Here is a 125,311-nt window from a genome sequence, read left to right as displayed (position 1 = left end):
AGTAAAATTATTGATAAATCAGTATAAAGGACACTCAGATGTAGCCACTCAGTATCTCCCTCTCTCTCTCTCTCTCTCTCTCTCTCTCCCCTTCTCTCTCTCACCATGTCTTCCAGGCGGGACCTCACAGGTGAAGCCGGTCGTCCGGGGCTGCGGGCTCTGGGGCAGCAGGCCCGGCCTCGGCCCCTCAGTGTGTGTTTGACTTGGCTCTGTAGAGCAGCAGCAGCACCTGGGCAGGAGGGCCAGACACAACACTTCATTAGGACTCTATAGAGCCACCTGGATGCACTTCTGAAGGGACTCAATGAACAATCGTCATGGAACTTGGTGTGTGTGTGTGTGTGTGTGAGATGTTTTAGAGCCTTTTTTAATGAATGAACCACTCAGTAATAATCCTTTCAAATCTAATCTAAGGGTTGGGGTCAATTCATGAATTAACTCAATAATCCCAATTCGACTAAGGAATTGGAATTGGAATTTGAAAAAACCTATAGGAAACAGAATTGGAATTGAATTGAAATTTCAGGAAGTTTAATTTAAAAAAATATATTATTTCTTTATTTTTGTTATTTCTTACCACATATCTGTGATTACAAGTAGTGTTATACAGTGTATTATCAATACTGAATGTCATAAAATGTTAAAGGGACCTCTCAGGTGGTATTTGATGTATAACATGTAATCATAACACATACATTATGATTGGATGTATTTGATTTGTTTAACTGCCTTTTATTTGATTCACAATGTTTGATTTATAATGTTTAGCAAGACAAGACAGCCTCTCTTAGAAGTGGAATTTCATGGAATTTAATGGAATTCAATTCTGTTTTCTTTCATTCCAATTCAATTCCAACTCTGTTTCCTTGGAGCTGGGTGCAATTCCAACTCCGGGAATTGAATTGGAATTTACCACGCATTCTCAATTCAATTCATGAACGGCCCCGACCCTGATCCATATGAATGCATTTTGCGTAAATCCGTTTCCCCTCTGTACAAAACCATGCAGCAATGACAGGTTGTGACACATTAGAGGTCCCCAGTAATAACAAACCTGCTGCTCACTGGCTGTAGTTAATTACCTGCGGAGTGAGCGGAGATGTGAGCGGCTAAATGCGAGGAATGTGAAGTAGATTTATTTCCTGTGAAACAGAGTGCCATTTACAAGGGGAACCTGTACAAACAGCCCGGTCCGTCTGCCCGCTACATGCAGTCAAAGCCAGGGGAAACGCTCTGCCTCTTTTTCTCGTGCTCAAGGACATGCAGGTTATTTGGCGCTCTCTGTCTCTCTCTCTCTTTCTCTTTCTGTCCCATAACTTCTTCTCTCTCTCATAAACACACACACACACACACACACACACACACACGCCAGTTATTTTATTTAGTGATGATTTGAAGGAAAAGTGAGCTGAGGAAATATTCAATTTCTCATTTCACAAATAGTTATTCTTCCATGAAACCTTGGTGGTCTATCCCATCAACACACTGAGAATGGAAGCTGACTCAGCCTCATAACCAGCTCATTGTGCCAGAACTGTGGTGTGTGTGTGTGTGTGTGTGTGTGTGTGTGTGTGTGTGTGTGTGTGTGTGTGTGTAAGATGGTGAAATCAAGCTCGGTGAGACCCGCTGAACACTTTGACGTTGGGTTTGGAATACACACTGCTTTCCTTTCCTGGTTTTGCCCCCATGAATGGCTCTCTTTCAGCCTCCTGCTCCTGCTGACCCCCTGCTTACCCAGCGCTCTCCCCCAGGTTGACCCAAGGTCTCACCACCAGCTCTCTCAGATCCACTCCCAGCCAGCCAAACCCCTTCAGGCCCTGCACCATCACACAAAGTTTCACCTCAGAAAAAAAAAAACACATACTCTTATTCATACACACCTGAGAGCAAGAGATCAACCTTCCTGGCGGGTTTTGAAAAGTTTTCGATTTGTCCGCCTGATTAGTCACTGGATGGATTGTGGGTCGGCTGGCTCTGCGGTTGGGATGATGTTATTCCTGCCGTGATGCTGAGGGGAGCTGAGTCAGGAAACCTGCAGCCACAAGAGAAACAGGAGGAAAGCTCAGGTGATGGCCAGAGGGGATAAGAGGTGGCGGGCTATTTTAAGACGTAAAGGATAATACAGGTGTTTTTTGTGTCAGTAGGTTGCCCCTCTCCTTTACGTTATTCTCGGTTTGTCTGCACACAGTCAGCATAGTTGGAGATATCAGGGCTTGTTTTCCTCCCTTCAGAAGAAGCCATCTGCTGCCATTCGTTCTTTCTTGTGCAGTATGAAAAACAACAAAAACAAGCCATCACAGTAAACATGAAGCCCTCATTTGGTTTGGTCAAAGTTCCTGTTTTATCATTATTTCACTGTGCCCGAGGTCTCTGCCAGGAAATAATCCCTCAAAAACATGTTGCCTTACAAACTTTATTGCCACATCCAGGTGTTATGTTTTTCAGGGTGTCTGTTAGTTGGGACAGCAGTTAATTTCAAGCTAGGTTTGACACCTTAAAGTTTGTATTTTAAAAACAGCAAAAAACAAGTAAATATTAAAAACGTAGTAATATATGGCATGCATTGCAAAAATGATTTGGGGAAATGTATTGTAAACTGGATGTATGTAGTAGTAAATGGGCTATAGCCTAATCCTAAATGACACCAGTCTCCTTTAAACTTGTTAATCTTTTCTCCTGGAGCCATCAGATCAGTTGCTACTGATTTTACCTTCTCAGATTTTACATTGGTCCCGCCCTCTACTAAACGTGAAAAAATAAGAATAAAGAAAAGAATAATAAGAAACCATGAAAGCATCTGAGGAAGCTACAGTACACCTATAACTATAAGTTACTTATTTGCAGATGAGATAGCCGCAGTTCCTTTCTGCTTGATCTCTTCCAGTAAAACCAGATTATTTCCTCTGGGAAACTGCCTAACATATGAGATGGCTCCAAATCACACAGGCCTTGACTGCCTTAAGGGAGTGGATCGTCTGTTCTCACATGTTTGCTTTCCTTCCCAAGACAGGATATGTGATTGAGCTGAAATTGACCTAAATCATAGGAAAGTTATGGGTTGGTAGAAAAAGGAAATGATGGAAAGAGAAAGGGTCTTTGTTGGTTTCTCTGCATGACTGGATATAGTGTTGGAGGGCCACTGTGCTCGTTCACTACAATCCTAATAAGCAAGTATGTGAGAACAAAACTACAGTGTGAATGGTGAGCATGGCCAGAGCATAATACTTAACAGATGCTAACCAGAAACGGAGGTGTAGCAGACCAAGAAAACTCTGTCCAAGGTTTTGAGCTTAATATGATATTTTACGAGTCAGAAAAAAGTCTTCAGTTTTCATAATAACCGTGTTGGCTTTGACTGAATAATACAGTACTGTGGGTTGTTTCGCGCGTCGGCGTCCATGGAAGTCCCCCGAACTACAAGTCCCAAGATGCATTGCAGCAGTAACCGGAACGTCTTCCTCAGTTCAAAGTTCAGCGGGTAAACATGCGTGTTTTGGGGGCGGCAGCAGTGCGGGCAATGTGGCCAGATTTATTACGAAAGTATTTTTAAACGTGTATTTCGTTGTGTTATTTGTCGGCTTCATGTTCCGAGCATGTCTGTGAATGCATCAAAGCACGAGCATTTGATCCATTTGATCTACCGCCACTTGAAGGAGAATGGTTTCCAGTCAGCAGCAGATGAGCTCCAGAGGCGAAACCCACAGGTCAATACAGTCAGCTGCTTCTGGCTTGTTCACTTTCAGTAAAGCCTCGTCTGTCGCGAGCTTAGCGTTTGGCTGGCTGTTGTATGCGATAGTGGAAACACGATAGTTTAGGACTGTTTACATCCAACGGTCACTTCCTGGTTTGTGACTTAAAGTAACGTGCTGTAACAGTTTTGAATCAATGTTGCAAGTGCCGCACAGCAATGTGACTGTGACAGTTTTTAAAGTGCTACAGTCTCATTATTATCACTGATTCTGTGCGCTGACAAAGGCTGACTCAGATTGTTACCTGCTACGTACTACCTAGGTTATAAAGCTGTGTTGAAGGTACTTTCATGTAATACTACTATCCCTTTCCTGTGTCCCAGAAGTGCTGCAATTTAAAGGCACCCTATTCAAATTTCCCTCCATTTAGTCATATACAATCAAGATGTTTAATGAAGGCATGGGTCCAATTTGTTTAGTTTTTTTGAGTGGTTAAATTTAAAGTGACTGCCTTTTCAAAGTCCTTTTTCACAGGCAGTTTCAGACTAATTGTCTGAAATCTGGGAATTCTAAGTCAGCACATTTCATTGGCTGATGAAGTCTGTTAGTGGGTGATGTTTACCTGCACTCTGTCAAAAGTTCAATGAGTTTAAACTTTTTTGATGGACTGGGTTGCAATGTTTTCACGCACTGCACCGCATCAATCCAAGTCTCATTGAAACATATTTGTTGACATATCATAAATGCTCATGTGAACAGGCCCTACATCTTGTAATTCATTCAAACATGCCCTTTTAACTAAACTTAATTTATTTGCAAAATGTCAAGAACATTTTTCTTATCCTGAGCCATAATATATTTGAAAACAAAATGAGCTGAAAACTGAATAATATGGGACCTTTAAAGGTTGATTTTTGGTTTTGATTTTTTGCATTATTGTGTGTTTGTTTTTTCATTCATTTTTTGTAGGGGGAACCAAAAATATCTGCATCGTTACTGGAAATCTACCGGTCATGGTTAGAGTGAGTATGGTTGCTCAATCCCCCCTTAGAAATCAATCACCTTTATTGGATAGTGACAGTGATGAAACTGATACCAGTGTTGTTTCTACTGTTGATGTTGTTTTCTTTAGTAAACCTGGGAACGCTGAAGCAGCTGAAGAGCATGGAGCGTCTCTGGCTGAAGGTACTGCTACTTCTTCCCCAACATTGACTTTAAACACACAGCAGGAAAGTCAAGTCAGGACTGTAGAACTTGAGTCTGGTCTCCAGACGTCTTGGACTAGTCTCAGTCCTGTTTTGACTCGGACTTGTCTCGGTCTCGGGCCACCATTGTGTTTTCATTCGACCTTTTCCCGCCTGTCCAAAACATTTTCCATCTAGTCCACCTTTGTATATTTCCTCCCCAACATTCCTGCCTTTTCCTTTTTTTATCCAGGTTCCCAGGTATCAAAACCCCTGAATAAAGCCAGGAAGGAAGTCCAGGTGAGCAGTGCCAGAGATTTTAATTGTGATACATTAATGCAATGTTATAACTCTGAAATCAAAGACAGACTGGAATTGTTAGAGCAAGATTGCTTCACAGCTACTTTTCTTCATGTCTTCTGTCCTCTAACTTGCTACAGAAAACGACAAGGACTCCCATAGCCAATCATGTACCAGCTACAAAGATCAAAACTCCAACTGCCGCCAACCAGACTCAGGCCGAGAGCTCCGACACTGAGGATGACAGCAGCTCCGGGAGCGAGGAGCTGAGTCAGAGTCTGCTCCCACAGGTGAATACAGATTTCACTTTCAGTGTGTTTACTTACGAATTAGAACAGGTAAATGGGCAGAATTGTCTGATTTATCGACAGCCCGATTGAGTTCTTTATCTTGATATTACAGACTCCTCCTGCTCCCAGTAAAAAGTCAGCTCCCAAGTCCCCAGTTAAACCAGTGGTAGCAGCATCTCCAGTCAAAAGGAAACCACTAAGCACAGCCAAACCTACGACCGCAGTGGCAGGCAAGTCCAGTGAAACCACCGACATATCATCAGACAGCGAAGAGGATACTCCCGCTTTGGTGAGTCATTCTTCCAATATCTTTTTATTTCTTAATATTGGATATAACAACTAACTACTTTTATTTGTCTGGACACATCAAGTCGGCAACACCGTCGGCCAAAACGAAGCCTCCCCAAGCAGCAGTTCAGCCTGCTGCGACACCAAGTAAGACCAATAAGAGAAGTGAAAGCAGTGATACAGCTTCAGAGAGTGAAGATGACGCAACAGAGGTGAGTTTGTTCTACTCTGCTGAATTGAAAAAGTGTTTGCTTTGTGGTAAAGGATATTACCAATTTGCATTTTGCCTGGTTGAAAGGAAAACCTCCATACTCTCAGCTCTGCCCATCCCTGCTTTATAGCCTAGTCACTTCTCACTGATGACTGGTCGTGATTTCTGTCTTCGCTCTGATCCAGGCGGCAGCTCTAATACAAAAAGCAACACCAGCGACACTGACTAGTAAACCGACATCGACGGTTAAAGCGAAACCCAAGCCAAGCAAAGCCAAGGCCTCAGTGACTGAAACATCGACCACTACAACACCCAAGACCAAAGCTAGTAAAGACTCCTCTGACCACCCGGGAAAATCTGTGAAGAAGCAACTCGACATCAAGTCGCCTCCTTCAGCCAAGAAGGATCAGAAGAGCAGGAAGGACGCAGCCTCAGTGAAGGTACGCCTGATATGTTACTCCTAATTCGGTGCTTCACACTATCCTCCTTGTCTTTTATAATGTTGTTAATCATCTTCATTTATCTGGTGCTTATTGAACTGAAGGCTGCAGCGACTCCTCAGACTAAAGCTGCTGCCCCTCTGGTCAAGACTCCCAAGAAGAAAGGCAGCAGCACCAATGTAACAGCAGCCCCTGTTGGTACGTGTCTCATGGTGCAGGCTTATGTATGTGGACTGCAGCTGTTTGTATCGGTTTTAATACATGGTCTGTGGTTTCTTTTCATTTTTAACCTCTGCTCCTCACTTCCTATTTTCTAGCCACTCCAGCCACACCAAAGGCAAAAAAAGCAACAGCAAGAGTTAAAACACCCAAGAAAGCAGAGACACAAAAAGAGAAGGTGCAGTGATTTGTTTTTGTTTTTTTGTTTTTTTTTTATGTGACCATCACAGTTTAAGGACTGGTGAGATCAATCTTTTTTCGCTGAGCTTCGCTGTTCTCCTTTACAGTCCCTGCCCGCAAAAAGGAAAAAGAGTGAGGATAAACCTGCAGATGCTCTCATCAAGGCCAAGAAAACAAAGACCCCCAAAAAAGGGACTGCGGCACCGACACCTGCTCCCGCTACCGGGGGAGACGATTCAGACTCTGACAGCAGTCTGGATGTCGAGAAATGGAAGAAACTGGTGCTGGACCTGTCAGGTGAGAAAGAGTCTCGGTTGATGTTTTATAACGGATGAAGAGATTGGAGAGTGCTAGAAAAGAGAGACATTATTAAGGCTTTAGAGTTGGAAAGAGGGAGAGAATGAAGGGTGAAGAGGAAGAAGAGAGGGAACCGGCAAGACAGCGGGACTGGAAAGTGTAGAAACTGAGTGGAAATGATGGAGGGGGATGAACAGACAGGGAGGAGAGCTGAGTCCTTTTCAGTTTAGAGGGATAAAGAGCCACCAGACAGGACAGCGCCACCCTCAAACTACTTCACCATGGAAAACAGAGTTCATACAAACAGAGCTGTGTTACAGTCGCTGTTTGGCTGCCATTGATGTTTTTGGGGGTGTTTTTTTAGGCATGTCTGTTCACTGTTCACTGTCTTAAGCGTGCTGGTTCTGTCCACAGAGGCTGACATGGCCAAGATGGACAGCATCAACGCTCTGGACTCCTCCGCACCCCCGCCCAAGAAGCCCAGAGTCAGGAAACCCCGGGCTAAGCCTCCCCCCAAAACGGAGACTCCCGCTAAACAGAGTAAAGGGACAGCTCAGAAGAACGGTGAGGTGGACGAGAGTGCTATGGCCAAGACACCGGCCAAGACCAGTAAACCCAGGGGGAGCAGGGCAAAAAAGACGGCACCCGTGTCCCTCCCCGTATCTCCTGCCCCGGGACAAGAGCGCAGCCTCGAAGCTGCAGCAGACGGACCGGTCGCATCCACTCCCTCCGCCTCCATGCAGACGGCAAAGAAGGAGAAAAGGAAAGCCGTGACTCCCGGTGCAGAAAAGACAGGTGAGAGCCCGTCCGAGCCCAAGAGGAAGAAGAGGAAAAAGGATGAAGAGAAGGTGGAAGAGAAGGCAAATGAGACTGGAGAAGATGCAAAAGAAGTAGATAAGAAGAAGAAGACGACCGAAGCCGCAGAACAAGAATATGTTCATAAACCTGTGGAGGAGAAGAAGAAAAAGGAGACAAAGGGAACAAAAGTAGATGGGAACAAGAACGAGACTGAAGGAGAAATTACGACAGAGAAGAAGAAGAAAAAGGAGAAAGCCGATCATGAGGACAAGTCGGAGCAGATAGTTGAAGGCAAGAAAGCAAAGAAGAAGAAAAAGGAGAAAGCTGATCATGAGGAAAAGCCAGAGGAGATAATCGAAGAAAAGAAGACAAATGAGGTAAAGGACAAAGCTGATCATGAGGAAAAGTCAGAGCAGTTAATGGAAGAAAAGAAAACAAAGAAGAAAAAAGACAACGCGGATCATGAAGAGTCAGAGCAGATAACTGAAGCAAAGAAAGCAAAGAAGAAGAAAAAGGAGAAAGCTGATCACGAGGAAGAGTCAGAGCAGATAATCGAAGGAAAGGAAGAGAAGAAGAAAAAGGAGAAAGCTGATCATGAGGCGGAGTCAGAGCAGATAATCGAAGGAAAGAAAGAGAAGAAGAAAAAGGAGAAAGCTGATCATGAGGAGGAGTCAGAGCAGATAATCGAAGGAAAGGAAGAGAAGAAGAAAAAGGAGAAAGCTGATCATGAGGCGGAGTCAGAGCAGATAATCGAAGGAAAGAAAGAGAAGAAGAAAAAGGAGAAAGCTGATCATGAGGAGTCAGAGCAGATAATCGAAGAAAACAACACAAAAGAGGAAAAGCAGAAAACTGAGCAGGAGGAAGAGTCAGAGCAGATAAGTGAAGCAAAGAAAGCAAAGAAGAAGAAAAAGGAGAAAGCTGATCCTGAGGAAGAGTCGGAACAGATAATTGAAGTAAAGAAAACAAAGAAGAAGAAAAAGGAGAAAGCTGATCACGAGGAAGAGTCAGAGCAGATAATCGAAGAAAAGGAAACAAAGGAGAAGAAAAAGGACGGAGCGTTGGAAAACACTTCTCTTGACACAGACCCACTACCTCCATCTGCCCCTGAGACTCCAAGTCTTCCATCAGAGAAGAAGAAAAGTGAGCAGCTAATCCACACAAATCATGACAAATGGCAGTTGTGCTGTTTCTCTGCGGTTGTATTTACATTTACATTTCTTCTTCCCACAGAGAAAAGCAAGTTGAAATCGGCCGAGGCCCCAGAAACACCTGCAGCTCCTGTCCAAGACTCCTCGCCAACACAAGTCCTTCAACCATCTGCAAATAACACCCACAAAAAGGTATGAAGACGCCGGAATCTTCATCATCATATTACAGATTGATGCCATTGTAGCAGAGGTGGGGACTCGAGTCACATGACTTGGACTCGGGTCAGACTCGAGTCACAATTTTAATTTCTTCAGACTTGACGCGATGCATGAAGAGAAGACTTGAGACTTGACTTGACTTGGGTTCTGGTGACTTGGGACTTGTACTTTGATGACTTGAAAAGGTTTCTAAAGTCTTGACTTGAGATCTTGTGTTTGTGTAAATGACTTGGACTCAAAGTGATGAGATTTGTTCCACCAGACGACTGAATTTAAATTCTAAATTTGTATGGAATGATTGAATTTATTGAAGTTGAAACTGACTATAGAAATCAAACTTATGATGCATTTATAAAGTTTTTATCCTATTAAAATGATACTGCTTTGAAAAGTCATAGATATAGATATTGATTCTGGACTCTTGATTTGTTCTGACTTGACTTGGTGTTCTACATTTAGACTTGGGACTTGACTTGAGACTTGTGTCTCAAGACTTGAGACTGACTTGGGACTCGAGCAAAGTTGACTTGGTCTCACCTCTGCATTGTAGACATAAATTAGTCAAACCAGAAAAAGATGTAATAAGTTTGAATGCTAGAAGATAATGCCTCGAAATTAATTTGTCTGTCATTGTCCACAGAAAAAGAAATCTTCCAAGAGCAAGGAGTCATGAAGATGTGTTTCCTCATCATTATGGTCAGAATGAGCCATCATTCAATACTGTAAAGAAAGACATTTTTCTTTAGTTTGGTACATTTTTTTTATTTTTATTTGTTTAATGTGTTTTCCCCCATTGAATGTGGCATACTGTGCCGCAGCTGTCTGTTGTTTCTATATGTTTTGTATGGTAATTGCCATTTTCATGGCATGGATTTGTAAGAGTGATTATAACTGGTTGTTTCATGAAATTGTGATGGGTTTTTTTTTAAAATGAGACCCAGGTATTGATTGAATGGAGAAATGTCACTTTTTTGTTTTTACCACATTCTCTTTCAATCTCAGGGATTCTGTATCTCCTATGATAACCCTAAACCCTAAATCTTAATTCGTCCTCGATCTTACAGGCCCACTAATCCAGCTCATTTTACTGGGACATACAAGTATTAAGCACAAAAAGGATCTTTTACAAACAAGGAATATACTCTATATCAAAAATATTTTCAATATATTTTTTGACCAGATTCATATTTATTCAAAAAATAGATTGAAATCTTTACCATTTTTCCGTATTGGCTGGAATATCTATCTATGAGCATGTTTTGTAAGTCAATTTTTTTATGTTTTATAGAAAATTTCATATATGCATTGTACATTATACTTTTAATGGAAATTTAATTCCATAGTTTTATTAAAAAATTATCTGTGTTTAGCTGATGTCTTTATTGTGGACTTGTGCAGAGGTTGTTTTTTATTATTATTATTATTAGCCAACAACATAATACAATCAGACATTCAGTACATGGGTTTGGAAACAATTATAAAGAACATATTTCTTTCCTGACAGTATTGAAATTATGTTCTTCATGTAGCTTAACTATAGACAGACATTTTTTATGTTCAATACATTTCAAAGATTCAGTTAAGGACTTATAGTCGAACATGAGCACATTAAAGCATGGAATAGTTTGGAAGAATTTAACTTGTGTATGTGATATTTCCCCAATAAAACCATTACCAGTGATATATCTTCGTACTCAGAGCAAGTAGTAACACCTTTAGAGTCAATCTTAATGTGGTAATTAGTTTTACACAAAATAAACTCCTCACAGTCTTTCCACAATGTAACCATGGACGTATTAGAATTTAACTGGATAAGAGCAGAGGTGATGGCCAGATTAGTTGAGTGTGTCGTCACATCCGTTCGCTAGGTGTCGCTGCAGTAACGTTACTAGGTGGAGACAGCTACCAGGAACCAAAGAAGGAATTCAACATGTCAACAAGTGCTCAAAACCTTGGTTGTGCTTGGTAACGCAGGGTGTACTAGCTAAACTGCACTATGAATACACACCAACAAATGTTAAGTAGCTAAATTGCATTTTATTAATCCCAAAACAAAATGTGGAGGTTAAACACAGTTCGCCACAAAGCTGGTCGACCGGGCAGCAGCTTGGAAGAGTTGAAGTTAAAGAGGCGAGAGCAAGAGAAAGGTAAATCAGTGGTTTAGACTAGCTTATAACCCCTTCGACCTAAAATGTAACGTTCATTTGTTTGTTTTAAATGTTATTTAACAAGCTAACATTATGTCAATGATTGCTACGATCGTCTAGGTTTGGGAACATGAAAGTCTCTGCCAAAGATAGAATTAAGCTAACGTTAGGTCTTCTTTGATCTGAGATGCGAATAAGATGCCGGAGTCGTCCCACTGACAATGAACGGGAGACCGACTTGGCGCATAGTGCTAGCACCAAGATACTAAGTTAGCCTATACAACTCTTGGTTGTAAAAGCTGTAATGTACTGTGAAGTGCACAAAATCAGTGTCTAATTAATTGACAACAGAGCAGCTTCAAGTTTTGTTAGTACAGTTAGTTATGTATAGTTTACTATATGTATCACTCCGTTTTACAGGTGTTCTAATAGTTAGTGTTGCTCGGCAACACTTGGTAGTGGAATCATAGAGATACAAACCGTTTTAACTGTTTTATCTCTATGAGTGGAATCCTGAAGGAACTGTTTTTGTTGGCGAAGACGAAAAAAAGACAAAAATCATAATCTGTTGTCTCAATTATTACTATTACTTGATAAATGGCTTTGTGTATAGAACTGAAAGCAATATCACACTGGAGGTTGTGCTGTTACTGTATATCAGCCCTCCCTCTTGTGTGATATTGCTTAATATCGACTGAGCTATCCAGTGTAACAAGATTGACATCCACCCCACCACCATCTTTACACTTCGACCAGCCAAGTGGAGTAAAGTGGGCTGGCTGGAGCAGAAGGTGGTGTGACTCTTGTTTGTGTTGTGCTGTAGTACTGAGGCAGGCCCGGAGAGACAGACAGCTGGTGAGCAAGAGACTCCTGCTGAGTGATGATGAGGAGCAGCCTCACAATCCCATGGACACCAGTTCAGCAGACCAGGTGGGTTTGAGATCGAAACTGTGGTGGCAGCTGCATGAGAAAGATTGCACCATCTGATTTTGTGTTGCTCATTTCCTTACTAGGTGGTGGATTTGTTCCGCAAAGTGCAGCGCAGTGGGCCGGAGAGGGAGGCTCACCTGACAGCTTTGAGCAAAGCTCTTCGCAACCCGTCCGCACAGCTCACCTTCGTAAAGTATAAACACTATCCAATATTTTGTTCATCTACATAAAGCGTCATTGCTCTATCCAAAATATTTCTCATCTCATCAAACGAGTCGAAAGTGCTCAAATGATGTTCCCTGGCTTTTATATGTGTCTGCTTCTTATGTGTCATGTCTGTGCCTCTGTCTCCCCTCTAGGCAGGAGAACAGCATGCATCTCCTGGTGGGCCTCCTCAGCGGCTCTAACGCTCAGTGCCGTCTGCAGGCTGTTCGGTGTCTTCATGAGCTGTCTCACTCTCACCACCCCAGCATGGCTCCAGCCTGTCTGCCTGCCACCCCTTACCTGCTCACCTACCTGTCTGGCCAGAGCACCAAGTTCACCGTCAGTACCCACATGCACCAGGCACGATGTCATGATCATAGAATTATGCTGGATATTGTTATTATTGACTAAATATCTGTGTGTGTGTGTGTGTACGTACATACACAGGAGCTGTGTCTCTACACACTGGGTAATTTGTGTCCAGACAGTGATGTTGTAAGAGAGAAACTCCTGGCCCAGGGAATCATACCGGCTCTGGCAAACTGCATAGAGGTAAGCTAACAAGTTACATTGGTCTGTAACATTGTAACAATACTCCAACTTTAATAGACTTGTCACACACACACACACCAATATCCTTGCTGTATCGCTGCCTTAAATGTGACATGTGTAGTAACATTTTAAAACATAATGTCAAATTAATTGTGATAGCTTTTGTATACTGTAAACAAATGAGACCATGGTCAAGATACCAGCGGTATTGTTAGTGTAGTGTTATCAAAATTAAGACCATATTTCCCACAAACCCCGTTGATTCCTGTTGCAAAGAAGATGTTGCTGCTTGCCCCCCCCCCTCTCCTTTGTGTTGCTCTGCATGCATTTGTTTTGAAGAGCCAGAAGAGGGATAAGAGATGATAATTGATGAAGTAATTTTTCCATCTTTTCACTCGTTCCACCATGTGCCGTTGCAAGAAACTTTGAAAGCTTGATAGCTCCGTTTGTGTTGGAAGAACAGCAGTCCTCTAACTGTCTTCTATATTTGTGCCATAAAGCAATCCAGCTGTGAAATCCAACCCAGTGTCACACAGTGTAAAATGGAGTGTAGTTCTCAGCAATGGTCTCACTTGTTTATGGTACTTATACTAATGTCTCAAAATGAATGTGGTAATGATTTATTGATGTTAAAATGTTACACATAGCAGCTTTTCATTTGGATGACTCTCAATGTCTCTGTTTTGATGTGTCTGTGTGTGTGTGTGTGTGTGTGTGTGTGTGTGTGTGTGTGTGTGTGTGTGTGTGTGTGTGTGTGTGTGTGTGTGTGTGTGTGTGTGTCCAGAACCAGAAACATAATCTAGCGGTGGTGGAAGCTGTGGGCTTCACCCTCTCCCAACTTCTCCAGACCAAAGATGCAGCAGAGAAAATAATCCCGTAAGCACTGAAACGCCCGTAGCTAGAACATCTCTACTTTCTCCACACAGCTGGACTCAGAAAATGTCAGAAAATGTTCAGATCACAGCTTGTTCTAGGTACTGCTCTAGTAAAACACAGTCGTCAGTTGAGTGATTGTCTCTCTCTCTGTCTGTAGGATGGTCCTGGCCTCTGGCTTACCTCCACACTTGTTATCTGTACTGACCCCTGACCCCCAGTTTGGCCTGGCTCCTGCCATTGAGTGTGCCTGGTGTCTGCACTACCTCACATGCAGGTGAGAGCTCTAGCTTATTCTCAACGAGTGTCAAAGACTGGATGTTATTAATATGCTCTACACTGCATGAGTGCTGCTCGAATTGTGTTATTTTGTCATAATACAGCAGGTCATTTTATAATAATTTTGCTCCAACGTATCTTGAACCAAAGCAACGTGGATAACAGAGTGCTGCTGGCTCATGGGGCCCTGTCACAGTGCAGCACCCTCTTAGTGTCACTAGGTGGTGCTGTGGCTAAAGGAAACAAGGAGGAAGGAATGGAGCTGGTAAGGAAATTGTTGGATCAAATTTGTATATTTGTTTGGCTTGTACAATAGTGTTATCCCCTCTTTTACACGCTCTCCTACTTATCTAAGAGTAATGCAAGTAACAAAATGATGTATGAGAACAACTCTTAGCCAGTAGCTAGTATATTGAGATTACTAATGTACTTCACTGACATGTTTTAAAGTGTTGGTACATAGAACTGCTCAAACAGATTTTTGACCCTTTCTCCCTCTCTAGCTGGTCTGGCCCCTGCTGCGCTGCATGGGAAACCTCCTATCCTCCGGCCCGATGGAGGATCTGAGCAGTCAAGTGGGTGACGTTCGTCTGTTGGCTGCTCTGTGTGCCCTTCTTCAGGCTTTCCTCCAGACCCAGCCGGCCCTGGCCAGAGAGAGCGCCTGGGTCCTCAACAACCTCACAGGTTAGACCAGACTGTTGAGTCCCAAACACAAACCTCTGCACTGGTTTCAGTCTTTAAGTTGTGTAAATTTGGAATGGGATTTCCAAAATAGGGTTTCATGTTAAGTAATGAGGGATGTGTGAGTGAACTTTGGGGTCAGAGACAGGTTGGGGTTAGACATGATTAAGGTAGGACACACACAACTGTCATACTCCTTGTCATTGTTGAGTTGTCACCCAGACAGTTTTGGAATTTAGTCTGGATGCTATTTTGAGCAACAGGCGTGTCTCACAAAGAGTTTAGTGGGTTAGTGAGCTAACCTTGGATCAACCCTGGCTTTTCAGTCTCACAGTGGTGCCTCTGTTTATAGCAGGTTGATCACCATAATAACTTCGGCTGCACACCTAACCTACTCCGGAGCAGGTTCAGTTCAGGCTGTTGGATCCAAACGTATTAAAAGCCTGCCTCCTCACCAATCAGCTCTCTGGAAAAATGGCATCACCACTCCCAGAGGATCCTGTGGCCTTTTTTTACTCACCTTTATTGCAACAATTCCATCTCCAAAACCCAATATGAACAAAAACATGATATTCAAATAAATAAGTAAAGAGGGCTCATCGCAGGGAAGCAGTGTTTGGAGACTGGCAGAACCACTTTGCTTTCCACTTTGCTTTCCATGATTAATTATTACATCAGAGAGATATAATATTTATTATGTCAGAGATGTAACCACTTTTGAGTAAGTCTTGGTACCGAAGTTCTATTCATTTCACTGTTGAATGAACACTTCAGAGACAGTTCAAAGTCTTCCTCCTGTGTTATGACCTGAGGAACGCTGCTTTTATTGAGGATTTGTTTGTGTATTGTTAATGGGATGTACAGTTGTGATTGGGGAACAATACAGCATGAAACACTGTTTCATGTTTCTCTGTGTTTTTGTTCCCAATGCATTTCCCATCTCTCCGTCCCAGCTGACTCCAGTGCGCTCTGCTCAGCTCTGCTGGCTCTCAACTTGGTTCCTGGTCTGATCCAGCTTCTACCTTTCTCTCAAGGCATCAATACGATGGTCAGTGCAAGCTAAACTGATAAGATCAAGTTTTAGAATGTGGTAGCGTTAAGTGATGGACATTGTTTTTTCTAGCTTTGGATGAATCCAACTTAATGCACTTAAACTGTTAGGGGATTTGTTTTCATCCCCCACAATGCTACACTGTCATCTCTCTGGTCACTACCTTCTTGTTGTGTCCAGATCCTAAGGGTTCTGGGAAATATTGCTCATAAGAAAAAGGACTACTGTGTCCAGCTGGCCCAGGCCGGATTGCTGCCTGCACTCTGCGCCACGCTCAAAATGGCCGACCAAGAAATGGTGACCCTGAGTCTGGAGGTGCTGTTCCTGCTGGTAGCTAGTGGTCCACAGGTAAGCAAGGCTGTATGAATTAGTGTCATATATCTTTCCACATTCAAGATGGCTGCTGGGAAACTGTGCTATGATAACAATACTGCAAGCTGTGATAAAGATTTGCTGATCTATTTGTAACAGTTCTTCCCAGCATTGTGTGTGTATTGGACGATGAGATGCCCTTTGTCCTTACCTCAGGTGGCGGAGGAGTTTGCGAGACACAGTGGGCTGTCACTGTTAGAGGCCATCCAGTATAACAGTGAAGGAGAGATGAGGCTAAGAGCGACACATCTCCTGGAGCACCAGCTACTCTCCCACCGCATGGTAAAGACTTTTGTTGGATTTGTACCAATTCAGAATTCAAAAATGACTGATAATCATCTGTCATCTTGCCTGACAGGTGGACAACGTCCCGTCTCAGTGAATCTACAGAAAGAAAGGCATCAGATTCAGATCTGTGGGGTATGTCACCAATCGAAGAGGATGCAGGACTACTTGTTTACATTTTAACAAAGTAAATCTGTACAATACGCACACCATTGTTGTTTATTTAATATGAATGAATCAGTTAAATATCATCTAATTCATGATATGTGCTTATAGTCACCGATGTTGTTAACTAGGCTATTTTAATATCTCTGAAGATGAAAAAAATATATATTTTTATACCTGAGACTATGACTAATCCTGGTCACACACACATCCACAAACCTTGACATGAAATTGTATTTATATTCACAATAGGTCTGATATGTTTCATACTTCTGCATAATGTCCCACCATAACACATCTGAGTTATACAAGGGTGTAAATTATGTGGAGATGTATATATTAATACTCCCCAATGAAGGCTTTTTCAAGTATAATGTACTTACCTGCCAATAATACCAGGCCATTAATGACTGTGTGTAATCATATGAAATGAATTAATGAATAAATAAATGAATTGAAATTAATAAATAAATAACAGCTTCACTACAAACAATTGACTTTATTCACTTGATCTTCCTTCAGTTTGTAGAGGCTAATTGCCTAAGAATGTGATAATGACAACGGTAAACAGTTTGTACAGTCGTCTGTTCACTAAATCAGAATACAGATGTAAATATGAGCAGTTGAGTGAATCAGCAGAATGTATTTTTAAATCTGACAATTGCCTCCAGACAGTAAGCACATTTAGGGTTAGTATTGCACATGCTCATATCCCAGCTAAGGTCATATTTAGATAAGGTGTTTGGATGCATATTTATACCCCAATAATAAATGTCCTGTGTATACATGAACTGATGGGATTTTCCATTTTTCATTAATGATAACCGCTATAGTGAAGCATTGTCACAATGTAACAAATAAAAGCACCAATGGCTTTTTGAATCTTTTTTTTATGTTTTTAATATTGAGATATTGTGAGGCTATTTCCTCATCGTTTGAGTTTTCAAAACCAAAATATACTGTCCAAAATATTTCATCACTCTCAGCATGCAGGACATCATTATTAACCCCGATTCTGTATTTCAAGTCAAGAAATTGAAAAAAAGGTGTATTTTAAAATGAGAATTATTTCTGTGGTGGATCAAAAATGAGAATAAACAATGAAACTTGGTGAAACGCTCATCTATCACTCGACATCTTTCTAATTATTAATGTTTCTTTTACTCTCTGTGATCCCCTCCTCACCTCTAAGTAACACCCCCCACACACACACACACACACACCTCTCTCTCTCTGTCCTCTCTCTCTCTGTACTTCAAACCTTCCACATCTTGCTGTCATTTCCAGTGTGCTGCCTCTGCTCTGCAGTCACTATGGTGAGCTCACGGGGAGTTTGCATTGGGTTTAAATTAAATATATTGTTTTTTTTAGCTGTATTTTTGAAGATATTGGCAGGTTGACTGTGAAGTTTAAATGCAAAATGTGTTTATGTATTTATCTCATGTTATGGTGTGCAGTTCTGTTTCATTTGAACACAAATGGGATTGCATGCTGGACTTTTTTCATAATTTTATTAGTCTTTCTTTTGCATGCATGCTGAATTGCCTGCTGATTAGTTAACTCTACACTACAAAGTTGAATATTCAGTGAGTAAATTGAGTCCATGCTGTGAACAAAGTTTTCCTAATTTTCTAAATAACTGTATATCATTTTTTTCAGCCAATATGGCTCTGAGCATAAGTCAGCACTCTTGTTTGATAGTGGAGTTTGTGTCTAGATTCCAATGCTTTTGCACCAATCCTATCCTTGAATGTGCAAGCTTAATTGGAGCATAACAGAAAAGTTGCAATGTCACACACATAATAGTTACAGTATATATGCATGTTGTATTAGTCTACATGTGCAGAAAGTCTAAGGGTCGGCTAGACATAAAATTAGCCCTGAGTGTTATTTACAGAGGTCATAGTGTGAGTACATCTTGAGTGAGCTAGAAGGGCATGACCAAGGGCCAGAGCCTATTCCAAAGGCTATTAATAGATTTTATGCCTTATGCTACTTTGAATTCAAATTATTTTGTTGGACCTCAAATACTGTTCAGAGTTTCGGCCCTGCGGCTTCATTTGTGCAGCTTTTTTCACTGAAGATACACATGAGGGGAAAAAAGACCTTCTAAAAACAATACAAAAAAATAGTGGTGATAAGGAAACAATAGCAAAGAAGTTATTATGAAAGGAGATGCATTGTTAATAATGACATATCAATAGGGAAAACACTGACATATATACATTTTAGTCTTCAGGATATTATCTTTAAGGGGTTTGCTGCCAGTTCGGCTGAATTCCAACTGAAAAATTAACCGCTGCGGTTGAATGAGTGCAGCTGGTGTCGTCTGACCATGGATGCCAGAGACAAATGATGTGTGTGTGTGTGTGTGTGTGTGTGTGTGTGTGTGTGTGTGCATGCATGTGTGCGCATGTTACTTTTGCAATGTGTCTACACTGTCAGTGTGAGAGTTATATATATTTCCAAAACAGACGAGCAGCTGACAGTGTTGTGATTTGACTGTATTAGTATCTTTTTGACCACTTTGACCCTGCACTTTTTCCATTGCACTCCTCTTTCTCCACACACACACACACACACACACACTGCAGCTCTCCATCAGCTCCTTCCCCAGCATGGTTGTTCCTCGCCCCACCCTGCCCTCCTCTCAGTGGGAGTGCGTTGGGAGCGGGGACGTGAAGTCGGGCTCCTGCAGCCCAGAGGAGGGACTGAACCGGACTCTGCAGCAGGCTCTGAGGGAGCTCAGCCTGCCTGAAACACAGGACCTGCCGCAGGGTACGAGCCTCCCGCTGGACTGCAGAATAGAAGATACCTGCGTCTAGATCACATAGTAAAGCCCCACCTTGCATCTACCATGCCATCATGTACACACAGTATCAGTATCAGCCACTTATCATATATGGATGGAGGGATCCCAGAATATCCACCTCCCCTGCTGCTATTACACTACTGACTTGGCTTGGGCGATATCCAAAATGTAATATCCGATGCTGTCCTGCCAAAATATGGCGATATATGATATTATCACTGTTCGCCGGGAGGGAGGGAACATTTTTCTTTTTTTTTTGCTGTGGTATTTTATTTTATTGCTTATGAATTGCGCCAAATTTCTATATTCGATATTCAATAGCGCAGAAAATATTCTTCAACTATAACTTGGTTCTTATGGATGATTGGTCCTCCATGCAGGTGTGAAGTACTCAGAGCTGTGCGTCTGTGTTTTGGGCTCCCCCCTCCCCTACCTCTCTCTGCTGCTGGAGGCCGGACAGAGGAGTCCAGGTAAAGAGCAACAGAACATCTTGACGGTCTTATTACACTGTCTGCTACTGTACATATTGCCACATCTATCATTTGTATCTAGAGTTTGTCTGAGGAATTACTCTAATGCTGCATTCACAGTAGGATGTGGGATTTTTTAGCTGGCTCTGATATCTCCCACCTGGTGTCATAAATTGCGGAAATGTGTCAACACAGGCGGGATGATGTCAGCAGTCCTAGATATTAAACATCAAAATGAACTGTTTTGGCTACTGATATGAGCATGTGCCTCAAGTTATTGTCCACTTAGCCACGATTCCCTTAGTATTTTATGCAAACATTCAACAGGAGCCAGGCTTGAAAATAAATAGAAGCTACACCTATAACTTCCTCTTTTTCATTCCCTGGACAAATACTTGGGTCCAAAGATTTACACTTACAGTTGGATGAAAGATCACTGACTCCTATGTGATATGATGAGAATGCCACTGCAGTATTCATCTGCTGTCACCACTGTATCTGTTAGAACTAATAACAGACATTTCACTACAGCGTTTGGCGAGAGGAATTGGCGAGAATAGTTGTTCCAAAAAAGACAAGTCTTTGTTTCCGAAGTGTTTCTCCTATGAAATAGTTTCATCTTAAGGTCATTTAGACTCCAGTATACTCTGTGCACATGTGCATTGGCAGTGAGTGCCAAGAGCTCCACATTCCACTCACTGCTGAACTTTGCATGACCCGAGAGAAACCGGGCAGGAATCTCTCTCTCTCTCTCTCTCTCTCTCTCTCTCCCTCTCCCCCCCCCGTCTCCCTCCAGGAGATGCCCTACTGTGCCTTTCTCCTTCCTGGCTCTCATGCTCCTCCTCCTCCCTCCTGGTCCACAAGGCTGTCACCTTTGACCTCGGGGGACGCACCTTCCTCACTAGCTTCAACCCCCCTCGCGCGGTCACCTACTTCCTTTCATGTGACCCGTACTCTGCGGAGGAAGTGACCCGTGAGGCGGACTGCCCAATGGGAACTTCTGGATCCCTGGGGAAGTTTTGGGGCGACGTTCTGACCGCTCGATTCCTGCTGCAGAAAGCTAAGATTCATACCCCCCCGACCCTGGCCCTGCTGGTGCCCTCGGGACACACGATGCTAGAGGAAGGCACCGTGGGAGTGCTGGAGCTGGTGCACCTGGGAGCGACAGTGAAGGATGACCTGAACTCCATTAGAAACAAGGTGGACTCCTTCCTGGAGTCAGAGGCTCTGAGGCACTCAGACAAGGTGTGTCCGATTCTGCTGTGCTGTTATCAGTACTAGAATGTCTTACTTAAGTAAAAGTACTGGTGTAAAAATCTACTTAAGTAAATGTAAAAAGTAGCTAATTTAAAATGTACTCAGACTAAAAGTTACTGAGTTACATTTTAGAAAAGAGAACTTTGCTGGTCTTTTCCATGCAATTCTAAAAGGACGAGAGGACTTCAAACTAGATTCTTTTAATTGTAAAATATAGAAATTATAAAATAAAGTGCACAGACAAAGTAAAGCCAGATTACTCTTCTCTTCTTTGCTGACTGATGGTCCAGTTTCTGAGGCTTATGGAGAGCCAACAGAATATGTACTCTGTAATGGATGTGATTTAAAATGTAGCTAAGTACAATACTTCAAAAAATGTTTTAAAAACGTACTTAAGTAAAAGTAACATTACTGACTTTAAAAAATACTCTAAAAAGGACAAATACACAAAAAAGCTGCTTAATTACAGTAACGTGAGTAAATGTAATTAGTTACTTTTACCCTTAAAACATCATCTGTTTCCCTCCAGCAATCAAATTTTGTAAAACTACAAATCAGTGTAATGATTACATTGAAATGGTTTGTTCTAATGCTTTGCCTTGCCCTGATGCAGGTGGTTCTGAGGTGCAGTGGAGGCAGGTTTGCGGGCCGAGCAGCAGCGGCCTCGGCCCCCGTTTATTTCCCCCAGAGCAGCAGAGAGGAAGTCTGGGCCAGAGTGGCTCAGCTGCTGCCAGGCCTGCTGCCTGGGGAGGCCGTCCTGCTGGAGGCCTGCTGCCCTCCACTGAAGTCTGGAGCCCGGGTACAGACCCGTGGTTTGGAAGAGCACACTGGTGAGGGCTTCGGTGAGAGGAATGGCCGCAGCTAGTGGCCTTCTGTATTGTTTTTCAGTGGAGGCATTAGTGTAAGTTGAGAGACAGAAAAATTCCTTAAAGACAATGACCACTTGTGTGCCTGGGAAGTAATCATTATTGTATTGTCTCATATTATGGAATGTAAGTGAAGTGTAAACACCTAAATATGTGCTAATATGAGGCTCTTTAACTCCTTTTCTATTTCTCCAATTATCTTCCTATCTCTATTGCACACCATACTGAAGTCTTTTTGTGCAATGTACTATAAATAAAAACTGTTGTGCCAGATTGCAGGTCTCAGATTCCAGACCTGTGTTTCAGAATGTGTGCCATCGTTACTCGATCCCCTCAGAACGTCCCGCTCCTCTACAAGGTACATATCAAAGGCCAGATGCATAAAACTCTGTGCAGATTCAAGACTAACAATCTGTGTATGCACAAAATTGGAAACATGCATACGCAGTCTTTTCTTCAGATTTATAAAACCCTGCTTATATGGTGCATTGTTCTGTTTTATAAATTACAATCATCGTGAAACTGTGCATATGTGCACAAGCCTAATGCGCACTCCCACAGTTAGCCATTAATAGATTGACACCTGTTTAGCCTAGTTTGGACATAAATGCCAATTATCATCATGGGCCAGAAAATCAGGCAACGTCCTCTAACAGTGCCAAAGCTGCCTTTGCATCATTCACAGATCACAGCTCACAGCCATTATGCACCACTATATAATAGCCAGATTGATAACACATGAGTAGGTTTAATTTATGATCTGATAATTTTTATTGCCACATTACTGTACGATTTGGGTTGCAACATGTAAACCTATTTACTCAGGAAAACAGGATGTTAACACATCTATAAATGTTATTATATGCAACTCTATTGAGACATAATAGGATACTATTGTGTGCTGAAAAGATTAAGGCTCCAAATAAAATGTTGCCCAAATTCCTTCTCTTTGCCAAATTGCTATATCACTTTCAGCTCAGCTGACTCATAAGTCTGTGTACACATGGTGTAAAGCATGCATGGATTTACACACAGCTTCCTCACAGCACGTTCTTTTTTATAAAAAGAACGTGCTGTGACGTTTCTGCGTGGAAAGTGGTATAAGCATTATTTTTGTGTGTAAATGTGCAATGTGTTAGATAATGTGCAATATGCAAATTCATTTTCTTTCTCTTTCTCTCTCTCGATCCCTCTCAGCTGGTGTGTAGGGTGGGTGCATCTGACACCCCTCTCTCTCACCACCAGTCCCTGAGCCAGTCCCTGGAGACAACCCTGTCAGAGTGCGGTTTCACCGACCCTGCCTTGGTTGTCTCAATCCGTCGCCTGGCAACCAACACTGCCCTGGACTGCCTCCGCGTTATCATGCAACAGGAGTCAAGCATGTCCTCTGAAAGCCGTGGTGGACTCAGGGCTCAAACTGACATGATAGGTGTGTGATTGAATCTAGGTGTGTGTGTTTGTGTGCTTCTGATGTGTAATGTAACGATGGATGAAAACTACATTTCTTGTGCCTTTTCATGAAAAAGTGCTGTCCTAGAAAAGTTTTCTGGTTGCATGAAAACTATGCTAAACCTAAAAAATAGGATTTTATATTTTTACCCCAAAACCTCTACAGATGTGAGCTTATTTGCTGTAAGGAGCTGTTTTTCACATTTTCACATCTCTTAGGAGTGGACCTGCTGTTCACATCTGACAGTTCCATCATCAAGCCAGTTGTCCTGGGCTTCCATCCATCCCTCTGTCTCCATTCCTCATTCCCAGAGCAAAGGATAGAAAAGGAGGTACCTGACAGTGAGATGGAGGCCTGTCGGGGTACCCTCCTCCTCACACCGCTTACTCGCTCACAATGCTTCCTGATGCAGGGGAAGACGGTGCTTGTGGTGGGAGCGGGAGCTTACAGTAAGAAGTTTGTCTGGGAAGCGGCCAAACACTACAAACTCAAGGTGACTGTCTCAGAGATTTACTAAATGTGTGCAGGTGCATTTCAGTGAGGTCAATGTATTAAAAGCAGGATAACTGACATGCTTGCTGCCATTTTAAATCAGATACTCCTGGTGGACAGCGACCCACACCACTTTGCCTCAAAAATGGTGGACCACTTCTTGCCCCTGCCTGACCTCCCGGACCACCGCCGTGATGACCAGCACTGCGTCCGCATCTGTGATTGGCTGACATCCTCTGGACTTCATCCTGACGGCTGCGTGTGCTTCTGGGATGACTGTGTGGTCCTGACGTCGCTAGTCTGCGATAGGCTGGGACTGAGAGGGCCGCACCCCGTGGCTATCTGCATCGCCAAGGAGAAGAGCCGCACCCACCTGCATCTCCTGGGTCTGCTGCAGTCCACAGGGACCCAGCCCGTCACTGCTGAGCTGCCCGCTGGCCAGGCGGATAGCCAGGTCGACGTGAAGAACGGACTGAGAGGAGGGATGGTCAGCGTGGAAGGAGACAGCTTGAGAGCCTTGGCTGATTTTGATGCAGGAAATCTCTTCAGTGGCATTGCGGACAAGCCTGAGAACACCTGCTCCTCACCAGCTCCTTCCCCTCGCTTGTTGCCTTCCCATTCCTCGCTGCCTTCAGGTTCATTCCTTCCATCTGTTCCTCTTCTCTCCCCCTCTCCCAGTTCCTATGCAGTTCCCTGCCTCCATGTGGAGAGCGCTCTGGACCTGCAAAAAGCGGCCCAGGGAGGGCAGGGGCTGCCAGGGGCCGCAGGTGTCCGAGCGGTCAGGTTCCCCGCTGTGATGAAACTGGAGTATGGAGCGGGAGCGGTGGGCGTCAGGAAAGTGGGCTCCCTGACAGAGAGCCTGGCGCATTTTGAACGCATTGGAGGCGACCTGAGAGAGGAGACAGACTACCCAGGTATCGGCCTGGGCTGGGGCAACACCATGACCCTGATGGAGTACGTGGGTGGCACCGAGCACGACGTGGACCTGCTGCTGTTCGACGGCCAGCTGGAGGGGGCCTTCGTGTCCGACAACGGCCCCACCCGCGCCCCTACCTTCACCGAGACGGCAGCTCAGATGCCGTCGGGCCTGGCTCCGGACAAGCGCGCCCAGCTGATCCGGGCGGCGCACCACGCCTGCCTGGGCTGCGGCCTGCGGGACGGAGTCTACAATGTGGAGCTGAAGATGACCAAGCTGGGCCCGCGCCTCATTGAGATCAACGCACGCATGGGCGGCTTCTACCTGCGGGACTGGATCCTGCAGCTGTACGGCGTGGATATTCTCATGGCGGCCTTCATGGTGGCGTGCGGCATGCGGCCCCGCCTTCCCTCGGCCACGGACCTGCCCGCTAGGGGCCACTTTGCGGGGGTGATGTGCGTGGTGTCGCAGCACCTTCAGGCCTTGAGGAGCACCGCCAGCCCCGAGCGTCTGCGCAGCCTGCACCAGGAGGGAGCGCTGTGGCTCAATGAGCTGGCTGCTGACGATGAACTGATCTCCGGAGAGTACGAGGAGCCGTTCTGTAACGTGGGGGTGTGGGACAACCGCAGCGGGGAGAACGCCTGCCAGCGACTTCTGGCCCTCTGCCAGGGCTTGGGGTTGCACTGCCCGCCACGCTATGACCTGGTATACTTCCTGTCTCATTTCATTTAAGCAGAACGCAGAATAGGGATGATGTTGTTAAAGATGTTACAGAGCTATATTATGTTTATTTCAAACCTCCTAACTCCTTTAATGTTCACCTTCGCTAGTCATTATGAATGTAAAAGGTTAATTTCACCACAAGAACAAAAAAACCAACATTTGAATTTTATTTCTGTCGGCATTTTGGGACCATATAAAAGGATCAATGTATTATGATTAGTTACATTACCTGTGAGTCCAAACAATTCTGTCAGCACTGCAGTGCTCTTTAAATTTTAAACAGAAAAAAGGTGTCAGCCTCTTCTCTACATTCATTACCCAGCAAAATACAGTATTGTTTGAATAACTGTGTGCACATAGCAAAGCAAAATGTCAGGGGCATTTTGGGAGGAGATAAGAGAGGTTAAGACAGACTAGACCACTTTCACTGGTGCTAACCCAACTCTTACCAAAGAGTTGTGACTGTAACTGAGATGTGATGTCTGATGTCTGCATGACTGTGACCTTTTGGAAAAACTTGGCAGTGTGATCGGTAACCTCATTGCATGGAGGGCAAAAAGTGGCAGCCAAAGGTTACTTTAAATGAAAGGTCATTGTGAGTTTCCTTACAGTAAATCATAATATTATAGTCTGCCAGATGGAGGTTGAATTACAAAACATGTCGTTTGAACTGACTGCAGCTTTGCTAAAGGACAGACCCTCCTGAATAAGACCTCACCTTGGCACAAGTGCCTGGGCTTTGGCATTTGGAGTATCATGTTGTAGGAGACGCGATGCCTCCATGTCAAGAATAATAATAATAAATTCAAGAATAACTCTTCTGCACTGCTAAGAAGCTGTTTCACTTTGTGCACTCTGGAGTGTTGGAGACTTTTATCTGGTTGCAGTGTTAATATTTCACATTTTCAGATTTACAAATTACGATTACTTACGCTTATGCTGCCTGGACAATGGCAAATATAACTGAAATGCAATGAAAAGATATGTATTGTGCCAATGATATACTGTTTTTCAATTTCTTTTCCATGTGTTTTCTACATATAAGACAAGCATACAAGTCAGAAGCTTGCTCTTTTCAGTGATGCATGTTTAGTGTTTTGCTGTAGCGTGTACTCTGTTCTCACCAAGTATGTCAAATTGCTCAATTCTGTGTTTTCTCCTTATCCCGCCCTCCCTCTTTTGTTTGCTCAAAAGCCACAACGGACAATAAACTGCTTCATGATGATGAGAAACAGTCTTCCTGTCTTCCTGTTCCATGCATATCTCAGTGGGCTTTTCCAGAAGCAGCTTTCATACACTTTTACATACACTTTTATCATTAGTAACCCTGTTGGAGCTGGATACAAGAAACAAGTAGGAAAAAAGAGTATTCTTTCATGTTGGTGTGTTAAAATGTATTTGAAATATGACTTGGTGAGCATTTTATTGAGGAACAGTCTCAGCCGTTATCATGTAAACAGTGTTCAGCCCCTCCCTTTAAAGAAAAAAAAAACACAAATCTCAAATTTCCCTACTTCCTTCTCCCACCCCCAAAGTCCCCCTTCTCTTCTCATTCGCAGTCCTTTTCTCTGCATGAAAAACTAAAGCAAGGTGGGTCACTGCATGTTTTTCTGTATATCTCTACGTTCTTTGACTTTGTTCTTTAACCCTTTCCTCCAATACCGAGGTAATTCTACCACACCACAGTCATTTTGTCTCCCTAAACTGCATAGATTCACGGTACACAGTCTATGCTGTCGAAGGGTGGACATAAATCTGCTTCGATTAATTCGTTCCGTCTCCTCCCAAGACCAAACCCAGTGGATTTTCTGACAATGGAGGATACTGAGCCGACAGCTAGAGGGAGGACGAGAGGGAAAGATGGGACTCAGGAGACGGAAAACGTGGTACTGTTGTCCAGCAAGCCTCTGCATCGATTCATCAGAGGGGAGCCACAGATTCTTGGGGTAACACCTTACACAATCCAACATAGAAATGGGATAATAGGCAATGTTATAGTTGGTGATTTACATTAGTATTGACATCATAGAAGTGGTCAAATGTACATCCTGTATTCAAAATAGAAAGACATCGCCCAGTGTGGGTAACATGTACACAGAGAGGAGGTACATTCTACATTATTCCTATTTACTTTGGTTCCACCATCCACCTCCTCATGCCCCCTCCTGCCCAGGTTGTGGTCCTGATCTTTGGCTGTGCAGAGCTCCTGATGGGGTTTCAGCTGGCGCGAGAAAGGCGTGAAAACTCATCCCGGATCTACATCCCCTTCTGGCAGGGGGCTCTGGTACAGAACATTCGGCTGGTTAGCAGTTAGATGCTGATTCACTACCGTCAGAGGTGGAAAAACATGCTGAAATAATGGGTTGTATTTTTTATTAATATATTTCTCAATGTACAAGTGAAAGCATTTGTCTTGGAGATTACTTGAGTTGAAGAGTAGATCATTAAAAAAGTCAGTAAAGGTAATTTGTTGTTGTCATTTTGGTTGAATGGAAGAGGAGAGTGATCTGTTCTGTTTTTCTGACAGTTTCTCATCTCTGGAAACCTCTCTATCTACACTGGGTTACATCCATCCAAGAGAATGGTAGGTTACGCTCTAGCTTTAATGTTCAACGTTGTTGTTTTTTACTATTACTACTATGGAGGCGGTTATATATGTGCAGCATTTGAGTCCAAGACAAATTTCCCCACAGGGACAATAAAGTATATTGTATTGTATTGTATTGTATTGTATTGTATTGTAACAGTGGACTGAAAGACACATTTATGGACAAGCCCACCGACTCACACACACACACTCTCTCTCTCTCTCTCTCTCTCTCTCTCTCTCTCTGACTCACTTAAACTCCCCCAGGTGACGGTGTGTTTGGCCATGTATGTAGTTTCCCTCTTGGGCATCCTGGTCTCTATTGGCTACAGGATAGTCTGTCTCATCGAACTCAGCCATTTCAGGTTCTTGTACGGCCCCTACATAGATGAGGAGTGGACCTACAACAGTTTTGTGAGTTATGGCGCATATTTGGCACATAAAAAGACACACACACACACACACACACACACACACACACAAGTTGACAGTTGTCCCAGAAGGAAAGGGCCTGGGGTATTGGGTGAGGCGGAAGCCAGTTCTGGGCAATTAAACTTTTTTTGTCTTTCACTCTCTCTCAGGAACAGCTTCTTTCTATTGAAGCCATATTGTTCATTTCCTCTGTGTGTGTGTCAGCGCTTCTCATCTTCTTGTCTGCCATGGCACGATTAGCCCTGAAATCCACAAATACTCAGGTAATACATCTCACTAAATCTATTTTTATTGTTATTAAAATGTTATTTTATGTGTACCAGATTAGTCAGGCTGAGATTAAGAATCCCTAACTTAACACTAACCATTTCATGGGACACCTGGCCAAGGAAGCAACAACAAGACAAACATAAAAGTTGCAGAACAACAACATACAACAATGTGCAAAGTCAGAGTAAAGTCAGAATCACATAAAGAAGGTAAAACAATGCAGAAAATCCAAATGCAACCAAAACCAATTAAAGGGAGAAATGGAAGAAAAGGAAAATCTTATGTATAAGCTTTCCCAAGTATCATGACAGTCTGAAAACCTAGTTATCTCTTGAAACTAAACACAGCAAACACGGCACTTCAGTTTGAATTCAGCAAGAGAGTTGCTGACTGGATCCAACTCCACAATGACATTTGCCATTTCATATTATTTACTCACTGTGCTGCAGTCATCATCTTCCTCATTTTGTTCCTTTCCTGTTGTGCTCCATATGTTGGACAGGTCTTGGTCCAGCATGCCCTGCCGGCCCGGAGCAACACAGCATCAACCTGAGACCAGCCGGTTACACTACATCCTACAACAAGGGTGGAAGTAACTACATTTACTCATGTTACTGTAACTGAGTAGCTTTCTTGTGTACTTGTACTTTTTTGAGTAAGTCAGTATTTTTACTCTTATTGAAGATGTTTTTACTGAAGTATTATATATGATATATAGCAATGTTCTCTTTTCTAAAAGGTAACTCAGTAACTTTTCCTCTGAGTACATTTTAAATGAGATACTTTTTACCTTCACTTAAGCAGATTTAGTACTCTTTCCACCGCTGTTCTACAATAACTAGCCTTAGTCCTGTCCTGCAATGTTCTGCAGTGCAGCTACACTATAAAGACCTGCTCTACAACATAAGAATGTATGTAGGCTAGTGTAACATCAGATGTTATATGTGTGTGTGTGTGCTGCCCCACCAAGTGGCAGCATAGCTCAGCTGCAGCCTATGGTATTTTTCACTAACTGTATGCTAACCTTCAAACACATTTGAGTGCAGTAATTTGGAATTGGCTGATCTGAAAATAAATGCATCATTGAACCAAATGCATTTGTTGAGTTTTTTTTATGTTGTTTGTTGTTTTTTGTTTGTTTGCACCTGCTTGGGCAACAAGGTGATCATTGTACCCATTCAGATCCCATTTCTAATGCAGGCACTTGTGGGTCTGAAGCCTGTGAGAATTTCAGTAGAACTCATAAGGCTCTCATAAAGCACCAGATTCAAAATGTAGTGCCATGTGTAGGATATCCCGTTGTGACTTCCACTTCTGATGTGCATGTGCTCCATCAGGTTCGTTGAAAGAGGAACTACCACCTGCTCCATGCGTGTGGCAATCCTGAAAGCTTCCCCCCCCCCCCCCCCCCCCCCTCCCTTAGCTTCACTCAGCAGTTTGAGGGAAAAAACAAAAAAAACAAAGAGACCCATCTGTGACACCTATCCAGCCAGGCCCAAAGGTGTCCCACCTCTCCCTACGCAAACTTTATTCCTGTAAAATTTCTTTAAAGCGTGTCATTTTCCAGGTTTTAACAGAGGTATGTTTGACCATCATGCCGCTTTCAAAATTGTGACACCACATGTACCCAGATGCTCCAATTTCATAACATCCCAAAGCACTCTAAAAAGCAATGACACCAACATTTTGTTCACAGTTCATTTATTTCCATTCGGTAGACATAAACAAGTAGTCAAACATTTTAGTCGACTTCTTCCCCCCCCCGGTGTTGCCAGTGCAGGGAAGGACGACACCCAGCAGAATCATTTCCTGTAGTCATATTTGGTCCGTGTGCATTTATTTTTTTGGCTTTAATGTTCAGTATTTAATACACATAGCTGGCAGTGTACAGGGACTTCATGGAGGACTGGTCAGCTGAGCCAGTGGGTTTGTACTCTCCTTTGGAAGCCAGGCCATTGATCTGAAGAGGCCAACAGAGAGGGAAAGTTAGGGCAAAGTCAAACTAAGTGTTAATAATCAGCCAAGTTACTTGGGCAACATAAAGGCAAGAGGAAAGCGACAAAAGGTTTTCAGAAGTAATAATTTACCAAATCAGTATCAAGTTGGGTAATGCAAAGATAAGAATCAATTCTTAATACCCAGCTCCATGCACAGCCCATAACTACAAATTGATAGAGTCATTCACTATTAGTCGTCATCATTCATGCCCTCCTCCAGCCTCACCTTTGCTCTGGTGCAGAAAGCGTCCTGTGCAGCAGTCTTGTTGGCAGCTTTGCCCTGCCAGGCAGCAAGGGCGGAGGCCTGGAGTGCACGGCCATACGAGAAGGTCAGCTTCCAGGGGCGGTGGAGGGGCACCTGGTTGATGGCGTTCAGGTTGAGGGAGGCCTCCTCCTCGCTCTGGCCTCCGGACAGGAAGCAGACGCCTGGAAAAAAGGCGAGGAAGAACACCACGTTACTTATCTTGTACATCGTCCCAAATAAGGCTGCTTAAACTCTGGTGGGTAGAGACAGCCTCAGGCATCATGAGGGGAATACACTCACCGGGCACGGCGGCAGGGACGGTGCGCCTCAGAGCGCTCACTGTGGCCATGCCCACCTCCTGGGGGGTGAACTTCTTGGGGCAGGAGTGTCCAGCAGTGACCATGTTGGGCTTCAGCAGGGTTCCCTCCAGGTAGACGTGGTGATCGGACAGAGCCTTGTACACAGCAGCCAGAACCTGGGAAGGAACAGGGAGGTTTAGTGGTACACATTCCTCCAAATTGGAACAAGTAACGACCCATTTTATCTTGTGGGAAAATACTGTTGAATTCTTTTCTTCTTGTGGCCTTGGCATTCGGTTGACCTCTCAAGCCGGAGCTGGTGAACAAACCTTTTCTGTGACGTACTGGCAGCGCTGCAGGTCGTGGTCTCCGTCAGGCAGGATCTCTGGCTCCACAATGGGCACCAAGCCATTCTGGTGGGGTAGATTATTATATTAAAAAAAAAAAAAAAAGGTGAGCGACTTTCTAAAAAAAGGGAACACAAAACAGGCAACATATTGACCAAGTTAATGCTGTGAATAATATGGCCAAACACACACCTGTTGGCAGATACTGGCATATCTGGCAAGGACATTGGCGTTTTCTGCAATGGCAAGAGCTGATGGGCAGCCATCTGAGATCTTGAGCACACACCTCCACTTGGCAAAGTCGCAACCATCCTTCTTGTACTGAGCACAGCGCTCTGAGAGGCCATCAAGACCTGCAGAGGAATACAAAGAAATAGGTGCTTGTATGCTATGGTAGTAGTCCAGTGTGTCTCAATGACCACAAATCAGTTCTGTTTGCGACCAATGCTTTGTTGACAAGTTGTCAAGAATTAACTCCTCGAACTGAACAGGTTATTTCATGAAAAATTCTAAGCGCTTATTCTGCAGGATTGCAGTAATTTGCAGGGAAGTTATAGATTTGTCAATTAAGCAGATTTTTACTCCTCTTCGAATTTTACTTGACAACCCTAGTTGAAATATCCATTTTCACCTTGTGTGGTGGTCTCTCCATCTGTTCCGTTTAAACCAGCTGTGCCCTTGTCCACCTGAAGCAAGAAAACCAAACAAATCCATGAGGGGTCAAAAGTATGGAAGGCCCATAGGAGTACATCAAACTCAGTTGGGATTTGGCCTCAGCCAGTTAAGTTTGTGGTCTTCTCACCTTGATGCCGACAACAATGCCCTTGTCCTTGATGACCTGGGGGAAGAGCTTGCCGCTGTCTGACTTCTGGTAGAGCGTCTCGTGGAAGAAGATGACCCCGCCCACGCTGTTGGAGATGGAGGGATCAACAGAGAAGAGGAGGTCACGGAAGTAGCGACGGTTCTCCTCGCTGTTCTCCACGTTGATTTTCTGCAGACGCTTTCCCATGGTGCCTTGAAAGAAGAAGACACCACAAAGTGTTTCAGATGCCAGCTACTCTGTAAAAATCTACATTTTGTGGACAAATGCATGCAAGTCACTCCTCATCCCCACTACTTCCCGCTCAGTGTTATCAAACTCACCTGTCGATTCATCTGCGGCCAGGATTCCCTTTCCTGGAGCGACGATCCTCTGAGCAATGTCAGAGAGCTCCTTCTTCTGCTCCGGAGAGAGGGATGGGAACTGATGAGTCATCCTGAAATGGAGAGGAAGAAGGGATTGCACAGGTGATGAGAATCTCTGTCAAACTGTAGTGAGTAGAAGGAAGTGTTCCTTTTTCCTCCATATCAACTGCCTTGGAACATCTTTTCCATGCACCGCCTCCGTCAATATTTGGCTTGCACATTTGAACTTTGGCCTAGATCAGATAAGTTCTGCGTCTCCATGGATAAATTAAGTTCATAGTTCACTCAAAGTTGTTAAGTATGGTGCTGACCCCAGGCTTTATGCATTAGACCCCCCCCCCGCCGCCGCCACACACACACACTAAAGATCATAAGCACAACATCGCTGATACAAGTGATCATAAAAGGCAGGTAGAACACGGATGTGAGTGTTGATGATCCATTGCCAAACAGTTGCACAACACAGAGGAGGTTGGGTTTTTCATACTGGCAGACAGCCACCGCCACGCAACACGCGTCGCCACATAATGCACAACGCATTTTCTTCAACAATTTTCTTCTCCTCCATATTGCAAAAATCTAAGTTTGCACGACCTAATCTACAGATGTAACTTGAGTAGACACATTGCCAAACTGTTAATAGGGCAATATTTTATCTAGTTCCGAAGTATGCGGAACTTCCGCATACTTCTATAGACAACCATTGAGTGATGCAAAAAAAAAAAACTTGCAGCTCAAATCCATAAATGCATGATTGTTTTCAACGCTGCACACTGAGAAACAAAACAGAAATAGGAAAACTACAACTGGAATCTTGCAGAAACCAATCAGAATGGCTCAAGTAGCCTAACTTCTCCAACCAATCAAGACAAGGCAAGAGATGTGAACGTGAAAATACATCTTACTTGAGAAAGTTTGTCAAACAGCGACGACAGCAGAAGTGCAGACGGCCTCTCTATCCTCCCAGGAGTTAGGACTGATTGCGAAGGCCGAAAAGTGGGCACAAAGCGCTATTTATTGCCTCTTTGGAAACGTGGAGGAGGCGCCCGTGATGTGGCGGGGGCGTGCGTCACCGGTGGTAACGCAATTGGTCCGGTCAGACAGACGGGGGCGGGTTTGTGTATCAATGCTCTTTTGTGGACTTTGAGTTCCTATCATGCACCTGAGGGGATGGCTTCAAAACATGAGAGGAACACAGTGTGTCGTCTGAAACTCGAGTTATAAAACCAGAGCACGATACGATTCTGCAACAATCCCTTTCATGACAGGCTATTGCAGCACATATGGGGAAATATTGAAATGTAATGTGAGAGGCCGGTTGCAATGTTGCAATTCCGGTTTCTCTTTCCGGTTTTTTTTCTGATTTCATACAGACTTGTGTGGAATACTTGTATTTGTACATGTTTTGGATGCATTAAGCTATAGTGTAACATTCATTTATGGGACACAAAGGATTGGTCATTTGTTTGAATAAGGACAACCTACTTTTTCATGCTATCTTTGTGTATCTTCCTTATGCGTCACATCACTCGTCAGTCACGTCATGCATAAACAGTTCTCATATTGATCCTAGAAACTGGCCCAAAGAGCTTCTGGGGTGTCTCTAATGGTTGCACCAGTCCTGCATGGTGATCTCTGCATGGTGATCTCAGCATATTTGAACCCAGCTATGAGGTAGGTTGGGTGGATCTGTAACGCAAATAATTACAAACCAACTTTTACACAATATGGACCCTGGACCCCGAGCAATAGTGCCCTCAAATATTGCTGGTCAGAGTCCAGTCCCTGTCCATCAGCCCCTTTTTACACAATGACTGAGAACAAGAGAGTGAGTCAAGAAAGTGCAATTGTTTTCCCAGACAAGCTGGCTTACCTCCACAAGTACTTGGAAAGATACAACCTGAGGAATGTCGATTTGGTTGTCCAATATTATAAATCATCAGTAAGGAGGAAGGTGGACAACTCTATGCTATAATATCCTCCAGCCTCATGCATCTGTGGGAGCTGCAACACAGCAGCAGCACACAAAGTATTTCTACTGTGAAGCCATGTTGTGAACATATACCATATCTGATTTGTCTATGGTTTTAATAAAGTGAAATCATCAATGTGCATCACAAATAATAGTGTTAATTTAACTGCATGCCGTTCAATTGCCTAGATTATATTTATAAAGCAATGGGTCCCTATTAACACATTTGTGTTAAACGGTCTCAAAGTTGCCCATAGGTGTGAATGGGAGTATGAGTGACTGTCTGTGTATCTGTGTTAGACCTGTGATGGACTGGGCTGTACCTATGGAAGTATAACGGTGTAAAGACAATGAATGAATGAATGAATAAATGAATAAATGAATATTAAATAGGGTTTGCCTTCCCTCCAGCAGATGGCGCAGTATCGGCTGTACGTTGTTCGACCTCGTTTGTTAACACTTCCTTTTCCGGAAGGCAGTCCAAAGGATCCGCAACATCAACATCCACAGACAGATTCAGTAAATAACATATTTTAGTCTAAATCGGTAAGACTGGGAACTCGGTATTATAAATCAAAATGAAAATACCAAGCAAACGCTTTAACCTGCCGGGTCAGGATCGACCTTTGTGTCCATGAACGTTGTTTAAAGCTCGCGGGGAGCCTGAATAGCCAAACTACCGTTAGCTAACGGCTAACGTTAGCTCAATGTTAGGTTGGCTAATTTTATCGGCTTGTTCGGTTTTCAGAGCATGATAGTTAATACATTTCGTGTACAAAATCATACGAGTGTCAATCCTGTAGATGAACAAGGTTTCACTGTAAACATTAAGATAGCTGGCCAAAGATTTGTCCAACAGTTTCGTCCTTCAGCCCATGCAGTGTCCTCGTCCAACCAAACAGACCGAATCTGTCAGTCCTTCACATTATTCGTCAGACAAATGACATTACCGTTTTATCCGTCTCTCACTTTGTTTCAGGAGTCCGAGGATGTCGGGGCAGAAGCGTCCCGGTGACAGCGGCGGTCCTTCCTCCTCCGGCGCGCCCCCGGAGAAGCGGAGGGAGAGGGAAGGAGGAGAGGACGGAGGTCCGGGGGTCAGCGCCGCGGCCGGAGCGGTGGAGACGGTCATCAAGCTAGGAGGGGTGTCCAACTCTGTAAGCGACTCTTAACCGTCTGGTTTCCCTCTGAAGTGTTTACCTGTTAATGTAGCTTCAGAAGTGTAACGTCTGTATATCTCTCTCTTCTGTTTTCTTCATAATATTCTCTGTCTCAGGAAGAGCAAGACATCAAAGCTCTCCAGGCTAAGAACCGAAAGCTGGGAGAGGCTCTGGATCAAAGACAGGTAACTGACTGAACTCTAAACATTTGTTTTCACACACTCACACTCACACACACACACACACACACACACACACACATAGAAGCCTCAGTTGTACACACTTGTTTTGAGAAGGGGTTTCTCTGTTCCTGTTGCTTTGCAGGTGATTGAGGATGAACTGCGAGAGAGAATTGAGAGACTGGAGACTCGCCAGGCCACTGATGATGCCAGTCTGCTGATCCTCAATAGATACTGGAACCAGGTAAACAGTCCCTGACAGAGCAAAAAGTTACCTGCCTTATCTATACCCTTACTTTTAACAGTTTTTATTCTAAGAGATCAAAGATCAAAAAGTCACAATGGGATGCAACTTTCCCTCCTCCCCAACCTTTTTGCTTTCAGTTTGATGAGAACGTGCGACTGATTGGCAGGCGTTACGACCAATCAAACAGCGAGCCTGAGAAATCTCCAGCAGCAGAGGGGCGGAGCCTGAAGCCAGATACTCCAGAACCTGATGGCGACTCCAACCAGGAGAGGGCCAAGGACAGAGGTACAGAGAGAACTAACTCAGGAACAAGACTGGGAAAGCAACAACAGATACATATCGAATTCCCAGACCTGCCTTTTGAGTGGGTCATTGTTTAACAGTTTTCAACAGTATATTGTAATTTTTCAACTGCTACCCGGCTGTTTCAAGCCAGTAGTGTGGCCATCTTGTCAGGCTATTGCTGTTCAGATTGATGGTGAAGAGTCAGACTGAAATTACTAGGTGAGATGATGTTGGCTGTTGTGGGGGAGAGTTAGCTTAAGTGTAGGTGCTCTGTCAGTATAGTGCAAGTCTAGTGCATTTGAATGTAAAGATAACTGTCAAAATAAAGGAAACAGCAACTTAAATTGTCTTAATCGGGCATTGAATGACCACAAGCCACTAGAACAGCTTCAGTGCACCTTGGCCTGGATTCCAGTGTCTTTAACTCTGTTGGAGGGATGTGATACTATTCTTGTGGGTGGGAAGGACATGGTATATGGTTTACATTATTTCCATGTTCCTCAAATCGTTCAGTGACCACTCATACCTTGTCAAATGGGGCTTTGGGCATTGTCATCCTGGAGGATTCACCTCCCATCAGGCTAGAAATGCTTAACCATAGGATGAACCTGTTCCCTCAGAACGGCTTTGTATTTATGGATTTCCATTTAAAGGCTTCAGTAGACATACACCATACCAGAAAAACACACAGGGGGAAGCATGATTCATCTGACCCAATTACTTTTTTTATTGCTCCTTAGGTTGCTTCCTTTGTTGCTTACACCACTTCACTCGTGCACTGTAGTAGTAAGATGTTTATTCGCTGCAACACGACCATGGTATCCCTTTTCTCAAAGTTCTTGGTGAAACTGCCTGCTGACATTTAGAGTCAACTGATTCAGAGTTGCTTGTCTGTTTTTTTTGCATGTCAAATAAAAGCATCAGCATGGCTGTTGAGTATGCACATTAGTACATTCTTTATTTTAGTAGTTAGCTATAGATCTGATCAGTGCTGAGAGAGAGGTGGCTTTGGGACGCCAGAATTTACTTTTGATTGGAGGTTCATACTTGGTAACCCAAATGATTTACCCACTCTCACCCACCTTTCCTTTAATATCCAAGCCAGGATGCTCACACTATGCTTTTTCTACTGCACCAGTGTGCCATACAGGACCTGTGCTGTCACGTTACCTACAGTATGTTTTTCCATTATATTTTGTTCGCAGTTCAGTACGATTAGGGTGTGATAAAAGCGTGCTGACGCAGCACCCTCATGTGTCTGATACCATCCCACTTATAAAGGGTGCTGGCAGGATTGTCAAGTGATGTGTGAGCAACACATAGGGTCATCGGTCAGTTACAACCGCCATTTTTAAATACCCAGCTTGTGTAAACAAATGACAGTGGAAAACCAGAGAAAGTTGAGAAAGAGACGAAATATAAACAAACAATGGAAAAAACAAAACACTGCAACAATGGGAAACTGTGCTCATCACATTATGGGCTGACGAAAAAGTGCAGAACGATCTTAATTCCTTCAGAAAGACTTATCAACGCAGTACACTTGTTCAAGTCGAGCACTGCAGGGGACAGAGGATAAAGACAATACTGTTGAACATATGCTGAAGATCTGAGCTTTAAGAATGCATTTGTGAAAACTGTATCAGACCTTTCCATATTTGTTCCATTCCGAAATCCTCTTTTTTTGTTGTCGTCACCCAGGCCACCAGGGAGAGACGGCCACCTCCTTCCTGGCCATGCTGGCGAGCAGCAGCAGCGAGGAGATGGAGGCGGAGCTGCAGGAGAGGGTGGAGTCCAGCCAGAAGCAGGCCAATCGCGTGTTGGAGATCTACGAGAGCCTGAAGAGCACCGTGGACCAGCTGAAGACGGAGGTGGACTCCGGAGCCGGTGAGATGAAGGGAGGGGAGGATGGAGGGAGGAGAGCGTGTGGATGGAGGAAGAGATGTCGAAGTTGCGGTGGAATATGACAGCATTTCATTCGGTAGCGTAGGTGCTTCAAAAGTTGAAGGGGGGATCATTCCGAGCATGTATGTAGAGTGCTAGAACCAGCTATCTTGTAGAGCTGAGCATGAGATTTGTTTGGGAAGTCATCAAGTCAATTCATGTGTTTCAGCCCCATAACGTGTCATTACTGTTGTGTCTCTGCAGAGAGCTGTTTGTGGCAGGTAGCCTCTCAGCTCAACACCCTCCTGACCAGTGAGAATGAGCGGCTAAATCAGCTGACCGAGGACCTCCAGCAGAAGCACAGTCACATGACCAGCGAGGTAGGGAAGACGTGTCCTAATACATTGATAAAAATACGGTTCCTTTTCAGGTCCAATCGAGCTCGGCAGTTGCAAAAACGCTTGGCAAGTATCCAAGGCAACAATGAGGTCACTGAGGGTCTGCCAAGTGGAGCTGTGCTTGCTGCCAGTTATTTTTGCCAAGTGCCGGGACTGCTGGGCTTTGTCATGAGCCTCTACTATTCTTTAGTAACGCAATGGAGGCTATTTAATTGTGATAGAATTAAGGCAATGTGAGTCTCTGTTTGCAAAACGTTTTGGAACAAAGGACTATGGGCAGGGTACAATAACTAATTCCTTTAATCGTGTTGTCTTAATGTTTTCCTGTTGAAAAAAAGAATTGATCAAGCTAGTAGTAAGGAGAGCCACAGTGCCATAACTTATCACGCATTCATGTGTATTTATACTGGGATGATGTGTTAAGAGGTAACTGTGAATGCCGCTCCCTTTCCGTGGGATCGCAAGGAATTAATAATAGCAGAGTTTACAAGTCACTCTGTAAGATATATTAATCATTTGGATTGAACAGATAGGTGATGTGCAAAAAGTTACTGCCCTTCACATACTGAATTCACGTCTGGCACTGTCAATGAGCATATTGACAGCTGCTTGAAGCCCATGCAACCAGCGTGGGTCGGAGAAATCAGATTAGAGTAGATAACGAGTATTTGCGCAAAAGTGCATTCCACGAAACAAGCGGTGAGCCTTGTTTTTAAGTTTTAGACAGAGTGAAATTTCTTCATCCCCTAAGGAATGCAGGGTCAGTCGGCTACTGCAGCTCCTCTGGAGCTGGTAGGGGTTAAGTATCTTGCTCAAGCATATTTCAACGGGTGTGACCTCAAGGGGGATTGAATACAAACCACTGGGCCATCCTGCTGCCTCGTGACAAACTGTCTTTAACGATAAAACGGCGTACACTTCACCCATTCGTCATCATCCTATAATAACAGTACCTTGGTAGTAGAGTAATATCTTCGTAGTGATTATGTTTCTGCGGTTACGTAGCCGTGTCACATCTCTCTGTCCTCCTCCCTCCTTCCAGTCTCGGTCTCTGGGCCGCGCGGCGAACAAGGCGGACACGCGGGTCAGCGAGCTGCAGGGCCTGATCGAGGAGCTGCAGTGGGACATGGAGAAGATCCGCCGCCGAGAGAACCGACTCAACGCACACCTGAGCGAGATACTGGAGAGGGTGGGGATGCTTTTCTCTGTTTGTGTGTGTGTGTGTGTGTGTGTGTGTCAGAGTTTAAGCCGATGGCACTGTTGTGAGTGTCAACACAAAATGTCCTTATTTTGATACTTTTATGTCACAGTGTGTTGTAATAAACCTCTCCCTCTCATCCATCCCAGGTGAACAGTAAAGGCTACAAGGTGTGCGGAGAGGCCAGCAGTGTATGTGGGACCATCACCATCAACAAGAGAAAGGTAGAAGTTTTACTCGCGGTCTTGCTAATCGAGTGTGACGTATGAGACGCCAACAAACACATTTCGTGCCACTCGTCACCATTCAGACTGTGTGACTTTCCATCCCTCCCTCCTTTCAACAGTTTGAGGAGATGAACAGTGAGTTGGAGGAGAACCGGGAGCTGGCAGACAACCGGCACAGCGAGCTGCAGAAGCTCCAGCAGGACCTGCAGAACGTCAACCAGGAGAACAACAGCATGAAGGTAGAGTCATGCCAAAACCCTGTGGCTTTTCATTTCTCACTCGCTATTCTTTTGACTTCAGATAGACGCAGGATGGGACAGTCTTCTCTGTTACAGCCTCATTTTGTGATTTAGGCTAGTAAGACTAGTGCTGCTTTAACTACTTTTGTAAAAATCTATTATTCAATGCTTTATTGTATTAAGTATTTTTCTCTCACTCTCTTTTTCTCTCTGGCTCTCTCTCTCTCTCCGCCCTCTGTGGCTCTCTCTCTTTCCTCAGGCGGAGTTGCTGAGTCGAGCGGAGGGCGTGGTAAAGGACAGCTCAGAGTACCGCTGCCTGCAGTCCCAGTTCTCGGTGCTCTACAACGAGTCTCTGGTCCTCAAGGCCCAGCTGGACGAGACGCGCACCCGCCTCAACACCACCAGGACCGCACGCCTCCGCCAGCTGGAGCACATGGAGGTGTGTGTGTGCCTAATAATGATTGAGGGAAAGAATTTGATACACAGGCACGTGGTTTGTGAATGGTGTATCCAGTGTGCGCTCTGACCCTGATCCGCTGTGTGTGCAGAACGACGAGGTGGCCCTGCAGAGGAAGGTTCGCACGGAGGTGTTTCAGCTGGAGGACACGCTGGCCCAGGTCAGGAAGGAGTATGAGATGCTGCGTATCGAGTTTGAGCAGACACTTGCTGCCAACGAGCAAGCAGGTAACCAACTCAACCAGCCATCAGGTGCAAACAAAGAATCACATGAATGAATGGGGCTGAAAAAACTCACTTTTGGACATTCATTTTGGTTTCGCAACATGGTTTCATGGCTTGAAGCTAATTTTACGGTTCTTGTCTGTATTCTGTTTTGCTTCCACCTTTCCTCTCCTCCTTCCTGTATTCCTCTGTCCCCCACCCCCCATCTCTCTCGCTCTCTCTCTCCGTCTCATTCTCTCAGGCCCCATTAACAGGGAGATGCGTCACCTGATTAGCACTCTGCAAACCCACAACCAGCAGATGAAGGGAGAGGTGGTGAAATACAAGATAAGGCTGAGAGAGACGCAGACAGAACTCAACCAGGTGGGTCAGCGGGAGATGTATGGAGACACGTGCAGTTACCACCTCTCTCATCATAAAAAGGAACAGAATGAAGCCTAAAACTCGTTGCGTTCATCTCTTGCGCCCGTAGGTCCGCTCTTCGAAGGGCAGCACCATCCTCCAGTCGCAGTCGAGCACAGAGATGGACGTGAAGGAAGAGACGACCTCTCCTCCCACCCCAGCCGTCTCTGGGGATCCCACTATCAAAACTGAGTCTGACAACGGCTCTGCCACACCCAGCAGCACCGGTAACGGATTGTCATTTATAATTTATTAGGTTCTGAAACATTTTAAATGTCACTTTCAGTTGATTTTCTGGTGTTTTTAAGACATAGTAGTATTCTGACAGCCACTGAGTATCAGACCTGTCTTATTCATTTTACAGTTCTTCTGTATCTCTAAACTTTGCCTCATGATCTTTCTATAGGTGCCTCAGTGAAATTAGAGCCCGGATTGGAGGCCGACGCAACAGTGAAGGAGGAGGAGAAAGAGGAGAAGAAAGAGAAGGACGAGAAGAAAGACAAGGAAACTATAAAGAAAGAGGAGAAAGAGAGAGAGAAGGAGAAGGAGAGAGAGAGGCCAACCCGCAGCGGCGGGGGCAGCGGCGTGATGAAGGATGAGAAGGAGAAACCGGGGAGCAGTAACCAATCGGAGGAGTCGGCGGGGGAACGCCCGTCTGTGGTTGGAGGACCAAAGAGGAAGGAGATGGAGCAGCTGAAGATCGTCCGGACGGAGCTCAAGTAAGTCTTGTGTGCATGACAGTTGCTCTTTAGGTTTATTTTTGGATTTTAATCTGCTACATGCATGTTTAGCAGATTCATTTCTGACCCTGGCTGGTGGTTATTGTGGTTTCTGATGAGGCTGGTGATGATGATGGTAGTGATGAAGACTCTCTCACTGACTGTGTAGGAAAGCCCAGGAGTCCCAGAGGGAGATGAAGCTGCTGCTGGACATGTACCGCTCGGCACCCAAGGAGCAGAGGGACAAAGTCCAGCTCATGGCTGCTGAGAAGAAGGCCAAGTCAGAGGTAGACAGCGCTGCACACACCACAGTCAACTAAACACAAACATTTAGATTGTTATAGGTGTTGAGAAGCAGGATACTGTATGCATAGTTATTGAAGTATCATGTTATTTGGATATTTATATCACAGTATATGGGTATTTGTGCTAATTGGAATTCAGATAACAGCATAAGCAATTGACAGTTGAATGCCCTCAGTTATGGTCAGTCCAGGTTTTGTAACATAGAACGGTATAATGATGAATGCCGTTACATTGCTGCACTCCAATAATGTAACGTGTTGATTCCAGGCGGAGGAGCTGAGGCAGAGGCTGCGGGACCTGGAGGAGAGGGAGAGGAGGGAGGGCAAGAAAATGGCCGACGAAGAGGCCCTGAGGAAGATCCGCTCTGTGGAAGAGCAGATCGACATCCTCAACAAGAAGCTCTCCATAGCGAAACAGGTGCGTGAGCCAGAAACGCGTGTTCATGTTTTCGTACGTACGCGCAAACCCTCCGCCCCGTTTCTCCTTCCATTTCTCCAACCCTCTCTGCCGTTCCCTCCGCAGGAGGAGGACGCGCTGCTGAGCGAGATGGATGTGACGGGCCAGGCCTTCGAGGACATGCAGGAGCAGAACATCCGGCTGATGCAGCAGCTCCGGGAGAAGGACGACGCCAACTTCAAGCTGATGAGCGAGCGGATCAAGTCCAACCAGATCCACAAGCTGCTGAAGGAGGAGAAGGAGGAGCTGGCCGACCAGCTGCTCACTCTCAAAACTCAGGTGAGCCCGGGGGCCACCAGGCAGCAGCGTGAGGCTCAGTCTGCAAGGTTGCTGGCTGTCACACCCATATCAGTCCCATGTTTTGTGACAGGCACACACACGCACACACAATATTAAATTATTACAGTGATAATTACCGCCAATCATTCATCGATCATCATTACTTTCTTTGAATGTAAATGATATTCGTTCCTCATTATCCCCACCTTTCTCATTCCTCTTCTAGCTCGCTTGCATTCCTTCATTCTTCCATTAACTTACATTTGTTGGATTGTGTCCATCTGTCAGGTTGATGCCCAGCTGCAGGTGGTGAGGAAGCTGGAGGAGAAGGAGCGCCTCCTGCAGGGCACCATCAGTACTGCTGAGAGGGAGCTGGCCCTCAGGACACAGGCTCTGGACATGAACAAGCGCAAGGTTGGGCCACAGCTGCAGAAGAAAATTAAATATTGCACCCAAAATACGAAGAAGTATTGTTCTCATGTTTAGGACGAGCAGCGCTGCAAAGAAAATTAAATTAAGGCTTATACAGTATAACAGGAAATCACACATTCCCCTTATGGACAAATACAAACATCAACTCAGCTATACCATTCTGTATCCGTCAAAGTTCAGCAGATACAGATTGAGTGCGTTTGTCGTCCTCCAGGCTCAGGAGTCGGCGTTGCTGTCGGAGGAGGTGCGCACTCAGCTGGAGCAGGTTCAGCAGAGGCTCAGCCTGGTCAGAGAGGAGGTCATCGAGAACAGCATCTCCAGGGAGAAGGAGTCCTTCAACGCCCGACGAGCACAGGTGACACCACCGCACTGCATGTGGACACACACACACATAAAGATGGAGGCACGAATAAGGCTAAAGTTTCAATGTCACTTCAGAGGGAAAATATGGTTCAAACACGCATCCAGACCTACAGAACTCCTGCCTTTAGCATGCATGCTGGGTGATCAGATTGTATTTAGAAAGAGTTAAACCGCATAAAATCCAGGTGTAAATGGATCCAAGACACACTGCAGTTTCCATCACCAAAACCATAAATGCAATGCCTCACCAGTCTACATACTGTATGTAGACTTATACTAATTATACTACTACTATTTTACTATTACTTATACTAAAGTATAAATGGAATGCGTCAGCAGTCTACATACTGTACAGTATGGAGACTGGTGATGCATTTATACTTTGGGTAAATGGAAATACATTTTTGCACATGCAAATCAAACACTTAGCAGTCAGCTGGGTAGTATATATATATACATATATACTGTATATTTATGGTGTACAGAGATACTAGTCTGTCTGAGTAGCCTGAACAGACAGAAAAGGAGAGAGCAAAACCATTTATACAGTGGAATAAACAAGTCCATGGGAAGACACTGATAAGAGAGTGAGCTGAGGCTAATTAGAACCTGTGTGATCGGTACTGGCTGTTACGGAATGTTACTATGACTCAAAATACAGAGCGGACAGTGGAAAATTACTGAGTTCAGACTAAGCTAAAGCAAGAGTAATACATGTGTTTACAGGTTTGTCTCAACAACTGTCAGTTTTAAAGGATGTAAATATTACAAGAGGAATCTGCATTTTGTGTAGACAGAGAAATATGTTTTCATAGTATATACTGGAGATACATTTTAAAATCAGGTGTAAATGTAATCAACTTAATTCATATCTAGACACATTGTGGAAACGAAACACATATTAATGCCTGGTATAATGGAGGCCACAGCCATCAGAGCGGGGCGACATCCCCCTCCTCACCAACACACTGGCACTTTATGAGCTGTGGTTCTTTTCTCAAGGCTCTTCTTCTCAACTTGGCTCCAACTGTGTTTCAGGAGGACATCTCCAAACTTCGGAGGAAGATCGAGAAGGCCAAGAAACCAGCTGAGAAAATCAGCAACGGAGATGAGATCCTAAATGAAGAAATCAATGAATACAAGGTGAGTTTATGCAGTGGCGAATCTTGAGTTTTGGAGGCCCCCCTAACCTGGAAAATAATCTGATAACACAGACTGGTGTTGGGCGTTACTGTAATCACATTACTTTTTCCTGTAATGGAGTAAAGTAAGGCATTACTGTTCCAATTTCAGTAATTTAGTAATTAGTAACATTGCAGTTACTGATCTAACAGATCGGCCGTTACTTGGATTAACCTTATTTTAACCTCTTTATTGGTGTAATATTTAAGATTCCCCTTGTGTTATCCTGCCTTCAAGTCATGTCGGAAATAATCAGAATTACTAGTAAAGCGCACATGAAAGCCAACAAAGAGGTAAATTCTCGCTACAGTCCCAGATGTCGGAGCTTCCCGTCAGCACATGAACGCACCAGGAGACCTATAGACTTGTCAAATCGATGTGCAGTTTCAACTAAATTATCACGCAAAATAACTGACAAAAATAAACCCGGGGCAGGATCTTCACTGCATTACCTATCTAAAGGCAAGTCTCTGCAAGTTGATTTTCATACCGTAAGGAAATTAATGGAAACAAATGGCTGCCTGGGAGGAAAACACATTCAAACATATGAAAAAGCATGATATTTCTGTATATACGCAAACAAATGAGCTATACAGTCTGACGGGCCCCACACTCTTTTTAAAGGCTGTACTGTAGCTCTCTCATAACACTACAGTGCCTGTCCTCTTGTACAAGTCTTTTTTTCACTTTTTTTCTTTGACAATCCAGCAAAACAATATTGCAGTTAGCCAGATAGCTCATAAATATAAAACTAAAATACTGTAATTGGAGAGCCAAAGTACAAATGACTAAAATGCATTCCATAAGACGCCTGAAAATACGAGTGTCGGTCCTCTCCCAGGCAAACTGCAGTGCAGTATGTTAGTTGCTTGTTGTCGCGTGTTGTTTGTTCGACTGTTGTATCATACGGTTTTCATGGGTATAAGGAGATGGATGTTGACATCTGATAGCCTGCAGTTTTCTTCATGTGTTTATGTTCCCGAATTTCCTCAAGGGGATTAATAAAGTGATATCTTATCTTACCTGGTATGGAGACCAGGGTAAATTACAAAGAGCTCAGACAAGTCCATCATGCTTAGCTAAAGTTAAAGGGACTGGAAGCGGATTTGTTTTGACTCCCTCCACCGCCAAAATCTCTAACCTGGCGGGATGACAGGTCTAATAAATAAGCTACTTGTGAGTCATGTGACTTTTGTTTGCAAGCTCTGGTTCACTTGTAATTGGGCAGTGTGAAGCTAAACGAAGCAAATACAAAAAGTAAACGTTTCCACTCTGGTTTGTACCAAAGAAAACCAACTGTGGGTGTGATCACACCCTTAGTGTCTTGCACTGTTGAGTCTTGCACTTAAGGACAGTTGAGCAGGTTGGATGTTTGCTGATGCTTGAAGGCCAGTCTCTCTAACCACAAGGCCTCCCTGCCGCCCTAAACATTGGTTTGCACTATCCGGCTTAAAACAAAACGGCTTCACAGTTTTTCCCTCGCCCCGTTCTTAACCGGCTCCCTCCCCCCTCTCTGTCCCAGGCCCGTCTGACGTGCCCGTGCTGCAACTCCCGGGTGAAGGACGCCGTGCTGACCAAGTGCTTCCACGTCTTCTGCTTCGAGTGCGTGAAGACGCGCTACGACACGCGCCAGAGGAAGTGCCCCAAGTGCAACGCCGCCTTCGGGGCCAACGACTTCCACCGCATCTACATCGGCTAGAGCCGGGATGTCCCGCAGGGAGTAGAGGGGAGGGCGGTGAGGCGCAGTACAGTAGCACAGAGAACTGCCGGGAACAAGACTCACCACTGCGCTCACTGGTTTCCCCCTCTGTGAATCTGAGCCCTCCCCCTCCTCCGGTGTGTAATGGATACCACCGGTGTGAAAGTCACTTGATGATTCCAGCCTTGTAGGGGCTGCAGTGATGCTCTGAACTGTTGTTTTTTTAAAACATCGACTGAATTCACCTTCTCCCATCCAGTGTTCGCTACTTCTAGCCTGCTGGTCCAAGGAGAAGCTAGACACCTGAGATTCTGCCAAAATTTGCATAGCATACTGAGTTCTGTGATGTGTGTGTGTATGTGAGTGTGTGTGCGTGCGTGTGTGCGTATGCATGCAAAGGGAAGCCGTTACACAACCAATAACATGGAGAAGAAACAGATCAGTAGTGAGATAGAACACTTTCCTCCCTCTGTAGTAGATATTTGTACGATGTTGGTGTATATGTATGTCATCATTGTTTTTCTTTTTCTTTTTTTTTTATTTGTAAACTGCCTCTCCGGGCTTCAATCTTCTCACAATATCTTGATTTGATGCTGTGTAATTGCTGCTCTGCTAGTTATTAAACTGCCATCAAAAAATATTTTTTTTCTTGCCTTAAAAAAAAAAAAATCTTCAACAGACCATGTGAATAATCTTAACATTTGACCCGGAATAACAAAGCAGGAGTCCCAGTGTGCAAATCTCGGTTTATCCTTGTGCACAGCGCCTTCCTCCGGGCTTCCCCACCCCTCCCTCCTCCCTTCCTCTCCTCCCCTCCCTCCTCCTCCTCTTATGATCCAGCCGTGTTTGCTGACAGGGGAAACAGTCGTTAGAAACGCTGGAAGGAAGGGAGCGCCCTGCAGAAACCGCAACAAGGATTTTTTATTTTTTTTTGCTTTCATAAAGGTTATGCGAGATAATCCATCGCAGTCGCGCGTCTGATGCAAGTCCACAGACAAAGGGAATACGGAACTAAATTGGCGTGGAGCTCAAAGCAGAAATAAGAGGCTTTGGGAGGCTCGTGGTCAGCTCCAACGTCATCGCGTTTTTTCCCACCCGTTTCCTTTTACGCGCAAAAGCTGTATGAGAAAAATCCCTTTTGGAGACGTTGCTACACTGTGTCGGTTCTCCTAACTTTCTGCCGCATCTTAAATGATGAGATAATCTATCGGCCGCTTCTGGGTCGAAGCCTGAGCAGTTTATTACCTAATATAGCCAGTGTTAACGCCGGAGTGTCCTTGACGGAGCGGTCCTAGATTTGGATATTTGCAGCGCTGCCAAAGTTTATAATTAAAGAGTCGCTCAGATCATTTTGAGTCGTCCAGGCCTTTTTTCCAGCACGAGCTGTCTAATTTGTTGATTGGTCACTTGGACGAGAGGTTTTTAATTGGTGTTATCTGAAGAAGTTAGTGGGGTTCGTCTCACATTTTTATTGCCCATTGTCAACTGCAGCATGTCGTGTGTAGTGTAAAATATTCTCCTGTCGCTTTGTATGACTGCTGTCAACAGAAGCCATTTTTAAATCTTTGATTTACACGCCTGAGTCAGATTCAACACAGGCTGCAGATCTGCTTATCGTGCTGGATTACAGCGTTATACAGCCCTTATCCATTTTCTAATAGGATTTATATCTTTCTTAAATTTTCAACAATGACTTTTTACGCGTCTGGCTCCGCGCGCGGCGGGTGTGCCACGGCTCGGGTTCTGTTATCCACATATGTTTTGGTGCTCGGCTTGTCTGCGGCGCGCTGCGCCGGGGAGGCCACGGCGGAGAGCCCTCCGTCGGCTTCACCGACCGTCACCCTCCGCACCCTGATCACGGGAACCTGCGAGGAGATCCACCGGTACGCGGAGTCCGTCGTGGGAACCAGCGTGATCCAGTCCGCTGTGGAGGTAGTGCTTGGAGGAGGCTGCTCCTGTTCCCTACCTGCATCACTAAATGCTCTTTCCTCCTTTTGTTAATATTCACTACTGATCTAACTTCCAAGTTGGCTCCTTCACTATACCCTTGATCATTGCTTAACTGTGTATCTGATCACTAATTTTACCTCTCCAACCTCTCACCCTGTCATCTCTCTCCATCCTCGGCTATTTTCTCTCTGACCCCCCCAAACCCCTAATTCCTCCCCCCCTCTCTCTCTCTCCTCTTGCCCCTCAACTTGATAATCTCTCTCCTGATCCCCTCGATCTTCTCTGCCCTTACTTCATGTCTGCTTATATCCATGCATCTCACCTCCCCTCCTGTCCCTGCTGCCACTCTGCCGTGGCTCCGGCTCCCCTCTCCCTCAGCGTGCGGTGTTGTTTCTAGAGTCATTTCTCGGTCAGGAGAACGTCTATACGGCGGCCATGGTAAGAAACCCTTGGGTGCCTCCATCTCTCCCACCCTGACATGGTCCCTCAAACAAAGCCACCCTCCTCTGGCTCTGTTTAGCCCATGTCACCCCATAGCTAGTGCAGAGGGTAGGAGCATGACCATAGTGGAGCGGTGTGTGTGTTTTATGGGTTCTAGACTTATACACACTGAGATCTTTGTGTGTGAGGCCACAACAGACTCTCTGCCATAGAGATATAACACATATAGAGATATAACAGTGTTATATCTCTATGCTCTCTACATGTTGTGAGTTTGGAGTTATATTAGGGTCTATCTGATAGATACTGAGATATTGAGCATCAAAGTTTTGACATCCCAGCTGTCAAAACTGTTACGTAGTGAAATCTATATTTATAGCTCAACAAAGTCTGCACCCCCAAGGTGCTTTGGATGCAAAATATGAAAATCCTATAATAATTATAAATTGGATTTTTAGGAGGACCCACACAGAGATGGAACCTTATCGTTCTGCAAGGTTGATCTGGGTTTGGTTAAATGATTCTATTGGACTGTTTGCAATGAGGAAACCTCCGTTTCAATGGGAAACTGGATGAATATGATTTAATGGTAAAATGTAATCATCAAGGCAGTTTTGAAGTATAAGGACTAGATTGCATCAAATAAAATCAATTATGGTGTCCTATTTTCTATTTGAAAGAGCCCAGAAAGACACCATTATGTAAAATTGCATTTACTTTTTACCAGTATCTATTCAGGTCTTTTGTAAATTAAATTTATATTCATATCACAACAAGCTATGTCCTGACTGAAATATTGAAGTTTGTGATTGGATGGGAAATGGAACCTTAGAAGCTGAAATGTGCTTTTTGAGATGGAACTTTCTGTCCAGAACTTTATTTCTAAAAGATAACACCACACATAATGTAACATTCAAGGATTATGAATATGTGGATAACTCAATTTTGCTTAAAAAAACACTCAAATATTGAACCTTATTATTCCTAACACAATCTTGTAAATCACTGTAAAGTGTTTTTGAGTTAAACACACGTTGACATGGAGCAACAGATGCCTGTGCCTTGCTCTGACATACTGGACAGTGCTCACTTGTGTGTGTGTGTGTGTGTGTGTGTGTGTGGTAGCAACAGGTGCAGAAGATACGTGTCCAACTTTATGAGGCTACCCTTGACCTCGCCTGAGGAGGCTGAACTGTGTGTGTATGAGGGGGGTGTTAGAGGGACTGGAAAGCAGTAGAGAGGCTACTTCAGTGTGTGTGTGTGTGTGTGGGAGCTGTCCAGCTGTCACACTTTTCTGAAGTGAGAGCATAGCTTCACCGGCTGACTCAAACCCGCACGCACGCACGCATGCACAACTGTCTGCCAGAGTCAACAATGCAGCAGTGTGACTGCCGACACTCTGCACTTGTCCAGCCTTGTATCATGAGGAAATATGTCGAAATAAGTCGCTGTAACTTGTGTATTTAGCAAGTCATGCTATAGACCTTCAGATAGCTCCGTCACCTCCATAGACTGTAACCCGATCAAGGATGAGTGAGCGAATGAGACGACTGAGTCAGAAACAACAGTAGCGCCTGTGTGAGAGAGAGAGAGAGAGAGAGAGAGAGAGAGTCCTATTAGTACAGATAATCGTCAAGTCCGTACCAACAGCTGCTCCCACTCTATTTTAATGTCACTCATCAGTCTTGCGGTTATATACAGCGCCGGTGGTGTGAATCATATCTGTGCATTGAAGCAACGAAGGGAAATCTAGGCCAAGATCTGTATCTCTCCTTTAATCCTCTCTCCTTTAAAGATTATTAATATGAACTGAATGCTGTCTCTCTCCATTGTTCTTTTATGAAATGATGTAAAACACCTCTCTCTCTCTCTCTCTCTCTCTCTCGCTCTCTCTCTCTCTCTCTCTCTCTCTCTCTCTCTCTCTCTCTCTAGTTTGTGGGGATGGTGATCCGATTCCTGGCTGAGGGAGCTGCCAGCGGCCTGAATGTCATCGCTGTTTACGTCACTGAGATCCTCAGGGTCACAGGAGTCGATGGTGGGTACCAGGATGAGTCTTGCGTGTGTGTGTGTGTGTATGTATGACTTTGTGTGTGCTGGATATAGATGGATGCACCACTGTTTCTCCTTAGCATGACTCAATACTTCTCTATGTATTTGTGATTTAAAATATGTGGCACCGTTGTGCTTCGCTGCCAACTGACACAAAGAGTTCACTCACAGTCTGGAGGAAGAGCCAGGAAGGCGGTGAAAGGTGCAAGTGAAAATATGCCGTCTTGCCTCTCCCTCGGGGTAAACTGCATTTGCCTGCCACTCCCTTCTCGGTGTGGGAGTGCAGGTGTGTGTTTGTGCTGCTGTTGCCCTTATGTACCAAACAGGTCTTTCTCGAGCTCTAGTCTTCATGAATGGAGAGAAATGAAGAGGTCAAATTAACCTTAACTGTAACTTTTTTTTAAATTTTGTGTCTTGCTGTCTCCCTCCTCACAGTGACGCTGCCGTTCCCCCGCTTCACTCCAGAGGGCGTGACCTCGGTGGCCCAGTGGGGTCTGCTGGCCCTCATCGGCTACTGGCTGCTGACCGTCGTCCTCCGCCTGGCCATCGGCGTGCTGAGGCGGGTGTTCTGGGTGCTGAAAACCGTCATGGCGCTCTGGTTCTTCGGACTGATCGTGAGCGACGCCGGCGCCACGGCGGACACCACGGCGATGCGGCTGGCCGGCCTGGTGCTGGGATGCGTCCTGCTGGGTCTGGCCGCCTCCGGCTCAGAAAAGACTGTGACGGTGGAGAACCGGCTGAGCTGCCTGGAGGGCCGGGTGAAGGCGGTGGAGAGGAGGAAGGGGGAGGAGTGATGGGTGAGGGGGGAGGTGGAGGGAGAGGAGTTCAGATGGACAAGGGTGATGGTATTGTTGGTTAAGGCAACGGTAATGTTGATGGTTTCTATATGTGTGTGCGTGTGTTAAGACTATTATGGGAAATAAAGTAATCTCTGGGATTTTTCATTGGAAATGCTCTTTTTATTCGCCTCCAGAATATTGACATTACAGACAAACCACACAGAATTGACTTTTTTTTTTTTTTTTTTACAAACATAACGATAAATACTTATTGTAATCAATAACAGACAAAGCTATTGAGCTTAATATAAAATGCTGCAATAGCAAGACAACAAAGGTCACAGAGGATAGTTGTACAGAATGAGTAGAATGGCCTCAGTGTCAGACAGCAATAATTCCACAAATCACATTTTGAACTGTCCCATTTATGTATCTCTTTTCCATGATCGCGCAGAAATAAAATTGGATTTGGTGGAGGCCAATTCATATTCACATCTATCAAAAACTTAGTGGGCAGGATCCTCTTTGAGGTCTGAGTTTCTACTCACTGAAGCAGGCTTGTTATCTTCAGCCTGGTCTGTTGACAGTCTGCTGGCTCCCCTGGGCCCGCTGCTCCGTCAGTTGGAAGCTTCTCTGATCCTCTGGGTTCACGCCGCTGATCTGCACCCCCGCTGCCGCCCCAGCCAAGTGGAACAACTTGACCCTGATGCCAGACTGCTCATTCTTCACTAGCTCACCCTGCCGCAGCAAAAAGCTCAAGTCCCTGTTGGTCTAAGCCGCGCTGCTGTCAAGCAGGCCAGACATGGATCAAACAGTGGCAGTTAGCAGCGACATTGGGATTCTAGATGGCATTTGATATGTTTATTTACTTTATCAAATATTTTACAAGGATTTTATTGTAAAAATACAAGTTTTAAGATGCGAGTCACACAAACATGTAAAATGGAGCCTTTGACTTGAACGGTGGCAACAATAACATTTTCTTATCTGCCCAGGACGAAATAATTGGCCGCATTCCTTTTGACATAAGGAATCTCCAAAGGCATAATGGGTAACTTCTCTTGAGCTATGGGTCAATCATCTAAAATAGAGACGCAGCAAAACATGCACACAAACAGGGCCTAGGGCCTGACTGTATTAACAATAAGTATCCATTATAACTCTGGACTTAATAGATCCATTCACAAGTCTGGTTGGACCTGTTGGAGACACAAAGGTAAGGAACTCACTAAGGAAGCTTTAAAAAAAACCAAAAAAAAACTAAATTCTTAACTTTATATAGGCTGCAGGGAAAGTCATTCTTCCACAATGCAAAGTTTACTTCATTGTACCTGTGGGGAAACTTGTCCTGGGTGCAACTTTGCTGCATAAAACAATACAGTAGGAAATGACAATACAGTCCATAACAGCTGTGACAGTGACATAAATAAAGCTGGGTCTGCCTGTCATTCATATAGTTTCATTACATGGTACAGCCTGGTTATATGACTCTATACCTTGTAGAGGAGTTGGACAGGAGAATGGAGAATCCCCCCAAATAATGTAATCTAATCATTTAAATCTGTTTCTGTTTTCTTCCAGTTTAGAAAGATTTTTAGGGATTTTTAGGATCACTGACACCAGATTTGAAACCGTCTCATACTCCCAGTAGATTTGCGGTGCTTTAGTCTTTCTTCACCACACACAAAAGGTGTTGGCTTATTTATGAGCCTGTAACTTCCGCTCAAGTGAGTTTTCCTAGAGAACTTGTTGGTGTGGTTGGAAGGAATTTGTATGGTTGAAAACGCTTTTAGCTTTGTGGCGACTTGTTGGAAGCCTGTGGAGTTTGGAGGGATTGTTGTTTTTTTCCCCCTGAAGATATTGAGAAGATCGAGGAACAAATACAAACAGAAACCACACAGAGTTCATAGCTTTTATGCACCTGACATGAGTAATAGTGGCTTCACAGTATGGTAAGATACAAACAACACTGTTCAGATGATCACACAGAGATTTACATGCCTTAATGCCTGCATATCATGTTTCTGAAAAAAAGAAACATACTCACACAATAGAATCGTAAACAATTCATTCCATAACTTAAAAGAATAAGGTGGAAAGTAGCTCAAATCTATACAATAAATAATCAAAAAACCTCAAAAAAAGGCTCTTCGTTGTTGAGTGCTGCGTGTTAGACTGTGGGATGAATGAAAGTGAGAGTGAATCCAAAAATGATGACAAATACAAAATCTGCAAAACAAGCACACACATGTTGCAGCTGTCATCAGGTTTATTACTAGTGTGTGTGTGTGTGTGTAATTCTTGGATGGTGTGCAGAAGTCATAAAGTGTTCACAGAATGAAATTACGTAAAGTCTGAGTTTCAGGTTTGATGCGCTTAAGGCACAAAGTTGACTTCACACACAGGTATTTATCTGGTTCATTTTGTTATGCATGTGCCGCTCTCCTTGCAATTGCAACCTTGAAAATGTGCATAAGAGAAAAGGCAACCGGTGTCAGATGCTTGTCATAACGTTGTAGTTGTCAACACACTCACTATAAAGTACTGATACTGAGGTAGATATGTGTTGATGCAGCTGGTTCTGCTGTAACTTCACAATATGAACAAAAGGATCGTCTAAGGACAGTTCTGTTAGACTACTACTACTGTATGTTGCATGCTTCTAATATAAAAACAAGACACTAAAAAGGCTGGATAAGAACTTCAGAGTCACAGTAATGGACTGGATTTGCCAAGTTGAGTCTAAACCTCCAAGTCAAGGCTGTTTAGGGGAAGTTGAGTTTGTCTGAGGTGTAGACGTCACAGTGAGTGGAGTCTGAGCTGAGGGGGTGAGCGGAGGGAAAGGTCAGTCCCTTCAGCTCAAACCGCGGTCCGGGGTCCGAAGAGAGAAAGTCAGAGCCAAGAGGGACAGATGGAGCGGCTGCCTGCCCTCCTGAAGCTGGAACCTGGACAGAAAAACACAAAAAGGTCGCTGTGCGTGAGAGGCAAGCCCGCACACTGATGCAGCACTGCCCGGAACACAGAAGCCCCAAATACTGACTGATATTATCGCTTGCTGGAGCTGCTTTTAAACGTGCCATGAGTAGTATATTAACATCACTACCACATTAATTTAGATACATAAGCATAAGTGTCATAAACAAACGAGACCAGAGGATCGTCAGTGTCTATCTGGCTGGATTGTCAAAGAAAAAAAAGTGTCAAAGAATTGTGCAAGAGGACAGGCACTGTAGTGTGATGAGAGAGCTACAGTACAGCCTTTAAAAAGAGTGTGGGGCCTGTCAGACTGTATAGCTCTTTTTTTTTTGCATATATACAGCATGTATATCATACTTTTTTCCTCCCAGGCAGCCATTACTTTCCTTACAGCATGAAAATCAACTTGCAGAGACGAGAAACTTGCTCCTGCCCCGGGTTTATTTTTTTCAGTTATTTTGCGTGATAATTTAGATAAAACTGCACATTGATCTGAAAAGTCTGTAGGTCTTCTGATGCGTTCACGTGCTGGTGGGAAGCTCCGGCGTCCGGGACTGCAGTGAGTATTTACCACTTTTTTGGCTCGTTCATGTTTGCTCTACTGGCAATTCTGATTATTTCCAACATGACTTGAAGGCAGGATAAGACAAGGGGAATTTTTCATAGATATTACACCAATAAAAAGGTTCAAATGTAACGCAAGTAACGACCGAAAAAGTCGTACAGGAAAAAGTAATGTGATTACAGTAACGCAAGTAAGTACATTTTATTGTCATTTGTTTTTTGGATCCTCAATTACAGTATTAAAAATCAGAAGTTGTTATGAGTTATCGGGCTAACTGCAATGTCGTTTGCTGGATTGTCAAAGAAACAAAAGTGTCAAAGAATTGTGCAACAGAGGACAGAGGCAGAAGGCTTGAGTGAGAGATCTTCCCATTACAGTGGAGGAGGTAAAAAGACGGTGCAAGTTAATTATACACAAGAAAGGCCAACATATGATCTGAGAAAAAAACAAAACAAAACAAAGCCAAGGAGCTCAGGAGATTAGCTCCAAGGGCTTTGTTTGTGTGTGTGTGTGTGTGTGAGAGAGAGAGAGAGAGAGAGAGACAGAGAGAGAGAAATAGAGAGATGAATTTGCAGATGAATAAACAAACTTTACCTGTGTTGTAAGAAATAAAATTAATATTGTGCTTTTTTATATGGATAGTACACTCTGTTCTTGCTTTCCTTTGTCCTGGAAAGTGGAGTGTCTTTTGTCCTGCTTACTATAATGATGTAATCAGTGCTTGAATGCATGCATGATCACTATATATGGTTATGTGTGGTTTTGAGTGATTCTATAGGTGGACATGCAGTTAAAAGTCTGAACTAGTGGGTTGGTTTTGAGCCAAGTAGGTTTGGCTATGGGCCAAGATTTATAGTTTTGTTTACTTTAACCTATATAAGTGGATCCTGAACTCCGTTCTTGGTCACTTCTTTGTTGCTTGTTTGGAACACTGAACTGAACCATGCATGTCTGAATAAAGAATCCACAGAAGACTTTTGAACCTTGCTTAGTCATTTTGACCCACAACGGGTGAAGTAAATTTTTGCATTTACAGTTTGGCGACGAGGATGGGATGGACACAGCACTGAGCGACGCCTGGGGCTAGACTGAGGGTCAACTGCCGGCAGGAGTCTCTAGGAGACTCAGGGATAGTTCCGCTCCAGCAAAGGAGGTCTGGATCCCGCCCAAAGTCAGGCACGGGTGGCGTTCAGTGGGTCGTCCATCTATTTAAAGAGCAAGTGGTGAGTTTCTGTGAATTTTTTTTCTCTTCCTCAGGGAGGGAGTAAAACATTTTTCCTCAGGGAGGTATTCTCATAGTTGCAACAAGTAAGAGAAAAGAAAAAACCTAGGTAGTTAATGGGGGCGTAAAATTTTAGCTCAGGGAGGATAGTTAGGCCTCAGGGAGGTTGCCGTTATTAGATAAGGAAGATTGTCAGGGACAAAGCCCAGGGGGTAGAAAGAGAAATAGCCCAGGGGGTAGAAAGGGATCCTAAGTGAAAAAAGAAAAGAAAAAAAAAGGAGGAAAAAAAAAGTTTTTAAGGGGAGATATTGTTTGTGATATACTGTGAGTGGATGGGAATGAAGCGGTGATATCAGTGTCCTGTGGGTATTTATCCACACAAAGGGTACGTTGCTCTGAACGAAAGTGTCGTACAAACTACCTGGCTGATATCATGGTTCATTTCATTGGCATTGTGTGAATGAAGTTGTGAATGAGTGATGGGTGTGTAATAGAGTAGGGTGAAGTGGTTGTCAAGGTACCGAAATTAATAGTGTATGTTGGAATAATAATAATAATAATAATGATATATGTTTATCATAGCGGGTATAGAGGAGTCATCGCCTATAAAATTTAGAAAATAGATACTTATTGTGATATTTAGTGTAAAAGACTTTTGACATAGTAATTTGTCCAGGGGGATTTTATTGTGTGGTCCGAGTGGAAAAAAAAAAAAAGAAAGTGAGTAAAGTTGCAGAGCAGAGAGAGCAAAGAGGGGAGGTAGCTTGTCGGTGCCGGACACCAGCATCATAAATTGTGTCTAGGGAAGAGGCCACACTGGCCTTCTAAAAACAAAAGAAAGCAACCACAACTGAGAGCGAGATGGAAAGCACACTAGGAAAAGTAGAACTACTTTCAGACCCACTTGCAGGTCCTGTAAAAGTGATAGAAGAAAAATGGGGAAAAAGCGTGGTTGAGGATGTTCCGTTTTGGCACTACGTTACTGAAGGTGTTTTTCCAATAAGAGGCACTCTGAGCGTAAACTGTTTAACTAGATGTAGGGTTATGCTAGAAGAAAAAGAAGAGCAGGAAAAGATGAAAGTGAGTGAGGAGAGTAAACAGAAGGTAAATTGGAATGCGTTCCAAAAGTGGGAGCGAGAAGCAGAAGCTAAAGCAGTAAAGTTCATAGCTAATGTGATGCTTTCAAAAGGGACAGAAGAGATGACTAAGAGAGAAGAAGAAAGGGTTAGCAGAAGGAAAAAGAAGAAGAAAAGTAGGGACAGAGAGAGGGACCTGCTTCCCCCCATGCTCTTTCTCGCACAACTCCACCATCAGGAATGTGTGACGACGAGAGTGATGATGAGGAAGATGACAACAAGGGGGCGGTCCTAAAGATGGCAGCTTCAGCCCCTCCTACATCTCAGGCTCCACCTCAACCATCCACTGTTTATCCATCACTACAAACTGTGGGAGGGTCTGAGCTCAAGGAGAAGGAGGTTTCATTGGGGCTTTTAACTCCTCCTTCAAATGTAGGTTTTGCCTCTGGTACTTCTGTTTCACACCGCCCACAGACTCGTAGCATGGCAGCGAACCTACAGACAGAGACAGTGTACCAGATGCCTATGATGATGTATCCAAATCCACAATCAGATAACAGTCAAGGCCTCTGGCAATCGCATGTCCTGGTCCACAGGCCATGGCAACCTGATGAGCTGAAGGAAGTTTCCAAAGATCTGCTGGATCCCCACAAAACCGGAGGTGAGAAAAGGGAGGTTGCAATGAAACAGTTGTTGATAATGTATAATCCTACGTTGGCAGAGGTGGAAGCAGTATGTCGCAGGTGTTTTCTGTTAAAATGGCCGAACATCAAGCCAGCCAGCTGGGACACAATCTATGATCCAGGCTACCAGAAATACAGAGACCAGGTGGATGAGCTCTACTTTGCTGTGAAAACCGCGTTTTCCCTGCGTACCAGTTGGCCTAAAATCTACAGGACCAAGCAGAATGATGGTGAGTCTGCTACTGATTATCGTGCTAGAATGGAATCTGTGTTTGCTGCCCATTCTGGTGTTGACCAGGATAATGATGCCTACAACAACCTGCTGAAGACTGCGTTGATACAAGGCCTCCATCCAACTCTGAAGAATCAGACCATGACTACGTGCATCGCCTGGGAAACCAAACCCCTCAGCGAAGTCTGGGCTCATGTCCTCCATGCGGAAAGGAACCAGACTGACATCGAGCAAAGACACAGTAAGAAGATCCAATCTGCACAGTTAATGTTTTATCAACAGACGGGAACTTGGGGCAATGAAATGCGCAGAGGACGAGGAAGAGGACGAGGACGTGGAGGAAGAGACTATGGAAGAGGGCCACCCACACAGTTTTACAACCAGCAACGTCTAAGGTGTTTCAACTGTGGGGGGTATGGTCATATGGCTCGTGATTGTTCATCAGATCACAGGTCTGGCATACAAAGACGTGAGAATGCACCTGATGGATCCTGGCCACATGCAACCCTCAAGCCTGTCTGTGAATGCTCCAGGATTCCAGCCAGCTAACCCATAGGAGATAGCGGGGACAGGTCAGATAGGTGAACAGGATAGTTCAGATGGATAGGCAGACACTGACCCTATTATAACTCAAGGTCAGTACTCTAAATTAGACCCAAGGAAACAGAAAGCAGCTAAATTAAGTTTGAAAGTAGGAAATGTAGTGGTGCCCTTTTTTTTTTTTGGGTTGATTCTGGTGCTGATGTTTCCGTTGTGCAGTCCAAATTACTCCCAAATGCGCCCAAAATGACAAAATTTCTTAAAACAGTTGGCTCATTAGGAGTTCCGGTGTTAGAACCGATTTCTGAACCACTTTCTGTCACTTATGGTGATTACTTAGGAGATCATCCTTTCTTGTTGACAGATTTTTGTCCAGTGAATTTGTTAGGGCGTGATCTCATGTGTGCTTTGGGAATAAATATGTACTGCAGTCCGGAAGGTATCATTCTTTCTTCTAAGATGCTAGGTATTTTTACTATGACAACATATGAGGGTTATTTTTAGGATCTCAAGAGCATGTAGATGAGGATGTTCTTCTTCACCAAGAACCAGACACCACCTCTTTTGTTCATATGCCTTTAACAACTGAAGAAGAAAATATGATTTCCATGATTCCGCCTATACTATGGGCTACTAGCGGTTTTGATTTTGGTTGTAGGAAACTGCAACACCTGTAGTGGTAAAACCTAAATCCTCTTTCAGACCATGTAAGAGGCAATATCCCCTCAGCCTAGAGGCTGTGGAGGGAATTGCTCCTGATATTGAGTCACTGAAAAAACAAGGTGCCGTCGTGGAGCGTCCTCATTCTCTTTGTAATACCCCTCTTCTGCCCATTAGGAAGCCTAATGGTGGTTGGAGACCTGTTCAGGATTTGAGAGCTGTAAATGACGCTGTGCAACATCCAGCGCCCACAGTACCAAATGTGGTAACTTTAATGTCTCAGGTCCCATCTAATTCTTGTTGGTTTACTGTGATTGATTTGGCTAATGCTTTTTTCAGCATTCCTGTGCATCTTAACTTCCAGTTCTGGTTTGCTTTCACTTTCAATGGTAAGTGCTACACATGGACTCGTATGCCTCAGGGTTTCTCAAGCAGCCCCACTTTGTTTGCTTTGGCTGTAGCTGAGAACCTCTCAGGTTGGGAGGTTCCTTGTGGTAGTACATTGATACAGCATGTGGATGATTTGTTGTTGTGTTCCATTTCTGAGCAGGCCTGCAAAACAGACACTGTCTCCATTCTCTGTTACTTAGCAGAGAACGGACACAAGGTCTCAAAACCAAAATCCAGCTGGTTTTACGGTCCGTACGTTATCTAGGACATATAGTCACACCTGAAGGTCGTAAACTCGGTCCCGAATGCGTTACAGCAATTTTGGAGGTACCAAAACCTCAAATAAAACAGCAAATTATGTTGTTTTGGGGTCTTGTAGGCTACTGCCGCCCATGGATACGTGACTATGCAGAGATATCTCAACCACTGTATGACATCGTGCACAGTGGTAAACATTTGGCCATGACTGACTTCCTGACTTGGACTACTGAAGCTGACAAAGCATTTACTAACTTGAAATTAGCTCTTTCTAATTTTCCCTGTTTAGGACTCCCTGACCATAGTAAACCCTTTAATCTGTTTGTCTCTGAACGAGATGGGTTTATGTCAGCTGTTTTAACTTAGTCCCATGGTGACAAGCAACGCCTTGTTGGTTATTTTTCTAAACATCTGTCTACAACTGAGAGAGCAATGGTCTCGTGCCTAAGGTCTGTTGCTGCAGCTACTGAAGCTGTCCTTGCAACTGCTGACCTTGTTGCTATGTGTCCCTTAACTGTACATGTTCCATATGCTGTTCATTCTCTCATCCTTTAGGCTAAGACTGCTTACCTGACTCCTGCGAAGATGCTGCATTGGCAGAATGTTCTATTTACTATGTCTTATGTTACTTTGAAGTGTTGTCCTTAACCCTTCCATACTTCTTCCTACAGCAGAGGAAAGTGAACCCCACTGCTGTTTGCAAGTGATTGACATTGCTACCAAACTTTGTGATGCCTTGTTTAACATACCACTGACTAACCCTGACTTTGTTTTCTTTGTAGAGGGTTCAACAGGACATCTTTCTGCGCAAGCAGCAGAACTCTTTGCCTTAACTCGTGCTTTTATTCTAGGTGCTGGAGAAGATATCATGGTCTATGCAGACTCTCAGTATGCTTTCAATGTGTCATAATTTTCATGCTGTTTGTAATTGTCAGGCTCATACAAGTGGTGTTGATCCAGTTTCATAGGGAAATGCTGTTGCTGATGCTGCAGCTAAAGCTGCTGTTCTTTTTCCCTGTCTCTCCCATTTTGCAAAATGCATCTGTCTTCTAGGATGATAGTGACAACGACGAAGCAGCTCTTAGATGAACGAGGGGAAACCACTCTGCATCGAATGTGCTAGTAAACCTCTCCAGAGTGGTAGCCCTCTACTGAGTGTAAAGCTCATGGGTTGAAGACGAGGGTTTTTTTTATTCCTTTTTTGTTTTCCTTTATTTTGGGTTTTTATTCGTGTTGATTGAAGCTTGTTTGTAACTCTTAGAAGAGATGTTTTCCTCACTGTTTAAGTGAAGTATACATAGAGTAGGATGTATCTGGTGTTATTTTATTTTAATCTTAGTTGTCACCTTGTGACAAAAGGGAGGAATGTAAGAAATAAAATTAATATTGTGCTTTTTTATATGGATAGTACACTCTGTTCTTGCTTTCCTTTGTCCTGGAAAGTGGAGTGTCTTTTGTCCTGCTTACTATAATGATGTAATCAGTGCTTGAATGCATGCATGATCACTATATATGGTTATGTGTGGTTTTGAGTGATTCTATAGGTGGACATGCAGTTAAAAGTCTGAACTAGTGGGTTGGTTTTGAGCCAAGTAGGTTTGGCTATGGGCCAAGATTTATAGTTTTGTTTACTTTAACCTATATAAGTGGATCCTGAACTCCGTTCTTGGTCACTTCTTTGTTGCTTGTTTGGAACACTGAACTGAACCATGCATGTCTGAATAAAGAATCCACAGAAGACTTTTGAACCTTGCTTAGTCATTTTGACCCACAACGGGTGAAGTAAATTTTTGCATTTACAGTGTACTCTTACTAATATAACATTTTTCCAAGGTAGCCATAAGAACAAGTTTGTTTATTGAGTAGTGAGTGTGTGTGTGTGTGTGTGGGTGTGAGTGTGAGTGTGTGTGAGTGTGTGTGTGTGTGTGTGTGCTCATACCTCACGATAAGGGGAGGGCACACTGACGGCAGTGGGCTGGCTGTACCTCGGTCCAGCAGGCTCGGCGGTATTCTGCAGTTTGAATGCAGCATGATGGGAATGTGATATCAACAGCATAACAGCTACTTTTAAACTTGCTTTAGTCAAACGATTTGTATACTACTGTGCACACATACAGGTTTAACCCAGATTCTCACCTCCTGGTAATACCCAGTGGGTGCGGCGTCAGGCTCAGCAGGAGCGGGGTCGTCTGTCTTGGAGGGGCTCGTCCCGCAGCAGCACTTCTTCACACAGCAGCGGCAGAGGAGCACCATGAAGAGAACGCCCACCGCGACGCCGATGTAGAACGACAGAGGAGCGGGTGCTGGAGGACAGTGAGGAGGTGTGTGTGTGTGTGTGTGTGTGTGTGTGTGTAAAAACAGGTGGGAAAGACAGTGCGTTTGTGCCACTCGTAAGTCATCGTCTAACTCATCCATGTGCATGTGTTGTATGTCTTTCCTCTTATGTTTGTGAAGAGTTCTATTCCAAAATGCTCTATAATATTCCATTATGGAAAAGCCATTCCTTAACTTCATCATTCAACATCTCTAAAATATAAAGACAGTCTGTAGAATGGCTTTTATTTTGTTAATCATGGAAGTTGAAAGTGATCATAACTTTATTAACTGGTTTAACTTTGTGATATCAATCATTTGATAAGAGCAGGGTTTTTTTTTCAAATGTTGGATGTCTCATTTTGGATCAAAACTTCAAACTTTTTTTCATGTGTTTGTTCTTTTACAGAGAACATACATATTACTGTTGTCATGTGAAAAACCCCTAACTCCACCCCCTAACTGTTTTTCTAACTAATTCTCATGTTTTCACTTCAGTTGAAGGATTACATTACACCTGTCTTCTACAGGTTGAGAAAATGTTGCAACCCCTTGGGCTTATGAAACCCTTTCAAACCCCTTTGGATAAACTAAAAAATGCATGGTGGTCAATCTGAAAACAAGGCTTCTTCTTCTGAAAATCTGACATTTCAGAGATACTAGGTTTCCCCCTGACGGCGACAATATGATAGAGAGGACTTAGTAGGACTTACCCATCACCTCCAGGTTCACCATCAGGGCCAGGTTGCCGTTCTGATCTGTGAGCTCAAAGCGTCCGGAGTCCGAGGTTTGGAGGCTCTCGATCAAAACCACAAACGTGGACGAATAGGAGCGAAGCAGCTGAATCCTGCTGTGAAAGAAATTATCCTGCAGGCTGCCTTCACTGACCAACTCGTACGAATCGGCGTCATCCTCCGGGAAGAAGGTGAGGCGGCACGAGGCGGGGTCCAGATCGAAGGAGAACTTGAGATCTTCCCCCACCATCATGCCATGGGACTCTGTGTGCGCTGAAAGAGAGGAAGCGCGAGAAAGAGGATGTTATTAATGTCACGAAATGACATGTCGATTCATTTTCACATATTGTGTTGCTGTGTTCCCAAAAAGATAAACAGCCTTGTTTTCAGCTTGACCACCATGCATTTTTGAGTTTATCCAATTGGTTTTAAAAAGGTTTCATAAACCTGAGGATTGTAGGATTTACACATTTTTAATTGATGTTTATTGAGTTGATGTTCTAATTCAGAATGACTTACAGTGAGTTCAACAGTAGAATAAACTCAATTTCTTAGATAATTAAAATTATAAGCAGTGCAAGGGTCAGAATTCCCCAGGAAATTAAATCAAATGAGAGCTATAAGGAGGACCTTTACCTGATACCGTGATGACCTTGCTCAGTATCACTCTGCGGTCCTTCCCTCTGACTGTGTAGCGGCCGCTGTCCGCCTGGGTCACCTTGTCTATCACCCAGAGGTGCCCCTTCAGCTGCCCCCTGCCCGCCTCGCCGGCCACAGGCTCGTCCCGTCTCCACAGGACCACCAGCTGTCGCGGGCCGTACATAGGGCTGAACTCCAGGGACTCCGCATCCCTGGGCAGCCTCAACATGTGGCGGTCCCCATAACGCTGCTCCAGCTCATATGTGTCACTGGAGAGGCCTGGAGAGGGAGTGAACACACACACTGAGGATGCTGAGGGGGAAGAAATGACTGGACACATGAAAACTTCTGTCACTGTCAACACTCCCTTATAGCCTTGGAGCATTTAAGCAGGGGAGAGCGGGGTAAATTGTCACGTGAGTAAGTTGTCTCAGTGGCTTTATTGCTGAAATTAAATATTAGAGCCAAAAGTCCAATTACAAAAATGTTTACTTTCTTAAGGCATTACTGAGAAATACACCAATGAATAAATGCCCTGTTCTCCCTTACATTTTCAACAGGATTTACACTTCTTTCAGTAAGTTTGGCTAGAAAAGAATAAAATCCAAAATCTCTCGTTTTCAGATATGGTCATATACGTATATCAGCTTTTATGAAGAATAACTGTAGTAATCCTGGAATCATTTTAGAGGGACACACAAATATCACATCAAAACTACAAGTGCCTCTGGTTATACCATAGTAGATACCATAAAGCAGTGGTTCTCAACGTGGGTCTGGGGACCACCAGGGGTACTTGAGGAGGTTCCAGGGGGTCCCCAGCAAATGAATTGAAAATGAATTGTTAGAAATCAAAATCATATCTGACACTAAAAATATCCTCAGATTTGGGTCCGAGAGACAAAATCTCATCAAATGGGGGTCCGTGGCGCTAATATGGACTAAAATAGGAGTACTTGATATGAAGAAGCTTGAGAGTCACTGCTATGAAGTAGCCTACTGGACTCACTATTGAGCCCCACAGATACACAATAAATCCATGTAGGAATAATGGTGAGGGAAGGATGTTGTTTATCCAGTAAAATGAAAATGAAATGAAAGTGAAGGAGGATTCACCATCACACTAGCTACTCACCCACACAGGCACCCAGCAGCACCAACAGTATCATGATCTGCACTGATTTGAAATTCATGACCCGGGCAGTTAGTCCCATATAAACAACACTAGCACCTCCGATCAACACTTGTTTAATTAGAATAACAGAGGAGATAACGTATGCTTTATAATTAACAGCGTTGTCTGTCCCGCTACATCACGTCAGCGAGGGGCTTTGTCTGGTCCACATCTTCACATCATGGGGCACAAGCGGGGCGTTCCCAGTTGCCTTCAAGTGCTGTCGGAAATATCGCAATTATGGACAAACGGCCCAACCAAGCGGTAAATGTACAAGGGGGAAAAAATCGAATGCGCTTCTCCAAGTTATGGGCCGTGTTCTGCCACAAACCAATCACTATCAGTCGATTATTCTGATGGGAAATCATCATGTTCGGAGGAAAGCTGCAAAAATCAGACCGAATAGAGGCGAAAAACGATCAGAAAAAAAGAATTAAAAAAAAACGAAATGAAGAATTGAAGTGACCGAATGTTTTTTTTTGACAGTTGGAGTGCCGCCCCTGCCCTGGTTCTGGTCATTGTGTGAAAGCGGTAAATGTCACTGTGAAAATCTGAATTCTCCGATACCCAAGTTGCCGAGATGTGACCTTTAGGAGCCAAGAGCATCGAAGAAGTGTCAACAACTGATGGTAAAAAATGATGTATTTTGTCATTCTACGTTATTGTCTGACATTCTATATAAATAATTAGTATTGTTTTATCTTTATAATTTCAGTCTTTGCTTAATTTTGTAGTCATGTAGGCTACAGCTGGCTAAATAATTTAAACATCAATTACATGCTTTACATGCATGTTCTTCTTTTCATTCTGCCGCTGCAGGACAAAGAAGAAGCTCTGTGCCGCTTCGTTTCTAAAACAGGAGCCACCAAAACCCTACTTTTGCTATTTCTGACCAAAAGTAACTGAATGCGCGACAAGTTCAATTTGCGACTTCCAAACTCAGAGAGAACTCAAAGAGCACGTGAAGGCATCATACAGCATAACAAACCTCAACTGAGGAGTTTCAATTTAAACCTAACCTATTACATTTAGGATATAGACTGTACAGGATACAAGTGAGCAGCATTCAGTCACAACCTTGATTAAAAACAACTTTATTAATATTGCATTCAGATAATTAGGAAATATGTTTGATTCACATTTGCATCTACATTTTTAAATCGATCTCATGGCCTAAAGATCGGGCCAGTTTCTCAGAGCCACAAAAAAGGCCTTAAAAAAGAACTGCAAATAGAAATGTTCACTTTTTCCGTGGATATAACAGAAGTGCTGAGAGATACACAGTGTAACAGTTTCCAGGTATGGATCTTATTTTTTACAATGCATTCAAAAACAAAAAAATATCACACACACCATTTCACAAATAAAATGTCAGGATAAAAAGCCACCCCAAAACATACACCTTGATATAAGATGCTGAAGGCACAATACTGTTTTAAAACAACCCATATAAAAATACATATCAATCACTAGTAAACCTGCAAAAGTGGTTTTATATAGCTGAGGATAGCGTGTTGTTCCCTGACTGTGGAAGGCAGCTTTGTGGGTTTAAAAACAAATTCAAATGATACAAAACAGTGCTGCTGTTCTCTAGATCAGTCCCATCTTAGTCTCTGGTTTGGGTCTCCTATCTCTCTAATTTCCTACGCCATCTCCCTTTTGGTCGTTATTCTATTCGTTAATCTATCTCTTGCCCTTGATTTCCTTGGCAGCAGGAAATAGGCTACTATGCGTATTCATTATACATTCTGAGTAGAACATTTATGGCATATATTTCCATATACAGAGAGAGAGTGAGAGAAAGACAGTGAGAAAGAGGAGAGAGAAATTAAAAACATAAAAAAAAAATCTGCACACTATTTTAGTCTCATTCCTCAGAATAGAGTTAAATTGCTTCTGGTCTTGGTATTAGTCCTAGTCTCGACTGGTTTGGTCTCGACTACAACCACAGCACCAACTGATGGTCTTGAGTCATGAGGATTGTATGTGAAGTTGAGCAGAATAAATAAAAAAAGATACTAACTTTGCAAAAGGAGCTAATTACATCAATACTGCGCTGGCTTCAAGTTTTGCTTGATCGCATCTAATTTTTGTGTGTGTGTGTGTATTAATCCAATCAAGAATCTAATTGGCTATGTGCCAAGTCACACAGCGACCACTGAAGTAAATTCTATAGCAAATGAATTTTCCAGCATGCTCCCTAAATGAAGTTGAGTTTGTCTGAGGTGTAGACATCACAGTGAGTGGAGTCTGAGCTGAGGGGGGGAGCGGAGGCAAAGCTCAGGCCCTTCAGCTCAAACCGCAGTTCGGGGTCCGAGGAGAGACAGTCAGAGCCCAGAGAGACGGACGGAGCGGCTGCCGGGCCTCCTGAAGCTGGAACCTGGAGGACGCAGAGAACAGGAAAGATGAAACGGGTCTGCTTGGGATTTCGCCGGACCAAGAAACACTTCAGAAATGAGCAATTTCTTATAACTTTGTTTTAATGTTTATGCCAGGAGACATTGGTGCCTTTACATTTCATGCATTTAAGAGTATGTGCATCCCTCAGGTTTAGGTGAGTTCACATGGATAAAAATACAACACCTACCGGTGGCTCCAGGGAGATGGATTCAGGTTCCCTAGCAGTGAGGGGACGAGTGGGCTCATAAGTGTAAGTTGGAACATATAGGGGAGTCGAGTAATTCGGGCGTGAAGGTTGACTGGCATCCTGCAAGTTGACCGAGGATGTTGAAATGAGAAAAAGCGGCACATTATGAAAACGGATAGTCGCCTTAAGCCCCAAAATATTGCAAGCTAGAGATGTGTGACCCCGATACGAGTGTCAGAAAGCCCCTTTGGTGAGATACCTACATCATGGTACACAGCGGGTGCTGCTGCAGTCTGAGGAACAGAGCTGTTCCTTTTAGAGGAGCTCTTCTTACAGCAGCAGCAGCACCTCCTCGCGCAGCACCAGCAGGCGACCACCACGAAGACAGCACCGACACCAATAACAATATAGATCAACTGAGGAGCAGATTCTGTAAGAGCATAGAGATGGATGTGGTTTATGTTGATTTGAAACATAAGCGATGGGTTGTTCCGCCCCCCCGCCCCCCCCATAAGGAAAACCTCAGCATTACTCACCCTTCACCTTCAGCTTGACAACGAGGGCCAGGTTGTCATTCAGGTCTCGGACCTCAAAGTGGCCAGCGTCTGAGACCTTTAGGTGATCAATTTCTAACCCCAACCTGGGTACAACGGATGTTAGCATTCGAATTCTCCCTGAAAATAAGTCATCTTCTGTTCCCCAATCATGACTATCTACCATCAGTCTCCCTGCTTTCATCACCAGTATGGGTTCTATCTCCGACCAGGGAGTAAAGCTCACGGTGCACAGTGCGGGTTCCAGAGCAAAAGTGATGCGTAGGTTCTCGTTCACCAGTTTCTCATACGATTCAGTGTACTCTGTGTATGATAAAGAGTAGGTTGCATTAGAACAAGACTGACAGGCGTATGAACTGAACGTATCCCGATTCTAACCGGCTTATGCGTGATAAAACAGTGGCGATTTCTACAACTCTAAGTTTACGTCGTCACCTGTTACTGTGAGCTTCTTCCTAGATACCATCGTGTTGTCTTTTTTCCTGAAGTTATAGTAGCCGTTGTCTGCCTGGGTGACTTTCATCATCTCCCAGACATTATAGTCCACCTTCCCCCTGCCTCCCCTACTGGCTTGAGGGTCGGTGCGATTCCACAGGATCCTTGGCTGATCGAGGCTGTGCAAGGGAGTGAATTCCAGGAAGTTTACCCTTGTGGAAAAACTTGTGGAGTACCTTTCCCCATAGGTCCTTGATTCCTTGTCAGAACAATCTAAAAAAGCATGTATAGAAAAAGAAAAAAAACAATATTGGCTGATTCTATTGAAGAATAAATTTAAATCAAAAGTATTTAGGTGAAACAGTCCACCACCATAACAGCAGTGCCTTTAAATGTGACATTACAATGCTCTCACCTAAAACTTTCAGTTTGAAGATATTAGATTCCGTATGATCATCGCGTTTGATCGAAAAAATTCCTTCATCGCTCTCCCTCACATCGAGCAGAGAAACTATAAAATATGACGACCTGTAGCGCGGGTCCTTCACCTGAATATGTAGACAACACAAATACATGCACTCAGGGTCGACAGTAGATTACAATTCTATCCTGTAATCGGCGGCAATTCAATCGAGACCTGGTTCGCCCTGATTTGAATGGGATCTAATTGTCACTCGCCTCTTTGTTTTCCATCACTAGTTTCCTGGGACCTCTGGGGTTAGTTGGAGTGAAGAACAGCTTTCCGGTGAACATAGCGGATACTTTGTCAAACGGTAACTTGAAAATTCCGCCATAGCATTCCTCCTCTGTCTGCAGTGCATATGAACCTTGAAAAGAAAGGATACAAGTGAAGAGGAGACAGATTTGGTGAATATAAGTAAAATCAGACCCAAAACATTTGAGAACATGTAGAAAAAAATGAAGAAACTGTAGAAACTTGTGTTTTGGAATTTGTAGCCACAGAACATATCTGCAAACCCTGTGTTTTAAATTTGATACCACAGGAAAGATTCACAACATGTGAATTCATTTGTAAACAAATGTAATAGTAGTTGAAGAAAACAATACATTTTGCATGTGTCATTTTTATTTTTACTTTAATCAAGAGATAACTTCATGCCAGTCGGTCAGGGTGAGACGCTTCACTCCTCTGTACTTTGGCACTATCAAACTTCATCAGTATACAGAAAACCCCTTTTTAGAAATCATGTATTCTTTACTGAGCAGTATCTAATTGATGAAAAGGTAACATAAGTTGTATTGTTATGAAAATGTAACTTTTTCACACAACTCTCATAATCCTCATATTAAATTTACCACATCAGACAACAGAAAGCACAGAAAGTACTTGTGGGTTCTTCAGCTATTTATTTACATGGACTGATGTGCTACATATATAACATATATATCATCACTGTTGGGTGAGAACCTTGTGTCTCCAAAATATCAACTTTTCAGGAACTAAGAAAAACAGCCTTGTTTTCAGTTTGACCACCATGCATTTTTGAGTTTATCCAATTGGGTTTTGAAAGGGTTTCATAAGCATCTACATCTTTTAATTTATTGGAAAAAATAGGAATTGGTTTATTCAATTCATAAAATGACGTATCATTTCACTATCACTATTTACATTTCGCAAATTAAAGAACATAAAATTCTATATCAGAAGTCATCATTTTGGTCATTTTGTATGCCATTTACGTTTTGTTCCAGGGGTTAAAATACATCCACCTAGCCAATTACACTAATTAATGCATTAATTAGCAATTATTTCTATGTCAACATACTTCTCATAACACGTGGGTGGTATTAATATGAACTCCGTATCGTAAAACATTAAGGAGTAACATCAGTTAGTAGAAATTCCTTCTGATTAATATGCAAATTTATCAGCAGCAGCAAGGTGTTCTGAAAATGAATCATCTACTCTATAGGGAGTAGATGATCAATGGTGTGAGGATGAACTTTCTATCATGTGTTGTTCTTGAGTTATTGTGTTCACAAGAATGTGTCTACAAACAGACACACACACACACACACACAGACGCCACCATGATGACATCATGTCATACCATGTAGCATGGTGGCGGGACATAATAAAAAGATAGAAACCAGCTCAAGTCTAATTTGTCCCAATGTCCCAGTGACCACTCAGACCCTATTAAAGTATTTTAGTAGGCAGGCTGCTCTCTCCATATTTAACCAGTCCAGATATAGGCGGCAGAGTGGCCTTGTGGCCGGGAAGCTGTGTCCCAACCAGAGCGACTCATGTTCAGTCCCCAGTGTGCCATACTGCACCTGCCTAACCCTAACCTAACCCTGCCAAGACACTTTGGGCTTAAGACTAACTTCTTAAATGTGCAGATGCAGAACAGATCCATGAAGATGTCAAAACGGTGTTGTGAGGAATCTGACTCCAGACTTTTCAAGGGCTAAACAGCCTACAAGCAAATACGAATTAATGCTATGTAACAGTGCTTGTCTCCCTTTGTAGGAAATCTTTGGGGCCAGGCTACAGACAATTTGTTTTGAAAAATTAGCGCAATCAAGTTGCATCGGTGGCCCAAAATGTAACTCATATAATATGGAGTGAAAACACTTGACTATCATCTCATATTACACAGTTATTGATATAGCTGTACAAAAGTCAACTGAGTGATGTTAGTGAAAGTGAAAAATGTGTGTACTGACATGCTTTACTGGGTTATTAACGTTTCCCCATCATTTTGTTCCCGTGAATAAGAAGCTGCCGTTGCTAGGCACTGAGCACGGCGCAGCAGCTTGTAGCGGGGAGAGGGAAATAAGTTGTTCAACTGACCCGTTTTAGCTAGCTTCAAACTTTTGGCAAACTCTACGTTGTTTAGGAAAGCACTTAATATGATTCACGCTGAACCGAGCAAGGTGGTCGCTAGCTCAGACTGCTCTCATCCGCAGCACCTTCTAACGTTTTCTCGTTGCATTCCTCGTTAGCTTGGCTTGTGCTAAAGTTACAGGGGCAAACAAACTCTGTTTAAAACTGTCTGTTGCATAATGACAAGATCAGAGGTAACAACGGTAGAATGTGTTGGATATAAACACTAATCTAGCCTGTCTCGTTTGTGTCAATTCCACATACTAAATATCTAACGTTATAACATGTTTCACTACTCACTTACGACTATGTAGCGGCAATGAAACTAAAATGGCAAGTATTATGAAACCTACACGTCTTGCATTGTCCCTGTCGGACTGGGTAACGTTAGTTAGGTGAATAGGTAGACTGGGTTACTCACCGACGGAGAAACGACAAACAGCCAGGAGGGGAAGTAACCAGAACATGTCCTGCAGGGAAAGGGAACTAACATGTTATAACTCGCCTAACCCTACTTGTTAGAAGAGGACATAATTGGATAAAAGTACTGGACATGAGCTAAAAAGTGGTAAGAAGTAAGGTACTCACTGCGAAAAAAGATGTTTTCCCTCCCAGTTGGCGGCCAGTTTGCGTTTACAGTCCCAGGACAGAGATCGTCTCCAGGCTACATTTACCTTCTCTACGGGGCGAGGCTCCCTCCCTCCATACTTTGTTTTCCTCGTAGCTGCGCCACATCTGCGCATAGTCTCCACAATTTATTACCACAAACCCAGTCTACCACCCAGCCTGCTGGTAATATTAGATACGATAACCCCTACCGAAACATCACTGTAATATTCCTATAGGGACCCAGTGTGTCTGTGGTATATGTATATGTATTTAATCTCCTAATACCATCACCTGTGTAGCATTCTTAAAAATATATATAGGATTACTGTAGTTTTTCGTAAGGGCGGGCTGTCATAATAACACTTATTCAAGTTTTAGACTATGATTATTATTATATTTTCTATCTGCTTTGGTATATATATTTTATGTAATATTTTTATCTTTTTTTATCTTGCCCATTGATTTTCTGCATGTATTGACTGCATAATAATAATAATAAAAACATGTAGGCTAGAGTACTGTATATCTCAATAATAAAACACATTTTTTATTTATGGAACACAGACCAGGAGTATAATCGTAGTGTTAGATAAAGTTATCCATTGGTAGAAAAGAAAGTAAAGCCATTTTGCACATACAGTATAATATAAAAAACATGATATAATAGAAAACATGTTGCAACAAAACTGTTCATGTGTAAAATTAAACATACTTGATTTATCTTCAGTAATGTTCACACTGTTAAAGGGTTTGGCAAGTTCAAATAATTGCACTTCAGGTTTAAGGAATATTTGATATCTTCTTAAAAAATATTTTTTTGCCCAAGTCTGGTTTAGTGTTTCTTACAGCTGCACTTCTACACTACACTTCTTGTACTCCTTCTACACATCCAATCTGATATGAAATCATCACCTGTGCAGTGATGGAGGCACATGGAGAGGAGCAGGTTTGTGATCAGTGTCACTGGGCCTGAGGCGGTGTCACCAGTTTAAGGATCACCTTCCTGAAGAGCTCCTATAGGAAACACTGGGGTTGCACTAGATAAGTCAGTGTGTGTGCACTTATGCATGGAGGTTTGTATGTTTGTGTGTGTGTGTGTGTCCCACACTACCAAGGTATTACAAGAAAAGAGCAAACATGCTAGATTCATTTTTGGCACGTACATATCCCAATATTGTCTATGTCAGTGACCTGAGGTTATTGCATCAATCATACTACCAGTACACATAAAAACTAAAAAATTAAGATAATACTTTCAGTGACTTTTTCCATCTTTAAAAAAAAATGCCTGTTTGTAACCGACAGTAAAGAGTTATTTTAAAAAGTCACATCCAGCCGACAGTGGGCAGGTGGAGGGAAGCTCACAAGTCATTTGTCTGATGCTTGTGATAACTGTGTAGCTGCCAGCACTTGGACCATAAAATACGGATTCTGAGGTAGATATAGGTATAATCAGCAGCACCTAAATTACACCTACAGATACATGGATAAATGACATTCTCTAAACTTCACTGCTTTACATTACATATTCCAGATCGAAAACTACAGGCACAATTAGATGAGGTATTGGAAAGTTGAGTAAACAGGATGCACAGAATCAACGGAACATTTCCCTGAGACCTCGGGGACCTATAATATCACAGCGTTCATCAGGCTGAGCAGTGTTCATTGTCATATTTTTAGACTGAGTCACAGTGTTAGCCTTTTAACGAGGTTCATCCTTTAAATGAACTCAGATTTTGGTCATGTCGTATTGATTCAATTACGTCGTTTACTCACTGATTATAGTCGATGGAAATACAGCTACTGCAGCAGCTCTTTTAACATATTGGGAAAAAATAGCACCGCTGCATTTATGTAGATTACACTGCAATATTTAGACATTTCCCAACTTTTCTGTCGATGTGAGAGCTGTCTGATATTTTTGAGACTGTTTAAATTTGTTTTGGCCTGCAACATCTACAAGCAGGCATCACAATATGTATGTTAATGAATCTCTGTGATTAGATTATGATAAACTATTTCTCCAATGATAAGCATGCACTCTCCTACGATAAATGCATGTCTGTGATTGGACGATAGAAACTACGTTCTTTGTTATTTTCTCTTAAAAAAACGAACTTTTTTTCCAAACATAGTTATCGTAATCATCTCCCACCGTGCTTAATTTTCTCATATTTTCATTAGTAATAGAATGAAATTAAATTATTTCTAATATCATGTCATTTCTAACATCTACTCATCATAGGCATGTCAAGGCTGTTTAGAGGAAGTTGAGTTTGTCTGAGGTGTAGATGTCACAGTGAGTGGAGTCTGAACTGAGGGGGGGAGCGGAGGGAATGCTCAGTCCCTTCAGCTCAAACCGCGGCCCGGGGTCCGAGGAGGGACAGTCAGAGCCGAGAGAGACGGATGGAGCGGCTGCCGGGCCTCCTGAAGCTGGAACCTGGAGGACGCAGAGAACAGGAAAGATGAAACGGGTCTGCTTGGGATTTTGCAGGACCAAAAAACACTTAAGAAATGAGCAATTTCTTATAACTTTGTTTAAATGTTTGGGTTTATGCCAGGAGACATTGGTGCCTTTACATTTCATGCATTTAAGAGTATGTGCATCCCTCAGGTTTAGGTGAGTTCACATGGATAAAAATACAACACCTACCGGTGGCTCCAGGGACCTGGATTCAGGTTCCCTAGCAGTGAGGGGACCAGTGGGCTCATAAGTGTAAGTGTAAGTTGAAGCTGGAACCTGGAGAATGCAGAGAACAGGAAAAAATGTTAGTGTGTGTGTGGAGTGGTTTTTTTGCATGTGTGTCTGTGTGTGTATGTAAGGGGAAGGGATACAAGTTCATGCCTCAGGTTGCGGAGAACGGAAACAAAAAAAATGGGATGCAGAGTCACTACACCTACCAGTGGATCATGAACAGTAACAGTAGGTTGGCTGGGGTACGCCGGACCCGACGGCTGACTGGGACGAGCTAGACCTGGAGACTGGCTGGGGCAAGCAATGCCAGGGGAATAAGTGGGATTTGTTGGGCCTGAAGGTTGCTGGAGGAAAGCTGGTGGACAGGTACTTGGGCCTGAGGGGAGGCTGGTATTCTGCAATTGTATCAGAGACATTCATCAGATTAAAGAGTATTAAATCTGCACTAGGCAAGATTTTTATGTAAAAATACACCCATCTTAGCCTAAATCATGATGTAGGGCTGCAACAGAGAAGAGCGTCCCTTCCCTTCTAACTGTGATGCAGCAGATTGGTATGAATAGTTGGTAGCAGATGGTAGTGTTTGTGTTTGCGATGGTACTTACATCATGGTAATACACAGCGGGTGCTGCTGCAGACTCTGGAGCAGAGTCGTCCCTTTTAGAGGAGCTCTTCTTACAGCAGCACCTCCTCACACAGCAGCAGCAGAGAAGCACCATGAGGAGAATGCCGACTCCAACACCGATGTAAAAGTACGGAGGATCATCAGCTATTAGAGAGGGGAGGCAAAAGATTAAGTCATCGCTGACAGCTCATAATTGACCCTCCATTTTGCTGTGATACTGTTCCCATTCTAAAGGAGGAAAAGAGAGGGGGAGGGGGCATAATATTAAAATGTGATGCAGCAAAGTAATGGCAAAAAGAAATGAAAAGTCAGTTAAGGATGAAAAGACTTAAAAGATGAAGGCGGACTGTCTGGCCTCACCTGACACCCAGAGCTCATGTGTTTTTATCAACCTCTTGTTCTGGGCCCTGAGGCTGTAGCGGCCCTGATCATGCTGGGTGACGTTATAGATAACCCACCAGTTTCCATCCATGTGCCCTCTGTCTCCCTCACTGACTCCAGGGTCTGTGCGATCCCAAAGGAGCACTGACTCATCCTCACCCATGAAGGAGAACTCCAAGAAATAGGCGTTTTGGGGTACCCTCAAGGAGTACGTCTGCCCGTACAACTTGGTTACTTCATCAGAACAATCTGAGAATCACAAAAAAACAGAAAACATTTAGAGAGAGACCTTCTTGAATTGGCATATAAAGAAAGAACACTGCAAACTACACCTGATAAAAAAAAGTTGTGTTGGGTAATGATTCTTAATCTTTACCAATCAAAATGATTTTACAACTTTGGATGTTCTCACCTAAATGTGTAGTTTCAACTGTGCCAGAAAAAGTCCCCTGGTTTCATCAGTGTCATCAATATCATACAGGAGCTCTTAAAACTACATGAAATTAAACCAGTAGTTTAACTATAGTTTGCACTTACTTAGTTGCAGTTCAACTAAATTCAAATGTGGGTATTGTTTATAGTTTATACTTTTTTCTCAATTTGATACCCACTATTTTGGCTATACATTTAAAGAAGTTTTTATATTATCTTGTTTATTGAAGTTATCTCCCCTTCTCTCTACTGACCGCTGTGAAGGCCCAGATGATGCATTCAGTGTCTTTTTTTTTTTTTTGCAGTCATGTGATTGATTACAAGTGACACTGCAGCTTGGCTGTAGATCTACTTCTTCCAGTGTGAAATAACTTGCAGCTTGTCAAACTAGACTTTCACAGCATCTTCCCAACACCGGTCTGGACCAAGGTCTGGACGGTCTGGACAGAATGAGGTCGGCCCTGCTCTTGTCCATCCTGCCTGTATAGTATAGTGGCTGACAGTGAGTAGAGCTCGTACTCACCAGCGCAACCTGTAACCAGCAGCACATATGCCCAAAACTGCAATCTCTTCACTACAGCAAACATCTTTATGAGCTACAAGCCCAGCCACGGCCACGTCTTTTTCTTTCTTCTTTCTTTTTAAACACCACGGTACATTTGAAGGTTAATCTCGACGTAGAGCACCAGAGAGCCACCCACCCCTCATAACGACCCGCTTCTGTGCGCCAGCAGCGTATTGTTTACCGAGGAGTAAAGCGCGACGTAAGTTGCGCAGCAGCCGCCGAGAATACAGCGTAGCCCCGTTGCCATAAATAAAAGTGAGGTCGGATGCTCATGCGCACTGAGCAAGGGACGTTGTTTATTCTCCTATCCTCATTCAGAGAAATAGTCGTTAATATCTAGCGGTGGACTTATTTTCCACACGTCGTCCAGGTGAGTCCAGACTAGATGCGTGACAGACTGTTCATTTCTAATAAATTATTATCAATTAATCGCGATAATAGAGCAGTGCGTGGTCTTCTGTGGCTGATAAGTAGCATATTGGACACCTGACTGGACATGACTGTAACGACTAGCCAGGCAGCGTGCATCAGGCTCTTTATTGATGCTTGAGGAAAGTATTTATTCGTCATTAGGCTGCAGAAACCTCGTCACGGCTGTCTTGCAGCACCCCCTTGTGTAGCTTGTTGATTGATGACAGCCTATCCTCGTTAGCTGGCTTGGCTTTAGAGGAGGATGGGGGTGAATGATAATGACGTGTGCGTCCCTGTCCCCTGTGCGGACTGTTTATAGGTGAAACAATCCCGCTTTGGTCTCTCTTCACTTTACAAGATGCTCTCCCGTGTGCTACTGGCTGCCCTTTTCACCCTTCCTCTCACTATGGGTAAGTCTTCAAGATTATTTGCACTGTACAAATTCATTTCAATACATGTTTGGACTGTTATATTGCCAGTGGGCTACATATTCTGTCTTTTCCAACAGGTTTCCCATTGGGTGAGTCAGCAGCGAGCGACATTGCATCTCATCCCACCCACACCTACAAATATTCTCTGTGTCAGTTAACCCAGGACAGCAAGAGCTTGTTGACCCTGTACCGCTTTTGTTTTTTTGACACTTTTTGACAGGTGAAAATGAAGAATTCCAGATTGTGTGTGCCGGGAAGGAATTTCGCCTGCCGGTGTACTCGGCGTCAAGAATTGTGACTTTTACACCGAACGCCCCTCCTGGCCCGCGGCGCGTCCTGCTGGATAAGAACACAGTGAGTCAAAGTGTGCATGTGTGCGTTTGCTTGTGTACAGTGCAGCTCAAACAGGTTCAGCAAAGCCTTTATATGCAGGTGAAGGACCCGCGGTTTGAGTGGACCAGAGATCGGATGCTGGTGCTGAAGGAAGTGACCCACGGTGACCAGGGACTCTACGCCATCAAGCTGTCGTCCGGTTTCACCTATGAGACAGTTCGCCTCACCGTCTCAGGTAGAAAAGTCTCCTCTCTGCTTTCCTAATATACAAGTGTTCTCTACGGCCCTCCTCTCTGATTGGTTTGAAATTGAATGTTTTGATTTCCTCCCGCCCCTCCCTCCACCCCTTCATCCCGCTTCAGAATGTATCAAATCCTACCGAAGAAACTACGGGGAGACCTTTCAGCACGGCATCCCCCAGGACGGCTCCCTGCTGGAGTTTTCGCCCCGGGGTGCCCCGCCCGAGGCAGAGCCGGTGGTGCTGTGGAATCGGACCGACGCCGACGCCGGCGGCCGGGGCCGGCTGCAGCGGGACGGGAAGGCCTGGGTGGCCGAGAGGGTGACGCAGGCGGACCAGGGCAACTACACCGTCCGGGACGAGAGCGGGAAGGTCCTGTCCCGCAGCACCCTCACTGTCCAGGGTGAGCAGGGGCCGAGCGCAGGGGGACGGGAGGTTTTAGAGGCAGGGAGAACAGAGGCTGGTGAAATTTGTTATGGGCATCTTAAATTTTAGGCTCCTATCAAAGGTAATGCTTATATCTTATCTTTCCCTTTCCACCTGGCACCCCCTCACCCCTTCCCATGCCTTCTCCTTACTTTTCCTTCATCCTCCATCCTTCTCTCTGTTCATAATCCCGCACACGGCCCCCCGCAGGACACACCTTCAATGTCACCCGCTTCTCCAAGGAGTCTCTAAACCTGCCCCTCTTTCTCCCTGTCCCTCATGCCCACCTCATTTTTACCCCCACCCGGTACCCGGACGAATCCTCGCTTGGCCCTTTTGACCCCAGGCCCCCCCGCGGCCCCGTGCAGCTGATCCGGGAGGGCCAGGTCATGGACCACGACATGCGGTACCGCGGCCTCGTCTCTCTGGGCAGGAACGGCTCCGTCACCGAGGTCGTGATCGCCAGGCTAACCGCGAGGCACGATGGGACGTACGACATCAGAGACAGGGACGGCAACCTGGTGTCCTCCACCTCCCTGCAGGTGATCGGTGAGTGACAGGACGCGTTTTAGGTGTCGCTTGTATCTGGATGTTTTTTGTTTCTTTCCATCTTCATCCCTTCTCTCTGCCTCTGACCTCTCCAGATAAGGCGGGTAAATGGCGAGCGGTCCTCAAGTCCATCACCGTCCCGTCCGGTATGTTCGTGTCGCTGGCCGGTTTCATCCTGTTCATGAAGCGCTACCCGAACTGCAGCCTCTCGCAGATCCTCACCGGCCTCCGAGCAAACCACACTCCTCCAGCTAACCCTCCCAGGATCAATATACAGGTGAGGGAACATGCTGAATGAAGCCATGTTGACCGAGGCTTCCACCGCAGACACAGAAAACACTGCTGATGCCAAAATATCCACAAGAGAACAGTGGGGGAAAATATGGGCTTCCAACAGGCCCGCAGCAAACAAAAAGAAAAGGGTGGAAGCTACCTCAATGCAGAGGGTGAAAGTTTATTGATTGCTTTGGAGGCGCAAAACAATAAGATGCTTAAAGAGCAAAATAAAACACAGTGATTGGCTTCTGTAGTACATGCAGGATATGCTGATAACTTAGCCAAAGTTGCCAAAGATGCCAAAGTGCCACCATTAATTAACTGAGGTTAATTCAAAGAGCGACATTGATTCATCATATGATTCATATATGGATTGTATATATTGATGTAAATCAGTTGTGATTGTTAATTTTAGGTCTTTAACCATACAAAATTGTTATACATCCAGCATAAAGCCTGCAAAGAATAAATTTCTTGAGTGAGATTCATTGTAAGAATGTTTCAAATGACTCGTGACTTTTGTTCATACCAAAGAAAAAGGTCAAGTAAGGAAAAAATGATGAATGCTAATTTTTTTTCTCTTAAATCTCTTAGTACGCAAGATTCATGAATGAGGCCAATTGTGTTTCGTCTTCCGTTTCTCCTTTATCTCCCTTTCATCCTCTTGTGCTGCCATGTCTTGTGTTTGTGTTGCAGGACTACAGCCAGCCGAGTCCTCAGCCCTCGGCCTTCTACAGTCACTCTGTTCAGCCTGGGACGCCAAGCAAGTGGAGCCCAAGAGCCAGTCCCACTCACATGGTAGGGCTGATCCACTTTGAAACGAGTCCCGTCGTTTTTCTTTTTTTCGTTGCTGCAAAGTGAGTGTGTGTGTTTGTGTGTGTGCAGGGTTACACTCCTGTCATGGTAGAAACGGGAGCTCAGTTATCCCCAGTTGGTGTGAGATCTGAGAACCAGGAAGCAGACAGACTGGCAGCTGGGAGCTCCGCTGCTCACGACTCCACTGCTGAGGTAATATTACTACGCTCCAGCTGTGTGTGTGTGTGTGTGTGTGTGTGTGTGTGTGTGTGTGTGTGCAGTCATCTGGAGAAACACAGGATCCAGCACACTGACTAAAAACCGTATCGTATGTCCTTCTTCCTCACTATCAGGACCCGTCCAATGAGACGGCGAGGAAGATTTCCTTCTCGATGCCCGGCGCCTCCGACTGCCTCCACTCGTCCGAGGACTGCGTTCAGTTCCAGATCAAGAAAGAGGGGGATAAAGAGAGGTGGAGCACAGCGAAAGAGTACTTCTCCACCATGCCGCTAGATGTGGACACCTCGGAATCCTGCAGCGTTTACACTTCAGACAAACTCAACTTCTTATAGGAGGCAGAGGAGCGGAGCTAACATGAGGGAAGTAGAAGTGTCAGGCATGGATAAAACTGTAGACTTCTCAGATGTAGTGAAACCGTTATGGGAAAAAACAAAACCTCACCTGTGCCTTTGACATCTGAACCTAGTTTCAAACTGTTTGATGTCAGTATTGCATGTTATTTTTTCATGTAAATGATAATCTTTCTTCAGCATGAGTCGAGCAATAGCCTTCCTGTTCCATATTACCCGTATATTGACACTGGTTGATGGTGTTTCTAAAATCTGCTGTTACCTACCTCTGGACCCTCAGGACCAATATGATCTGCACTGTATATTTGCTGTGTGTGTATGTGTGTAATGAGATTTTTTATTAATGTTATGTGAGGATGGAGGTATATAGAAAGGTATATAGAAATTGGAGTTGGGATAGATAAGGCTGCAAAAGGGAATTCTTAAGTAAAAGTACATTAATAGATACAGTTATTTGAAGTATTTTTCAGTTTCAGTTTCAGTTTCAAGTTTTCCCAATCCACCATATACATGTTAACCACTTAAATAATTTACCACAAAATAATATTTATCTTTTTTAATGTCTGCTCTATGACCTTTAGTCTAATTGCAGTGATATTATATAGTATTAATCAATGATTTACCCTCGAAGTCATTGTAGTTATAGTTATAATGTTAAATGTTATACGTTCCACCAAATATTGCAATAGCCTATTCATGTGTGGTTATGAACTTTGTGTACAGGATTAAATTTTATCACTGAATCTTTCTAGTGGCTTAGGAGGTTAGCCTTCCGTAATATTTTTGCAATAGCATAATGTTCAAGCACTTCTCACTTGTCAATAAATAAAATTTAACAAGAACAAAAACACAAAACTTTGTACTTGACTTGTCTCCAGTGTAAATGTGTCGTGCCTGACCGGGAGAGGGCAGTCAAGTGCCTTTGAGGCATGAACACAAAGGAAAATAAAGCGTAGAAGAAGAACTCACTAGCTGACCATAACTGTCCCAGCATGCACTGGGATTTGTAGCGGCAATGAAAGGACAGCGTGCCACTTCCAACTTGAGCAAAACATAAATAAAGTACAGATTAGCTATAATATCAATCATCGTAAAAGGCGCACATAATTAAAATCTTCAGAAGCGACGTGTAGAAGTGCGCGTGGAAGATGTCTTTGGTTTGTGCAAGTAAGTTGAAAGCAGCGATATGAGGAGGCAAAGTAAGCTAGGCACCGCGCTAACGCTAGCTGCCTAGCTAAGCCGGCTAACGTTAGCGGCCATGCAGTGCCGCCTTGATGCAATAACGGCATATCCAGCTAGTTGAAGGTTGTATGACTATCGGTATCATGTGATTAAGTTTTAACTGCGGTTTTCCAGTTTCCAACGAGGTCCCGGAGCATCCGTGCGTCTCCCCGGTGTCCAACCAGGTGTTCGAGCGCAGGCTGATCGAAAAATACATCGCAGAGAATGGGACGGACCCGATGAACGGTCAACCTCTGTCTGAGGAGCAGCTCATAGACATCAAAGGTAAACCAGTGGCAGCAGAGTAATGTAGGACTTGCACTACTATTTTGCACCGAGCAGTGTGTCCGCGGGTCCTTAAAGTCTGAAAAAGTCTTAAAATCTAAATGTTAGGTCTGGATGTCTTCATTTTTCACCATGCAATAGCAAGTTTCTCTGCGCTGCATGGTCAATATACAATGATACAATGGGCATAGTATCTACTTCACTAAACAACTGGACTTTATGTCCTTTGCCAAGTAATTTCCTTTTTCTTATGCTGCCCATTCATAGTTTCAGAACTTTCATTAGCTATGTTAAATCAGAAATTTGTGTCTTTATTTTGATTTTTACAACGCTCAGTTCCAGGTAGCATTAATAAGGTCTTAATATTTGGCTTAACTTTAACACCTTATGACACTGTATTACCTCTGAACATTACTTTTCTCCACCCCAGTGTCTCATCCTATTCGACCAAAGGCACCCTCAGCAACAAGCATCCCTGCCATACTCAAGTCCCTTCAAGATGAATGGGTGAGTAACCTGATCAACCCTGAAACACTAACTGTTAATGTTACCCTGCATGAACCTGATCTGGGCCCATTTTGATTGTGTATTTTTCTTAATCCCTTGGACAAGTGGCCAAATGTAGATGACGTAACTACAGTGGGGTTTGATAGCAGAAAAAAATATCTAAAACATCAACAGTAAACATGGGGTTTTGGTGTCAGTCTGAGGATTAAAGAGCGAAGGCTTCTGTCTAGACTCACCATTTTGCACCAATGTTCAACAATCATACAGAGATAAATCCATTGCAGAACCAACAGATACAAATTTCTCCACTGAGGGTAGCCTCAGTAGACCATAAAGCATGCAGCCTCAAGATGGGTTCTGTTTTGCCTAAGGGGCACAACTCCTGCTGTTTCTCAACTGAAAAAACACTCACTTTCTTGCTCTTACTATGCAATTTCCCTCTCCAACTGCATGTATAAGTTTTGGTGGAGGTTGTTGAAAGTCATTCTGGGAAATGTAGGAAATCACTAACCGAATTAGATGAGGCAGGTTGAGGGAAAGTGGGTACACCAAAAAAGTAAATTTAACACTTCACCATAAAAGAATGCATTGGACATCACAGATTGATGAGTATCCGAGGCTGGATTTTTTCCTTTGTACTTTATTATTTTTCTGTCAGATTGGTAAATAAGTTTCCCTCATCCCGTTGCCTCCTTTCTCTCCCAGGATGCGGTGATGCTTCACAGCTTCACTCTGAGGCAGCAGCTGCAGACCACCCGCCAGGAGCTTTCTCACGCTCTCTACCAACATGATGCCGCCTGCAGAGTCATCGCCCGACTCACCAAAGAGGTCACCGCTGCCAGAGAGGGTAGGTTGACGCCAGCTCATGCCGTCCTCTGTCCCTTGTATTTGTGGTGGTTGTATGTGTTTTTCTCATGGGGTTTATTTCCGCTTCACAGCCCTCGCCACGCTCAAACCCCAAGCTGGATTGGTCGCGCCACAGGCAGTCCCCGCCTCTCAGCCGGCTGCAGTGGTGAGTGATCTGACTTTTATTCCTATGCATGAAATACTGATCAGTAAATCTACATCAGCATCTTTCCCATCATTCCTCCTCACGATCTCTCCCTTCTGCCCTCCGTCTCTCAGGGCGCTGGTGGAGAGCCGATGGAGATCAGCGAACAGGTGGGAATGACCCCTGAGATCATCCAGAAGGTAAGGCTGGCTTCTAGCTACATGAATCATTATTTGATGTTGAGCTGCTCATTTCCGGGTCTAAAATGTGTAATTTAAATAATGTCAATTTTCCTGTTTGCAGCTCCAAGACAAAGCCACTGTCCTCACCACAGAGAGAAAGAAGGTAATATTTTTTTTAGCTCTTTTAGTTAGCTGTTATTCACGCTTCTTAGCGATTATATGGTTACGCACTCATTCATTCTCCCACAAACCTACATATATTGTACATTGTGATACAGTGTAATATATTTTCATACTCCTATAACTCCTTTCCTGTTTGTTTCCCCAGAGAGGAAAGACTGTTCCAGAAGAGCTGGTTAGAGCTGAGGATCTGAGCAAATATCGCCAGGTGGCCTCCCATGCTGTAAGTACTGCTTTCTGTCCATTTTGATTGGGAATGGATTACCTTTCTTCTTTTTGAATGAGGAGGAATTCAACTGCTTTTGTGCATATAGTGATTCACCATGTTTTCTCTCTGTTGCTCTCAGGGCCTCCATAGTGCCAGTGTCCCTGGCATCCTGGCTCTGGATTTGTGTCCCTCAGACACCAACAAAGTGCTCACCGGTACACTGATCCATCTCATGCTCATCTCTCAATTTCAAAATACATTTGAGATTCATTAAGACACTTTAAATTGTTTGATAGTATCTGTTATATGACATCGATCCTGCCATTCTTCCAGGTGGAGCTGATAAGAATGTGGTGGTGTTTGACAAGAACGAGGAGCAGATTGTGGCCACGCTCAAGGGTCACACCAAGAAGGTCACCTCTGTCATCTACCATCCATCCCAGGTAACATCTCCTGTCCCAGCGTTAAACATCAGCCTGTCAGAATCACTGTCAACAACCTGATAGTATGTGTGATAGTACTTTTCAGAAAGAGATATGATCCATAATTCTTATCCGTTGTTGTTCGCTTTCTTTCCCACCCCTTGCTCCCCGCTCTCTTTTCCCCCTCCAGTCGGTGGTTTTCTCTGCATCTCCAGACAGCACCATCCGTGTGTGGTCCGTCACCGGTGGCAACTGCGTCCAGGTGGTGCGTGCCCACGAGGCGGGCGTAACCGGGCTCTCCCTCCACGCCACTGGGGACTACCTGCTCAGCTCCTCCGAGGACCAGGTATGCCAAGCGCGTAGCTGAACCAAAATACTGGCAGAACTTATTCCCTATTAAAGATAACGACTATGACCTGTAATTATGCAGAGGGTGGATGATGAAAAAATCTATCTCATGTCTGAACATCTTCCTCACTCACCTCTTTTCTCTCCTCTCTCCGCTGCAGTACTGGGCCTTTTCTGACATCCAGACTGGTAGAGTCCTCACCAAAGTCACTGATGAGAGTGCCGGCTGTGGTAAGTGTGTAATAATTTGTGTGTATGGCAATCTCAATAAGAGTCCCGTTCCAGGTGGTAACCTTTGTATCTTCTCCCCGCAGCTCTCACCTGTGCTCAGTTCCACCCTGATGGTCTCATTTTTGGCACTGGGACGGCTGACTCCCAAATCAAGATCTGGGATCTGAAGGAGCGCACCAACGTGGCCAACTTCCCCGGCCACTCCGGCCCCGTCACCTCCATCGCTTTCTCTGAGAACGGATACTACCTGGCCACAGGTGAGAACTATTAAAAGCTTTTTTTAAACAGAATTTTGTTCCTCTATCTTTGATAGACACGTTTGGAAATGTATGGGAAATTATGTATGGGGATAGTTTCTTGGTCTTGAACATTTGGGAATTGCACAAATTTTGAAATGTAAGATGTGTAGGAGCCGTAGATATTGAGAATCTGTCGTTAACCCCAGCACACTCACCCCGTTTTTGAATGAAAATGGTTCAGAACTGTATTGTGAATCTGTGTTGGATTGAGTTTGATTTAAATGGCCTGACATCCTTGTCTGGTGTTGTACTCCAGGTGCTCAGGATAGCTCTCTGAAGCTGTGGGATCTGAGGAAACTGAAGAACTTCAAGACCATCGCTCTGGACAACAACTATGAGGTGAGAAACAGCAGTTATTTTTGAGTGCTCCTATTGGAGCTTTTATAACCTCACATCATCTCTTCATTGCTTAGACGACATAAGCTAAGAGTCTGAAAAGTAATCTTTGTTGTAGTTAAATTCTCAACAAGAGAGACACTTAATAGTCACTTGCTCCACGTTGTATTTGAATCATCAATCTATTCACATTAAGGAGAGGTTTGAAATATAAACAGAAAAGATGTGCTTGACGAACGCATTTGGTTAATTCATTTATATATCCTGTCTGTGTGTTAAAAATGCAAAACTAAACAAGAGGGTTCCCACGGGCCTTTTCATTTCACCATGCTTTCTTGACTTGACAACATCATGATTAAAAGGAATGAGGCCTTTATGATGTCTAATTTTGAGCAATACCGTGTCTTACCCCAAAATTAATTTAATTGAACCAAACAAGACCTTAAAGGTCATTGAAAAGTCCTTTAATTTGATGTGTGGGAAGCCTCTGAATATGTAAGGACTATTTGCCTCTGTGCCTCTGTTTCAGGTTAAGTCCCTAGTGTTTGACCAGAGTGGAACCTACCTGGCCGTGGGAGGATCTGACATCCGGGTCTACATCTGCAAGCAGTGGTCCGAGGTCCTCAACTTCTCTGGTAAGGGGGGAAAAAAAAACACCAGTCTCTTTTAGCTGCTCACTCGGTGTATGCATGCCACATAGTGTGTTTGTTGCAAAGAGGTGTCCGGTTTTGACACTGCTCTTCCCTTTCTATTCGTAGAACACTCTGGATTGGTGACCGGCGTGGCCTTCGGAGAAAACGCTCAGTTCCTGAGCTCTGCAGGAATGGACAGAAGCCTCAAGTTCTACAGCTTGTAGAGCGCAGAGGAGGATCGGATGGGAGGAGAGCTGACAGGCCGAGGGTGGGTGGGTGGGTGGGTTGGTGGTAAAATACTTCTGAGCACTCATTATCCTGGACACAGATTTAGTATAGTCCTGTAATTTTTTTTTAAAAAGAAGAAAAAAAAATCTCCTGTTGGTCTGCTTCTTTAGTGTCTTAGTCCTAATGTCCAGGAAAGAGATCCTGTGAAGCGTTTGACCAAATAGCCTCCCATGTGGCGTGGTTCGGATGATGATGGGTGTTTGTTGGGATTGTGGGTTTGAAATCTAAATGATGATTCTGTCATAATGCAATGAGATGCAGATGCCAGTGTAATGTTTGTCAGATTTGCCAGCAGTGGCGATTTTACTGTAGAATTTGCTTTTTTTTTGTGGGGGTTGGGAGGGGGTCCAAGTTGCTTGTAATACAGCTCCAAAGTGTTGTATACTGTTGAGAACTATAATTGGTGTGTTACAACAATCTGCTTTGCTTTTTAATATAGGCCACCATGAATACCTGTAGGCTAAGATGAAAATATATCTGTAGTGATGTGCAGCCAGGCAAAGGAACAGATGTATGAGATTTGCCACTTTCATTTCATTTATTTTCAGTAAATAATGAAGGCTTATTTAACCTCCCCTCAATTTCCTCTTTCATTTGTTCCATTTGAGCTTCTGTCTGCTGTTTTTTTTTGTTTCCAATTGTACATTTCTTATTACTTCCTCTTTTACCTGTTGCATCTCTGCCCTTTTACAACAAAATAAAATATCTTTTTGTAATGCCATTCAACCATTTGTCGGTTCAATGAAATGTACAGTATGTTCCTGTCATTTTTAAGAGCAGGTCAGGTGTCTGCAGCCAATTTGAAGACTTTGATCCCAGTAAACACTTGTGCACAGTGCGCTGTGCTACATTTAATGTCTGTAATGGAAGGCTTTGTCCGAAGCAATGTGATTTGCCAGAAGGGACCGTGTCAAAAGCAGTGTTAGGGAGACTTGTTTAAAACTACTTTATTAAAAACTACCAAACACTTGTAAATGATATAAGTAATACTACATATCAACTATTATCAAAATTATTTTTTTTCAAACTAATACTGCTTCGAAAAAGTTCAATTACATTAAAATTACATTTCTGCAAGTCATCAAATCTGTGTCTGGATTGGCATATAGTACATGGAGCAACAACTATACTAACAAAGTAAAACATGGGTGATTTAGTGGCTCAGGCATGCAAATCCTTAGGCATGCCTGGGGTTATTTTACTAGGGGAACGGGGAGATTAAGGCAGCAAAGATGGAAACATCTTAAAGAAATGTGTAATTTTTAATTCTCTATTTCAAGTACATGGCCAAAAGTAGTAAACTATTGAAAAGTTCTTATAGTTGGGCTGCACTCCCAACTACTGCAAAATGCTTTTGCACTTAATAATTTAACCTAACTACTCTTAACACTGGTTTGTGTACATTTTAATCTACAATACAATGTTGGGCATCAAAACCAAGGGCACGGTTTGGTCTCGTGCATGTCCCCGAGATGTCCTCTTCCTAAAATCCATTATTAATGAGCTAACCGAAAATCATGCTGTTCATTCCATTACTTGTGTGTCGCTTAGCAACCATGTTGTTCCGCTGCTGTTGAGGAACTATATTGCTTCGCGGAAGAATAACACGAAACAATTAGAATTTAAGTATTACCCGTTAAAAATTAAAGTTAATTAACATTTTCGTTATTTTTTTATAATACAATTCCGCGTTACCGCCATGAAAGTATTATGTTATCGCCGTTTAATCATGTAAAGCACGGCCTCTCGTGGCCAAAAGAGAAACAACGTTCAACTGTCACGTGAGAGTGAAGTAACGTGACCTGCGCAAACAAACGGGAAGTGCGAGTCACAGTCACACCGATAACTTCTCATAAACAGCTCATGTTTGACGCCGTCAAACTGCTTCTCCAACGGTTACCGGTCTGTCCATCGGTGTGGGACTGGACAGGCTGAAAGAAAACAGGTAAGTGTTTTCTGGAATGAAGGCGGGCAGGTGAATTGATCCAGTATTTAGCTACATTTTGTAAACCAAGTGGAATTGCCTGTTTTCAGCCCATATCCAACAATACCGTCTGGGCTGTTCTACCAGTGACAAAAAATATGTTGCTGTTATGTGTTATTGTTGACCTCTTTTGTTTTTTTGTTTTTTTAATATCAAAGATGTCATCAAAAAAGTAGGGTATTTGAAATAATGTTGGACATTTACAAATGTTGTAGCTAGCACTTAAACTGGCACAGTCTAACTGGGCATGTGCTAGAAAATGAAACTCTGCCCCAGTGCTGTTCACTGATGTGCTTAAACAAATTAGTAGGGTCGAGCATATGGCATGGCCAATCATATATCTATGTATAATACCCATAGCTGTGAAACAGTTTGGGTCATTTGAGGAGAAAACTGGTAAACTTTCTTATGAAATTACAGTTAGTTCCTTTCCTTTTTTTGCTCCATAAAGATTGTAGAGCCTAATGTTAGGAGCTGTAGAGGTATGGTTAGAAATAGAACAGTTTAATGATTTGCAATTGTTGCAATGTGCAGTTTCATTGAAGTTTAGTTTGTTCTCGGATGATGCTTCATAGTGTGGGCTTTGTTTATACTTCTCAGAATGTATTTCTTTTTCTAACTTTTGATTTACACTACTTATTCCCACGTCTAGCCCTGGTTTTAAGTGTATTGTAGTAATATTTTACTGAACACACTCTAGTGAACTAAATGTGAGCGATTCATATTGGCAGACGTGCCCGTGCAAGAATGGAAATCCCACTGATCATCTTAGTCAGGAGGAGAAGAAAGAACTTCATGCTTCCCCTTTCTTCTGTTTCCACTAGCTAGAGCAGCTGCTGCACTATGCTTTTGTGGGCCTCCTCTGTCCTCATTGAAAATCAACACGGTCTATGAATTTGTGATTTTTATAGTTTACTTATTTTCTCTCTTCCTCATTCCGCTGAGGCTACCGTGGTTTGCCTCGTCATCCTCTAATGTGTTATCAGAGGAAAATATTAAACCTGATTGTTTCCTTCCCGTTTTGTTGGCAGCGATGGGTTCCATGTTCCGCAGTGAGGAGGTTTGCCTGGTGCAGCTCTTCCTTCAGTCCGACTCGGCCTACAATTGTGTCAGTGAACTCGGGGAGCTGGGCCTGGTGGAGTTCAGAGACGTGAGTCACTGCAGTTACTTAGCCAAACTCTTGGTTCACAATCTTGTGGTGAAAAGGCACAATTGAATTTAACCCCGTCTTTCCCAGTGTGGGATTAACAAAGGACTACTACTACTGTTTTCATGTACTGTGGCTCATGTTGCAGCCCTCTGATCATTATTCAGAACAATCCACTGCACTATCCACTCCGGCTTACACAGGTCACACAATGGAGATGCTAAAATATCCTGAATAATAGAAAAGTATTTGAGTGATGATTATTTCTAATGAAATTTGAGGGCTTTTTGTTTGGCACCAGTCAATATCTAATGTAAAGTTAACATTGGACTTTGTGGTATTTGTAAATCTGTTGAGCCTTGTTGAAATGGTGAACTGATGGTTGCTTTTAATCAGTGCAACACTTAGCAAATGTTTGTGTAGGTGTACATTTTGATCAGATGAGTATGAGTAACCCATCTCTTCTCTTTTCCCCTCTGCTCTGTTGAATCAGTTGAATCCCAATGTGAACGCCTTCCAGAGGAAATTTGTGGGGGAGGTGAGACGATGCGAGGAGCTGGAGAAGACTTTCAGTAAGCATCTCAAATCAAAATATTTGACCCATTGTTCCCCATCTATCTTTATCCATCTCTCTGTCTCCTCTGTCTGCCCTCTCTGATCTTCTCTATCTCTCCCTCAGCCTTCCTGGAGCAGGAGATCAATCGCTCCCTGTCGCCGCCCTTGCACGCCCCCCTCTCTCCTCCTTGCCCGACGCCTTCGGCCCCTCAGCCCCGTGAGCTGATCACCATAGAAGAAGAGAGCGAGAGGCTGGCCAGAGAGCTCAGAGAGGTGGGCTCTCAAAACAGAGCTGTGTTGATAAGCCAGAGATCCTCTGTTCTCTCATCAGTGTGCTATCAAGAGGTTGAGCTTACTAGCAAGATAATTTTGCGTGTGTGTGTGTCCCTCCAGGTGTCCAGGAACAGAGACAGCCTTCGGGCCCAGCTGACCCAGCTCTGCCAGTACCGAGGAGTCCTGAGCCAAACGCACTCTCTTACTGCCTCGCAGGTGGTGAGAATTTCCCAACACCCCTGCCTCTCTTATTACTAATTCTTTCATTAATCTTACTTAGTGGGTCACAGATTAGAAAGATTTTATGCCAACTATTTCTTTTTTTTTTTAAATTCTTCTCACAGGCACCACCACCTGTACTGGAGAGCCAAGGCATGTTTGATAATCGGCAAGATGTCCACCTCAGGTAGACCTAATTTCTTTATTTTTACAATCCAATCTATGTGTACTTATTATTATTGTTTTTTTTTAATGCATGTCTCACCCCATCTGCTCTTGTACAGTTTTGTGGCAGGAGTGGTCCATCCTTGGAAGGTCCCGTCGTTTGAACGGTTGCTGTGGCGGGCGTGTCGCGGTTACATCATAGTGGATTTCCGAGAAATGGAGGAACGGCTCGAGCACCCAGACACGGTGAGAAGAGGGGAGACGGACAGAGAGGATCGTGATCAAGAGATAGAAATCGAGATCAGTTCTGTTAAAGCAATAGAGCCTGATGATTTGTCACATGATCTAATGCGATTTATGGCCATTTCATGGCTGCTTGCTGTTCATTCGCAGGGGGAGATGGTGCAATGGACGGTGTTCCTTATTTCCTATTGGGGAGAACAGATTGGACAGAAAGTCAAGAAGATATGTGATTGGTGGGTAAACCTGTCCATCAGTTTGATATTTCACATTGCAGGCTTCCATACTGCTGTGCTGAACCTGTTGAATAACTTTTGATTTCTCATACACAAACACAGCTTCCGCACACAGACATTTGCGTACCCTGAGAGCACTGCAGAGAGGGAGGAGATTCTGCAGGGACTCCAAGGCAGAATTGAGGATATCAAATCGGTAAGTGTAACGCCTGTATATAAAAGCACAATGACGGCATTTATTGATACAGCCTTGATGCAGCATTTGCCTCACAGCCTCATCACACTAGAAGAGACTAGAATGAGTTGAGATAGGAATGAGTTGATTTGTAGTTTCTCCAAAGAACTACTCTAAACTAAACTACCGCATCCCCCCCACCTCCATCCACTTCAGGTGCTGTCCCAGACCGAGGCCTTCCTGCAGCAGCTGCTGATGCGGGCGGTGGCTGTGCTGCCCCAGTGGAAGGTGCGCGTCCAGAAGTGCAAGGCCGTCCAGATGGTGCTGAACCTCTGCAGCCCCTCCGTCACCGACAAATGCCTGATCGCCGAGGCCTGGTGTCCCGTTGCCAAGCTGCCTGAACTGCAGAGCGCTCTGAGAGAGGGAGGGGTGAGCGAGGGGAGAGGAGGGGAGAAAAGCAAGGATAGGAAAACAGGAGGAGTTGTGGATGAGAAATGATTAAAATGATAAATACAGAAGGAGTGATTGGAGAAGGACAGACGGGCAGATATTGACACTAATTTGCATCTTGCTCTCTTTATGGTGGAGAGAATATCATGTCAAACCGGATGCTGATATTTGTCAATTCAAAGTTTCCTTACTCACATACGTAGTAGAACTTTGCTTAAGACTCCATTACTCATTTTGGCAGACTGCCATCTACTAAGAAATCTTTTATTTAAATTAAATTTCATTTTTTAGAGCTGGTTTGTCCTGCCTTCAGAACACCAAAGATGCCACAATCGCTACCGCCTCAAGTTAGATCTTTTAATACTGTGGTTTGTGAAGGTTGGTGAGCCTAATCTCCTGTTCTGTTTCTCTCCATGTTCATCCAACCCTCCTCCCTCCATCCCCAGAGGAAGAGCGGTAGTGGGGTGGACTCCTTCTACAACCGCCTGCCCTCCACCACCCCTCCGCCCACCCTGTTCCCCATCAACTCCTTCACAGCCGGCTTCCAGAGCATCGTGGACGCCTACGGAGTGGCCAGCTACCGCGAAGTCAACCCAGGTGCATCACAAAACACGCAAATCATTTTTTTTATCCTCATTGATGTCTGGGATAAAAGTTTTGAACGGTGCACAAAAGAATGCGTCGGGGAATGCTCAGGCCCTTATGCGTTTGTCTTTTGGTTAACACCAGTCTGTTCTCTCTGCCCGTCCGTGTCTGCAGCGGTGTACACCATAATTACCTTCCCCTTCCTGTTTGCGGTGATGTTTGGGGACGTGGGTCATGGTTTACTGATGACCCTGGCTGCCCTCTGGATGGTGCTGGAGGAGAAGGACCCCAAATTCAAGAATAACAACAATGAGGTAATTTGATTTGGAGGACGGTCACATGCAAAGTACACACACACACACATGAGGATAAAACTCATGCTGAACAATTGCTATCTTAATCACTTTTTAATCACAGTATTGTCTTGCATAAATTAATTTGGAGTATTGTTTCGATCGATTCCGCCAAAGACTGAAACAAAATTGTTCAGATGTTTTATGCTGACACAAATCTTTACCCATGCACATTGAATATGGAATCGATCTCTCTGTCCTCTTTCTCTCTCTCTCTCTCTCTCTCTCTGGTTCAGATCTGGAAGATGATGTTTGGAGGTCGGTATCTGATTCTGCTGATGGGACTCTTCTCTGTTTACACGGGGGCCATCTACAACGAGTGCTTCAGCAGGGGCCTCAGTCCCTTCAGCTCAGCGTGGCATGTTGGCCCCATGTTTGAGAGCAACAAGTGGAAGTGAGGACATTTCACACGTAACTTAAAATGATTTGTGTTTTTTTTTTGTTTTTTTTTTTTCTCCAATCTCTCCAATCCCATCTTACATACTTGTGTTTTACCCCCTTTCAGCGCATCAGTCCTGGCAAAGACCCAGTACTTGTCCATGGACGCTGTTGTGCCTGGCGTGTTCACCAGCCCCTACCCATTCGGCATCGACCCGGTACGGCCGTCTCGATCCCGGTCTCTTCATTTTCTTTCATCCTCTCATCTCTTTTGTCACCGCATCCATACTCATTCTGTCCTTTTTTTTGTGTCCCTGTCAGATTTGGGGCCTGTCCAACAACAAACTAACCTTCCTCAACTCTTATAAGATGAAGATGTCTGTCATCATCGGTGTCATCCACATGACTTTTGGGGTCTGCTTGTCCTTCTTCAACTACAAGTAAGTGACCATATAAGTAGTATGCCATCATTTCTATTCAATAATTCCTTTTTCTACACTTCTCTTTTGTTTGTTTCCACATTTTGTTGACTTACCTATTGTGCTTTCCTTCGTCCTTTTCTTGTTTTCTCCAGGCACTTTGGCCAGATAAGCAGTGTGTTCTTCGTGCTAATCCCCGAGCTGTTCTTCATGGTGTGTCTGTTTGGCTACCTGGTCTTCATGGTGGTCTTCAAGTGGATTGCCTACACTCCCGCCCAGTCCAAAATAGCCCCCAGTATACTTATCCACTTCATAGACATGTTCCTCTTCACAGACAACCCCGACAACCCGCCCCTCTACAGCGGACAGGTGTGTGTGTGTGTGTTGTGTGTTCATTTCTTTAAGACGGCCTTCTTAGGGTGAGTATGTGTGAGATAACAGCTGGTCTGCCCAACTCTCTTATGTGTAGATAATAGTGCAGAAGGTCCTGGTGGTTCTGGCTCTGTGTGCTGTTCCAGTCCTGCTGCTGGGGAAGCCCACCTATGAATACATCACACACAAGAGGAGAAGACGCCATGTGGTGAGGCTGCGTTTGTGTCTGATTGTACTTTTTTTTAATCTCTTTTCTTCATCAAACGGCTGCATTTTCTGACATATTTCTGATTCTCCGCCACATTAAGGAGGAAGATAGACGTCCCATCATGTCCGACAACGGTTCCATCAACGCTCACCAAGGGGAGGTCGAGGGAGGAGCTAATGAAGAGGAAGAGGAGGTGAAAAGAGAAGCTCGAGTAACATTTTAAACCTCTCATACGTAGTACATACTGTCATTCTTTTGTAACCACGGTAACTCCCCTGTCTGCAGGAGTTTGATGCTGCAGATGTGTTCATGCATCAGGCCATCCACACCATAGAGTACTGCCTGGGCTGCATCTCCAACACCGCCTCTTACCTCCGACTCTGGGCTCTCAGTCTGGCACACGCACGTCAGTGGCATGCAGCTCTGCACACACACACACACACACACATACATCCTCATATGATGCCCACACCCAGACAAACTTCCTCTATAATGCCGAAACACTCAAACATTCTTCTTCAGTCAGTTATTCATACACACATGATGCGTTCCTGTCTGACGGTGACTGTCTGTTTCCCCACAGAGCTGTCGGAGGTGTTGTGGGTGATGGTGATGCGTATCGCCCTGAGGTGGCAGGGCTACGTGGGAGCTGCGGTCCTCGTCCCGGTCTTCTTCTTCTTCGCCGTGCTGACCGTCTCCATCCTGCTGGTCATGGAGGGCCTGTCAGCTTTCCTGCACGCGCTCCGTCTGCACTGGTGAGGACGGGAGGGAGGGAGAGAGGAAGGGATTGGAGGAAAGAGGGCAGAAAGAGGAAAGATGTTCCCAAGAGATCGATTGCTTAAATAGTACCTTTCTTTTTATTTTTTATTTTTTTTAAAGTTTGTGCCAATTGTCCAGGTTTCTCCTCTCCTTTATATAATTCTCAGTAGTGTCTGCACACAGTCAGCGTAGCTGGAGATATCTGGGCTTGTTTTCCTCCCTCCAGAAGAAGCAAACTAGGGGGTAAACTAGATATAGCCAGTAGTAATTGAGCTTTAACTTAAAATTTAAATTAAACTGGTATTGATTTAAACTTAAAAGTCTGCCGCCTCTGGAGTGAACTGTATGGAATAGTTAGAGATGGAGAATATAGAAAAATATAGTGGATGGACACATGGAGAGAGGGGTGGAAGAATGTGAAAAGGGATTATCTTGTTCGGTTTTCACTTATTTTTTTTATTTTTTTATTAAGAGTTTTATTGTTCATTTTCACCATTATACAAAACACACAATAGAAAAGGAAATTCAAAAGACAACACTGCATAACAAAACAGAAATAAAGATAACGGGGGGGGTTGAGATGCAAGGGTGACACCCAGAGCCCGCAACAGCATTCAACAGGTTTTTCTTTCTTATACATTCTTTATACAAGCCTTCTCAAGCGGAGGCAGGTACCTGAGATATAGAAAGTGGTCAGAGAATAAGCAAGGGTTGTACTACAGGCCACACAAAGCAAGAGAAAAAAAAACAAAAAAAACAAATGAGAGGAGAAGGGAAAGAAGGGTTGTGTTACTTAACAAGTCTTAATTGCTAGGGCGGATGTAATCAGTTACTGTTTACAATCAAACAAGGAACTTGCGGACAGTGTCCCAGTGGTCCTGCAGGCCCTTATCAAAGTCTTTTAACAGGCAGGCTGCCCGTTCCATATTCAGCAAGTCCTCCAGCCACGAATCCCTAGAGAAGCAGGTTGGCTTACGTTCCTTCCAGTTTAAAAGAATTAGTCTTTTAGTAGACAAGCAACCCAATGTCCAGAGCTGGTCAACAGTAACTCCAACACTATTGTCTGGTTTTAGGCCCAGCAGGCATGCTATGGGACATACAGGGAAATTAACATTAAAAAACTCTGACATTAGGGATATTACTTCTAACCAGAGTGTTTTAACAGCTGGACAGTCCCAAAGCAGGTGGAGTAATGAACCTCGATTGCCACAATTGTGCCAGCATAAACCTTGGTGTTTGTCGTCCATCTTGGATAATCTAACAGGGGTAATATATGCTCTACTCAGAATCTTGTATTGTATAATCCTAAATCTCACACATTTAGAAGAGCTCAAAGCCGACCTCCAAATTGTATTCCACTGAGAAGCAGTCAAGGATATATTAAGGTCATGCTCCCAAGCCAGCTGGACAGAAGAATATGCATTAGGGGCAGCCCTAAACATTAAGCTGTAAATATATGAGACCACACCTCTTGACAAGGTTGCCTTCTTAAAAAGCTGATCCCACCCCGAGCATGAGGCAGGCACAGCTCCCTCTTTACATTTCCTATTTATAACAGACGATAGTTGTGCATATGTTAAAAAGGAAGAATCCAAAAAACCAAACTGATTTTTAAGTTGTTGAAATGGTAAGATTTTATCGCTAAAGATCTGTCTGACTGTTGTAATGCCATGCCTCTGCCAAGTTTTGTTACTTAAAGTGCATCCTCCAGCTGAAAGGATGGGGTTACACCAGATGGGACAGGATGGACGGTTTTCACTTATTGTTGTATGTTGACGTTCTGGTTGTTCTCTTTCAGGGTGGAGTTCCAGAATAAATTCTACAGTGGGACGGGCTACAAGCTGAGCCCCTTCTCCTTCTCCTCTCTGATCAACGCATCAGCTCCTATATGATTGGTCAAATGATAATTAGTCGGGATTGCCAAATCGTTTTGCTAATTTATGTATCTTACTGAGCACTTACAGCACCCCTACACATTTCAAAATGATTTTGTTCCCCTTTCTTCCTTACTTTTGTGTTTCTGTATATGCTGTAGGTTAAGAAATGGTTTAATTCACTTGCACTGTTACTACGTCAGACTGTTATTTTCGCATTTCAGTACAAGGATAATGTCCCTGGCCAATGAAAAATATACTTTTGTATCCCCACTTTTGTATCAATCTTGTGTTATGCCCCATTGTCTTTTAGGATGTATGTTTCTGTCACTCAAGAAATGGTTACTAATCACATTTGCTTATCACTGTACGAGCCTGGATTGTAGACAAAAAAATATGAAAAGGGAAGCACACTAATTATGAGTCTGTTCTACAGTTTAAGGGAATGTATGATTATTGAATTGGTGTATTGTGCTTGAAGTACAGTGTAATCCTGTAGGATTCTCCAAATGATAGCAGGGAATTATCTGAATCATTTCCATAAGCCAAAGATATCACAATGATTATTGGTGTCCCTCATTCTCATGTCTTCCCAGCACAAACGACAGATGTTTATTAGTAGAAAAGGATTTTCTGGTGCCTTGTTGGTTATTTGGAGTGAGTGCCTGTTTATCCATTAAGTCTGTGGGACAGATCAAATATCGAACTACAACTTTGAACAAACTACTACCTTGGTTTGTCTCTTTTTGCCAGTTTGCACTGTCAAAGTGATCAATTCTGGATTGAAATGAAATTAAAGATGATTTTCTTATTTCATCTTGTGTCTAATTGTATGGAATTTAATGCACTGAATAGGCTACCACTGCATGTTAGTCACATTACTCTATGAACCAGTAGTCCTTTAAAATAACCTTACATTTACCTTAATTCATGCAAAATCCCCTTAAAATGAGTTAAGGGAGTTATTAATGGAGGAGACCCCATAAAACGCACCTTAAACACCCCTTAATGTTTGATTGTTTACTTTCTAACTTAATGTAACATTCAGGGAGACAGGAGCTTTCCATTAATAACTCATTAGTAACCATGTAAACCATGCACAAAAGGCATACAAAAAAAACTTAATTTCTAATGTGTCCACGAACCAACCCATGAATAAATCCCTTAAAAACCCATGATACTAACCTTACTTTTTTAAAGCTGTGTTATTTTTTAATTAATGTTTATGTAATGAGAAATTAAGGAAATTTCTGGGATAAAATTAAGGGGTTTGGTTTTGTAGCAAGTTGTCGTGTAAATTATGTATGATCAATTAATGTTGAGTACTTACAATGAAATGCAACGGAAATGCTACATTTGTTAGTGTAGCTCATGGAAGTATCATAATGACTAGCTAAGGAAAAATAAGCGGAACTTTTAACCCGCTGGCGTCTGTTCCTGTCAGTGCTCCTTTTAAATCGCACAATCTGAAACGGATGTTATCCGAATGTCAAAGATGGCGCCGCACATGTCAAGGCGACTATTTATTTCATAGCACAGTAACGTTATTTATACATTTTTCTTTATGCCATACCGCTTGACCGGATTGTACCAAATCGACTGAACTTTTCATTTCATTTATGAAGAAGTAAGAGCCGAGCTGATGGCGGTTTGGGGCGAAATGAGTCGAAATGTGCGGCTGCTGTTAGGTCAAATCCAAGGATGCCGTCAGATTGTGGCTGCAAACCAGTCTTTGAAATCAGGTAACTAATATTGATGTATCTAACTAGTCAGTACACCACGCATGTATACTCTTTTGAAACTAATATTCTGTCAACAGCTTATCTACTTGCAGCTTATCTAAGAAATGGTTTATCATATGCAGCAGTGTAGGCTGTGTTTAGTTTTACCTAATACATGACTGTCTCGGGACTTTGCTCATAGCAGACCAGGACCTACACTTTATACGGTGCTCGACGGGGCTAGGTTGTGTCATAACAAACTGGTTTAATCATATGTAACTTCCTGTCCATACTAATTATTTTTGTCCCCAGCTCGGTGTTTGAGCCAGGCGGCCTCCCAGCCGGAGCCCAGCGCCGATGACAACGAAGCGGTGAACCCGACATTTGTGAACAGAAACCCGCGTAACCTGGAGCAAATGGCGCTGGGGGTGAAAGACAGGGGCTGGAAGACAACCTGGCCCCACAGAGAGTTCTACCATAGGTGTGTGTTTGTTTTTGTTTTTGGCCACAATGTACATGCAAGGCTTTTCTGCTTCACATCTGTAATTGCCCTTTATTTCCCCCCTTCCTGTGTGATCTCTTATAGCCTAGGTACTCTGGTCCTTGAGGTCTGGTGTCCTGCAGGTTTTTGTTCCTCTCTGATAGTTAATGAGCCACACAAATAGATGCAGACCAGGTGTGTCTCTTTAACCACCAGGGGCGAACAAAACCCTGCAGGACACCGGACCTCGAGGACCAGAACTGAGTACCTAGGCCTTGTAGAATACCCCCTTCTGCCTCTTTCGTCTTCTTCTCTCTCTTTAACTATTGTCTCTCCTGTCTTCCCAGGTTGGTGTTTTCCCGCACCCAGCACCACGTGACCGCCGAGGTGTTCTCCAGCAGCTCTCCTGTCCCGGTGCTGTCCTGCTCGACCAAGGAGTGGGCTTTGAAGCGGGAGCTGGCCTCCACACACTGCGTGGCAGCGTGTCAGGCGGTGGGCGAGGTGCTGGCGCAGCGATGCGTCCAGGCCGGCATCACTAGAATGGTCTACAGGGCGATTCCCTGGCAGTACCGCTCCGACGCTGTGAGTACACACAGGGGCTGATTTCAGAGTTATACTGTCCGATTTGTGCGTCACTTTTTCTTCCTTCCACTCATCGCCTGCCATGTTTCTCTCTCCCTTGTTTTCCTCCTCTACAGGTTCAGTGTTTCAGGACGGCCATGAAAGAGGGAGGAATCATCCTCAGCGAACCCAGAAGGAAGTACATTGAAACCTGAATTTAGCTGTTTTTGTCTGTCACACTATTTTATTTTGTAAGCTGTTTCAGTAAAGATCGTGTTGCCCCAACTCATCGCTTTGTTCTGAACTCTGACAATACATCAGCTCACATCACATGCTAGGCGGATGAGCTAACCATTACATGACAATATGAAGAGAATAAAAAGGAGCATGTGATGAAAGTTAGAACTGCTTGTCCCTGTGCTGTTTCTCTTCTTCTGGATGTTTATGGACGTAATCATTTCTACTCTGGTGTTTTATTGAATAAAGAAACACAATAGTTGGTCTGAGGATAATCATTTATTTTTCACTCATACAGTGCACACTGTAAACAAGAGTGTGGTGGAGAGTTCAACACATGAATGCATGGAAATATTAAGATTTAAAAGAAGAAAAAAAAAAATCATTGATCGATTTGATCGTAGTACAGCATTACATTGCGTTGGCTCAGGCGGTGGAAGTCGTGTGCGATGAGAAATTATAAAGTGCATGATGTTTTTTTTTTTTAAAACGGTGAGCATGCCATAAATGGAACCCAGTGAAGTGACGTTAGCTTTAGCCAGGATGAACTGGATAAATAGGAATGCCAGCATGAAAAACAGAGTGATCCACATCAGAATCAAATGTCCAAAAATCTGAAAACATATTGAATAATTTACCTTGATCCACTACCAATATAAATACATGGGAAAATCCTGAACACTCTGAAATCACTCGTTCACAGGTAGGTATAAAAACAGACACGAACATGCACTCAGTTCATCAGCTATTGTGTGTAAAAGAAAATAAAAATGTATTCTCATGCATGCATAACTCGTAAAGTAAGTTTATACTGCAGTCCAACCAAGTGAGAAACGGTCCAAGATACATACTGCAGCCGCCACCTCATAGTGAATACACTTTATAAATACATGGTTCATAGAGCTGCATTTCAGACAGCCGTCTTAGTCTCAGGTTGAAGGCACTCATATAGCAAGGATAGGTTTCATGTAGCCCAGACAGCTAGTATGTGTGACATTAAAAAATAAAATACAACGTTGGTTCTTGATGTACTGATTTGAAAACCGTTTCAGCATTTTCTGTTTTCAATTTTAAATATTCGTTGGCACGTTGGAATACATTGTTTGGCATACAGGCTTGTGCCATAGAACTGGCCCCAACTTGGTCCATAATGCACAGCTTAGATAAAGTCATCCATGTTAAAAAATCTCCCATTTGTAAATAATTTAAGTCTTGTGAGAAAAGACTTGATAAGAGAGAATATGAAATACTAATCTAAAACTTAATAACCCAGACTGGCAGCATACAGCCTCACATTCACAGAGGAGATAAAAATACATTGCAACAGTAATTGCATAGATTTGATCAACTATGGAGTGGTGAAATGAGAGCGGAGAGAGGGATGGTACGAGGGGAAAAGGAGGTCTAGAGAGAGAGAGAGGATGCTGAATGGAGGGAGAGACCTGTACATCTGTATGTGGTGGAATAAAAGCAGAATAAACTATAAATACAAATGTACATAGATAATAATGACTTCAGCCACCAGATATGCTTGCAACGGTCACTTCACTGATCTGGTATCGCAATACTGCAACAGTACAAAATCCTTTTATCAACAGTGAGCCATCAATCCTAACAGTTACGAATAGAGCTGTGCAATACAAGACCTGCAACACATACATTAAAACTTGCATCATCCTTAAATAATCAAATAGAATGCAAAGCCAAGCAATAGAGTATCGCTATATAAATATCTTGGCATGTGACAACCATATTCATCATTTGAGCAGTTGCAGAAAACACTCGGATATCATATCATTTCAGAACCATTTCTTTTCCTCACCATCCATTTACTCCTCTCTGCCTCCTCCACAGGCCTCCACAGGCCTCCCCTCCTTTCTGTCCCTCCATTGTCTTCCATCTCTTTCACCACTTTAAGGTTTGCTCAGCCCGGCCGCTGCTTGGCTGCGTGGTTCAGGTGAAACATCCACACAGGCTCTCTGGTGAATCAGACCCCTTCGCCCCTGGCTGCGCCTCCGCTGCCCCGGAGACCGCCTCGGACTGCCAGGCAACTACAACAAGAACAATAAAAAAGTAGAGTAGATTATAGTGTTATCAACTTAAATACACTGGAACTGTATCAGGGAGTATTATAAAGGTCCAATTACCGAATAATTGCATATTCTTAGTATGCTTCATATGCCATTTCCTAGCATAAAAAAAAAGCTCTTATTGAGTCCCATTTTCCTTGTCAATAAAAAAAAACACCTGCTAGGATTTTAAAAAAGCACAAGACAAAATAAAAGTTGAATTTCTACTATAAAGTATGCAGGTTTAAATACCATCCTAGTGAATGGGCACTTACTTCAATAAAATACAATTTCAAGCAGAATATACTTTTAAAAATATGAACAGTATCACAACAACAAAAGAGAGAAAATACAGTGGAAGTTCTTTAAAGTGCTTTGTCCACCAAGTATTTCATGGCCCTTGACAGAGTAAATTTTGAAAAGTGTGTTCTTTGCAAGCACGTTAAAGCGCATCTTATCAGAGAAAAACATTACGCAATGCATGCTTTTGATTTATTCGTTCCCCCTCCAGCTTCCTCCCTGCACTCCCCCCTCATTTACCTGTTCGCGCCCTTTCTCCTCATCATCCAGCTCACTAATGGACTGCATGAGAGAGAAGAGGTTCATCCTGCCACTGCGATTAAGACTCGGAGACACCTGGAGATGAGAGAGAAGGAAAAAGAACAAGTCAGGTACAAAAACAGAGACGCATGAAGATAAACAGCTCCAGATCAGATGATACAGTGTAGTGAATTCACTCACCTTGTCCGGCCCCTGTACAGTGATGGTGGGATTGCCAGCTGTCGGTCCTGACAGTGGAGCTTCCTGGTTGGTTTCAGACTGGGAGGCGGGGTCTTCAAATACCTTGGTGTGTTTATGTGTGTGTGTGTGTGTGTGTGTGTGTGTGTGTGTGTGTGTGTGTGTGTGTGTGTGTGTGTGTATGGGAAGATCGGGGTTGGGGAGTTGGAATTGATGGGGGAAAAACAGGTGAATTTAAAAAACTGTGAACACATTAATAGTGTTCTCATTGATTATGGAATAGTGGTTTTACCTCCTTGTCTCCCACGGCATCGTCGTTCTCATCCTGACTCTCTACATCCTCATCATCAAGTCCCTCGTCATCATCGTCGTCATCGTCATCATCATCATCATCCTCCTCCTCTTCACTCTCTCCTTCCTCCTCCCCCTCCTGGTGTAGTGACATCTTCCTTTGGTCTCTCGACTTGCGCCTCCAGAGGGCGCTGTGGCGCTGCTGACTGGAATGAAGAATGAACATACAGCAGAGTCCTCACATGACTGCACACACACACATACTGCACACAGACAAGCTCAATACGGGAAAACAAGAAACAAACAAAACTCTATGTACGTATGCTCGCACAGACACATACACATAGTAAGGGTTTCATTCCAAAACGCTCTATATGAAGTTTGAGAGAATAGTTGTTTTCCAAAACTCATCAATCAATATCACAAAATCCCCAAAAATCTATATTTTGTGGGAAAGGTCTTGAAATAGTCTTTTTCTTTCATGTCAGCAATGATTTTGTCAGAGTAGGCGTCCCTTTTTTCTAATGGCGGATAGCTCATTTTGAAATGTCACTCTTCATATGAAGGCCTAACCCCGTGCCTGACCTTGCGTTGAGGATGCCGCTGTAGGTCTGGAGCTGCTTCATGAAGCCGTCGTTGGGCTTGACGATGGGCCGGTGGTCCCGGACGTGGGCCAGGGTCACATCCAGCGGCCAGCGCTGCTGCTTCATGATGTAGGCTATCACCGTGGACGCAGAGCGAGACACGCCCATCTTACAGTGCACCAGCACCGCCTGCCCGCTCTTCCTGGGGTACGAACACATCAACAGATATTCATTCAAAGGGTTTAGGGATTTTGTTTGCCAGACACTGGGAGGCATTATTGGTTTGGAAGTAGAGGGAGGTGACCAAAAGTAGGAAAGGACCAGGAGATACCCTGCTGGAAAACGAGTCAGAGATAATTTAATGATACTATGAGTTTGTAGACATCATTCACATGGCTAAAACTTAAACTGAAACATACCAGAAGACACAGAGTGACTGCTCAAGACTGCAAAATCGTCTGTCACTGCCAAAGAGCAAATAAACTATGTCTCAATTAAACCTTGGTGGGATGGAGACGAAGTAAAAAGGACTACCGGGCAGTGTTGATGAAGTTGTATGTGTCTGGCCAGTGGGACAGCAGGTCGGTGGCGTCCACATCATACACTCTGATGTTCATGTAGGTGAAGGACTCGGGGAAGAAGTTGTCGATCTCCCTTGTCACATTCAGGATGTAGCCCACGCTGGAAAACGTACAGCCACAACAGTTACTAACCAAAACATGTTGGCCATACATAATCCATTGTTTCCCATTAACACAATACAATGGACAACAGAGATGGGCAACAATAAAAACACAGTGAGCCGTACAAAATGGTGCAGGTGAAAAGACTGACTTGTTTTTCTGCAGCTCGTCGAAGTTCGCTGCATTCCACTCAGAGCCCTGAAACCAGAGAGAGAGAGAGAGAGAGAGAGAGAGAGAGAGAGAGAGAGAGAGAGAGAGAGAGAGAGAGAGAGAGAGAGAGAGAGAGAGAGAGAGAGAGAGAGAGAGAGAGAGAGAGAGAGAGAGAGAGAGAGAGAGAGAGAGAGAGAGAGAGAGAGACACACTCATTCAGGCAGAGGCACGGCAGTAGAAAAGGAAAGGGCCCACAGCCTCGTCTTCCCTATCGCTGTAAACACAGAACTTTCACAAAGGGGAAGTCACGGTCACATGAACACATCTTGGCAACAGCACACTTCCTTCACTTTGCTGACCAAAGTACAACTTTCTTCCTTTCCAGCTGCGGGGTCACTCACCAGGAGAAGGTAGTCAAATATCTTCGAGGGTCTGTCCATCTGAGCCATGGTGACCATCATCTCGTTGTCGATGTACTCCTTGTAGGGCCTCATGTCAAACCCTATCTTTTCCTCCAGGGCAGAGCGCACCTGCAGCAGCAACGGAGAGGGCAGTTGGCACAAATCTTCTCATCCAGACATGCTTTCAACAATTCTTTCTTGTTTTCTTGACCCAATAATTTCCTCAGCCCTCCTTTACAGGTTGCTCTTCCGTTCTTAGTTCTCTTTCTTTTATCAAACCCTACTTCCTCTATCTATCTGCCTCTGTCTCTCACCATTTTAGACGTGAGGCTCTCTAGGTCTTCAGTCCTCATGATGTCTCTCAGGTGCTCCTTGATCAGCATCTCTTTCGAAACTCTGTCCGTCGAGCTGCACGTACAAGAGAAGATGACATTTTAACACAAGCAAATGAATGTAAAGGAAACACTGGACTGCATGCATATACATTAACACACACACACACACCTCTGTCCGTCGCTGTCCCTCCGCACCGACTCCAGGTCGTTCATGGCCCCCCACTCGTTGATGCAGAAGCGGTCAGACTCTACGTGGCGGTGGTAGTGCAGGGCCCAGTCCAGGCCGCAGCCCGGGATCACCGCTCCCTGGACCGCCCGCTCGCAGCAGCCATGCAACGCCTGCAGCACTGACCTGGGGGGGGGGAGAGGACGATGTCATCATGTACGGCTGAGGATGGTAAAAATCTCTGAATGAGAGGCTCTAGAGGTGAAGGATGCAGGAAGGGAGGACAGAGACGCAAAAGTGATCTGAGGATATAGAGGGAAGGAAAGATATGGAGTTGTTGCTGAGGGACTTTGGGAAGTGATGCTCTTAATTTCATAAGAAGGATATTCTTGATTTTAGATGTATGTCTTGAATAGGGATCAGCAAAAACAGATTCTGTCAGATACAATCTCTACAAGATGCTACCGAAAGAATGGGGCCATTTGATTTTACTGGTGGACAATGTTGAGAAAGGAACAGAAATGATTGGAAATGCGCAGTGTGTGCGTAAGAGTTAATACCTGGGTGTCAAGTATTGGACTCACCACATAGTCTGCATAGAAACAGGCTTGAAAATTCTGGTCTCTTCTGCTGAGGTCACGCTAAAACCACTGCAGAGAGAAGACAGAAAGAACAGGTGGAATAATTAAATCAGTGGAAGGGAAAGCTAACAGTCACAGAAAAATGAGGAAGTAATATTGATGAGAAGCATATAAGAACTAAAACGTAGACAGAAAAAGAGCAAACTAGATTATGCAGTGTAAGTAAGGGACAGTAGGTGTGAAGTAATTTGCAGGGGAAAATGTGAGAAGGAAGAGAAAATGACATACACATATAGACATGAGAGAGAAAGAGAGAGAAAATTAGATCAGCACAGTCGGAGGTATGAGCCAGCCTGCTGAAGGTGTGCATGTTGGTGCGACATGGCTACTGATCAAAGACTCTTGTACCAGGCTCAGCGTGTGACAGCAGATTAGCTCCTAAAAGCACAGCAGTCAACTGCAGAGCCACATCATTCCACCCATACTGTTTTTAGACCAGCTTACTCTCAGTTCTTCTCTACATCCTCCTCTCTCTCTCTCTCTCTCGCATGTCTAGCATCAAAAGCTGAAGTGTTACCAGATTTGGCCTGCGATCTGATTTCCTTCCAATCAAACTTCAGTGAAAAACTCATTCAGTCACCAAATGGACCCAAAAACAGTGTTGTCTCTAGCCACAAGCCAAAATCAGCCCCAAACCTTTCAATCATAGGTTACCAAGCTACACCATCCTAACCGAACCTCCTGCAGCCCTAAACTCTCGCTAACCTTAACATACTGAGACAGAATGAAGTCAACTATGCAGTCATTAAAAAGTAGTTGCATTGCAAAAACACATGATCTACACGTTTACATAAGGGCTGACTGAGTGATAGGAACAGACGTAATTTATGGGGAATGATTCAGCTCCATAAACAGAGACATTACTCATTCATATTATCTCTGGCCGGGCTCCCAGACAACGGGCCAGCAGCGTCTGTGCTGCAAATTCAGAAAGTCCTCAGTTGCGCCTTACACTTTCAATTCATTCCTCATTCCCTTCTTCACTCTTTCTTACCCGTCTCCGTCCAGGTAGACCTGCGTGTCGCTCCATATCGGCAGGACCAGGCCGATGGTGCACTGATCACTGCAAAGGGGAGAGGAAAGGGACAGAGACACAGACACAAGAGAAGGGTGGAAGTTCAACTGATCAGCCGTTGTCAAATTTCATGAGCAAATAGTCTGTGACACAGTACACCAGCGTCTTGATTACACACACACCTGTCTGAGTTGGGGAAGTCCATGCCTAGCAGGATGCTCTCCTGTTTGTTGCCGAGGGTGGAGACCACAATCAGATACCTGACTCTGACCGGGCTGACTGACTCCAGCTGCACCGCCTGCAGGACAGAGTACAGAGGGCGAGGACAGTAGGAGAGAGAGGCAGAGGAGGGGAAATGAGAGGATGAGGAAGACACAAAGAAGAGCAATGGCAGCGATAGGTCTAATAATATTAATTTATTATGTATACATATCCCACATGTTGGCATTTGCTCTGAAGTTTGAAAAGTTACCCGGTGAAACCACTGAACCTGGCTGTATCGACACAGTCCACAACATTTCTGTATAACTTTTACTTGGCCTTCTCGGCAAAAGCTCAGGAGGGAAGTCACTGGCTATATTTACACCCGCAGAGTAATATGTTGACATGAAACTTCGATACCCAGTATTTGAGTATCCCTGTTGCCATAAATAAACCAATTAACAGAATATTCCTGTCCACCCGAGGTGTCCCGCCCACAGAACAGTCCGCCAGAAAAAAACGTATGAAAAAGATGCTACCCTCTTTGATTAAGCAGTAGGTTAATTCTAATATAGGGGAAAGAATCATCCCAATAGTAATAGCAATAGTCAACATGTTTTTTGTTAACATCAAAATGTGCCCATACTGCTGGGGGAGTTTGAGTTTGCACAGATGGTGAAAACCTAAAGTGGAAGGAGTGAGATGTTTCCATGCCACAGAAACATGTTTGATATCGGAGTTAGCCAGGCATCTTAACCAGGTTTCTCATAATCCGAGTATGATCTTAACCGGGTTATTCTAACCGAGTTACGATGTTTTCATGTGTCGAACCAAAACCAGGTCACATCTGAGTAACCGAGTTAAGAGCTGAATTCTCCGTGGATGTAAACGCAGCCACAGACAGCTAGCAAGGGAGAGAAAATGGACACATTCTTCAATCTCACTTCTAAATGGAGTTTTACTGATGTGATTTGCGACATGCATGCAGACATGACGCCTCACCAGTTTGATGGTGTCTTCTGGTCTGAGCAGAGCCACCATGGCATGCAGCTGTCTGTGTCGTGTGTCCGAAGCTCCGCCCTCCTGCTTCAGGGGCTCGCTGTGAGTGGGTGAAGTCTCCTCATTCGGCCCCTCCCTCTCGCCCTCCTCCAGCAGAAGGACCGCCCCCTTGACCAGGGCAAAGCTCTCCCTAGAGCGAGAGAGAGAGATCAGTTATTTTCTGCCTTTGGCAATCATTTGATTGGGACTGGAATTAGATAACAATTCAGAAACAACATTGGTGAAAATCTACCTTTTCTGAAGTCTCCCTCTTCTTGGGATGCCTTCATCCTTTAAAAACAAAGGGATAAAAATATAGCATAATCAACAATCCACCAATCACAAAAAAGGCTTTGTGTGATATACTTGAAGCTACTTGACTACTCCAAAAGTCTTTACATTCAGTGTTTGTGTATAATTCTGTGTCTATATATTCCAGTAGATATTTCTGACATTTCTGTTGTGTGGGCTGTTATAAGTGTGGAAATGAAAGACGGAAAAAAGTGTTCAATAACTTCTGGGTTGAAATGTGCTGTAATAAAGATAAGGAGCAGTGGAAGACCGAGGGGAGACAGAACAAAAGAGGGATGTGTAAGCAGAGGGAGGGAGACACTGAGGAGGAAGGATAAAACAAAGAGACTGACAGATAAATTACAGAAGCTGAAGCGAGGAAAAAGGGAAAGAGGATGAAAGAGAGGGGAGGGGGGAGAGAGAGAGAGAGAGAGAGAGAGAGGGAAGAGTAGCTGCAGTAACAAGGGTTTAAGGAGAAAGAAACTTGAGACAGTAGCATTACCTGTTATGCAACTGACATGTCCAGACAGAGTCAAGAAAAAAAACAAGGAAATAACAAAAAAAGAGGAGAAGTGGGTAGGGGGCAGGAGAGGAACGATGAGGGTTTGAAGAAGGAGAAAAGGAGAGAAAATGAGTTAACAGTATTACGATTCAGTGACAGAATATGCAAAAGGAGGAGACTTGGACCCACAGTCAGGCCATTTGGGGTTTAGTTGGAGACGGAAAAGAGACAATGTCACCTGGTGTTTGTCAGAAAAGGCTAACGCAGTACCAGCCAGACCTTGGACGTAACAAAGTTAAATCATCCTTAAGTTATTATGATGGGACTTATTGAGGCGAAAAGGGAAAGTGAAAGAATGCAAAGAGAGGAGACAAAGTCACAGACAGACGAGTCGATGAGGTTGCGTGTATATGTTCGTACATGTACTGTATGTGTTAAACAGACAGAGCAGACAGAGGTAGATTCAATCACTCTGACGCCTCGACTCATGAATATGAATGGGTGCTAAATCAACTTGATGAAGCCCTATCTGCGGCACGTTTGCCCTGCAGCTAGGTCGACTTCATCACAGCCTATCAATACAATCTCTGCCTTGGCAGCAATTGAGGAGCAAAGCAGCTTCATTATCATGCAGGCACAAATAACAAGGACGCCTGGGGGAAAGGCTGCTCTTTGACCACAGCATGAACAGTTCATTACAGGCATAGTCTGTGTATCAAATCACTCTATGAGGGTCATATGATGTGAAGTGAATGTGCTGCTATGTACAAATGGTAAACAACCGCAGATACGAAGCAAGATGACTCGCTTGTTATTTGCACTGAAAGGCGCCGGGGTGTAAGGGACTCACTGGAGCGGCGGAGATGGATGGAGTCCTATGCAGGGTCAACAGAGCCATGGCCTGGTACAGCTCTCTCTCTCCCCAACCTGCTGCTGCTGCTGGCAGGCTCTCAGACAGGCACAACAGGTTCCTCCGCCTAAAAGTGTGCCGTGGGCGTGTCGGCTACTGACTACTTTTCTGAAATGACATACGTTGGAGACATCTTATGCTGAGCTTGTTGGGTTTGGTTATATCCAATACAAAGGGTCCCGAGGAAGAGTCTGAGGACCTCCCAGGGTGCTTAAGGGTGCTCTAGGGGGTCCCAAGCAAAAGAAGGAATCGTTTCATTTCACTCACTAGTCACTGGAGGATAGCACAATGAGAGGAATGACTGTTATGACACACAGTATAGACCAGTGGTTCTCAGTCCTGGTCCTAGGGGGCCAGAGTCCTTCTGGTTTTTTATCCTACCACTTGGTTAATTGCAGTTAACTGCATCCACCTGCTGTACCAGGTGTAAATCAGTATCTGATTAGACGGCTAGGATGAAACCAAAAAGTTTGGGCCCCGAGGACCAGGATTGAGAACCAATAGACAGTTATGCAACGCTGCACTAAGTCATATCCAACTACAAAAATCTTCTCAGATGGAGTTCATTAGGACAAAGGCTTATCAAATGGGGGTCTGTGGTCTAAAAAAGCATCTATTTTCCTTGGTCATTGATATAGAATAGTGTGGGAATACCTGCATTATTATGACAGCAAATAGATGACAGGGCTTCGAAACGATGCATCCATAAAATTCAACCACAACGTCCCTATGTCCTGACACTGCTAACCATGGGACGAAAAGTGCCAACAGGTGAATAAATATATCGAGTTAACGTTACTTACTGACTCTTGACTGACGAACTAGAAACAGACTGCGGGTCGTTGCTGCAACAAACCACAGACAAGCTATCTAGCCTGTTCCAACTAGCCCAGGCTAATGTAGCTGCAGACGATAACATCAGCAGGAAAGCTCTTCTGTCCAGGAAAAATGGAATATAGAAATCCCATGGAGGGGGTGAAGCCATTTTCCTCACCTTGTGCAGACTGCCTTCCCAGTCGTATTTCCTGTTTTAGTGCTTATTTGTTGCTCCTCAAGAAGTGAATGTTTCTTATTCCGCTCTCTGCTGCTTTCTAGGGAGAGGACTTCACCATTTACTGCACGGTGACGGCGGCCGCCTGAGACTTTACTACTGTAACACGGAACCTGAGAAGAAAACAGGAGGAGACAATTAAATCATAGACATTCAGGTTTGGAGGACACATGCGCAGTGGCCACGCCACCGTAAAATACAAAAGTCACTTTTACAAGAGGGACCACAAATTCCTTTATAATCGATAATAATCGTTAAATATAGTTCTCGAAAATAGCTAAACAACGTGGCTGCACAATAACCGTGATTGGTGATTTTGAGTTTCGGTTGGTGCACTGATAGGCTATATAAATAAACTTTATGCAGTCACAGGTTTGTGTTTATCAGTAAGAGACTGAATGAAAGAGAGTTAAAGAATGTCAATACTAGCGGTAACTACTAATAGTAATTAAAGTGTTTTAAGTAATCTTAGTAGTTGCGTTAGCGTTAGTAGCAGTATGCTATATACGAGTGATTTTACGACTGATTCGAACTGGACTAGTCAATCCGAACTCAAGAATTTCTGCATTCATTCGAGTTTTGGGAATACCCACCGCGCATGCGTGTGGTATACGCCCAGAGTTTACTAGCCATGACGACGTTGTCCCCTCCTGCTTTTAAATCTTAGCACGGACCCAGGAAGCGAAATCAGACTTGGACGTAAACATGCCCTTACAAGGAGGGGATGCCTTCCTGAAGAGAAGCTATGGCATTAGATCAATAAGTCGGCAATTAAGGAAGTAGATGCAAAATGAATCAATTTTATTTGGAAAAATAAAATGCACTACCTTAAGAATATTAATATTTCATGATTTAGCCTAACTCGTGGAGTCTTGAACATATTGAATTTTAACACCTCCAATATCATATTCAAAACTAGATGGATAAAAAATGATATCCAATATAAGGACAGTGTCTGGAACATTATCCCAAATATTATTTTTGAAAAGGTAGGCGGCCTTGAATTTATGGAGGACCAAAATAGTCACAATTAAATAAATAAATGTGTCAGTGAAATAAATAATTACATAAATACATAAAGAAATTAATAATTGATTGTTTTCCTTTAATTTAAAAAGTATTAAATCATATTGTTTCATAATTATTGTTTTCATAATAACATGACTATATTTTTCAATTACATGATATTCAGAATTACATTTTTCAAAGTGTTTTTTTTTCTTTTTCATTGCTCCTCCTTTTATTTCATAATGACTCTTCATTTCATAATGTCACTTTTCATAATGTCTCAGCCGTCTGTCAATCAAAGTGAATGGGGCGGGAACTATTTGCTGATTGGGTAATCCTTTGCAATCGATTAGTTTTCCTGGCTCTGAGGCTGGTCTTGTCCCATGGGCCAAATGACGTTAAAAAATACAGTAATTAGTTGGATGTTGAAGGGTATAGTCCAGAGCTATCATCTCTGTTGATCCTTAAGAAACTCCTTAAAGGGTAACTTCGGTATTTTTCAACCTGGACCCTATTTTCCCATCTTTTAATGTCTAAGTGACTAAAGGGGACAACAATTTTTGAAATTGGTCCAGTATTGAGCGAGATCGCTTCTGCCGGCAGCCGCAAAACGGGCTGCGATGTAATCCGACGGGGCAAATCGCACCGTCAATGTACATCCACTAAAAGTGCTTGTTTTTGCCACTGACAGGCTCAGATTGTTATTATAAGTGTCTGACAACATTATGGAAAGGACCCTACAGAGAAATGAAACGTTTTTCTTTACCTTTCGCTTGATCCGGTCTGTGTGTAACCAAGTCACGCTCAAGTCTCGCGAGAGTTGAGTTGTTGCAGGAAGTTACACACTGACCGGATCAAGCGAAAGGTAAAGAAAAACGTTTCATTTACGGTCCTTTCCATAATGTTGTCAGACACTTATAATAACAATCTGAGCCTGTCAGTGGCAAAAACAAGTGGAGCTTCTGAATAAATATCCCTGCCGTTACTTTCGGATCTTGATCTTGCACATAAAGGCTAGTATAATACGGAATGAGGCACATTCAGACTGTAATTTTTAATCACACTTGAAGGAGTCACAACAGACCGTACAAGAACATGACAGTGATCGGTGATATTTTGCTCAAAGAGAAACTTTTATTATTTTTTTGTATTTTGCTTTATTAGATAGTTATAGTAGATTAACAGGAAAGACAGAGCAGAGAGATTCAAACCTTACAGAGGTGAATTTCATAAATGACAGTTTAAACGATAAAATAATTTCCCACAGGTCAGTTCAGCAGCTTCAGTTGCCCTGTTCATCCTTGCCAGGCCTAACAACCTTTACACTCGTGGTTTGGACAGAGCCGGGATAGAGGAGATCACTGTGCACCTGAAGGGAAGGAGAGACTGTTAATAAACACACAACCCCACAGAAACACTATACATTTATTACAGTAGAACTAATTAAGTACTGGTAATAGGTTCAACTTCTGGACTGTTTCATGGGCATGCAGAATTATGTATGATGTTATAATAAAATGCTGTCACGGTTCCCATCCATGGCTCTTTCAGCAACTGCGTTCCTCCAATACAGTGATGGCCAAGCTAATTTTCCAACTTGTACCAATTGTTTATTAGAAAAACTATGAATAATTAATTCATCAGAATTGTAATCCATTCATTGTATTGTGACAACAATATTGGATGATGTAGAGTAGAACCTACCTCATTGATTAAGCTTCCCCATAAACCGCCACTTCGCACAGAGTCAAGTACTCTATCTTGTCTGGAATCTGAATATTGATATAACGACCCTCCATCCCATTACACATGAAGGTTTCAGTGACACCAGGTGGGATATGGGAGATCAAAGCACAGCTAAAGAGGAGAGGAGAGCAGAGATAAACTTAGTCAACACACACATTAAACTTCAAAAACATCCAATAGATTCTCAGCAGAGGATCTTGTAATTTATTGATAGGGTAAAACATGTACAACAGTTGGATCACTGTGCGGGATTCATGCAAAGTTTGTGTGCACTATTGTGTTAAAATTTTGACATCCGCTAAAGATCCAACCCTAACCCAAATCATTTCATTCCTGGGATGTGGCCAGGGTGAGAAATTGGCATCAGCCATCACATCAATGCTAGTCAATTTTTACTGTGGCTGGTAAACGTTCCCCTACTACCACTCACTTAAGCCTGTAAGCAACCGCTATTCAGAGGCTAGGCTTTTTCTCAAGTCAGTCAGTCAGTCATCACTTCGTGAGATCTGTCCTCATTTGCACAACGCATGTGTGAATGTTCAAAATACTTGACAAAGTAGCGAGACGGAACTTAACATTTGTCTGGTGTTTCCTCCATTCTGTTGCAGGTGCGCTTCCTGCTAGCCGACGTTCGAGTCTGCATCGATGCAGACTCGATGAGATGGCCTACTAGTTCTGTTGTTATTACTTCTGTGCTAACAAAGCACCAGACTGCCACCTAGCGTTTCGCTGGTCTACATGCAGAATCGCCACCGCAGAGCTATAACTGCTCGTACCACCGTAAACACCTAGAGCGTAGCAACAGCGACACTTTGACGCAGAACTATAAATCAGCCTTTGCTGGTTGCCATGCTGGCTGGTTTAGGTGAAGTTCCTGTAAAGGTTAAAAGGCATTATTTAAGCCTAAGAGATTTCACGTTCTCCTCCTTTTATCCATTTTTTCATGACTAAATGGCTAAGCTGTTCGCGGCCGCCACATTGCTGATAGCAGCTATAATTTACCTTGGGTTGGAGTTGCCATCGTTTTTTAGAGAGTTTCCGATGTGGATCACTGCTCCATTGAGTCTTTCATGACAGCAATCCTGTCTTTGGGTGATGGTGATATGGTTAACTTTATAAACCTTCTTGAGGTCCAGTCTCCACCAGGGGTCAAAATCTTTTCGTGTTGAGGAGCAGGAGCGTTGAGACCACTTGCTAGCACGGTTCCCATCAATGGACTGTTTAACATCCCCATGTGGATACGTTGAAGACTGAGTTGGTTCTCCAAATTGAGCAAGATTTTTTCCTAGAAAAAAACGTAAGAAATTGGATGACAAAATGAGATGAATTGCAATTTTTATTGCAAAACTGAGGGTGAGGTGGCAAAAAATATCATTACAACCAATACCAACAACCCCAGGATACCGTTTTCAACTATTGACAGCTTATTAAACCCACGTGTATACTCCGACATACCTAATCAGGCCTCCCCCTCCAAATGTGAGGAATTTGCCAATTTCTTTACAGAGAAAATTAATAATATTAGGCATAACATTGTACCCATCTGTGGGAATAGTGAACTGGCTTATCCAACTGTCCTTCCCACTTGCATGATTAGTTTTGACATGATCTGTTATGATGCTCTTCACAAAATTGTTGCAAATATGAAGCCATCTACCTGTTCTCTTGACCCCATTCCAGCTACTCTTTTTAAGAAAACCTTTGACTCAGTATCTTCTAATATGCTCCAAGTTATTAACTCCTTCTTAAAGAATGGTGTTTTCCCTAATGCTTTTAAAACTGCAATTGTAAAGCCTTTACTTAAGAAGACCAACCTGGACCCCTCTGCCCTCAACAATTACCGCCCAATCTCTAACCTACCATTTCTGAGCAAAGAAAATCACCTATCTGAGAATAACATCCTAGAAAAATTCCAATCTGGCTTCAGGGCAAATCATAGCACTGAGACGGCCCTTGTGAAAGTCCTAGATGATTTGAGACTGAGTGCTGATGCTGGAGGTGTTTCTGTCCTTGTTCTGCTGGACCTTAGTGCCACATTTGACACTACTGACCATAACATCTTACTTAACCGCCTTGAGAAATCGGTTGGTCTCTCTGGGACAGTTCAAAGTTGGTTTCATTCTTATATTACTGGAAGAAAATTTTATGTAGCCATATGCATTTTATGAAGCCGGAGGACCCAAGTGCTACCTCAACCCTAACTGACTGTTTGTCTCCCATCAATGAATGGATGAGCAATAATTTCTTACAGTTAAACAAAGACAAGACGGAAATTCTCATAGTTGGCCCCAAATCCAGGAGGGATCTTACCTGCTCAAACTTAGGGACCCTGACTTCACAGGCACGACCACAAGTTAAAAGCCTGGGTGTTATTTTAGATTCTGATCTGAATTTTTTAGCTCATTTTAATTTGTTGACCAAAACTTCTTTCTTTCATTTACGCAACATAGCTAAGGTGAGACCTTTTTTAACACAACAAGACACAGAGAAACTTGTCCATGCCTTTATATATAGCTGGCTGGACTATTGTAATGCTCTTTATACCGGCCTTCCAAAAGCAGCAATTGCAAGACTACAGACCATACAAAATGCTGCTGCCAGGGTCCTAACTAGGACAAAATTGAGAGAACACATTACACCTGCTCTACGTGAGTTACACTGGCTCCCTGTGTCTTTTAGAATCGATTTTAAAGTCCTTCTCATGGTTTTTAAGGCACTAAATGGTTTAGCTCCTCCCTACATCACAGATTGTCTTTCATTTTATGTCCCCCCACGTACCCTTAGGTCATCTGCAGCATGCCTTCTAAATGTCCCAAAGGTTGCCACAAAGAAAATGGGAGATGTTGCTTTTAGTGTGTCTGCCCCTAGGCTATGGAACGCCCTGCCACTGTACATCAGAGAGGCTGGCTCAGTGGACATTTTTAAAAGACACTTAAAAACATACCTTTTTAATCTTGCTTTTAATTAACACTTATTCTTTTTTCCTTTTTTTATGTACTTTTTTATTGTCCTTGTTTTTATTTTCTTTGTTTTTATTGTTTGTCTGTCTTTACTCTGTAAAGCACTTTGAGTTACATTTGTATGAAAGGTGCTTTATAAATAAAGTTATTATTATTATTATAAACGGCAGACTGCGCTCACAAGCGCTTTCAATTCAAATCTTCATAGTGATTAGATAGTGAAAGCTAAACTTACAGTTAGCAATAATGTTCTTATCCTTCTCTTAGATCAATTCAAAGTAATGTGAATATTTCCAAGTTCTATAGTTTATTGTTGTGTTCATTCTGAAAGCGAGTTGTAACCTAAGCCTCCACCACACCGCCAGCCTGCTGCACAGTCTGCTTTTAATAGTAGCTTACACTACCTTTAATTTTTTTAAATTTTACTTTGCATTAACTAAACATTTAACCACTTGAAAGAAAAATAAAAGTAGCGAAATGTAACTTTGAGAGAGTAACTAATAACTGATTACATAAATTAAAAAACGTGTTAAGTTACTCGTTACCACAAAAAAATAATCCCTGTAACATATTACTTTGTAACACGTTACCCCCAACACTGCTCATGAGTGCACTGCTTGGGAGTGTGCGCCTGAGTCCTTGCTAGCTTATCTAGGCAGCCAGCTGTGGAAAAGTACTTCACCCAACATAGGTGTCCAATCATACACATCCACTCGCACAGATGACTATATGACACCCAGCTATAGCCGATATCTACTCTAAACATCATACATTCTTTGATAGAAATAGGACAAGAGAGTAGTAGCTCCACCGGCCCCAGCCCAAGCTGCAGCAACGGCTCCACAGTCAGAGCGTGGTGAGTCCAAGCTAACATTATGCAGGCAGCAAAATGTTAAACATTCTACCAACAGCAGACTATTCATGCACGTGCACTCTCACAGCTAGATTACTGTAGAACACCCAGGATGTAGCTGATTAACGAATACATCCTGTAATAGCCTGGCTGGTTTCTGAAACACAGCTTGGCAGGAACTCCACAGCCGGAATCAGATGTAGAGTGGACCATCCAATGTGCGGGAATATCGAGGGTGTTGTCCCTGGAATGCCACTTCACCCACTGAGGGAAGACACCGGCGGAGTTGATACAGGACCCAACTGACCCTACCTTTTCAAGGATCAGACACTCATCCCAGATGTTGTCAGAGCTCTCAATGAACACAGGCCATGCCAGACTGGCTTAAATGATGCCACCACCCCTTTTAACTTACGACGATGAGAAAAGAAGCTTCAGCCCGAAATGGTACAAGTGCAGTGGGAATAGATGAAGTAAAAGCCAAGTTTTTTCTCTGTCATTGTCGATTCTATCATCGATATAACTAGAATAGATCATATCTCTATGTTACTAGCCCTGGTGACAGTGTAGAGCGCTTTTTGAAGTTTGAAGAGCTGAAGATCTGGCTACCTGTAGAAATACCTAGGTCAATGACTGACCTAGGTACGATGAGCACCACAATGTCTGTGGTACTCATTTTGCTTACTCTTTCCATTTCTCTGGTTGCAGCCAGTCCGTGTCTAGTACACATAAACCGCAATTAGTCTGCATGAAATAAGTATCTATGACATGGTATGGTGTCACAAAAATGCAGTGGAGGAAAGTACCAAAGTAAAAGTACTTCGTTACTGTACTGAAGTAGTTTTTTCAAGTATTTATACTTTGTACACTCAACTATATTTAGTTTTGGATACTTTGACTTTGACTTCACTACATTTCAAAGTAAATATTTATACATTTTACTCCATTACATTTCGAAACGGTAACGTTACTTTTTTTTTTTGGACTGGATTTTCAAATCGAAAGTAAACCAAATGAAGTGGAACCAATTGTCAGATTGTGTAGTCCCTATAACCCTTTATGTAGAGCGCCCGCAGCAGACACTTTTTGCCCCACAAATGGAGTCAGCGTAGAGCACCGAGGCCAGACCGGCAGATATGCGCCACCCATAGATAAGAATGGCGTGACGTTTCAAATTGGCCACACCTACAAAGTGCAGTACAAGTGATACGCCCCTCTCCATTTCTATGGGCAAAACAAAAATCAACATTTTCTATGGTTGCTTTTTCTGTATTCTGATAATTTATGTGAAATGTATGTGGTGTAAATAATGTCGTTAGCTTTCATGGTTATCAAAGAACTGCATTATCAATAAAGGTTTTTTCTGGAAGTCACAAAATGCTAACAAGCTAGCAAACTTCCGTTCAAGAGGAGTCGTGTTAGCATTTTGAGACTTAAAGGGGCTAATTCATAAAACTCAATAGCGGGACGCAAAATCTGCACCACGGTAATTTTCCATGATTCATAAATTTACCACACCCGTGAATACCGTGATGGAGCCACACACACTGCTGTGTTAGCCTCAGCTGTAGCCCAGGTGACAGCCAATCAAAACCAACATGTTAATAAGCTTTACATAACACCTGTCCGCCTGTGTCAAGGGGCAGCATAAACCTCTTCCTCCTTATGCACTCCTACTGCTGTAATTGCAATGTTGGCCATGATAAACGGAATGTTTATGATGTCACTTACTGAAATGATAAATTGGCTGGTGATGATCGTCACCTGATGAAGACCTATAAACCTTTGTAAGATAAATACTGTATGGCAGCATTGGCAGCTGTGCACACTCCAGCACCTACTAAAAAGTTTATGGGACGTGCGTATGGTCATTTCTTTTTTTTATCATGATAAATTGAATCAAATCAGATGGAAACTGGCATTTACAACCGCAATCAGAGCGGTGATTAATAATTGCAAAGCCAGAGTGTGAGTCATATTTATTAAACATTTTCACATGTGTCCAATGATAGCCTAATGAATGCCCTGGGATACAATGTAACTTTAGCTATTGATTTTTAAATAATTTACATTCATTTTCATTAGTTCTTCTGCCCTCACTACGCGTTTGCGTACGTAGCTATGCAGTGAGTTAAACACTCTCCCAAAAGTACCCAAGACAGGAGCTGACTTTAGGTGTTTTTAATGGAAGCGGTGTGAAACTGAAAACAGTACAAAAGCATGAGTAAGTTCCACATAATAACAATAAATCTCTATAGACATAAACATAAAAACTACGAATGGAAGAATATGAATTATTGCCAAAAGCATGACACAATGCTATACTCAAAACCAATATGAGCTATGAGATACTAAAATATGCTTTACCTCATAATCAACCAAGGAAGATCTAAACAGGTAAGTATTTAAGGTAAGTGTAATACCATGACTTAAAAATGTAACTAGAGTAACATGACATAGCTTACTGAAGTTATAGGACACTAGCTAACACGGTAGCGCGAAAGACATAACATAGCTAGCATAACAAACGAATGTAAATAAACATCTCAAAGTCCACATCTTCTCTAAATAAAGCTTGAAGCTATAACAAGTGTCTGAACAAATATACTCACAGATTATGCTTTACAAGGGCATAAACAAAGTAGAAGGAGGAGATGTACGTCGAGAAGCTGCATTCTTCAACGTCTAATTGTCCATGAAATGGGGGGATTCAAACTCGATAACTTTATTAAGTGCGGACACTTCACATTAACTGCGCCAGAAGGGGGCGCCAACTACACAAATTCCAAAAGGCAAAATAGTGCTAGAGTGTCTGTGTGTGAGTCAATTGTAGGAGAGACAGAACACTCCCCGTCTGGCATCTGTGAGATGTCAAATTGACTGGAACCTGAAGGGTAGGTGAGGTGGGTGTGGTGCAGTGTATGTGCCTTACTTCACAGTCACTTATCAGGATCCTTAGGTAGAAGAAGGACTACCTCCGTGACAGGCCTAAGGAACAGCCTTGCGGTACCGTCCCTGGTGATCTTCACTTCAATCTTCCTTACCTTCCCATCATCGCTTGGAAAAGTTTTTGTAACCAGCCCAACAGGCCAGTTATTCCTCTTGGCTTGGTTGTCCCGCAGCAGAACAACATCTCCTTCCTGCATGTTGGGCCTTTTGTTTCTCCATTTACGGCGTCCTTGGAGATCGCTGATGTATTCCCGTTTCCACCGTTCCCAGAACGTGTTGGCCAGACTTTGGACTTGTCGCCACTGACGCCTGAAGAGGTCGCTGTCATCAAACTGACCTGAAGGTAAAGGAGGTGTGCCGACCTTCTGGGTAAGGAGAGTGGCTGGAGTGAGAATTATGGGGTGCTCTGGATCTGTGGAGACTGAAGTTAACGGCCTGGTGTTAACTATCGCTGTGACCTCTGCCATGAGTGTCGTCAGAACCTCATGCGTCAGTTTTGCAGTTCCAAGTTTGAGAAACATAGCATCTAGGATACGGCGTGTGACCCCGATCATCCTTTCCCAGCTGCCGCCCATATGTGAGGAGTGAGGAGGGTTAAACTGCCACGTGCATCCTTGCCCTGTCAGGTAGGTCTCAACCTGCTTGTTGCAGCCTTCTGAGTCAATTTGGAGTTCTTTCCAGGCTCCCACGAAGTTGGTTCCGCGGTCTGACCTGAACTGCTTCACAGGGCCCCTGATGGCAAAGAAGCGCCTGAGAGCATTAATGAAACTGGAGGTATCCATTGACTCCAGTACCTCAATATGTATTGCTCGTGAGCTCATACATGTGAAGATAACTGCCCACCGTTTGCTGTTCACTTGGCCTCCTCGTGTTCTTCGCGAAGTGACGGGCCAAGGGCCAAACACGTCGAGCCCTACATAACTGAAGGGAGGGTCTGTGCTTAGACGGTCGGCAGGGAGATCCGCCATCTTCTGCTCTTCTTTTTTGCCACGTAGCTTGCGACAGGTCACGCAGTTGTAGATTGTGCTGCTAATGGATCGCTTTCCCCCAACGACCCAAAATCCAGCTGCCCTTACGGCTCCTTCGGTGAAGTGCCGGCCTTGGTGATGAACTTGCTCGTGGAAGTGTCTTATTAACAACGTGACGACATGATGTCTGCCAGGTACAAGTACTGGGTGAGATTCATCTGACGTGATTTGTGCCTTTGCTAGACGACCTCCAACCCTAAGGAGACCATGTGAGTCGATGAAGGGGCAGAGTTTGCTGAGTGGGCTTTGTTTGGGAACAGGCTTTCCGTCCTGGATGCAGTTAATCTCTTCTTCACAGACTTCACTTTGCACAGTGAGAATGATTCTAGCTTTAGCCTGGTTGAGTTGCTCTTTGGTAAGAGGCTTATTGCAGGTATGCCAGCCATGGCAAACATTATCTTTGGAAGCTCGGACGAAAGAGTGAGCAACGTGTGAGAGCCGGGCAACAGCTCTTGAGAGAGATCTCCAACTAGAGAAACGCTCAAAGCGTGCACCGCCGAGCTTGTTGTCTGAAAGACGAGTAGTGCAGGCAATAACTTCAGGACGTACGTCAACGTCTGTTCCAGGATCTATGAGGTCAAAGGCTTCCTCACGTGGTTGACTCTGTTGTGAATCGGTGAGGAAGGCGGGTCCAGTTAACCAGGAAGACAGAGCAAGCTGATTGGCTGGGATAGCTCTAGTAGCATGATCGGCTGGGTTTAGATCGGTGGAAACGTAGTTCCATTGGCTAGCTTGCGTGGATCGTCTGATGCGCTGTACTCGGTTGTGGACATAGACGTAGAATCTTCTTGATTCGTTCGATATGTAGCCGAGCACCACCTTGCTATCAGAGAAGAACTTGACGTCGTCTATTTTGGTGTCCAGCTCCTCTAAAATGACCTCTGCCATCTCGACTGCCAGTACAGCAGCGCCAAGCTCAAGTCTAGGAATAGTGAGGTCAGGCTTTGGAGCCAGTTTCGCCTTACCTAAGATGAACCCCACTTCACTCTGTCCTTCTGCGTTTGTCACTTTGAGGTATGCAACGGAACCGATTGCCTTGGTGGATGCGTCACAGAAGACACACATCTCTTTCTTTTGCGCTCCAGAGAATGGCAGTGTTGTGTACAGCCTGGGAATCTTCAACCCCTGAAGGTCTTGCAGTGAATTCTTCCATCTTAGCCACTCCTCCAATTTCTCATTGGGGAGTGGCGCATCCCATTCACAGGCATCAGTAGTAAGCTCTCTCAAGATGATGCGGCCCTGAATGCTAACAGGTGCAGCAAATCCCAGAGGGTCGAATAAGCTGTTGATGGTCGACAGTACACCGCGTTGAGTGAAGGGTTTTGCGCTGGCTGCCACACGAAAGGTGAATGTGTCTGTAGACAGGTCCCATCCAAGCCCCAGACTGTGTTGCATAGGGGGGGAGTCTTGGCCAATGTCGAGGTCTTGTAAGCCTTTAGCAAGGTCTTCTCCTGGGAAAGCTCTCATGACATCAGTGTTGTTGGATGCAATTTTGTGCAGTCTGAGGTTGGACTGGGCCAACATGTCTTGAGCCCTTTTCAGCACATCGATGGCCTCCGTCGCGCTGGAAAATGATTTCAATCCGTCGTCCACACAGAAGTGCCGTACCACAAACTGTTTTGCTTCAGTGCCAAACTCCTTTTCTCCCTCCATAGCGGTCCTCTTCAGGCCATAGATTGCCACAGCCGGTGAGGGACAATTGCCGAACACATGGACCTTCATGCGGAAGTCCACCACTTCGTTGTCAAAGCTGGTGGTTGCGAAACCACAGGAAGCGAAGGTAGTCACGGTGATCTTTGCTGACCAAGAAGCTGTGGAACATCTGCTGGATGTCAGACATGACTGCAACTGGCTCAGTCCTGAAGCGGACGAGGACTCCAAGCAGACTGTTATTGAGATCTGGACCCCGAAGGAGCACATCGTTTAGAGATATGTTGTTGTACTGAGCGCTTGAGTCAAACACAACCCTGATTTGCCCCGGTTTCTGGGGATGATAAACTCCAAAACTTGGCAGGTACCAGCACTCTTGGTCCTTTTTCAGTGTGGGAGCTGGTTCGGCGTGTCTATTGCTGAAGACTTTCTTCATGAAGTCCAGAAAGTGGTCCCTCATTTCGGGTTTCTTTATCAGAGTCCGGCGGAGTGCCATGAGGTGTTTGAGAGCTTGCTCCCGATTATTGGGCAGACGTTGTCTGGGAGTGCGGAATGGGAGGGGGGCCACCCAACTGTTGCAATCATCCTTGGAGAACTCTTTGTTCATG

The 125,311-nt window shown here is 43.7% G+C and overlaps 13 protein-coding genes across 22 annotated transcripts; 10 read left to right on the top strand and 3 right to left on the bottom strand.

The window, feature by feature from the left end:
- Positions 1-3,489: 3,489 nt before the first annotated feature.
- On the top strand, positions 3,490-10,586 carry LOC139913937 (uncharacterized). Of its 4 annotated transcripts, none has more exons than XM_078289307.1 (14): positions 3,490-3,704; positions 4,659-4,711; positions 4,822-4,874; positions 5,127-5,173; positions 5,314-5,463; positions 5,576-5,752; positions 5,835-5,963; positions 6,148-6,402; positions 6,525-6,600; positions 6,720-6,799; positions 6,909-7,098; positions 7,513-9,036; positions 9,127-9,236; positions 9,904-10,586. In XM_078289307.1, exons 1-14 carry the CDS (start codon positions 3,594-3,596, stop codon positions 9,934-9,936), a joined length of 2,988 nt encoding a protein of 995 aa, XP_078145433.1. In that variant the 5' UTR covers positions 3,490-3,593; the 3' UTR covers positions 9,937-10,586. The 4 variants fall into 4 exon arrangements, with proteins under 4 accessions (XP_078145433.1, XP_078145432.1, XP_078145435.1 ...); XM_078289306.1 differs by having other exon boundaries at positions 6,507-6,600; XM_078289309.1 differs by lacking the exons at positions 5,576-5,752; positions 5,835-5,963; positions 6,148-6,402.
- A 606-nt stretch (positions 10,587-11,192) lies between these two features.
- tmco6 (transmembrane and coiled-coil domains 6) lies at positions 11,193-17,211 on the top strand. Of its 4 annotated transcripts, XM_071902224.2 has the most exons (13): positions 11,193-11,410; positions 12,234-12,340; positions 12,424-12,533; positions 12,700-12,883; positions 12,992-13,096; positions 13,881-13,972; positions 14,130-14,246; positions 14,399-14,513; positions 14,752-14,932; positions 15,883-15,977; positions 16,161-16,328; positions 16,509-16,634; positions 16,711-17,211. In XM_071902224.2, the coding sequence occupies exons 1-13, from the start codon at positions 11,320-11,322 to the stop codon at positions 16,732-16,734; spliced, it is 1,515 nt and encodes a 504-aa protein (XP_071758325.1). In that variant the 5' UTR covers positions 11,193-11,319; the 3' UTR covers positions 16,735-17,211. The 4 variants fall into 4 exon arrangements, with proteins under 4 accessions (XP_071758325.1, XP_071758316.1, XP_071758308.1 ...); XM_071902215.2 differs by having other exon boundaries at positions 15,907-15,977; positions 16,509-17,211; XM_071902207.2 differs by having other exon boundaries at positions 16,509-17,211.
- Positions 17,212-19,420: 2,209 nt separating this feature from the next.
- Positions 19,421-25,809, top strand: LOC139913926 (carnosine synthase 1-like). Its single transcript, XM_071902092.2, has 8 exons — positions 19,421-19,580; positions 19,995-20,084; positions 20,881-21,329; positions 21,955-22,171; positions 22,480-22,565; positions 23,405-23,636; positions 23,876-24,150; positions 24,253-25,809. Exons 1-8 carry the CDS (start codon positions 19,421-19,423, stop codon positions 25,795-25,797), a joined length of 3,054 nt encoding a protein of 1,017 aa, XP_071758193.2. The 3' UTR covers positions 25,798-25,809.
- Positions 25,810-27,310: 1,501 nt separating this feature from the next.
- On the top strand, positions 27,311-30,170 carry LOC139914053 (uncharacterized). Of its 3 annotated transcripts, none has more exons than XM_071902265.2 (7): positions 27,311-27,378; positions 27,578-27,734; positions 27,962-28,072; positions 28,316-28,372; positions 28,643-28,789; positions 28,957-29,070; positions 29,580-30,170. In XM_071902265.2, the coding sequence occupies exons 2-7, from the start codon at positions 27,603-27,605 to the stop codon at positions 29,628-29,630; spliced, it is 612 nt and encodes a 203-aa protein (XP_071758366.2). In that variant the 5' UTR covers positions 27,311-27,378; positions 27,578-27,602; the 3' UTR covers positions 29,631-30,170. The 3 variants fall into 3 exon arrangements, with proteins under 3 accessions (XP_071758366.2, XP_071758356.2, XP_078145317.1); XM_071902255.2 differs by having other exon boundaries at positions 27,375-27,454; XM_078289191.1 differs by lacking the exon at positions 27,311-27,378 and having other exon boundaries at positions 27,556-27,734.
- A 591-nt stretch (positions 30,171-30,761) lies between these two features.
- Positions 30,762-34,195, bottom strand: aldob (aldolase b, fructose-bisphosphate). The gene is made up of 9 exons (XM_071902060.2): positions 34,055-34,195; positions 33,108-33,220; positions 32,767-32,978; positions 32,596-32,650; positions 32,157-32,317; positions 31,947-32,030; positions 31,619-31,793; positions 31,301-31,500; positions 30,762-31,037 (listed from the first exon to the last, which is right to left on the bottom strand). The coding sequence occupies exons 2-9, from the start codon at positions 33,217-33,219 to the stop codon at positions 30,942-30,944; spliced, it is 1,095 nt and encodes a 364-aa protein (XP_071758161.1). The 5' UTR covers position 33,220; positions 34,055-34,195; the 3' UTR covers positions 30,762-30,941.
- Positions 34,196-35,591: 1,396 nt separating this feature from the next.
- rnf20 (ring finger protein 20, E3 ubiquitin protein ligase) lies at positions 35,592-48,086 on the top strand. Of its 2 annotated transcripts, none has more exons than XM_071902134.2 (22): positions 35,592-35,667; positions 36,101-36,275; positions 36,395-36,463; positions 36,603-36,701; positions 36,842-36,989; positions 38,691-38,876; positions 39,138-39,253; positions 40,314-40,460; positions 40,619-40,693; positions 40,816-40,935; positions 41,195-41,374; positions 41,484-41,619; positions 41,858-41,979; positions 42,089-42,245; positions 42,425-42,737; positions 42,907-43,024; positions 43,311-43,460; positions 43,566-43,778; positions 44,067-44,192; positions 44,425-44,565; positions 45,612-45,716; positions 47,278-48,086. In XM_071902134.2, exons 2-22 carry the CDS (start codon positions 36,111-36,113, stop codon positions 47,452-47,454), a joined length of 3,063 nt encoding a protein of 1,020 aa, XP_071758235.2. In that variant the 5' UTR covers positions 35,592-35,667; positions 36,101-36,110; the 3' UTR covers positions 47,455-48,086. The 2 variants fall into 2 exon arrangements, with proteins under 2 accessions (XP_071758235.2, XP_071758228.2); XM_071902127.2 differs by having other exon boundaries at positions 41,484-41,643.
- A 209-nt stretch (positions 48,087-48,295) lies between these two features.
- LOC139914007 (uncharacterized) lies at positions 48,296-52,831 on the top strand. The gene is made up of 3 exons (XM_071902186.2): positions 48,296-49,386; positions 51,778-51,880; positions 52,330-52,831. Exons 1-3 carry the CDS (start codon positions 49,144-49,146, stop codon positions 52,686-52,688), a joined length of 705 nt encoding a protein of 234 aa, XP_071758287.2. The 5' UTR covers positions 48,296-49,143; the 3' UTR covers positions 52,689-52,831.
- Positions 52,832-67,212: 14,381 nt separating this feature from the next.
- LOC139914063 (uncharacterized) lies at positions 67,213-73,263 on the bottom strand. Its single transcript, XM_078289316.1, has 9 exons — positions 73,151-73,263; positions 72,984-73,032; positions 70,390-70,538; positions 70,127-70,259; positions 69,712-69,984; positions 69,259-69,579; positions 68,986-69,152; positions 68,723-68,842; positions 67,213-68,515 (listed from the first exon to the last, which is right to left on the bottom strand). Exons 2-9 carry the CDS (start codon positions 73,027-73,029, stop codon positions 68,336-68,338), a joined length of 1,389 nt encoding a protein of 462 aa, XP_078145442.1. The 5' UTR covers positions 73,030-73,032; positions 73,151-73,263; the 3' UTR covers positions 67,213-68,335.
- Positions 73,264-78,689: 5,426 nt separating this feature from the next.
- On the top strand, positions 78,690-82,383 carry LOC139914078 (uncharacterized). Its single transcript, XM_078289013.1, has 9 exons — positions 78,690-78,693; positions 78,935-79,068; positions 79,147-79,282; positions 79,410-79,688; positions 79,922-80,260; positions 80,356-80,537; positions 81,233-81,334; positions 81,422-81,544; positions 81,685-82,383. The coding sequence occupies exons 1-9, from the start codon at positions 78,690-78,692 to the stop codon at positions 81,901-81,903; spliced, it is 1,518 nt and encodes a 505-aa protein (XP_078145139.1). The 3' UTR covers positions 81,904-82,383.
- Positions 82,384-82,922: 539 nt separating this feature from the next.
- prpf19 (pre-mRNA processing factor 19) lies at positions 82,923-88,777 on the top strand. Its single transcript, XM_071902146.2, has 16 exons — positions 82,923-83,088; positions 83,278-83,427; positions 83,858-83,934; positions 84,640-84,781; positions 84,873-84,946; positions 85,060-85,125; positions 85,229-85,270; positions 85,436-85,510; positions 85,635-85,710; positions 85,829-85,938; positions 86,108-86,263; positions 86,427-86,496; positions 86,580-86,753; positions 87,052-87,134; positions 87,661-87,766; positions 87,890-88,777. The coding sequence occupies exons 1-16, from the start codon at positions 83,070-83,072 to the stop codon at positions 87,985-87,987; spliced, it is 1,518 nt and encodes a 505-aa protein (XP_071758247.1). The 5' UTR covers positions 82,923-83,069; the 3' UTR covers positions 87,988-88,777.
- Positions 88,778-89,869: 1,092 nt separating this feature from the next.
- LOC139913908 (V-type proton ATPase 116 kDa subunit a 3-like) lies at positions 89,870-99,204 on the top strand. The gene is made up of 21 exons (XM_078289043.1): positions 89,870-89,996; positions 91,067-91,185; positions 91,676-91,754; positions 91,862-92,010; positions 92,131-92,229; positions 92,355-92,416; positions 92,514-92,640; positions 92,788-92,870; positions 92,973-93,066; positions 93,262-93,474; positions 93,942-94,092; positions 94,255-94,394; positions 94,670-94,827; positions 94,939-95,029; positions 95,133-95,251; positions 95,386-95,599; positions 95,700-95,810; positions 95,911-96,003; positions 96,096-96,216; positions 96,394-96,565; positions 98,368-99,204. The coding sequence occupies exons 2-21, from the start codon at positions 91,069-91,071 to the stop codon at positions 98,459-98,461; spliced, it is 2,487 nt and encodes an 828-aa protein (XP_078145169.1). The 5' UTR covers positions 89,870-89,996; positions 91,067-91,068; the 3' UTR covers positions 98,462-99,204.
- Positions 99,205-99,921: 717 nt separating this feature from the next.
- On the top strand, positions 99,922-101,709 carry mrpl18 (mitochondrial ribosomal protein L18). Its single transcript, XM_071902175.2, has 4 exons — positions 99,922-100,185; positions 100,477-100,645; positions 100,993-101,227; positions 101,344-101,709. Exons 1-4 carry the CDS (start codon positions 100,086-100,088, stop codon positions 101,419-101,421), a joined length of 582 nt encoding a protein of 193 aa, XP_071758276.1. The 5' UTR covers positions 99,922-100,085; the 3' UTR covers positions 101,422-101,709.
- Positions 101,703-112,622, bottom strand: LOC139913976 (protein phosphatase Slingshot homolog 3). The gene is made up of 17 exons (XM_071902157.2): positions 112,453-112,622; positions 111,399-111,566; positions 110,009-110,046; positions 109,720-109,906; positions 108,699-108,814; positions 108,496-108,564; positions 107,445-107,510; positions 106,864-107,046; positions 106,674-106,767; positions 106,360-106,488; positions 105,960-106,006; positions 105,660-105,806; positions 105,127-105,327; positions 104,543-104,747; positions 104,254-104,355; positions 104,053-104,148; positions 101,703-103,494 (listed from the first exon to the last, which is right to left on the bottom strand). The coding sequence occupies exons 2-17, from the start codon at positions 111,444-111,446 to the stop codon at positions 103,357-103,359; spliced, it is 1,866 nt and encodes a 621-aa protein (XP_071758258.2). The 5' UTR covers positions 111,447-111,566; positions 112,453-112,622; the 3' UTR covers positions 101,703-103,356.
- Positions 112,623-125,311: the final 12,689 nt, after the last annotated feature.

This window comes from Centroberyx gerrardi, chromosome 16, assembly GCF_048128805.1.
Source record: "Centroberyx gerrardi isolate f3 chromosome 16, fCenGer3.hap1.cur.20231027, whole genome shotgun sequence".
NCBI classification, from domain to species: domain Eukaryota; kingdom Metazoa; phylum Chordata; class Actinopteri; order Beryciformes; family Berycidae; genus Centroberyx; species Centroberyx gerrardi.
This window is presented reverse-complemented; position numbering and strand designations above follow the sequence as displayed.

What these genes read in the sequence shown, in the direction of transcription:
- LOC139913937 (XM_078289306.1), top strand. Translation starts at nt 3,594, where the DNA reads ATGTCTGTGAATGCATCAAAGCACGAGCATTTGATCCATTTGATCTAC. An exon ending in TCCAGAGGCGAAACCCACAG is followed by an intron (nt 3,705 to 4,658) that starts GTCAATACAGTC and finishes CATTTTTTGTAG; the next exon opens with GGGGAACCAAAAATATCTGC. An exon ending in TGGAGCGTCTCTGGCTGAAG is followed by an intron (nt 4,875 to 5,126) that starts GTACTGCTACTT and finishes TTTTTTATCCAG; the next exon opens with GTTCCCAGGTATCAAAACCC.
- tmco6 (XM_071902207.2), top strand. Translation starts at nt 11,320, where the DNA reads ATGTGGAGGTTAAACACAGTTCGCCACAAAGCTGGTCGACCGGGCAGC. An exon ending in CTCAAGGCATCAATACGATG is followed by an intron (nt 15,978 to 16,160) that starts GTCAGTGCAAGC and finishes TGTTGTGTCCAG; the next exon opens with ATCCTAAGGGTTCTGGGAAA. An exon ending in TGGTAGCTAGTGGTCCACAG is followed by an intron (nt 16,329 to 16,508) that starts GTAAGCAAGGCT and finishes TCCTTACCTCAG; the next exon opens with GTGGCGGAGGAGTTTGCGAG.
- LOC139913926 (XM_071902092.2), top strand. Translation starts at nt 19,421, where the DNA reads ATGGTTGTTCCTCGCCCCACCCTGCCCTCCTCTCAGTGGGAGTGCGTT. An exon ending in AACACAGGACCTGCCGCAGG is followed by an intron (nt 19,581 to 19,994) that starts GTACGAGCCTCC and finishes TCCTCCATGCAG; the next exon opens with GTGTGAAGTACTCAGAGCTG. An exon ending in GGCCGGACAGAGGAGTCCAG is followed by an intron (nt 20,085 to 20,880) that starts GTAAAGAGCAAC and finishes GTCTCCCTCCAG; the next exon opens with GAGATGCCCTACTGTGCCTT.
- LOC139914053 (XM_071902265.2), top strand. Translation starts at nt 27,603, where the DNA reads ATGGAGGATACTGAGCCGACAGCTAGAGGGAGGACGAGAGGGAAAGAT. An exon ending in CCTTCTGGCAGGGGGCTCTG is followed by an intron (nt 28,073 to 28,315) that starts GTACAGAACATT and finishes TTTTTCTGACAG; the next exon opens with TTTCTCATCTCTGGAAACCT. An exon ending in TGAAATCCACAAATACTCAG is followed by an intron (nt 29,071 to 29,579) that starts GTAATACATCTC and finishes TATGTTGGACAG; the next exon opens with GTCTTGGTCCAGCATGCCCT.
- aldob (XM_071902060.2), bottom strand. Translation starts at nt 33,219, where the DNA reads ATGACTCATCAGTTCCCATCCCTCTCTCCGGAGCAGAAGAAGGAGCTC. An exon ending in GGCCGCAGATGAATCGACAG is followed by an intron (nt 32,979 to 33,107) that starts GTGAGTTTGATA and finishes TCTTCTTTCAAG; the next exon opens with GCACCATGGGAAAGCGTCTG. An exon ending in CGTCCCTGCCGCCGTGCCCG is followed by an intron (nt 31,501 to 31,618) that starts GTGAGTGTATTC and finishes CCTTTTTTCCAG; the next exon opens with GCGTCTGCTTCCTGTCCGGA.
- rnf20 (XM_071902127.2), top strand. Translation starts at nt 36,111, where the DNA reads ATGTCGGGGCAGAAGCGTCCCGGTGACAGCGGCGGTCCTTCCTCCTCC. An exon ending in TCAATAGATACTGGAACCAG is followed by an intron (nt 36,702 to 36,841) that starts GTAAACAGTCCC and finishes TTTTGCTTTCAG; the next exon opens with TTTGATGAGAACGTGCGACT. An exon ending in GGAGAGGGCCAAGGACAGAG is followed by an intron (nt 36,990 to 38,690) that starts GTACAGAGAGAA and finishes GTCGTCACCCAG; the next exon opens with GCCACCAGGGAGAGACGGCC.
- LOC139914007 (XM_071902186.2), top strand. Translation starts at nt 49,144, where the DNA reads ATGACTTTTTACGCGTCTGGCTCCGCGCGCGGCGGGTGTGCCACGGCT. An exon ending in TGATCCAGTCCGCTGTGGAG is followed by an intron (nt 49,387 to 51,777) that starts GTAGTGCTTGGA and finishes CTCTCTCTCTAG; the next exon opens with TTTGTGGGGATGGTGATCCG. An exon ending in CAGGGTCACAGGAGTCGATG is followed by an intron (nt 51,881 to 52,329) that starts GTGGGTACCAGG and finishes CCCTCCTCACAG; the next exon opens with TGACGCTGCCGTTCCCCCGC.
- LOC139914063 (XM_078289316.1), bottom strand. Translation starts at nt 73,029, where the DNA reads ATGTTCTGGTTACTTCCCCTCCTGGCTGTTTGTCGTTTCTCCGTCG. An exon ending in TAGTGATGGAAAACAAAGAG is followed by an intron (nt 70,260 to 70,389) that starts GCGAGTGACAAT and finishes CTACATATTCAG; the next exon opens with GTGAAGGACCCGCGCTACAG. An exon ending in TGTCAAGCTGAAGGTGAAGG is followed by an intron (nt 69,153 to 69,258) that starts GTGAGTAATGCT and finishes ATGCTCTTACAG; the next exon opens with AATCTGCTCCTCAGTTGATC.
- LOC139914078 (XM_078289013.1), top strand. An exon ending in AGTTCGCCTCACCGTCTCAG is followed by an intron (nt 79,283 to 79,409) that starts GTAGAAAAGTCT and finishes ATCCCGCTTCAG; the next exon opens with AATGTATCAAATCCTACCGA. An exon ending in CTCACGACTCCACTGCTGAG is followed by an intron (nt 81,545 to 81,684) that starts GTAATATTACTA and finishes CCTCACTATCAG; the next exon opens with GACCCGTCCAATGAGACGGC.
- prpf19 (XM_071902146.2), top strand. An exon ending in CCCCTGAGATCATCCAGAAG is followed by an intron (nt 85,126 to 85,228) that starts GTAAGGCTGGCT and finishes TCCTGTTTGCAG; the next exon opens with CTCCAAGACAAAGCCACTGT. An exon ending in CACCAACAAAGTGCTCACCG is followed by an intron (nt 85,711 to 85,828) that starts GTACACTGATCC and finishes CCATTCTTCCAG; the next exon opens with GTGGAGCTGATAAGAATGTG.
- LOC139913908 (XM_078289043.1), top strand. Translation starts at nt 91,069, where the DNA reads ATGGGTTCCATGTTCCGCAGTGAGGAGGTTTGCCTGGTGCAGCTCTTC. An exon ending in CTCTTACTGCCTCGCAGGTG is followed by an intron (nt 92,230 to 92,354) that starts GTGAGAATTTCC and finishes TTCTTCTCACAG; the next exon opens with GCACCACCACCTGTACTGGA. An exon ending in CGGCAAGATGTCCACCTCAG is followed by an intron (nt 92,417 to 92,513) that starts GTAGACCTAATT and finishes GCTCTTGTACAG; the next exon opens with TTTTGTGGCAGGAGTGGTCC.
- mrpl18 (XM_071902175.2), top strand. Translation starts at nt 100,086, where the DNA reads ATGGCGGTTTGGGGCGAAATGAGTCGAAATGTGCGGCTGCTGTTAGGT. An exon ending in AAACCAGTCTTTGAAATCAG is followed by an intron (nt 100,186 to 100,476) that starts GTAACTAATATT and finishes TTTTGTCCCCAG; the next exon opens with CTCGGTGTTTGAGCCAGGCG. An exon ending in GGCAGTACCGCTCCGACGCT is followed by an intron (nt 101,228 to 101,343) that starts GTGAGTACACAC and finishes CCTCCTCTACAG; the next exon opens with GTTCAGTGTTTCAGGACGGC.
- LOC139913976 (XM_071902157.2), bottom strand. Translation starts at nt 111,446, where the DNA reads ATGGCTCTGTTGACCCTGCATAGGACTCCATCCATCTCCGCCGCTCCA. An exon ending in GTTTCTATGCAGACTATGTG is followed by an intron (nt 107,047 to 107,444) that starts GTGAGTCCAATA and finishes CCCCCCCCCCAG; the next exon opens with GTCAGTGCTGCAGGCGTTGC. An exon ending in ATGCCGTGGGAGACAAGGAG is followed by an intron (nt 104,356 to 104,542) that starts GTAAAACCACTA and finishes AAACACACCAAG; the next exon opens with GTATTTGAAGACCCCGCCTC.